The 144,179-nt window shown below is 32.3% G+C and overlaps 1 non-coding gene across 1 annotated transcript; it reads left to right on the top strand.

Annotated features, from left to right (window-relative positions):
• Positions 1-138,730: 138,730 nt before the first annotated feature.
• Positions 138,731-138,837, top strand: LOC139851015 (small nucleolar RNA R71). Its single transcript, XR_011760381.1, has one exon. It is a non-coding gene; the product is annotated as a small nucleolar RNA R71 (small nucleolar RNA).
• Positions 138,838-144,179: the final 5,342 nt, after the last annotated feature.

Raw genomic sequence — 144,179 nt, 5'->3', positions numbered from 1 at the left:
GATTCCTCCAGTGGTAGTTGGAGAAGGAGAATAATTGTTGCGATAGTAAGGATAAGGACAAGGATTAGAACTGCATGGAGCATATTAATGAATGCTTTAAAAATATGAATCAGGGGAGAAAGAATGGAAGGTGTGAGCTGTGAAAATAAGGAAAGGAAGGGAGTGGATTTATAGTAAAATATCCGACAGAGCAATCAAAACAGATTATTGCATTTAATCAAAGAAGATCTGATTTCCTATATCGCCGAAGAACCATATCTTATTACGAAGATTTTCTTTAAATCCCATGAATTCTGGAAATCAATCATAACTACGTCATCAGTTCCCTCTCTTACGATAGCTTCGATTATACTCTTCGCGTAATCAAATTTTTTACCTATATTACTCACTGATGATAAAACTCTAATTTCTAGCTCGGATACGTCATGAAAACATACTTATTGTCAGCCATGACCATTCCACTCAAATTTCGGGACGAAATTTCTTTAACGGGTAGGTACTGTAACGACCCGGAAATTTTCGACCAAATTTAAACTTAATCTGTATATAGTTTCGACATGATAAGCAAAGTCTATTAAATTGAATCTCAAAATTTTTGAACTATTTTCGTACATTCATTTGACTTCGACCAGTTCCCGACGATTCACGAACAGTTAATTGTAAATATATATGTGCGTATATATATATATATATATATATATATATATATATATATATATATATATATGTATATAATAATTGAAAATATAATTGGAAATATTATATGTTGTTGTTATTAAATGAATCATGTAAAATAAAATAATAATAGGATTTTATAATAATTATTATTTAAAACATATCTAAATATAAATAAGGTATATTGAATAAATCTATATAGTTTCGAATTCATTTGTAACTGATAATAGCACTCAATTGTCATTTGATGGATAATAAACAAGTAAAATATGAACTTATGTGATTTTAAAATTAACGGTGATCTGAAAATGAGTTTTATAAGTTATAGGCTTACTAAAAATATATTTAGGAACTATTTGTTTAATTTTAAAAAGTTTTATATTTTACTTGGGGTTGGGAGTGAAAAATTAATGTAATTTTTATTAAATAGTTAATGATCAAATTTTATACCATAATGACTGGAATAAATATAGATAATTACTGTAAAATTTTTGGATTTTTCTGAGTACTTTTATCCGCCACTAATTATCAACGGACACCGATCTCAGTCCGTGAGAGACTGTCGGTAACATATGGACAAGTGATATTCACATGAATGTAATTTGATTACTGTACCTGCAAGTGGCAATTGAATTTTATTATTTTATAATATTATTAATTATTACTACAACAATAATATATACATATATGATATATATATATATATATATATATATATATATATATATATATATATATATATATATATATATATATATATATATATATATATATATATATATATACATGTTGCATATCACTAACCCTTGCACCATTTTCATATTTCTGTTTCTGATTTGTACATCAAACAATCACCTCTCTACATATATACATACATATACGGGATCTATACTCAAAATCACCGCCACCACCGTCGTCCACCATTGTACCACCATCACCCAACGACACCACAAACCCACTACCATTAGTTCCTTGTTGTTTCCCTTTGTCTGTTCGGACCCCACAAAACAACCGTCACCATGGCTCCCTCGACACCTAAACCACCATAAACCACAATCATTTTCTTTTCAATCAAGAACACCCACCACCTTATTTTTTTATTTTTCTCCGACCACCAAAACAGCCGCCACCATCGTGTAAACTGTTACTGCAGTACTTCTGTTAATCCTCTATCGTTACAGCATAATGATGATGGTTGATGATGTATTGAATGAGTGATGAACGTGATTATTATTATTATTTTTTTTTTCTTCTCTCTTCTTATATTTTTTTTTCTTTTCTTTCTTTTCAAGATGATGATGATTTTTTTTATTTGACGATGAATGATACTGAGTAAGATGACGACGATAAGGATAGTACTTAGGATGATAATGATATTTTATGATGGTGATCGAGCAATTACTAGCGGGTGATGATAACAAGATATTAGATAATGATAAAGGTTAATGATGATAGAATGATGTTGATAAAATGATAAATGATGGTATGATGATTAATGATGCTGAATGATGTCGATGATTCACGATGATGATAGATGATATTGATAATTGATTAAAAGAAGAAGATGAAGGAATAGTTTTGGGTCTTGGTTTATGAAGAAGAAATGGAAACAGGTTTATACGATTTATAAATAATTAGAAACTGATTAACAACAGAAAAGTAACAATAGACGGGTGGTTTGGGTGCAGTTGTGTGGAATGAGAGGTCTCAAGTTCGAGACTTGGGAGCAGCAATTATTTTTATTTTATTTATGGGCCGTATATTGTCTGTTGGGCCGAAATATAGTTGGGCCAAGGAATTGATAGTGATGATCGATATAATTATGGAGTAGTAGGAGAATAGAAATAGAATAAAACGGGTAATATAAATTTAGGTTCTAATAATGTTTGAAAAACAAAGACAGAAGAGTGGTGTAGAGTATTAACCGGTGAGCGAGAGGTCGAGGGTTCGATCCTTGGCAATGGTGTCCTACTCTTTTTGAAGCCTAATTCGTGAGAGGTAGTAATTTTATTATTATTATTATTATTATTATTATTATTATTATTAATATTAAAATAATTATCATGTTCATCATTACAAATATTAAATTGAGTATTACTATAATAATTATCTTAATAAACAAATGATATATATATATATATATATATATATATATATATATATATATATATATATATATATATATATATATATATATATATATATATATATATCTAATACTTATAACATAACAAAATTAATATTTTTATATACAAAATGAACATTAATAAATATGAACATTAATAAATATACAAATGATATAGGTTCGTGAATCCAAGGCCAACCCTGCATTGTTCAATGTCGTCATATGTATTTTTACTACAAAATACATTACTGTGAGTTTCATTATTCCCTTTTTAAATACTTTTGCAATATATATTTTTTGGGACTGAGAATACATGCGCTGCTTTTATAAATGCTTTACGAAATAGACACAAGTGATCGAAACTACATTCTATGGTTGGATTATCAAATCGAATATCACCCTATATAGTCTGGTAATCTAAGAATTAGGGAACAGAAATCCTAATTGACGCGAACTCTAAAGATAGATCTATCGGGTCCAACAAGCCCCATCCAAAGTACTGGATGCTTTAGTACTTCGAAATTTATATCATGTCCGAAGGAGGATCCCGGAATGATGGGGATATTCTTATATGTATATTGTGAATGTCGGTTACCAGGTGTTCAATCCATATGAATGATATTTTTGTCTCTATGCATGGGACGTATATTTATGAGAAATGAAAATCTTGTGGTCTATTAAAATGATGGAAATGTTTATTTATGTTAAACTAATGAACTCACCAACCTTTTGGTTGACACTTGAAAGCATGTTTATTCTCAGGTACGAAAGAAATCTTTCGCTGTGCATTATCTCATTTTAAAGATATTACTTGGAGTCATTCATGGCATATTTCAAAAGACGTTGCATTCGAGTCATTGAGTTCATCAAGATTATTATTAAGTCGATTATAGTTGGATATATTATGAAATGGTATGCATGCCTGTCAACTTTCGATATAATGAAAGATTGTCTTTTCAAAAATGAATGCAATGTTTGTAAAATGTATCATATAGAGGTCAAGTACCTCGCGATGTAATCAACCGTTATGAATTGTTTATAATCGATATGGACTTGGTCCAGATGGATTAGGACGGGTCCTTTCATGAAAACCGCCCAGAGTCGACAAAAGAGCTACGCGGATAGTAAAAGAAAATATATAGAGTTTGAAATTGGAGAAATGGTCATGCTTAAGGTTTCACCTTGGAAAGGCGTTGTTCGATTTGGTAAACGGGGGAAACTAAATCCAAGGTACATTGGACCATTCAAGAGTATAGATCGTGTCGGACCAGTAGCTTACCAACTGGAGCTACCTCAACAACTCGCAGCTGTACATAACACTTTCCACGTCTCGAATTTAAAGAAATGTTTTGCTAAAGAAGATCTCACTATTCCGTTGGACGAAATCCAAATCAATGAAAAACTTCAGTTCATTGAAGGACCCGTCGAAATAATGGATCGTGAGGTTAAGAGACTTAAGCAAAACAAGATACTGATTGTTAAGGTTCAATGGAATTCTCGTAGAGGACCTGAGTTCACCTGGGAGCGTGAAGATCAGATGAAGAAGAAATATCCGCATCTATTTTAAGAAGATTCGTCAACACCTTTAACAGCTTAAAATTTCAGGACGAAATTTATTTAACGGGTAGGTACTGTAGTGACCCGAACTTTTCCATGTTTATATATATTAATTTAGATTGATATTTACATGACTAAATGTTTTCAACGTGTTAAGCAATCAAACTTGTTAAGACTTGATTAATTGAAATAGGTTTCATATAGACAATTGACCACCCAAGTTGACCGGTGATTCACGAACGTTAAAACTTGTAAAAACTATAAGATGACATATATATGGTTATATATATAGTTAACATGATTTTATTATAAGTAAGTATCTCATTAGGTATTTTAACAATGAGTTATATACATAAAAATGAGACTATTAATTTAAGAAACTCGAAAACGATATATATAACGATTATCGTTATAACAACGTCTTACTAGGTACATATGAATCATATTAAGATATTGATACACTTGGTTAATTATGTTAATAGATAAGTAAATATATCTTTAAGTGTATTAACAATGAACTACATATGTAAAAATAAGACTACTAACTTAATGATTTCGAAACGAGACATATATGTAACGATTATCGTTGTAACGACATTTAACTGTATATATATCATACTAAGATATAATATATATCATAATATCATGATAATGTAACAATTTAACATCTCATTTGATATAATAAATAATGGGTTAACAACATTTAACAAGATCGTTAACCTAAAGGTTTCAAAACAACATTTACATGTAACGACTAACGAGGACGTAACGACTCAGTTAAAATGTATATACATGTAGTGTTTTAATATGTATTCATACACTTTTGAAAGACTTCAAGACACTTATCAAAATACTTCTACTTAACAAAAATGCTTACAATTACATCCTCGTTCAGTTTCATCAATAATTCTACTCGTATGCACCCGTATTCGTACTCGTACAATACACAGCTTTTAGATGTATGTACTATTGGTATATACACTCCAATGATCAACTCTTAGCAGCCCATGTGAGTCACCTAACACATGTGGGAACCATCATTTGGCAACTAGTGTGATGACCCAGGAATTTCCGACCAAATTTAAACTTAATCTTAATAAGTTTCCGACATGATAAGCAAAAGTTGTAATGTTAAAGTCTCATAAACTTTGAACTGTGTTCATGCATCCATTCGACCTTTGAACTATTAATATGAATTCAGTTGCCCTTTGACTAACCCCGACGATTCACGAACCTTTAACGTATATATAGATGTGTGTATATAATATATATACTTATTAAGTGAAAACCTTAACAAAGTATTAGATGCATAGTACCTTACATAAACGTGTTTGTTTCGATATTTGTTCAATATAGTTATCTACGGAATCAAAAGATAGATACATAAATAAATGTATATATATAAGTATATATATAAATATAAACAAAAGTATTTATAATAGTTTGAAATAATAAAATGCAATTTAATCAATTGAGATAAAATGTAAGCTAATGAACAGAATAATTAAATTACTATGAATATATATATTTAGAAGACCTATATATAAGTAATGGTATATGTATAGTAATATATATATAATTTATAAATATTCAATATTTGATAAAAGATATTATGGAATATATATTACATACTTATTAAATATTACATCATTATTATTTTTATAATTGTTAAAAATTTGATAAAAATTATAATTGTTATACTAATGTTATTATTACTCCATTATTATTATCAACATTAATGTCATTATAATTATAATTAGTAGTAAAAATTATAACTTTAGTTATTACTACGGTTAGTATTATTATTATCATTATCCTTAGAAATCTGTATTATTATAATTATCATTATTGTAAAAAAAAAATACAAATTATTATTATGGATAATATTATATTAATTATTTTTTTTAAACAATATTATTATTCTTATTATTAATATTTTTATAATTATTTTAGTTATTATTAATATAATTATAATTGTTAATTATTAGTTATTAATAATAATAGGATAAGATCATACATATGGTATATACTGATATATGTATGCATATAATAGATATTTAGTTTTTTATATATAAATATAAATACACTAACATATATAAAAAGCAGTATTTTTATTTTAACAATTAATAAGATAAATACATGAATATATATATGTAAAAGAATCCAAAAATCATGTAACATCCCAATCTAGCTGTAGTATGTTTTTGTTTTTGGTCTCTAATATTTTTTTCCAGTCAATATCAGACCACAAGCATCCAAATTCCATTGAGTGTCTTAATCCACTTTTAACATTTTTTTTATATTTATTTTTTTTTCTCTGATGGAGCAAAAATTCTGTCGACGTCCCTTTTTATATACAAAACGATCAACCTAGTTGTAAAATACTTCAATTGATTTTCTTTAATCATTCACTAACTCACACAACCACATTATAATAATTGTACGCTGCAAATTCGAGTTATAAAACAGAAAATAAATCGATAGTCTCTGTCTTTGTATCTTTTTTCAAAAACTTCGAAATTTTGATTTATTTCAAAATCTATTAACGTAGTTCAGTTCTAATTCTTTCATTCAAACTTTCTGGAAAGTATCAAATCTCAATTCTTAGTGTCGAGCAAGAATTTTGGAGTCAAACTTTCGAATCATAAAGTCAAACGTTATGTTCTTCATAAAATTCGAGTTTCTGTTAATGTTTTTGGATTAATTAACGATTCAATAAGATTCAAGGATGGATTTACAACGTATTTCATGTAGAAATCTTTCTCTAAAAGTGATCGAATTTTAAAATCCCCATTGGAGTTCTTGAAAACTACTGCGAATGTTTTTTTTTCTGTTAAATTCGTTCCGTTAACTTAAAATCACATTATAAGTTGCTTTTGTTTTAATTATATGTATTAAAAACAATAATCAAGTTAATAAAGATTATTGAGTTGGTCTCTGATCGATTTGCAAATGAAGAAGATGAGGAAGGATAGAAACAGAAAAAGAAAGACTTATAAACTTTTAGAGGGAATTAATCTCAGAAAAAATTGATACAGTCGAGTGGTTTAGAGTGTTGGTGTGTAACCGGGAGGTCGTGGGTTCGAGACCTGCAAGGGTATTTTCTTTTTCAGATACGTTTTTAAGTGGTATTTCTGAAAATTTTTATTTATTATTATTATTATTATTATTATTATTATTATTATTATTATTATTATTATTATTATTATTATTATTATTATTATTATTATTATTATTATTATTATTATTATTATTATTATTATTATTATCATTATTATTGTTATTGTTATTGTTGCTATTATTATTATCATTATTATTATTATGTAGCATTATTATAAATATTATTAATACTATTATTATTATTAAGTTTATCATTTTAAGTAGTATTATCATTATTATGATTATGAGTATTATTGTTATCATTAGAACTCTTATGATTAACATAAATATATTATTAGTATTAACGTCATTTTTGAGTTATTATTAGTATCACTGTTAGTAATAAGATTGTTATAATTACTACTATTAAGTGTTAGGTATTAATATCAAAAAGTATTATGATCAATATCATTATTATTAAAAGTATTAAGGAATATAAAAATAAAAGTTTTGAAAATATTATTATTAGAATTATAAGTATATATTCACTATATTAATAAAGCATTTTAGAAACATTCATATATATATAACAATTTATGTATTTTTAACATAACACTAAACAGATATACATATACATTAATATAACTATAAAAATATAAATCGTTTTGAATGTATACACAAAGTAAAAATATTTGTTATTAATATAAAAGTAGTATAATTAATAAATTTATATACATATTTATTTGATTACGATTATATGTAATAATGAATATACAAATGATCTAGGTTCGTGAATCCAAGGCCAACCCTATACTTGTTCAATGTCGTTCTATGTATTTTTACTACAAAAATACATTAGGTGAGTTTCATTTACCCTTTTTACTCTTTACGTTTTTGGGCTGAGAATACATGCAAATGCTTTATTAACTGTTTTACAATATTTATATGCGTGAGTTTCATTACTCCCTTTTTAAATGCTTTTACAATATATATTTTTGGGACTGAAAATACATGCGCTGTTTTTTTATAAATGTTTTACGAAATAGACACAAGTAATCGAAACTACATTATATGGTTGAATTATCGAAATCGAATATGCCCCTTTTTATTAAGTCTGGTAATCTAAGAATTAGGGAACAGACACCCTAATTGACGTGAACTCTAAAGATAGATCTATCGGGCCCAACAAGCCCCATCCAAAGTACCGGATGCTTTAGTACTTCGAAATTTATATCATGTCCGATGGAGGATCCCGGAATGATGGGGATATTCTTATATGTATATTGTGAATGTCGGTTACCAGGTGTTCAATCCATATGAATGATATTTTTGTCTCTATGCATGGGACGTATGTTTATGAGAAATGGAAATATGAAATCTTGTGGTCTATTAAAATTATGAAATGATTATTTATGTTAAACTAATGAACTCACCAACCTTTTGGTTGACACTTGAAAGCATGTTTATTCTCAGGTATGAAAGAAATCTTCCCCTGTGCAATTGCCCATTTAAAAGATATTACTTGGAGTCATTCATGACATATTTCAAAAGACGTTGCATTCGAGTCGTCGGGTTCATCAAGATTATTACTTAGTCAATTATAGTTGCATATATTATGAAATGTTTTGCATGTCATCAATTTTCGATATAAAGCAAGTTTGTCTTTTAAAAACGAATGCAATGTTTGTAAAATGTATCATATAGAGGTCAAGTACCTCGCGATGTAACCAACTATTGTGAATCGTTTATAATCGATATGGACTTTGTCCGGATGGATTAGGATGGGTCCTTTCAGTTGGTATCAGAGCGGTGGTCTTAGTGAACCGGGTCTGCATTAATGTGTCTAACTGATAAGTCATTAAGATGCATTAGTGAGTCTGGACTTCGACCGTGTCTGCATGTTAAAAGTTTTGCTTATCATCCTTAGAAAATTACCTGCTTATCAATCTTAGGGAATCATTTGCTTATCATTCTTAGTTTAGACACATCATAATGCAATGATTGCACGAATAGTGTATACACAAAATTCATATCTTAGCGTATCTGTTATTGTTACCTTTGCCTGACAGATTCTGTAGATTCCTCCGTAACTTATGGGATTTTAGTATTATATATGCATATGCAAATTATGTATTGCAGTGTACTAATCTACATCCTATAATCTATTTCTTATCGAAAATCCTTCATCTGATAGTACGAGATGAATCCTGCAACCAGTTCGAGTCCCTCAGATTCCGATAGCTATTCCGATAGTTATTCCGACAGCTATTCCGACATAGACGTTCACCTAAGCTCCAAAAACTGCGTCATCGGCATGAATCAACCAATCAGCCATTATCAATTCATCTGATGGGTTCGTAGTCGACTTAATTAATGGAAACGCGCAGAAGGCAATCCCTTCCACCAACCGAATTCACCTCTTGACAATGAACCTGAAGCGTTTACCGGCGAACCTATTTGAGACACCATTTTCAGTCTTATTTTCAGAGTAACTCGACAAGATTATATTCTATCCACAATTTTGAACCTTATTCATCTGCTTGTTCCGACCGACAATCATCTTGGAATAATAGGAGAAGTCAACGAACTTCGCTCTCGAGTAATCAATTTGGAAAACATGGTGCAAAATGTACCAGCTTCAACAACATCACCGGCACCAACAGTATCACCAACATCATCATCAACCTCAGCACCAACAACACTTGTAGCACCGACAGCAACAGTACCATCATCAGCAGCACCAGCAGCATAACTAGTACCAACAACAACAACATCATCACACGTCACAACCTCGCAATCTATACCTCAAGCATAATAATCGTTCTACGTATCATTCTACATCGATTATCTTCGTTCTTCATGGTGATTAAGTAATCTCTAAATGTTTAGAGATTATGTATTCTAGTCCTAACGGTAAACCAAATGAGTTTAATATCATATTAACTTAATGAATCCATGATTACATCTGAAGAAAATATATATGTATATATGTTTTCATAAAGATTGTAATTAAAAATTCTTTCGTACAAAGTGTTAATTGTGAAAATATTTTAACGGGTAGGTAATACCCAAAGAATATTTAGATTTCACATTAATAAATTACACTGTACATTCTTCGAAGCTGATTCAACAGTCGTTTACTATCCTACTTACATCCATTGATATACAAATCCGTTCACCACAGAATAACCATATTCATCCAATTTCATATTTGGATTTTGATTTGTCAGAATCCAACAAGTGGCATAATGAAGAAATAAAGGACACAATAAAAATTGATTAGAAACAGACTATTTGACAATATGAAATTTTGTTAAGAAACCACACTAACAAAATCCTAGCTAACTGTTCCTAGCTAACTGTTAATTCCATATTACATTTTATTTATCGCAATTTATTTTATCGTAATTTTAATTCTCGCAATTTTATTTATCGTTATTAAATTTCTGTTATTTACTTTACGCACTTTATTTATTGTCATTTAATTTCTGTATTTATTTTTCGCACCTTAAATATCGGGACACGTATACAAGGTTTTGACATATCATATCGACGCATTTATATATATTATTTGGAATAACCTTAGACACTCTATATGTAGTAATGATCGAGTTCTCTATACAGGGTTGAGGTTGATTCTACAATAATATATATAATTTGAGTTGTGATCGAGTCTGAGACGTATACGGGTCACGACACGTATTAATTAATTCGAATATTATATATGAATTATTGAAATGCTAACTGTGGACTAGTAACTGTGGACTATCAACATTGGACAATGAAAATGAATTAAAATATTGATTATAACATATGAAACTAAACAATTCTTCAAGTTTTCCACTTGATTTCGTCTTAAACCTCACTTGTATCTTCACGATTACATTCTGCGTTCAAACCTTTCATGATTCTTGAAAACACCTCAATCGAGAGGATGAACCACCGCACTTCATCTACGGAAGGAAAGATTTATGCATATAGTTATGCACCTGAGAAACTCTCAGCAACTGAGTAAAAGTTTAACACGTAGCCGCGTCAGATCCTTTGGCATTTATTAGCAAAAATAATTTTTGCGATCCCTTTTCAAGGTAGCCAATTTTGTCACAGCTCCAGCAAGTCAACTTCGACTTTTCATTCGAAGTAGCCTTACTATAATCTTGATATATACGATTACCCTTTTGATATCGGAGAATTCTTTTATATTCCACCATATTACCAGCAGACATACCAGCAACCTCGTTACTTCTTGGCTTAAATCTCTCTGATAAATCATTATATTTATTAATTAAAACCCTATCATATACTCATCCGCATCTTGTAACGAGAACTGCCATACCAATTACCGGGAATCAGCAATCAGTACTTTGAAAACTCACAGCATATCTACATCAACAGTTATATGTATGACATTTATCTCTTAGAATTATGATCTCTCCTTCTGGAATTCTGAAAAGCACTCAGTCACAAATCAATACTCTGAATGTTGAAAAAGCTGAATGAAGCAGCAGAAACCATAGACAACCATAAACGACCATAATCATCGAAAGTTTGATGATAAAGAATAGTATGTTGGAAAAGCTCAGAAAAGTTGGAACTGGAAAACGGATTGAGCTAACCACGAAGGAGACCGAGGATAAATACAAGGACCACACCATATATTCAAAGAATCCAGGTAATTCTGGATCCGATGAAACCTTCAAAGAATATCTTGCTCCGATGTCATGTTAAAATCTTGCGGAAAATCTTTCTCCATCAACCATCGAACTTAGAAATTTCAAAATATCATCATCAATATCTTCGATATTTCTGAGGATATTTTCATAAATATTCTCGTCCGAAATTATATACCTCTTCGTGCTTCCTGTGTATCATTATATTGGAAACATTCAATAGAAAATTTAGTACCGAAAAGCGGATTATGCGAAACTATGAAGGAAGCCGTGGATAAATCACAAAGAATAAGTTTGACTTCAAAGAATCCAAAAGATTCAATGCCTGCTAAAGTCTTTAGCGAATATTTTGCTCCTTACTCTAAACCCTTACGAATAAATCTTATTCATCATCCATTGATATTAGAAATTCCAAGATATCATCGTAGCTTTCATTATAAATATCCTCCATATTTCTGAAGATATTTTCATAACTATTCTTATCTGAAATTATTAATCTCTTCCTGATATCAGTGTTACATCATATAGAAATTGTTAGTTTCTATATTCTGTAAACTTTCAAGCTTAAAAATATGAATGTTATTGAAGTAATGTTGGGAACTGATGCATGAGTTAGTATAATATAATGACACTTGATCAACGTGATTATATTACAGTAAGTCATGCTGAGTTTCTAAATGGAACATGATGATTCACAGATTATAACGTCATTATGTGACATGTTACATAACTCTTTCATTCTGATTAACTTCTGAACATATCAAGAAAATATATTCTTGATAGTTCTATTCTCAGTGACTCTTTCATTCTTATTATTATTATCATTATTATTGTTATTGTTATTGTTGCTATTATTATTATCATTATTATTATTATGTAGCATTATTATAAATATTATTAATACTATTATTATTATTAAGTTTATCATTTTAAGTAGTATTATAATTATTATGATTATAAGTATTATTGTAATCATTAGAACTCTTATGATTAACATAAATATATTATTAGTATTAACGTCATTTTTGAGTTATTATTAGTATCACTGTTAGTAATAATATTGTTATAATTACTACTATTAAGTGTTAGGTATTAATATCAAAAAGTATTATGATCAATATCATTATTATTAAAAGTATTAAGGAATATAAAAATAAAAGTTTTAAAAATATTATTATTAGAATTATAAGTATATATTCACTATATTAATAAAGCACTTTAGAAACATTCATATATATAACAATTTATGTATTTTGAACATAATACTAAACAAATATACATATACATTAATATAACTATAAAAATATAAATCGTTTTGAATGTATACACAAAGTAAAAATATTTGTTATTAATATAAAAGTAGTATAATTAATAAATTTATATACATATTTATTTGATTACGATTATATGTAATAATGAATATACAAATGATCTAGGTTCATGAATCCAAGGCCAACCCTATACTTGTTCAATGTCGTTCTATGTATTTTTACTACAAAATACATTAGGTGAGTTTCATTTACCCTTTTTACTCTTTACGTTTTTGGGCTGAGAATACATGCAAATGCTTTATTAACTGTTTTATAATATTTATATGCGTGAGTTTCATTACTCCCTTTTTAAATGCTTTTACAATATATATTTTTGGGACTGAGAATACATGCGCTATTTTTTATAACTGTTTTACGAAATAGACACAAGTAATCGAAACTACATTATATGGTTGAATTATCGAAATCGAATATGCCCCTTTTTATTAAGTCTGGTAATCTAAGAATTAGGGAACAGACACCCTAATTGACGCGAACTCTAAAGATAGATCTATCGGGCCCAACAAGCCCCATCCAAAGTACCGGATGCTTTAGTACTTCAAAATTTATATCATGTCCGATGGAGGATCCCGGAATGATGGGGATATTCTTATACGTATATTGTGAATGTCGGTTACCAGGTGTTCAATCCATATGAATGATATTTTTGTCTCTTTGCATGGGACGTATGTTTATGAGAAATGGAAATATGAAATCTTGTGGTCTATTAAAATTATGAAATGATTATTTATGTTAAACTAATGAACTCACCAACCTTTTGGTTGACACTTGAAAGCATGTTTATTCTCAGGTATGAAAGAAATCTTCCGCTGTGCAATTGCCCTTTTAAAAGATATTACTTGGAGTCATTCATGACAAATTTCAAAAGACGTTGCATTCGAGTCGTCGGGTTCATCAAGATTATTACTTAGTCAATTATAGTTGAATATATTATGAAATATTTTGCATGTCATCAATTTTCGATATAAAGCAAGTTTGTCTTTTAAAAACGAATGCAATGTTTGTAAAATGTATCATATAGAGGTCAAGTACCTCGTGATGTAACCAACTATTGTGAATCGTTTGTAATCGATATGGACTTTGTCCGGATGGATTAGGACGGGTCCTTTCAACTAGCATGAAATATCTCATAAAATTACAAAAATATGAGTAATCATTCATGACTTATTTACATGAAAACAAAATTACATATCCTTTATATCTAATCCATATACCAACGACCAAAAACACCTACAAACACTTTTATTCTTCAATTTTCTTCATCTAATTGATCTCTCTCAATTTCTATCTTCAAGTTCTAAGTGTTCTTCATAAATTCCATAAGTATAGTTTCATAAAAATCAAGAATACTTCCAAGTTTGCAAGTCTACTTCCAAGCTTTCTAATCCATTCCAAGTAATCATCTAAGATTAAGTAACCTTTGTTATTTACAGTAGGTTATCTTTCTAATTCAAGGTAATATTCATATTCAAACTTTGATTCAATTTCTACAACTATAACAATCTTATTTCGAGTGAAAATCTTACTTGAACTGTTTTCGTGTCATGATTCTACTTCAAGAACTTTCAAGCCATCCAAGGATCCTTTGAAGCTAGATCCATTTTTCGCATTTCCAGTAGTTTATCCAGAAAACTTGAGGTAGTAATGATGTTCATAACATCATTCGATTCATACATATAAATCTATCTTATTCGAAGGTTTAAACTTGTAATCACTAGAACATAGTTTAGTTAATACTTGATGTTATGCGAGGCGTATATGAAATAGCTTATATTTTACTAGGAAATACTATTAAATATGATACAATTTTACACAAGATATTTATTTATTTATAGAATGGATATACCAAAACCTTGCTACAACACTTATAGGCAGTGTACCTAATCGTACAGTAGTGTAGTTTTTAGTAAGTCCGGTTCGTTCCAAAGGGAAATCTTTTAAATAAAGCTTAACGCTATATTAGTTTTATGTTATAAAAATACAAATATATATAAGTAATATTATTATTATAAAAAGGGGGTTTTTACCGTTTAATGACCGGTTTGTCGATTTTTAAAACTTTAGTCGCAGTTAAAACCTAACGTAAAATATTAAATAAATAAAAGACTTAATTTAAAGCGTAAAATAAATAACGATAATGAAATTGCAATAAATAAAAGTGCGATGAAATAAAATTGCGATAATTAAAAAGTACGATAATTAAATGTGCAATTAAATGCAATGACAATAAATAAAAATGTGATAATTAGAAGTCCAATTAAATATGAAAATAAAGTAATTATGCTTATTTAAACTTCCGTAATCATGATGTTTGACGTGTTGATTTTAGTTTATTCCCATGGGTTAATTGTTCTTTGTCCTGGATTATTTAATATGTCCGTCTGGTTTTTGTCCACAACAGTCCATCAGTCATAAATATAAAGTGCGAGTGTCCTTGTCAAATTATCCTTATATCCGAAGTCAAATATTACAACTAATTGCGGACTTAAACTGCAACAAGGTCTTAATACTTTGTTTAATAATTACACCAGGATATCGACTGTGTGTAATCCAAGGTTTTAATACTTTGTTAACAATTATGCCAAGTATCCTTGTACATAATTTCACCCTTTTTTTAATAAGTCTATTAACTATTAATCCATTTCCGTGTCCGGTTAAATGAACGATTATTCGTACATATAAATATCCCGCCCATCGTGTCCAATCGAGTGTATGTGGTTATTTATAGGTACGTCCAATTGTAAATCTTTATATTAAAATTAATAAACTATCATTTATTTAAACAAATATAAAGCCCATTAATAGCCCATAGTCTAATTTCCACAAGTGTCGTTCTTTTGTCCAAACCCCAATTATGGTACAAAACCCAATTACCCAATTTTAGTATTTTAGCCCAACATCATGATTACTTCGGTATTAAATAAGCATAATAATAACTTAGCTACCAGACATTAAATTAAAAAGGTTGAACATAACTTACAATGATTAAAAATAGCGTAGTGTTACACGGACAGGATTTCGACTTACACCCTTACAACATTCGCTAACATACCCTTATTATTAGAATTTAAAATTAAAATTAAAATTAAAATTATAATATATATATATATATATATATATATATATATATATATATATATATATATATATATATATATATATATATATATTTTACGTATATTAGAAAAGAAAAAGAAGTAAATAGTCCGTCGAATTGCATGGCCTTTTATAGGCAGATTACTGTTTTTGTGTGCTCCGCGAGTGCGGTGGGTTTTGCCTTTATAAGCTCCGCGAGTGCAGAGCTGTGGAATCCAGCTCACACAAGTTTGGCTCCTAGCTTGTCGACGGATTTTATTATATAAATATAATATAAATATATAATTTATATAATTAATTATATATTATATAATATTTATATACATAATTAATTTGTAACTTTCAGTCCGTTGCGTCGTACGTTGAAAGCTGGTTCATGTCTCGGTTCCGGATTTTTGAACGTCCTTTCGTATAATTTAATATCTTGTACTTTGCGTTTTGCGTCTTGTACTCTTGTAATTTTGAGACGTTTCTCATCAATAATTTGAACCACTTTGATTGTACTTTGTACTTTTGAGCTTTTTGGGCGTTTGCGTCTTCAATTCGTCGAATCTGTCTTTTATCTTCACCTTTTAATTTTTAAACAAATATTCCTTGTAAATAGGACAACTGCAACTAAAAGCTTGTCTTTCTTGAGGGATAATGCGATGAAATATATGTTCATTTTTAGCATTATCAAATATTCCCACACTTGAGCGTTGCTTGTCCTCAAGCAATATAGTCTTGAATAAAAACATACTAGAATCAATTCTTTATTCTTCACACTTTGTACATCAGTGATTTCATTACGGCGGTATGAACAATGATAGTAACGTTGTGGTTTACAGCCCCACATGACTATAAAAATTTAGATCCTTTAAGGAAATTGGATCTTTATGAAAACATTTGATCTTTTTGAAAATTCAATCTAGTTTTTACCCTAGATAAGTTTTTCGGAATAACCCTTCACCGATGTTTGCAAATTGTTTTTGTGGGTTTGGTGGGTTTTCAGATTTGAAAATTTTAGCTCAACACTTGCGGTTTTGTGTTACCCACTTGCTAACCTTGTATTAGAAAAGCAACACGTCCAGTATACTTGCTCCGTATATTACCTTTCGATAAACTACCGTCCGGTTGTAAAGGAAAGCGTTGAACAAGCAACTCTTAAGGCAATGTCCCGTGACATGCTTTTAATTATGGTCTATAACGTGTCGGATGCAATTACTATCCTTGGTAGGAGCAATAGTAAAGCTCACCCTTATAATTTTCCGGTTTGGCACAAGGTCCTGTCTTTGACCATACTATGCAACCACCGTTCTTACGGTTGACACTCGATTTGATTCAAGTGACCTAATGAATTCCAGGTGAATTCCTAGGATTTTACGTTCAATGGTAATGAACGCATTAAAAATAGGTTTTCAGAAAACAAATCGGTTTGTAATTTTGATCAAAATATTTTCTCGTTCAAGCTCGAGTTTAGATATCATTGAATTCTATGAGTTTGTAATTCTCAATCTTTAAGGTCAATCTTTAGGATTGAGTAATATCAGGCTTAAAAGCTGATTTTTGATCTTTAATGAGATTATCCTTTCTGGGGATCTGATTCATTAGTCTTATCCAGCTAATTTGCACGGCGTCCTCCCCATTTTACAAGACAGATCCTCTCATGGTTCGGATAAGTCTGACCACTTGGCGACCCTGTTTTATGCTGAGGTCCGTGGATTTTCTGCTGATTTTAGTGATGATTTTTCTAGATTTTTCGTCAACCTACAGCTGGTCTGGACGACAACTTCATGACCTAAATCAAGAAGCGCGTTTCTTTTTCAGAAGACTTTTACTTTCTTTTAATGATGGAATTGATTCATCGTATAGATCCATCTTTCTTTCAAATATATTACAGTAAATCGGGTAAAACTGATTAAAATCGTCCAAAACAAAAGTATCTTCAGTTATTTGTCACAAAAATATGTGACTTATGTTTTAAATAACTTGGTAAATTTTCCTACACTTGGCTTTTATTTTCTTTTATTTGCCTTTTTATTGTCCTCTATTCCATTTTAAATGAATTCTAACATTTTGGTTTGTTTCTCAATTTATGTCTTTTCCGAGGTAACAATAATTTCGGTGTTAACATCTAGTTTTATCGTTCATAAATATGTATAAACATGATTTTGAATTCATTTAATTGAAAAATTTTACTAGAAGTGGGTAGTCAGTATATAAGACTAGGGCTGTTCTTTGTTATCATAGAGCACTAGATTCTAATACAACTACTACGTTACTAGTATTTTTAATGGTAACCAAGTGTTTAAATCAAAAATTTTTAAAATCCGAAAGAATTTAACCCCTTCCCACACTTAAGATCTTGCAATGCCCTCATTTGCAAGAAATCAGTAACAATTTAAATTATTGAGGGTGATTAGCGTAGAAAAATAATTAAATTTTACCAAAATTTCCAAACATATTGGCGTTTATTTGCTGAATGATAAATGGTGCACATCATTTGTTCATTCCGTCTGTTGGTACATCACATTTGTTTTTTCGTTTCGTCATCAAAATTAATAGCTTTTGCTGAACTTAATGCCAGTCTTTGAAAATGCGCTGTTTTACCCTGTTTTGTACATGAGATAAACTACACACACATATATACATATTTTTGAAGTTGGGTTTTCACACCACATTCAAAAATTATTAAAATCTAGTAAAGTTAGAAAATTATAAAATCTATTATAATAATAAAATAAGAAATAAGAAATAAGAAAATTAAGAATTAGTAACATTACAATAAAATAAGAAAATTACAGATGAGGAGGATGGTTCCAGTATGGGTCCCAAGCGTATCCATAGATGCTGTAAAATGCTTGGGCCGGGTCATATGTAGGATATGGTGGTCGGCTCTCTAATGTCCAAGGAGCAAATTCGGGCATAACGGTAGGAATGTAGTTTCTACCTACGTGTGTACAATGACTTATGATTTGGCTTTGATGATACTGCCAATCTTGAAATGCTTTTTGTCTAGCCATTTCATACTCGTGTCGAGACATAAAAATTTGCATTTCCATCATTGGATTACCCCCTCCCGGTTGACCTTGCTGTTGATCTCTCTCAACCTGTGGATGCCTGCCATCATAACGTGCTGCCGCGTTGTTTCATTTTTTTAAGACCTTAGCACCATGATAAACACGCAAATCTATTCTATCGCGGGGTTCTGGTTCTGCCATTAATATCCCCCCCCCCCGACTTCTATCCACACCGAGATATTCAACAATTAAAGTAATAAATATACCACCTCCTATTATGCTACCATGCCTCATACCCCTAACCATAGTCAATAAATAATAACCCACACAAAAAGGTATACTTACAGCGCTCTGTGGGTCTCGAATACACATGTGGTTAAACAAATCCTGATCATTTACCTTTTCCTTATTCTTACCTCGTTGTGTAATCGAATTGGCTAAAAACCTATGGATTACTCTTAATTCAGCTCTATCAATATCAAGATAAGAGTATAATCCCCCCTGGAATCGGCGATGGCTAGTCATCCTACTCCATACTTCATTCGTATCAAAATTCTCATCCACCCTCCTACCATAAACTATTAACCTTTGACAATCATAAGATGCTAGCTCCTAGGGCGTATATATACGTAAAGCCCGAGCCATATCTAGTAAAGACATATGGCGCATCTCCCCTCCTAATAAAAATCTAAGAAAACTACGATCAGTTAAAGTATCTACCCGATCATTTATTTCAATGGTACATAATAACTCTATACACCATTCTCTATACACAGGTCTACGCATGTTGAATAAACGTACCCAATCACTAAAAGTAGAATTACCATACCTTTGAGTAAGTAATTCCCTGATTGGCTCGGCCAATTCCACTACCTCTAATGGTTCCCAATCTATAACTCTGGGTACCTCAACATTATTAGACACAAGGTTGTGCAGGTTCTTTTGATATTTTGGATAGTCTATCCAATATCTATCAAATCTTAAATTCGGATGTAAATCTGCCTCATGAATGTTTGAATATGAAACAATTGGGTGAGGCATATCTTGTCGGTATTGGTTATTAATTTCCTGTTGATCTGCATTTTCCGGAGGAGCATTGCGAGCCTGGGATGAAGATTCACCCCTTTCAGTCTGCAAAATATATCAAACACAATTTTTGTGCATCCAAATATGCATTAGTTTTAGCAAAGTCATAAATCTAAACAATTACAATGACATGTTTAATCCATATTAAACTCTATACACATTTTCAAAATATTAACAATTCTACACTTTTAGAAATATACTTTTACAAAAATGTATACAAAGTTCCTTCGCATTTATCTTTTAAAACATGTCAAAAACAATCATTATAACAATTAAATAAGTTCCTCATGACATTCATATCAATTAAATCAAGTTCTTGCAATTTTGGTTCAAAAAGTCCACTTTAATCTTCATAAATCATGTTTAGGATCAAAGTTTTGATCATTTAGCAACCTAAACATGTTACACTACTCAATTTAGCATAAACTAACAACAAAATTCAGCCATAACCTGTTTATATCAAAAAGCCCTAATTTTTCTCAAGAACACAAACCCTAGATTATTCAAAAATTGAAGTTCAAAGCTTCTAATCATGTTAAATAGCATCAATCTAGGTTATACAAGTATAATACACAAACAATTGAAGCATTATTACACTAGAAAGCATCAAAATCGAATTAGGCATAAAATTGTTCAAGAACACTAAAAATTCGGATTAAATGATGTTTAGGTGTAGAAATTTACCGATTTCCTTGAGTTATTCCTTGATAATAGTCTCCTCATTGTGATTTTATGAAAGATTTGATGAAAAATGGTGAAAAATTGTGAATTTGGAAGTGTTTTTCGTGGGTTTTTCGCAGAAAAATATATATGTGTGTGTACAAACTGGTCTGTTCGACCAGTTTTATTTTTTTCTGGATTTTTGATGCTCCGCGAGTGCGGTGGTGGGAACCCACAAAGCACCGCGAGTCGCGACCCTAATTTTTTTATTTTTTTTATATAAAACCTTATACTAATAAAATATAAATTAAATTTAAAATTTTGTTTTTCCTTTTATTTAGGATGAGGTTGTTTCGGAACGATGTCCTAGTCCGTCCCTAGACAAAATTTTAAAATTTCGTCATTTCAAAACATTGTTTTAAAAGCAAAGATTTTTGGGTTTTTTTTAATGTTTTTGGCATACTTTAGTTCAATAAGATTAAAAATAATGATAATAAAAGTTCTCGTCCCTCCCTCGGGTAAAGCAATTTCGGTTCAACGACCTAGTCTTCAACTCACAAGAATTTTATAAATCATATTTTTAACTTAGCTAAATAAAGTAAATTTTTGTTTTTAAATTTACACCAAACTTAAATTTAAAATGCATAAAATTAAAAATTCATATTAAAAATTCACACCAAACTTAAATTATATTTTTGTTTTCATACAAATTTATATTAAAAATATTAATTTTTCAAATATTTACAATTTTAAATATATATTAATTTTAACAAGTTTACAATATTATTTTAATATTAATTTTAAAAACAAAGTAAAAATAAAATTAAAAATCTTTTTGGTCTTTTATCCCACTTTAATCAATCAAATATTATCAAAAATATACGCCCCTCTTTTCGGTAAAGTAATTTTGGTTCAAATACCTAATTTAACTCATGACGAATTTTTGAAATATTTTGGGTTGATTGATTAAAGATATTTATACCTTAAGAATAAACGGTAAATTTCGCAGTGACGTAATAAATTTTTGTATGATATCAATAATTTCGGTCGCAAGACCGAATTTTATCGAATACCAATTTAATACTTTATAGCGAACAAATTAGCTTTTATTATCAAAAGGTTAAAAATAAAAATAAAAATAAAAACTGTACAAACTTACTTGTGAGATAGATTTCTTAGTGATATGCTCTAGCCCACTCATAAGATAGTCGGACTAATTGGTTTTCCATAGCTACATAGGCATAACCTCGAGCATTCAGTGTTTTTTCTTCTAAACATATGAACGGTCCATCTCTGCATAAAGTAACAAATTCGGTGCTTGAATAGGTTTGATTATTTGAACATTTACCTTCGTGTGACCATTTTCCGCATTTGTGACATCTTTTAAGGTGTCGTGCTCTTCTTTTCGCTGCGGATTTTGATTTTCCTTTACCAAAGTGTAACTTATTATTTTCGTTTCTGGATTCTTTTCTTACTCTGTCCAATTTACCTCTGATTAATGATACTATTTCACTTGGAAGTGTGTCATTATTACGTTTAGTGATCAAAGCGTGTAGCATTAGACCATGGTTTAATTTACAGGAAGTCTTCATCTCGTAAAACCTAAAAAAATAAAAATTCAGAATGGGGGGAGAAGACTAGTTCTTTAGGGTCTGCTTGGGAAAGACCATTCGGGTTCCATTTTCGAGAACTACACGAAAACAGAAAATCTAACTCTAACAGAAATACATATTATCCTTTAAAGACTTGATTCTCCCCACACATAGTTAGTTGTGGTGTCGAAATTGTGATTAACTTCGTTGTCAACTTCCATTGGACTATCTATGTAATGTTTAACTCTGTGACCATTAACCTTAAATTCAATCCCATTTGAATTTATTAATTTTACAATTCCGTATGGGAAAACCCTTTTGACTATAAATGGTCCAGACCATCTTGATTTCAATTTTCCAGGAAATAGCTTGAATCGTGAATTGAAAAGAAGAACTCTATCTCCTTCTTTAAATTCTTTTGAACTTCTGATTCTTTTATCATACCATTTCTTCGTTCTTTCCTTATAGATCAACGAATTTTCGTATGCTTCATGTCTTAATTCTTCTAATTCATTTAGTTGACTTAATCGTAGACGTCCAGCTTGATGTAAATCAAGATTACATGTCTTCAAAGCCCAAAATGCTTTATGTTCAATTTCTACTTGAAGATGGCATGCTTTTCCGTAAACGAGTTTAAAAGGTGTGGTTCCAATTGGAGTTTTGTAGGCTGTTCGAAAAAGCCCAGAGTGCATCCTCCAATTTTATGTACCATTCCTTCGGATTTGATCCTACGATTTTCTCCAGAATGCGTTTTAAAGCTCGGTTGGTATTTTCAACTTGTCCACTTGTTTGTGGATGATATGCGGTGGAGATTTTATGAGTTACTCCATATCTTTTGTGAACTTTCTTAAGTTGGTTATTACAGAAATAAGTTCCCCGATCACTTATTAAAGCTTTCGGTGCTCCAAACCTTGCAAAAAGACGTTTTAAAAAGTTGACTACAACTCGTGCATCATTAGTTGGGAGAGCTTGTGCTTTCGCCCATTTAGATACATAATCAATGGCTACGAGAATGTAGAGATTATTATGAGAATTTGGAAATGGACCCATAAAGTCAATACCCCAAATGTCAAATACTTCACATACTTGAATGACATTTTGTGGCATTTCATCACGTTGACTTATTTTTCCGGCCCTTTGACATGCGTCACAGGATTTGCAAAGAAAGTGTGCGTCTTTGAAAATTGTAGGCCAATAGAATCCAGCATCGTAAACTTTTCTTGTTGTTAGTTGAGGCCCATAATGCCCTCCGGTTGGTCCTGTGTGACAATGGTTTAAAATTTTACTAGCTTCATCTCCGAATACACATCGGCGTATTATTCCATCTGGACAACTTTTAAACAAATGTGGATCTTCCCAGAAATAGTGTTATATCACTAAAGAATTTCTTTCGTTTTTTGTATGATAATCCTTTTTCAAGGAATCCACATACTAAATAGTTTGCATAGTCTGCAAACCATGGAATTTCATTATAATCTATCTTCAATAGATATTCATCAGGAAAGTTTTCTTGTATGGCCGATTCATTTAGAACTTCTAATTCGGGATTTTCAAGACGAGAGATTTTCTGCTCCCTTTTTATCTCGGATTTCAATATCGAACTCTTGTAGGAGTAAGATCCAACGGATTAATCGTGGTTTGGCATCTTGTTTCGAAAATAGGTATCTAAGAGTAGAATGGTCAGTATAGACCACTGTTTTAGCCAGAACGAGATATGAACGAAATTTGTCAAAAGCAAAGACAATAGCAAGGAGTTCTTTTTCAGTAGTTGTGTAATTTGTTTGTGCTCCTTGTAACGTCTTACTAGCATAATATATAGGTTGAAATCGTTTTTCAATCCTTTGTCCTAAAACGGCTCCCATTGCAAAATCACTTGCATCGCACATAAGTTCAAACGGTAAATTTCAATTTGGAGTTATCATGATCGGCGCATTAGTGAGTTTTTCTTTAAGAATATTAAAAGATTTGATACATTCATCTGAAAAGATGAATGGAGCATCCTTTTCTAGGAGTTTATTCATAGGAGTGGCAATTTTAGAAAAATCTTTTATGAAACGTCGGTAAAAACCGGCATGCCCTAGAAAACTCCTAACTCCTCTAACATTGGTGGGATGTGAAAGTTTAGCAATTACATCTACTTTAGCTCTATCCACTTCAATTCCTTCCTTTGAAATTTTATGTCCAAGAACGATGCCTTCTTTAACCATTAAATGGCATTTCTCCCAATTAAGAACTAGATTTGATTGTTCACATCTAATAAGCATTCGTTCAAGATTAACTAAACATGATTCAAAAGTATCACCGAAGATTGAAAAGTCATCCATGAAAACTTCCATGCATTCTTCTATCATGTCGTGAAAAATCGCCATCATGCACTTTTAAAAGGTTGCAGGGGCGTTGCAAAGTTCAAATGGCATGCGTTTGTAAGCAAAAGTACCATAAGGGCACGTGAATGTGGTTTTCTCTTGATCTTCGGGTGCTATTGGAATTTGAAAATATTCGAAAAAACCATCAAGAAAGCAATAGTAACTATTTCCAGTTAATCTTTCCAACATTTGATTAATAAAAGGTAAGGGAAAGTGATCTTTTCTGGTGGCGTCATTTAATTTTCTATAATCAATACAAACACGCCATCCTGTTACAGTCCTAGTAGGAATAAGCTCATTTTTCTCATTTGTAATGACAGTCATGCCACCCTTTTTAGGCACGCATTGAACTGGGCTTACCCATGAACTATCAGAAATTGGATAAATTAAACATGCATCTAGCAGTTTAATAATTTCTTTCTTAACAACATCTTGCATATTAGGATTTAGTCTTCTTTGGCGTTGCACATACGTTTTATGACCTTCTTCCATAAGGATTTTATGTGTGCAATACGAAGGACTTATTCCTTTAATATCATGAATTTTCCATGCAATAGCTGGTTTATGAGCTTTTAACACAGAAATGAGTTGAGATTTTTCATTTTTAGTAAGAGAAGACGATATTATTACAGGTAATTCAGATTCACCATGTAAATAAGCATATTCCAAATGGTTTGGAAGTGGCTTTAACTCTAATGTCGGTGGTTCTTCTATCGATGATTTATATTGATATCTGTCTTCTTCTTTAAGCATTTGAATCTCTTCTGTTGTTGGTTCATATCCATTAGCCATAAGTGTAGCTAACATTTCAGTTTCATCAATTGGTTCAGTACTTTCTCCTAAAGAACATTCTCCTGTTCCTTGTAATTCTGGAAATTCTTCTAACAAATCTGCATGTGTATCTATAGTTTAAATATAATAACATGTATCATCTGCAGATTGCGGTTGTTGCATGGCTCTATCAACTGAAAAGGTAACACTCTCGTCTTCTATACTTAGGGTCAGTTTCTTACCAAACACGTCTATTATTGCTTTAGCCGTGTTTAAGAATGGTCTTCCTAATATGAGAGGAACTTGAGAATCTTCTTCCATGTCCAGAACAACAAAATCTACTGGAAATACTAAAGTATCAACTTTAACTAGCATGTTCTTCATTATCCCTCTAGGATATTTTATTGATCTATCAGCTAGTTGTATACTTATTCTTGTTGGTTTCAATTCTCCAAGGTCTAGTTTAGCGTATAGTGAATACGGCATTAGATTTATACTAGCACCTAAGTCTGCCAATGCTTCTATTGAACTAAGACTACCCAAAAAATATGGAATTGTGAAACTTTCTGGAACAGATAATTTTTCTGGTATCTTATTCAACAGCACTGCAGAACAATTAGCATTCATAGTAACAGCCGAGAGCTCTTCCATTTTCTTTCTATTTGAGATTAGATTTTTCAAAAATTTAGCATATCTAGGCATTCCTGAAATCACATCAATGAAAGGAAGATTTACATTTATATGTTTAAACATATCCAAGAATTTGGATTGCTCGGCTTCAAGTCTCTCTTTTCTCATTTTACTCGGGTAAGGAAGTGGTGGTTGGTATGGTTTAACATAAGTTTTGGCCTTAACTGTGTTATCTTCATTAACCTTTTCAACTACCGGTTCTTTTTCCTTATCTTGTTCAGGTTGTGGTTCTTGTGGAGTAGGAATAGCTTCATCAGAAATTACAGGTATTTCAGGTGGTTTAAGTGTAATACCACTTCTTATGGTAATAGCTTTAGCTGTTTCATTCCGGGGGTTAGCATTTGTATCACTAGGTAGACTTTCCAGTTTTCTTTCACCTATTAACCTTGCTAGGTTACTTACTTCTTGTTCCAAATGTTGAATAGAAGCTTGTTGATTTCTAAATGCTTGAGCATTTTGTTCATTAGTTCGTTTCTGAGATGTGAAAAACTGCGTTTGAGATTCAACTAGCTTCGTCATCATATCTTCTAAATTTGGCTTTTTATCATCGGTTTGTGGTGGTTTGTTTTGAAAATTAGGTCTTTGGTGATTGTAAGTATTATTGGATACTTGTTGATTGCTAGGACCTTGTTGGTTGTTATATGGAACATTTCGATTATAATTCTGGTTTTGATTGTAAATTGGTCTTGGCGGTTGATAATTATTCTGATAATTATTTCCAGGCCTTTTGTTTATGTATGAAACATTCTCTCTTTGTTCCATTGTTAGTTCAATACTGAGACAATCTTTTGTCAAATGTGGTCCTCCACACTGCTCATAACTAATTCGTATTGAGTGTATATCCTTAGTCATCTTTTCCATTCGTCTCTCGACAGCATCTATCTTTGCAGAAATGGAATCTAAGTCATGGCTAGAATCGGCTCTAGCTGCTTTAGATGATCTAACGATATCTTTTTCTTGGTGCCACTCATGTGAGTGGGAAGCAGTGTTATCAATAATTTTATAAGCATCAGTTTCTGTTTTCTTCATAATGGAACCACCAGCTGCTATGTCTATGTCTTTCCTTGTAGTGATGTCGCATCCTTGGTAGAATATTTGTACTATTTGACAGGTGTCTAAACCATGTTGCGGACATCCTCTCAATAACTTTCCAAATCTGGTCCATGCCTCATATAGAGTTTCATTTGGTTTCTGTGTGAACGTAACAATTTCTCCTTGAAGTCTTACGGCTTTAGATGCCGGAAAGAATTGTTTAAGAAATTTTTCAACTAAAACGTCCCATGTATCAATCGCCCCTTCAGGTAACGATTCTAACCAATCTTTGGCTTCTCCCTTTAAAGTCCACGGAAATAACATGAGATATATCTGTTCATCCTCCACTTCTCTTATTTTAAATAGAGTGCAGATCCTATTAAAGGTACGAAGATGTTCGTTTGGATCTTCCTTCGGCGCACCACTAAATTGGCATTGATTAGTTACCATGTGTAGAATTTGTCCTTTGATTTCATAATCTGGCGCATTAATGTCTGGTTGAGTAATTGCGTGACCTTGGCCAGTGCGTTTAGCTCTCATTCGGTCTTCCATACTTAAAGGTTCCAGATTCTCCATGATTGAATTTGTTGAATCTGAATCACTAGAGGATTCTGATTTAATGGTTGGTTCCTCAACAATCTCTGTTTGAATGATTGGTGGTTCCGGAGGAAAGATTAATGGTTCAGGATCTATGAATTGTCCCTGAATATTCTTCGGTTTCTCAATTGTGAGGTCGGGTTCAAAAAATGGATTATCGGAAATTTGAATTGGAGTACTTGGTCGACTGGATGACGATTCTAAAGAAAAATCAATGGCGACAATATTTGCTAGATATCTTGATCGAGTTACAGGTGGTGAACGTACAAAAGGTGGTGAACGTTTTGCTCGGTGCATTCACTGAATATCCTATTAGTTTTTAAAAAGAAAGAAAAATTATATAAGTTATCCAATTAATAGACTTTTCTGATTTTGCCCACGTTTCGAATAGCCAAAAGATGCAGCAGAGGGGCAGGATTTGTTTGGTCTCAATATAATTGAGTACTGTTTGGCTCCAATAACCCGGTCCACGTACAAATCCAACTATTACTACGAACCAGAAAATTTTAATGTCTATCAATTTAACCACTTAAAATAAATTTTCGTAATTTAAAGAAATTTTAGAGAAGAAGATAGAAAATTCTATGTCCTAAAACTAGAATGGCGAGAAATAAGAGAGAAAAAGAGCGCGTCGAAAAACGTCGAAAAAAATAAAAAAGCGAAAAATAAAAGGCGTCGAAAAATAAAAATACGAAAGTAGCGCGTCTAAACTTAAAAAGGCACTAAAAACTAAAAATTAAAATTTGCGTCTAAAAATATTAAAGCTTAATAGAAAAACTATATCCCAAATGGCAATATCTTAAAAAGGTACTAAAACTTAAAAAGGCGTCGCAAAATTCTAAAGCACCTAAATCTTAGTCTAAAGAAAAAGCACTTAAGGGATTTTACGGCAAAGCCTAAAAATCTAGAAGTAAAAATAACTATGGCAAAAACTATGACTTAAAACTAAATACGAGCAAAAAATACAAAAATTACGCTAAAACGAATAAAAAGATACAAAATATAAAAAATATACTAAAAGTTGTAAAAAGTACAATTTTTATAAAAATATTATTTTTATATTATTTATTTTATAAAAGTATTAATTTTATAAATTAATAATACTAATTAAACTAAATAAACAAATTAATTAAAACTAAAACAAATTAATTAAATATTTAAAACCTAATTAGGGTTAATAATAATTATTATTATTAATAAAACCCTAAACTGTAATTAATGCGTACTATGTTGACCTGTCAGAGGACCTCCGCGAGTGCGGTTAGTCCCAGTTCAAAAGCTCCGCGAGTCGCGGAGGGTTCAGTTTCAGCTGAGAAAGGTTAGATTTTTATGCAGGTTCAGATTTTTTTTTTTTTTTACTTTTTCTGTTTTTCTGTTTTATAAAATATAAAAAATATAAATTTAACTTAAATAAAAATTTAATTTTAAAACTAAAATAAAAATACTTATTTACTTTATAAATATTATAAACTCTTAAAAATATAAATATATTATTTTTTTTCTTTTTGTATTTTTATATTTTTATTATTTTTAAAACTTATATTTTTATAAAAAGAACTTAACAAAAACTTTTATAAAAACTTTTTTTTCTTATTTTTAGCGTTGCGCTTTCGGCGTTTAACTTCCCCGGCAGCGGCGCCAAAAATACTTGATGTTATGCGAGGCGTATATGAAATAGCTTATATTTTACTAGGGAATACTATTAAATATGATACAATTTTACACAAGATATTTATTTATTTATAGAATGGATATACCTAAACCTTTCTACAACACTTATAGGCAGTGTACCTAATCGTACAGTAGTGTAGTTTTTAGTAAGTCCGTTTCGTTCCACAGGGAAATCTTTTAAACAAAGCTTAACGCTATATTAGTTTTATCTTATAAAGATACAAATATATATAAGTAATATTATTATTATAAAAAGGGGGTTTTTACCGTTTAATGACCGGTTTGTCGATTTTTAAAACTTTAGTCGCAGTTAAAACCTAATGTAAAATACTAAATAAATAAAAGACTTAATTTAAAGCGTAAAATAAATAACGATAATGAAATTGCAATAAATAAAAGTGCGATGAAATAAAATTGCGATAATTAAAAAGTGCGATAATTAAAAGTGCAATTAAATACAATGACAATAAATAAAAATGTGATAATTAGAAGTGCAATTAAATATGAAAATAAAGGAATTATGCTTATTTAAACTTCCGTAATCATGATGTTTGACGTGTTGATTTTAGTTTATTCCCATGGGTTAATTGTTCTTTATCCTGGATTATTTAATATGTCCGTCTGGTTTTTGTCCACAACAGTCCATCAGTCATAAATATAAAGTGCGAGTGTCCTCGTCAAATTATCCTTATATCCAAAGTCAAATATTCCAACTAATTGGGGACTTAAACTGTAACAAGGTCTTAATACTTTGTTTAATAATTACACCAGGATATCGACTGTGTGTAACACAAGGTTTTAATACTTTGTTAACAATTATGCCAAGTATCCTTGTACATAATTTCACCCTTGTTTTAATAAGTCTATTAACTATTAATCCATTCCCGTGTCCAGTTAAATGAACGATTATTCGTACATATAAATATCCCTCCCATCGTGTCCGATCGAGTGTATGTGGTTATTTATAGGTACGTCCAATGGTAAATCTTTGTATTAAAATTAACAAACTATCATTTAGTTAAACAAATATAAAGCCCATTAATAGCCCATAGTCTAATTTCCACAAGTGACGTTCTTTTGTCCAAACCCCAATTATGGTACAAAACCCAATTACCCAATTTTAGTATTTTAGCCCAACATCATGATTACTTCGGTATTAAATAAGCATAATAATAACTTAGCTACGAGACAGTAAATTAAAAAGGTTGAACATAACTTACAATGATTAAAAATAGCGTAGTGTTACACGGACAGGATTTCGACTTACACCCTTACAACATTCGCTAACATACCCTTATTATTAGAATTTAAAATTAAAATTAAAATTAAAATTAAAATATATATATATATATATATATATATATATATATATATATATATATATATATATATATATATATATATATATATATATATATATATATATATATATATATATTTTACGTATATTAGAAAAGAAAAAGAAGTAAATAATCCGTCGAATTGCATGGCCTTTTATAGGCAGATTACTGTTTTTGTGTGCTCTGCGAGTGCGGTGGGTTTTGCCTTTATAAGCTCCGCGAGTGCGGAGCTGTGGAATCTAGCTCACACAAGTTTGGCTCCTAGCTTGCCGACAGATTTTATTATATAAATATAATATAAGTATATAATTTATATAATTAATTATATATTATATTATATTTATATACATAATTAATTTGTAACTTTTGGTCCGTTGCGTCGTACGATGAAAGCTGGTTCATGTCTCGGTTCCGGATTTTCGAACGTCCTTTCGTATAATTTAAAATCTTGTACTTTGCGTTTTGCGTCTTGTACTCTTGTAATTTTGAGACGTTTCTCATCAATAATTTGAACCACTTTGATTGTACTTTGTACTTTTGAGCTTTTTGGTCGTTTGCGTCTTCAATTCGTCGAATCTGTCTATTGTCTTCACCTTTTAATTTTTAAACAAATATTCCTTGTAAATAGGACAACTGCAACTAAAAGCTTGTCTTTCTTGAGGGATAATGCGATGAAATATATGTTCGTTTTTAGCATTATCAATTCTAAACTTGTTCGCAAACAAAAGTTAATCCTTCTAACTTGACTTTTAAAATCAACTAAACACATATTCTATATCTATATGATATGCTAACTTAATGATCTAAAACCTGGAAATACGATGAACACCATAAAATCGGATATACGCCGTCGTAGTGAAATCGGAGGCTGTTTTGGTTTGGATAATTAAAAACTATGATAAACTTTGATTTAAAAGTTGTTCTTCTGGAAAAATGATTTTTCATATGAACATAAAACTATATCCAAAAATCAAGGTTAAACTAAAAGTGGAAGTATGTTTTCTAAAATGGTCATCTAGACGTCGTTCTTTCGACTGAAATGACTACCTTTACAAAAACGATTTGTAACTTATATTTCTGACTATAAACCTATACTTTTTCTGTTTAGATTCATAAAATAGAGTTCAATATGAAACCATATCAATTTGATTCACTCAAAACGGATTAAAAATGAAGAAGTTATGGGTAAAACAAGATTGGATATTTTTGATATTTTTAGCTACGGGAAATGTTTAACAAATCTATACAAATCATATCCTAGCTAACTTATACTGTATTATACATGTATTCTAATATATTATGTAATCTTGGGATACCATAGACACGTATGCAAATGTTTTGACATATCATATCGACCCATGTATATATATTATTTGGAACAACCATAGACACTCTATATGCAGTAATGTTGGAGTTAGCTATACAGGGTTGAGGTTGATTCCAAAAATATATATACTTTGAGTTGTGATCTAGCCTGAGACGTGTATACACTGGGTCGTGGATTGATTCAAGATAATATATATCGATTTATTTCAGTACATCTAACTGTGGACAACTAGTTGTAGGTTACTAACGAGGACAGCTGACTTAATACACTCAAATCTTTAAAACATAATAAAAATGGTTGTAATTATATTTTGATCATACTTTGATATATATGTACATATTTGTATAGGTTCGTGAATCGATCCGTGGCCAAGTCTTATTTCCGAGGAAGGAAATATCTGTGAAAGTGAGTTATAGTCCCACTTTTAAAATCTAATATTTTTGGGATGAGAATACATGCAGGTTTTATAAATGATTTACAAAATAGACACAAATACGTGAAACTACATTCTATGGTTGAATTATCGAAATCGAATATGTCCCTTTTTATTAAGTCCGGTAATCTAAGAATTAAGGAACAGACACCCTAGTTGACGCTAATCCTAAAGATAGATCTTTTGGGCCTAACAAACCCCATCCAAAGTACCGGATGCTTTAGTATTTCGAAATTTATATCATATCCGAAGGGTGTCCCGGAATGATGGGGATATTCTTATATATGCATCTTGTTAATGTCGGCTACCAGGTGTTCACCATATGAATGATTTTTATCTCTATGTATGGGATGTGTATTGAAATATGAAATCTTGTGGTCTATTGTTACGATTTGATATATATATGTTAAACCTATAACTCACCAACATTTTTATTGACGTTTAAAACATGTTTATTCTCAGGTGAATACTAAGAGCTTCCGATGTTGCATACTAAAATAAGGACAAGATTTGGAGTCCATTTTTGTATGATATTGTGTAAAAACTGCATTTAAGAAACATATGTCGATGTAATATATTTCTATTGTAAACCATTATGTAATGGTCATGTGTAAACAGTATATTTTAGATTATCATTATTTGTTAATCTACGTAATGCTTTTAAAACCTTTATTGATAAAATAAAGGTTATGGTTGTTTTAAAAATGAATGCAGTCTTTGAAAAACGTCTCATATAGAGGTCAAAACCTCGCAACGAAATCAATTAATATGGAACGTTTATAATCAATATGAACGGGACATTTCACTATCTCGCTCATAAAACCCGTTTTGAAATAACGCGCCCATGACCTCGTCGTAATATTTTATGTATAATACTACTAATAATACTCCTAACCATAAGATTAATAATAATAATAATAATAATAATAATAATAATAATAATAATAATAATAATAATAATAATAATAATAATAATAATAATAATAATAATAATAATAATAATAATAATAATGATTTATATATATATAGAGCATTTGAGAGATAGATTGATGATTGAAGGAAAAACGAAACCAGAAAACGTTCGTATATAAACAAGTTTTCCCCACCTACTCCCCATGCGATCGCATGGGCTTGTGGGCATCTTGCCATACGATCGCATGGACTTATATTCCAGCTCACATGCACAACTTTGGAGCTGCCCACACTTTAGTTTTAGTGTAATGTATGTATATATATGTATATATATATATATATATATATATATATATATATATATATATATATATTTAATCTTTAGAATTAATTAAATATTATATTATATTCTCGTGTATAGTTGATTTGTAATTTTTGCACCGATGAATCGTACATTGACGCTCGACTTACGTACCGGTTCCTGTTTTTCGAACGCATTTTCGTACGCTTAGAAAACTGGTACTTTACGTTTCGTGTAATGTACCTTTATCAATAACAAGACTCAAATCAATGAAAAATTATCCCACTCAAAGTATAACTTATTCATTTGAGTTTTTTGGTCATTTGTTTCTATAAATCGACGTCTCGTTATTTACCAATATATATTATAATAATACTACTTTAAATCCAAAACGTTTTACGACTAAGTTAATATTATATTTTATCACTTTGTAAAATAATGATATTATTATTTAAAAATATAAACTTATATATTTTTAGAAATAGTTACTTACTAATATAATATTTAGTTTTTCAAAAACTAATTATATTTCAATCGTTTAAATATTAGATATTATTATATCACCTTACGTTTTACGCTCTAGTACATAATTTGATATGATTCATTTATGCGTCAACGTTTAATTTAACTTCTCAAACGTTCAAATTAACATATTTATAAATCAATCGAATCAATAAACATGTGTTACAATCGTTTATTAACTTATCGATATTCATTTTCTAAGTTATCTATATTCTCCAAATTTACTTTTACATTAAATAATATGAAGGTTAAATAGTTTATCTTATCAAAAGTCACGAGGCAATTATTGTAAGGCATGTATTGGAATTCAACAGGAATTTCCACCAATCTGACTAGCTATCGCTACTTGACACTTTGTCCTTACTCGAAGATCACTTTACCATTTATTCCGAATACCGTTAAAAAGGAAATGTTTCCTAAATCAAGTTGGACTTCTCAACAGAGACCCGTAATCATATCACAATGTATCTGATAATTCAATCATTTGATATTATCTTCTAATTCCGTTGATAAATATCTTGAAATAATTACGTTCATGTAAAGTATTATTCATCTAATACTTTGTTAACGTTCTCAAGTCATATAATAAACTTTGTAACTTATTTTCATACTAATCAAACGTTTAATGTTTCATTAATATTTCTCAATTTAATAATCACACATATGTAGATATTCATACATATCTATTTACACATAATTGTTCGTGAATCATCGAGAGCAGTCGAAGGGTAAATGAATATATGAACACAGTTCAAAGTTTTTGAGATTTCAACATTACAGACTTTGCTTATCATGTCGGAAACATATAAAGATCAAGTTTAAATTTGTTCGGAAATTTCCGGGTTGTCACAAATCGTCATGAGAAACACACTCGGATTTTTCACTAGTAGCTTCATCATTTTCACTAGCTTTATCATTAACTTCTTCTTCCTCATCAAATAACTCAAGCATAAAAATGACATCATCACGATCAAGACCGTCAACCTTAGCATCTTTGGACTTATCTTCTTCATCAGCAGTCAACTTCTTAATTTCTTGATCATACTCTTCTTCCACCATTTCAAATTCCCATAAATACCTCAAACTAGGTTCATAAATATCAACCCTATTCACCTCTCTAACCATATTAACCTTTTCAAAACAAACCTCCTTCGATTTTTCAGAATCAGCTGGAACTTTTCCTTCGACAAGTTGAAATAACTTAGTAACATTGCGCTCTAAGTTTTGAATAGACATTTGATGATTATTTTCCAATTGGGAAAGTTGAGCTTTTATGTTATCATTAGCTTTATTTTGATTCTTGATGAAAGTTAGGATGCTTTTATCAAGATTGGTTTTCTTTTCGGGTTGAGCATTAGAAGACGAATTTGGAATGAAGGGTGCTCTAACAGGATAGAAACCAGGTGGATTTTTATTATTATTATTATTATTAGGAAATGGTGCATTATAATTATTACGATAATTTGGATTCCCTCCTTGATATTGATTCACATAAGAGACGTTCTCAACCTGTTCCATAGTAATATTAACAACACAATCTTTCGTAGCATGAGGACCTAGGCAATTTTCACAACCAACCTTAATTACATGCATCTCTTTGGTAAGCTTTTCTATTTGCCTTCATAAATTACCCAATTGTGCATTCATAACTTTAATCACATACTCGGAATCATAACTAATAGATTTAACAGAACGGGAAATGTCTAAGTCTTGATGCCATTCGTGGGAATGAGCAGCTAACTTATTAATCAACGATTCAGCTTCTTCGGCACATTTACTCTTGATATTACCTCCAGCAGACGTATCAATCTCTCTTCTTGTAGCTATGTCACAACCTTTATAGGAAGTAGTTACCTTTTTAAATGTACTTAAACCATGTTGTGGACATCCCTTAAGCAATTGATCAAATTAACCCATGCGGAGTAAAGTGTCTCATTAAATTTCTGACGAAAATTAGCAATTTTAGGTTGAAGGGTAACAGTTTTGGATGCGGGAAAGAAACGGGTTAAAATTTTTTCAACCATGATATCACAACTAGTGATATCTCCTTCAGGCAACGAATTTAACCACTCTTTAGCTTCATCTTTTAACGACCATGGAAACAAACGAAGATAAATTTTATTACTTTCAACATTAGAGATATTAAACAGATTGCAGATATCATTGAAGTTTTAAATGTGTGCATTAGCATCTTCTTTTCAGTACCCCTAAATTAGTTATCCTTAAGCAAGTGAAAGATTGGACCCTTAATATCAAAATTTTCTGTTATAGTCGGCTGAGTACTTGACCTAATCCTTCTCGACCCGCTTTCATTAACGCTTCCATTGAATTTTTAGTGGTCATTTCAATGTCTGAATCAAAAAGAGATCCCAAATAATTAGAATCAGGACTAGACGGTGTACTAGACAATGGACAATATTTAGTTTGACAAGTAGTTCCTTCATCAAAGTTTAATTTTCTAACAATGTTCGGCTCTTTAGAATGTTTAATTAGAATATCTGGATTGGATAACATGTCTTCTAAGACGGGATTCTTGGATCGAGTATTCATGTGATCTAAAATCATAAAAAGAAAATTTTTAGATTTTATGGTATGGAGACAATTTAATTTTAATCTAATTTCTTTATTTATTATCGATTTTTATCTTAATAAATAAATATTGGACATCTTTTAATATTTTAGAAGAATTTAATTTAATAAATATAATAAATACCAACTTTTATCGCATAACAACGAATAATCAAACATAAATAAGCCTATTGAATCTTTCAATACTTAAGTGACCGTCAACGTCTAGGTTCGAGCAGGAGCATTTAAATCGAAACCCCAGCAACCCTCCCCTAAAGGAAGACCGTCATCACTTGTTTTCAAGAAATATCAATAACAAAAATATATCTAATTTCCGTATTTACCGCACTCCCTGGCAGCGGTGCCAAAAAGTTGATGTGTCAAAAGTGTGTGCAGTAGTGCTTAACTTGTCTTTCAACTTTTAAATTATAAAACCTTTATTTTACTTTTAACACCCTAACAAGCAACAAAACCCGATCTGATGTAGTATTTAGGTTATCTTCCCAAGAGAGCGTAGATGCGGTTTAAAGTTCGTTTATTATGTAGTCTAGTTCTTATTAAAGAACAACAAGTATGATTTTTAGGTTTTTGGTTGGTGTTTATCTTTTGAATATTATCTCTTAGGAAAGAGACCACTGAAAGTATGTTATTAATGAATTAAATAACAAGATAATAAGCAAGAAATAAATATTTAAAATAAACAATTGTAAATAAGAGCAGTTACATGAACGAATAACTTATACGGGAATCATATTAGGCAAGTTTCATGACTTATATTAACACAAGGCAAAATAATAATCATAGACCAATTATCATCCCTACACAGGTTAAGACAAGTGTTGCCTATCATTCAAAAGGTAGGTGATGTGTGAGCAGAGGTGTACGAAATACTATTATTTTAATTACGAAATATGAAGAAATATTACACAAGTTTTATTTAATTTATTTATAGATGAGATATACCTAAACCTTGCTACAACACTATAGGCAGTGTACCTAATCGTAGAGTAGTATAGTTTTTAGTAAGTCTGGTTCGTTCCACAGGGAGATGGCTTATTTTACACTATATTTTTATATAACTATATTTGTACAAAATATAAATATATATATTACAATTATTATTATTATAAAAGGGGGATTTTACCGTTTAATGACTAGTTTGTCGATTTTATATATTAAGCGAAGCGTAAAGTAAATGACGATATTTAACTAACTATAAAATAAATAACAATAATTAAAATAACAATAAATAAAAATACGAGGAAATATGAAATAAAATATATTATGCTTATTTAAACTTCCGTACTTATGATGTTTGACGTTTTGATTTTAATTTATTACCCTGGGTTAATTGTGCTTTCTCCTGAATTATTTGATAAGTCCATCTAGTTTTGTCCATAATAGTCCATCGGTCATAATTATAAAGTGCGAGGGTCTTCGCCAAATTAACCTTATACCCGAAGTCAAATATTCCAACTAATTGGGGACTTAAACTGTAATAAGGTTTTAATACATTGTTAATGATTACACCAGGTTATCGACTGCGTGTAATCCAAGGTTTTAATACTTTATTAACAATTACACCAATTACCCTTGAATGTAATCCACCCATATTTTAATGAGTCCATTGACTATTAATCCATCCCCGTGTCCGGTCAAATTGAAATGTCCCGTTCATATTGATTATAAACGTTCCATATTAATTGATTTCGTTGCGAGGTTTTGACCTCTATATGAGACGTTTTTCAAAGACTTCATTCATTTTTAAAACAACCATAACCTTTATTTTATCAATAAAGGTTTTAAAAACATTACGTAGATTATCAAATAATGATAATCTAAAATATACTGTTTACACACGACCATTACATAATGGTTTACAATAGAAATATATTACATCGACATATGTTTCTTGAATGCAGTTCTTACACAATATCATACAAACATGGACTCCAAATCTTGTCCTTATTTTAGTATGCAACAGCGGAAGCTCTTAGTATTCACCTGAGAATAAACATGCTTTAAATGTCAACAAAAATGTTGGTGAGTTATAGGTTTAACCTATATATATATCAAATCGTAACAATAGACCACAAGATTTCATATTTCAATACACATCCCATACATAGAGATAAAAATCATTCATATGATGAACACCTGGTAACCGACATTAACAAGATGCATATATAAGAATATCCCCATCATTCCGGGACACCCTTCGGATATGATATAAATTTCGAAGTAGTAAAGCATCCGGTACTTTGGATGGGGTTTGTTAGGCCCAATAGATCTATCTTTAGGATTCGCGTCAATTAGGGTGTCTGTTCCCTAATTCTTAGATTACCAGACTTAATAAAAAGGGGCATATTCGATTTCGATAATTCAACCATAGAATGTAGTTTCACATACTTGTGTCTATTTTGTAAATCATTTATAAAACCTGCATGTATTCTCATCCCAAAAATATTAGATTTTAAAAGTGGGACTATAACTCACTTTCACAGATATTTCCTTCCTCGGAAATAAGACTTGGCCACAGATCGATTCACGAACCTATACAAATATGTACATATATATCAAAGTATGATCAAAATATAATTACAACCATTTTTATTATGTTTTAAAGATTTGATTGTATTAAGTCAGCTGTCCTCGTTAGTAACCTATAACTAGTTGTCCACAGTTAGATGTACAGAAATAAATCTATATATATTATCTTGAATCAATCCACGACCCATTGTATACACGTATTAGGCTAAAACACAACTCAGAGTATATATATTTTTGGAATCAACCTCAACCCTGTATAGCTAACTCCAACATTACTGCATATAGAGTGTCTATGGTTATTCCAAATAATATATATACATGGGTCGATATGATATGTCAAAACATTTGCATACGTGTCTATGGTATCCCAAGATTACATAATATATTAGAATACATGTATAATACAATATAAGTTAGTTAGGATATGATTTGTATAGATTTGTTAAACATTTCCCATAGCTAAAAAGATCAAAAATATCTAATCTTGTTTTACCCATAACTTCTTCATTTTAAATCCGTTTTGAGTGAATCAAATTGCTATGGTTTCATATTGAATTCTAATTTAAGAATCAAAACATAAAAAGTATAGGTTTATAGTCAGAAATTTAAGTTACATGTCAATTACTAAAGAGGTAGTCATTTCCGTCGAAAGAACGACATCTTGATGACCATTTTGAAAAACATACTTTCACTTTGAGTTTAACCAAGATTTTTGGATATAGTTTCATGTTCATATGAAAAATCATTTTCCCAGAAGAACAACTTTTAAATCAAAGTTTATCATAGTTTTTAATTATCCAAACCAAAACAGCCCCCGGTTTCACTACGACGGCGTATATCCGATTTTATGGTGTTCATCGTGTTTCCAGGTTTTAAATCATTAAGTTAGCATATCATATAGATATAGAACATGTGTTTAGTTGATTTTAAAAGTCAAGTTAGAAGGATTAACTTTTGTTTGCTAGGATATGATTTGTATAGATTTGTTAAACATTTCCCGTAGCTAAAATAATCAAAAAATATCCAATCTTGTTTTACCCATAATTTCTTCATTTTAAATCCGTTTTGAGTGAATCAATTTGCTATGGTTTCATATTGAACTCTAATTTAAGAATCTAAACAGAAAAAGTATAGGTTTATAACATGTCAATTACTAAAGAGGTAGTCATTTCCGTCAAAAAACGACATCTTGATGACCATTTTGGAAAACATACTTTCACTTTGAGTTTAAACATGATTTTTGGATATAGTTTCATGTTCATAAGAAGAATCATTTTCCCAGAAGAACAACTTTTAAATCAAAGTTTATCATAGTTTTTAATTAACTAACCCAAAATAGCCCGCGGTGTTACTACGACGGCGTATGTCCGGTTTTACAGTGTTCTTCGTGTTTACAGGTTTTAAATCATTAAGTTAGCATATCATATAGATATATAACATGTGTTTAGTTGATTTTAAAAGTCAAGTTAGAAGGATTAACTTTTGTTTGCGAACAAGTTTAGAATTAACTAAACTATGTTCTAGTGATTACAAGTTTAAACCTTCGAATAAGATAGCTTTATATGTATGAATCAAATGATGTTATGAATATCATTACTACCTCAAGTTTTCTGGATAAAACTACTGGAAATGACAAAAATGGATCTAGCTTCAAAGGATCCTTGGATGGCTTGAAAGTTCTTGAAGCAGAATCATGACACGAAAACAGTTCAAGTAAGATTTTCACTCGAAATAAGATTGTTATAGTTGTAGAAATTGAATCAAAGTTTGAATATGAATATTACCTTGAATTAGAAAGATAACCTACTGTAAATAACAAAGGTTCCTTGATCTTAGATGATTACTTGGAATGGATTAGAAAGCTTGGAAGTAAACTTGCAAACTTGGTAGTATTCTTGATTTTTATGAAACTATACTTATGGAATTTATGAAGAACACTTAGAACTTGAAGATGGAACCTGAGAGAGATCAATTAGATGAAGAAAATTGAAGAATAAAAGTGTTTTTAGGTGTTTTTAGTCGTTGGTATATGGAGTAGATATAAAGGATATGTAATTTTGTTTTCATGTAAATAAGTCATGAATGATTACTAATATTTTTGTAATTTTATGAGATATTTCATACTAGTTGCCAAATGATGGTTCCCACATGTGTTAGGTAACTTACATGGGCTGCTAAGAGATGATCAATGGAGTGTATATACCAATAGTACATACATCTAAAAGCTGTGTATTGTACGAGTACGAATACGGGTGCATACTAGTAGAATTGTTGATGAAACTGAACGAGGATGTAATTGTAAGCATTTTTGTTAAGTATAAGTACTTTGATATGTGTCTTGAAGTCTTTCAAAAGTGTAAGAATACATATCAAAACACAACAGGTATATACATTCTAATGGAGTCGTTAAGTCTTCGTTAGTCGTTACATGTAAGTGTTGTTTTGAAACCTTTAAGTTAACGATCTCAATTAATGTTGTTAACCCAATGTTTATTATATCAAATGAGATGTTAAGTTATTATATTATCATGATATTATGATGTATGAATATATATTAATATGATATATACATTAAACTATCGTTACAACGATAATCGTTACATATAAGTCTCGTTTCGTAATTCTTGAGTTAGTAGTCTAGTTTTTACATATGTAGTTCATTGTTAACACACTTAATGATATATTTAAATATTATTTTATCATGTTAAATATAGTGTATCAATATCTTAATATGATACATATATATTTAGTAGATGTTATGATAACGATAATCGTTATATATATCATTTCGAGTTTCTTAACTTAGTAATCTCATTTCTTATGTATATCACACATTGTTAATATACTTAGTGAGATACTTACTCATCATAATCTTATGTCAACCATATATATATGTCTATATATACCACAACATGTAGTTTTTTACAATTTTGTAACGTTCGTGAATCGCCGGTCAACTTGGGTGATCAATTGTCTATATGAAACTTATTTCATTTAATCAAGTCTTAACAAGTTTGATTGCTTAACACATTAGAAACATTTAGTCATGTAAATATCAATCTCAATTAATATATATAAACATGGAAAAATTCGGGTCACTACAGTACCTACCCGTTAAATAAATTTCGTCCCGAAATTTTAAGCTGTTGAAGGTGTTGACGAATCTTCTGGAAATAGATGCGGGTATTTCTTCTTCATCTGATCTTCACGCTCCCTGGTGAACTCGGGTCCTCTACGAGCATTCCATCGAACCTTAATAATCAGTATCTTGTTTTGCTTAAGTTTCTTAACCTCACGATCCATTATTTCGACGGGTTCTTCAATGAATTGAAGTTTTTCATTGATTTGGATTTCGTCCAACGGAATAGTGAGATCTTCTTTAGCAAAACATTTCTTCAAATTCGAGACGTGGAAAGTGTTATGTACAGCCGCGAGTTGTTGAGGTAGCTCCAGTTGGTAAGCTACTGGTCCGACACGATCTATAATCTTGAATGGTCCAATGTACCTTGGATTTAGTTTCCCCCGTTTACCAAATTGAACAACGCCTTTCCAAGGTGAAACCTTAAGCATGACCATTTCTCCAATTTCAAACTCTATATCTTTTCTTTTACTGTCCGCGTAGCTCTTTTGTCGACTCTGGGCGGTTTTCAATCGTTGTTGAATTTGGATGATTTTCTCGGTAGTTTCTTGTATTATCTCCGGACCCGTAATCTGTCTATCCCCCACTTCATTCCAACAATTCGGAGACCTGCACTTTCTACTATAAAGTGCCTCAAATGGCATCATCTCAATACTAGAATGATAACAATTGTTGTAGGAAAATTATGGTAACGGTAGGTGTCGATCCCAACTATTTCCGAAATCAATAACATGCTCGTAGCATGTCTTCAAGCGTTTGTATCGTCCTTTCACTCTGCCCATCAGTTTGTGGATGATAGGCAGTACTCATGTCTAGACGAGTCCCCAATGCTTGTTGCAACGTCTGCCAGAACCTTGAAACAAATCTACCATCCCTATCAGAGATAATAGAGACGGGTATTCCATGTTTGGAGACAACCTCCTTCAAATACAATCGCGCCAACTTCTCCATTTTGTCATCTTCTCTCATTGGTAGGAAGTGTGCTGACTTGGTGAGACGATCAACTATTACCCAAATAGTATCATAACCACTTGCAGTCCTTGGCAATTTAGTAATGAAATCCATGGTAATGTTTTCCCATTTCCATTTCGGGATTTCAGGTTGTTGTAGTAGACCTGATGGTTTCTGATGTTCAGCTTTGACCTTAGAACACGTCAAACATTCTCCTACATATTTAGCAATATCGGCTTTCTTACCCGGCCACCAAAAGTGTTTCTAGAGATCTTTATACATCTTCCCCGCTCCGGGATGTATTGAATATCTGGTTTTATGTGCTTCTTTAAGTACCATTTCTCTCACATCTCCAAGCCTTGGTACCCAAATTCTATCAGCCCTATATCGGGTTCCGTCTTCCCGAATATTAAGATGTTTCTCTGATCCTTTAGGTATCTCATTCTTCAACTTTCCTTCTTTTACAACCCCCTGTTGCGCCTCCTTTATTTGAGTAGTAAGGTTAGTACGAATAATTATATTCATAGCTTTTACTCGTATAGGTTCTCTGTCCTTTCTACTCAAAGCGTCGGCTACCACATTCGCCTTCCCCGGGTGGTATCGAATCTCAAAATCATAATCATTCAACAGTTCAATCCACCTGCGTTGTCTCATATTCAGTTGCTTCTGATTAAATATATGTTGGAGACTTTTGTGATCGGTATATATAATACTTTTGACCCCATATAAATAATGCCTCCAAGTCTTTAATGCAAAAACAACAGCACCCAATTCCAAATCGTGAGTCGTATAATTTTGCTCGTGAATCTTCAATTGTCTAGACGCATAAGCAATCACCTTCGTTCGTTGTATTAATACACAACCGAGACCTTGCTTTGATGCATCACAATAAATCACAAAATCATCATTCCCTTCAGGCAATGACAATATAGGTGCCGTAGTTAGCTTTTTCTTCAATAACTGAAACGCCTTCTCTTGTTCATCCTTCCATTCAAATTTCTTCCCTTTATGCGTTAATGCAGTCAAGGGTTTTGCTATTTTGGAGAAATCTTAGATGAATCTTCTGTAGTAACCAGCCAATCCTAAAAATTGACGTATATGCTTCGGAGTTTTTGGGGTTTTCCACTTTTCAACGGTTTCGATCTTTGCCGGGTCCACCTGGATACCTTCTTTGTTCACTATGTGACCGAGGAATTGAACTTCTTCCAACCAAAATGCACACTTTGAAAACTTAGCGTACAGTTTTTCTTTCCTCAATACTTCTAGCACTTTTCTCAAATGTTCTTCGTGCTCTTGATCATTCTTTGAGTAAATAAGTATGTCATCAATGAAAATAATGACAAACTTGTCAAGATATGGCCCACACACTCGGTTCATAAGGTCCATGAACACAGCTGGTGCGTTAGTCAATCCAAACGGCCGTAATGACCATAACGCGTCCTAAAAGCAGTTTTTGGAATATCATCCTCCTTTACTCGCATTTGATGATATCCAGAACGTAAATCGATTTTCGAATAAACCGACGAGCCTTGTAGTTGATCAAATAAGTCGTCAATTCTCGGCAGTAGATAACGGTTTTTGATGGTAAGTTTATTCAACTCTCTGTATTCAATACACAACCTAAATGTACCATCCTTCTTCTTGACAAACAAAACAGGAGCTCCCCATGGTGATATGCTTGGTCGAATGAAACCACGTTCTAATAGTTCTTGCAGTTGGCTTTGCAGTTCTTTCATCTCGCTGGGTGCGAGTCTGTAAGGAGCACGAGCTATTGGTGTAGCTCCTGGTACAAGATCTATTTGAAATTCAACAGATCGATGTGGAGGTAGTCCCGGTAATTCTTTCAGAAATACATCGGGAAATTCTTTTGCGACGGGAACATCATTGATGCTCTTTTCTTCAGTTTGTACTTTCTCGACGTGTGCTAGAACATCATAGCAACATTTTATTATTAGTTTTTGTGCCTTCAAATTACTAATAAGATGTAGATTCGTGTTGCCCTTTTCTCCGTACACCATTAAGGGTTCTCCTTCTTCTCGTACAATGCGAATTGCATTTTTGTAACATACGATCTCTGCTTTCATCTCCTTCAGCCAGTCCATGCCAACTATTACATCAAAACTCCCTAACTCTATTAGTATCAAATCAATCTTAAATATTTCGCTACCCAGTTTAATTTCTCGATTCCGGCATATATAATCTGCTGAAATTAATTTACCGTTTGCTAATTTGAGTAAGAATTTACTATCCAACGGCGTCAATGGACAACTTAATTTAGCACAAAAATCTCTACTCATATAGCTTCTATCCGCACCCGAATCAAATAAAATGTAAGCAGATTTATTGTCAATAAGAAACGTACCCGTAACAAGCTCCGGGTCTTCCTGTGCCTCTGCCGCATTAATATTGAAAACTCTTATGCGGCCTTGTCCATTCGTGTTCTCCTGGTTTGGCAATTTATAATAATGTGGCCCGGTTTTCCACATTTATAACAAACTACATTGGCATAACTTGCTCTGATACTACTTGCTCTACCATTACTCGTTCCAACACCATTTGTTCCTTTCGTTTTGTTAACCCCTGGTCCGTAGACCTCACACTTCTCTGCGCTATGACCATTTCTTTTACACTTGTTGCAAAATTTGGTGCAGAACCCCGAGTGATACTTTTCACACCTTTGGCATAGCTGCTTCTGATTGTTGTTGTTGTTGCGGTTGTTATTGTTGTTGGGATGATTGTTGTAGTTGTTGTTGTTTTTGTTTTTGTTGTTGTTGTTGTTGTTGTGCTGTTTGTTGCGATTGTTGGGATAGTTGTTATTGTATTGGTGACTCTTATCACTGTTTTCCTCCCACTTTCTTTTGACTAGCTTCACGTTGGCCTCTTCCGCCGCCTATTCTTTAATTCTTCCCTCAATCTGGTTCACTAGTTTGTGAGCCATTCTACATGCCTTTTGTATGGAGGCAGGCTCGTGTGAACTTATATCTTCTTGGATTCTCTCTGGTAACCCTTTCACAAATGCGTCGATCTTCTCTTCCTCATCTTCGAATGCTCTCGGACACAATAGGCACAATTCTGTGAATCGTCTTTCGTACGAAGTAATATCGAATCCCTGTGTTCGTAACCCTCTAAGTTCTGACTTGAGCTTATTGACCTCGGTTCTGGGATGGTACTTCTCATTCATCAATTGCTTAAATGCTGACCACGGTAGCGCGTAAGCAGCATCTTGTCCCACTTGCTCTAGATAGGTATTCCACCATGTTAACGCAATACCTGTGAAGGTATGCGTAGCGTACTTCACTTTGTCTCCTTCAGCACACTTACTTATGGCAAACACCGATTCAACTTTCTCGGTCCACCGTTTCAATCCGATTGGTCCTTCGGTCCCATCAAATTCTGAAGGTTTGCAGGCAGTGAATTCCTTGTAGGAGCATCCTACACGATTTCTTGCGCCTTTAGCTGTATTGCTAGATTCAGAGTTATTGTTAGTATGTAGCGTGGCCTGTACTGCGGCTATGTTTGAAGCAAGAAAGGCACGAAATTCCTCTTCGCTCATATTCAAGGTGTGTCGAGTAGTCGGTGCCATTTCCTTCAAAATAGTCAAATGAAACAATTTAATCATACATAATATTAAGAGTAGTCAATAGTATCTCGTAGCATAATACGAACTCATTTATAAAAGCTTTTTCTTCATATTAGCGTTTTATAAGTTTAAATTCGGGTACTACCTATCTGTTAAGTTCATACTTAGTAGCTAATATACAATTCAACTACTACAATTCCATATGAAAAAACTGATTATAATAATATATCACATACAAATATCCTTCAAACTTACAACTTCGCTATATTACATATAACATGAAATATAGTACACTATGATACAGGACAGTTTTGAAGATAAATCTAGTTAATACGCAAGTTGTTCAGAAAAGGAAATAAAGACACGTAATTCATAAGTCCAGAAACAAGTCATGCATTCTGGTTTTACTAAGACGACTTCCCATCCTTGGTCTTGTGGAAAATAACCGTTATGACCATTAGCTAGGCAGCATGTTGTAATGTCGTCAAAAGGACGAGGGTTTCGTAATGTCCAACAGCCCCGTAATAATCTAAAAACATTATTTCTCACCCTAACTACTGAATCCGTCACTTGTGGGAAAGTTTTATTTAAAAGCTGCAATCCGATGTTCTTTTTCTCACTTTGATAAGAAGCGAACATCATTAACCCGTAAGCATAACATGATTCTTTATGTTGCATGTTAGAAGCTCTTTTTAATTCACGAAATCCTATGTTGGGATATGTTGAGTCAAAATAGGTTCTTAACCCGTAGCGTAAAATTGCATTTGGGTTCCCCGCATTTAACGCTTTAAAGAAAACACGGCGTAACTTAAAGTCTCCCCAATGTGATATACCCCACCTATCAAAGGAAAGCCTTTTATAAACTAAGGCATTTCTAGAAAGTCTTTCAAATGTTTGACAAGTTAATTTCGCCATAACTAAATGTGCTGATGAATTCTGACCGACTCTAGACAAGATTTCCTCAATCATATCCTCTGGTAGGTCTTCTAAAATATTCGGTTGTCTACCCTTAACGTCCATTTTGTTTTTATACTGTAAAATAGACAAGGATTAGATTCGTAATAACAAAAAATACAAGCAATTTTTACATAGAACATAAAAGTACAAGCACACTACAATACATTTATTACACAACATGCTCACACCCCTCTAATCTGAATCACTGGTTTCTTCTTCTTCGGACTTGGTTCTTTTTCCTAATCTTCTAGGGATATATGATGTTCCTCTAATACGAGTCGTCGTTTTCCACATTGGTTTAGAAAAACCTGGTGGTTTAGAGGTTCCCGGGTTATTGTCACGATATTGAAAATACGGGTGTTGACGGTACATATAAAGTTCATCGGGGTCGGAATCAGATTTCTCTATTTTGTTGCCTTTTCCCTTATTATTTTCTTTTGCCTCATTAAATTGGGTCGGGGTAATTTCTATAACATCATCGGAATCCTCATCAGGATCCGATTCATCGGAAAATTGGTAATTTTCCCAATATTTTGCTTCCTTAGCGGAAACACCATTGACCATTATTAACTTTGGTTCATTGGTTGAGGATTTTCTTTTATTTGACCGGTTTTCTGTGGTTCCTACTATTCCCCCCTCCGGAACCTCTTCTTCTTCCGGTTCCTCTTCTTCTGGTTCCTCTTCTTCCGGTTCCTCTTCTTCCATTTCCGTTTCCTCTTCTTCCGGTTCTTCGGGAACTTGTGAATCTTGCCAATATATATTCGACTCTTCGTTATTATTAGGTGAGTCAATGGGATTTGTGCTAGAGGTAGACATCTATCACATAATATCAAACATATTAAGAGATTAATATATCACACAATATTTACATGTTAATAATATATAGTTTCCAACAAAAATGTTAAACAATCATTTTTAAAGAAAACACGGTCGAAGTCCAGACTCACTAATGCATCCTAACAAACTCGATAAGACACACTAATGCAAATTTTCTGGTTCTCTAAGACCAACGCTCGGATACCAACTGAAATGTCCCGTTCATATTGATTATAAACGTTCCATATTAATTGATTTCGTTGCGAGGTTTTGACCTCTATATGAGACATTTTTCAACGACTGCATTCATTTTTAAAACAACCATAACCTTTATTTTATCAATAAAGGTTTTAAAAACATTACGTAGATTATCAAATAATGATAATCTAAAATATACTGTTTGTACACGACCATTACATAATGGTTTACAATAGAAATATATTAAATCGACATATGTTTCTTGAATGCAGTTTTTACACAATATCATACAAACATGGACTCCAAATCTTGTCCTATTTTAGTATGCAACAGCGGAAGCTCTTAGTATTCACCTGAGAATAAACATGCTTTAAACGTCAACAAAAATGTTGGTGAGTTATAGGTTTAACCTATATATATCAAATCGTAACAATAGACCATAAGATTTCATATTTCAATACACATCCCATACATAGAGATAAAAATCATTCATATGGTGAACACCTGGTAACCGACATTAACAAGATGCATATATAAGAATATCCCCATCATTCTGGGACACCCTTCGGATATGATATAAATTTTGAAGTACTAAAGCATCCGGTACTTTGGATGGGGTTTGTTAGGCCCAATAGATCTATCTTTAGGATTCGCGTCAATTAGGGTGTCTATTCCCTAATTCTTAGATTACCAGACTTAATAAAAAGGGGCATATTCGATTTCGATAATTCAACCATAGAATGTAGTTTCACGTACTTGTGTCTATTTTGTAAATCATTTATAAAACCTGCATGTATTCTCATCCCAAAAATATTATATTTTAAAAGTGGGACTATAACTCACTTTCACAGATATTTTCTTCCTCGGAAATAAGACTTGGCCACGGATCGATTCACGAACCTATACAAATATGTACATATATATCAAAGTATGATCAAATTATAATTACAACCATTTTTATTATGTTTTAAAGATTTGAGTGTATTAAGTCAGCTATCCTCGTTAGTAACCTACAACTAGTTGTACACAGTTAGATGTACAGAAATAAATCTATATATATTATCTTGAATCAATCCACGACCCAGTGTATACACATCTCAGGCTAAATCACAACTCAAAGTATATATATTTTTGGAATCAACCTCAACCCTGTATAGCTAACTCCAACATTACTGCATATAGAGTGTCTATGGTTGTTCCAAATAATATATATACATGGGTCGATATGATTTGTCAAAACATTTGCATACGTGTCTATGGTATCCCAAAATTACATAATATATTAGAATACATGTATAATACAATATAAGTTAGCTAGGATATGATTTGTATAGATTTGTTAAACATTTCTCGTAGCTAAAAAGATCAAAAATATCCAATCTTGTTTTACCCATAACTTCTTCATTTTAAATCCGTTTTGAGTGAATCAAATTGCTATGGTTTCATATTGAACTCTAATTTAAGAATCCAAACATAAAAAATATAGGTTTATAGTCGGAAATTTAAGTTACATGTCAATTACTAAAGAGGTAGTCATTTCCGTCGAAAGAACGACATCTTGATGACCATTTTGAAAAACATACTTTCACTTTGAGTTTAACCAAGATTTTTGGATATAGTTTCATGTTCATATGAAAAATCATTTTCCCAGAAGAACAACTTTTAAATCAAAGTTTATCATAGTTTTTAATTATCCAAACCAAAACAGCCCCCGGTTTTACTACGACGGCGTATATACAATTTTATGGTGTTCATCGTGTTTCCAGGTTTTAAATCATTAAGTTAGCATATCATATAGATATAGAACATGTGTTTAGTTGATTTTAAGAGTCAAGTTAGAAGAATTAACTTTTATTTGCAAACAAGTTTAGAATTAACTAAACTATGTTCTAGTGATTACAAGTTTAAATCTTCGAATAAGATAGCTTTATATGTATGAATCGAATGATGTTATGAATATCATTACTACCTCAAGTTTTCTGGATAAAACTACTGGAAATGAGAAAAATAGATCTAGCTTCAAAGGATCCTTGGATGGCTTGAAAGTTCTTGAAGCAGAATCATGACACGAAAACAGTTCAAGTAAGATTTTCACTCGAAATAAGATTGTTATAGTTGTAGAAATTGAATCAAAGTTTGAAAATGAATATTACCTTGAATTATAAAGATAACCTACTACAAATAACAAAGGTTCCTTGATCGTAGATGATTACTTGGAATGGATTAGAAAGCTTGGAAGTAAACTTGCAAACTTGGTAGTATTCATGATTTTTATGAAACTATACTTATGGAATTTATGAAGAACACTTAGAACTTGAAGATGGAACTTGAGAGAGATTAATTAGATGAAGAAAATTGAAGAATTAAAGTGTTTGTAGGTGTTTTTGGTCGTTGGTATATGTATTAAATATAAAGGATATGTAATTTTGTTTTCATGTAAATAAGTCATGAATGATTACTAATATTTTTGTAATTTTATGAGATATTTCATGCTAGTTACCAAATGATGGTTCCCACATGTGTTAGGTGACTCACATGGGCTGCTAAGAGCTGATCATTGGAGTGTATATACCAATAGTATATACATCTAAAAGCTTTGTATTGTACGAGTACGAATACGGGTGCATACGAGTAGAATTGTTGATGAAACTGAACGAGGATGTAATTGTAAGCATTTTTGTTAAGTAGAAGTACTTTGATACGTGTCTTGAAGTCTTTCAAAAGTGTAAGAGTAAATATCAAAACATAACATGTATATACATTCTAATGGAGTCGTTAAGTCTTCGTTAGTCGTTACATGTAAGTGTTGTTTTGAAACCGTTAAGTTAACGATCTCAATTAATGTTGTTAACCCAATGTTTATTATATCAAATGAGATGTTAAATTATTATATTATCATGATATTATGATGTATGAATATCTCTTAATATGATATATACATTAAAATATCGTTACAACGATAATCGTTACATATAAGTCTCGTTTCATAATTCTTGAGTTAGTAGTCTTGTTTTTACATATGTAGTTCATTGTTAACACACTTAATGATATATTTAAATATCATTTTATCATGTTAAATATAGTGTATCAATATCTTAATATGATACATATATATTTAGTAGACGTTATGATAACGATAATCGTTATATATATCATTTCGAGTTTCTTAACTTAGTAATCTCATTTCTTATGTATATCACACATTGTTAATATACTTAGTGAGATACTTACTCATCATAATCTTATGTCAACCATATATATATGTCTATATATACCACAACATGTAGTTTTTACAATTTTGTAACGTTCGTGAATCGCCGGTCAACTTGGGTGATCAATTGTCTATATGAAACTTATTTCATTTAATCAAGTCTTAACAAGTTTGATTGCTTAACATATTGGAAATATTTAGTCATGTAAATATAAATCTCAATTAATATATATAAACATGGAAAAGTTCGGGTCACTACACAAATGAACAATTATTAGTATTTCTAAATATCCCGCCTACCGTACCCGATCAAGCGTATGTGGTTATATATAAATACGTCAAGTTGTAAATCTCTATATTAAATTAACAAGATATCATTTAGTTAACCAAATATAAAACCCATTAATAGCCCATAGTCCAATTTCCACAAGTGTCGGTCTTTTGTCCAAACCCCAATTATGGTCCAAAGCCCAATAACCCCGTCTTAATATTTAGCCCAACATCACGATTACTTCGGCTCAAATAAGCATAATAATAATTTAAGTACGATACATAATTAAAAAGGGAGAATTTAGCTTACAGTGATTATTAATTGCGTAGTGTTACAGGGACAGAGTTCCGACTTTAAAACCCGTAAAATAACTTTTACATTACCCAAACTAACTAATATAAAACTAAACTATATTATATATATATATATATATATATATATATATATATATATATATATATTAATTATACATATGGAGAGATATATGATATTGGTGTGTTTTTTACTCGTCGAATTCAATTGCTTTTTATAGGACCTAGCCTGTATTCCTCATCTATGTGATCGCATGGAAATAAAGCCTCCAGGCCATGCGATCGCATGGCCAGCTGTGACAGCTCATTTGCTTGCAAAAACGTGGGCGGCTGCTTAAATTAATATATATAATATAATATATATAAATTTATATAATTATATATATATTATATTATATTCTTGTGCATAGTTTACTTGTAATTTTAGCTTCGTTGAGTCACGCGTTGATGCTTGGTTTATGTCTCGGTTCCGGATTTTCGAACGTCTTTTCGTACGCTTAGATATCTTGTACTTTGTGTTTTGCAATTTGTAATTTGCACAAAAATAATTTATCTTAACTCCCAAAATCCGCGCAAGTCTTTAACTTAATTTTAGTGGCACTTTTGAGTGCACTATGGCTTTAGTGGCACTTTTCAAGCTTTAGTGACACTTTTTCTTTAATTCTTTAATCTTCGTGCTTCGTCTTCACATTTATTTATTTAAACGATTACAACAAAAAAATAGAATAATTACAACTAAAAACTTTACAGATTGGGATGATATTGCGACTAAATATATGTTCATTTGGAGCACTATCAGTAGGACTTAAAGCATATGCTAAACACGTAATGTGCATGAATAACATTTCAATTCTTAATGTTCAAATCAACTACATGATACATATTAATCTTATGATGCGGATCAACATGCAAAATAGATTGACAAATTATATAAACTATTAAACATCAAGTAGATCAACTCAAGTTAGTAGCTGAAAGTTAATTATTACTTGGTTCCCATGCAATCATTAATTAAACACATCTAAACACAGGATCTTCGGCTAAGCCTAAGGATATTAAATTATATTATATAAACGAAATTCAAATTCAACATATTTATCACTAACAATGTTGTTTTAACTTAATTGTATGCAATTCAATTTGACAAGTTTGACTGACTAGATCTAAACAAGTAGCATGAATCGGATAATAGATCATTGGATTAAGTACTAATCAATCCTATAATCAAGTTGTTTAATCATTAAGCATGGCAAACAAGCATATTAAAATAAAGCAGATTCAAAACAGTTTAATAATCATCACAGAAACTCAATATATATAGATCTGGAAAAAAAACCAGAAACTGTACGGATTTAAGCACGAAGTCGGCGGCTTTGTTCCAGTCAAGCCGGCGGCTTGGACTGATGAAGTCGGCGGCTTCATCTGATTCCCAGAAAAAGTTAGTTTTCGTCCACGTAACCACTATGAACGTTTAGTTCATAGTGTTAGAAGAACAGATACAGAAAAAGTAAATAAAGTGCGATAAATAAAAGTAAATGGATAGAGTCATGTACCTTTTAAAGGTAAATGAAAAGAAAACTTTATTAATAACTTGATAACTTGATTACAACTTGAAATTGAAACCCTAATCTAAGAGTTTTCATTTTTTTAGTGAAAACCCTAAGAGAAAAACGTAAAGTATATGAAAATATATGAAAAACTGAAACAAAAGGCCTCTATTAATAGATTTTAGATTCAGTACCCAAGTCGGCGGCTTCATTGGGAAGCCGGCGGCTTCAATTAGGCGGTTACTCCTTCTGCAAATTTAAGGTAATCAGCAAGTTCAATAACGCATATCTGCCTTAGGCCAAGCCGGCGACTTCAGGGCCAAGCCGTCGGCTTCATTGATCTGCAATCTTTTTGATTTCGTTTTCTTTTTTATATTTTTCTTGGGCTTTAAGTACACGAAACTGATTTAAGCCGACGGCTTCATTGGGAAGCCGGCTGCTTCATTTAAATTTCTCGTATTCTGGCATTTTCTACAGGATTCTGGAACTTTCAGGATGTTTATCACCAAGCCGGCAGCTTCAGGCCATCATGTCGGCGGCTTCATATTACAATATGCAGCTTTTAACTGTTTTTGATCCTGTTTAATACATAACTTAAACAAAAACATTAGAAATACCTTTTTCCCATTTTTACCCATTTTAGTGTGCTTTAGTATCAAAATGACTTTAAAATAATAAGATAACTCCTTAAAATGTTATCAAAATTCCGTATAATTTAGGAGTTATCAAGCACCATTTTTTTTTTTAAATCACAGCGGAAATATAAACATATATTATATTTATGAACATAATTAAGTAATAACACAAGACATAGTTATTATAGTAACCAGGTGTTACGTTATTACAAAAATCATAACGTATTAGTGTATCAAAATACAGACATTAGAGTGAGGCCTGTCAAACATATCCAACAAGCAACTTCTCCCAAAGCTCTAGCATGCATATCCTAACCTGCAAGGGAGGAACTATAAGGGATTAGCATAAAGCTAAGTGAATGAAAATATCCTAACAGTCATAGGTATCTAGCATCAAGCTAAGTACAATTTCATAACACAACAAATAACCAAACAACACAGTATCAGAGGACCGGCGGCTGTACGAGCCATTCCACACCTAGTTGATCGGGCTAGAGTTTACCGATAGTTCATGTTACTGTCTCCCTTACATAGTAATATAGACGCAAGGGATGCGTCATCCAATACTATACTACAAGAATAGTAACACATTAAACCCAACCTCATTACCCAAGGTTGACCTCTACCCAGCTTTATAACCCAAAGCTGGATGCAGGCAAACTATCCGACATTACCCATGTGCACATAAACATCAAATCAATAAATTATATCATATACTTATCATATCAAGTAAACATGGCAGGACAATAGTAGCATAACCCGCTACTACATACATATAACAGTTAAGATAGTCCTACTCACCTGATGTCAGCAAAAACTCAGGGATGTAATATTACTGAGTCTTCTCCATTCCTTTATTACCTGAGAATATCGTATCTCAACTCAGCACATATCATATCAAATGCATCAGAATCAAAACACAAAAGTTACACATTCAAATCAACCAAACAGCCCATATGAAGGATACCCTCTCGTATGAAGAAGTATCTCCTTGTACGAGGCATAAAGTCTTCGTACGAGGTCAGTGGTCAAACTCGTCCTAGTTTCACAAAAAATAAACTCGTACGGAGTACCCTGTCTTCGCATGAGGAGGTACCCTCTTCGTACAAATTACATTCCCTTCGTACTAGTTGTAACACTTAGTCAAATAATATGAATCAAGTTTTAGTCCACACGAGGACCTGGATTCTTCGCACGAAGAGACCTTCACTTTGTACGAAGAGAATCTCTTAGCACGATGTGCAAGAACAGCATACAAGAAACATTCAATGAATAATCAATATCATACCATTATTTTATGCTATTTTTTCATTCAAATAATTCTATGAACCATCATTGCCAAGTTTACCCAATTTCCCATTCGATAGTAGCACCCGTACTCACACAGGACGAAGCACAGACGCTATCCCATAAATTTAACCAAATTAAAAGTTTGATTTACTATTTTAAACCTTACTATTGGAAAGTAGACTAAAAGATGATTCCAACAGTAGTTTTTTATTTGTCAAAGACAGAGTTACGATTTGAAAGTTACGGCCATTTCAATTTTCCCAAAAACTGCCAAATTACCTGTACGAAGAGAATTCTCTTCGCACGAAGAAGAGCCTGCTTACATTTAGTAACAGATATATCGTTCACAACACCTCAGTCCCGTTAGAATGCATTACCTAACCTCATGTTGAGAATGGCACTTCCTCATGAAGAACAATGTGTGTTGAATATCATATTCTTCTCACGCAAACTTCCACATAGATAAAAGTTGCAATCGTCAATTTTACGTCATAACCTCACCATCTAAACATTCAATTTAGTGAGTGAACCATATGTTTCTTGGTACATAAAGGCTGTGAGATTTAATCATCACAATAGATTTATCCATGAATGTTAGTGGCACATGACATCATGTCTTTGCATCACCTTTACCATTGGGGAAATCATACCAATTCTGGCAATAATCACAGATTTATTGAGAAAGTGATATATTGAATTTTCAATAGTCATCACAAAATCCACTGCTTTAGCATGTCTTCACACTTGTGTAAGCGAACATCGGATTATTCATATCCAAGTTATCTTCAAATCTTTAGGACCGTCAGAATCAAGCGATTCATGACACGTCATACAGAACCCTCGGACATCAACTATCACTTTAACGATTCAAATTAGACTACCCAAGGATCTTATTTCCCACGCCTATCGGAATAATACTCTTTCTTACGTAACTCTAAATCTTAACTCATTCCAAAAGATTTCTCATTGGTGATATTAGCACCACCAGTTTTCCAACTTAAATATTAGTCATAACCAGTTTGGTATTTTATAAAATCAATAGGTGATTAACTTCTCATCCTCATACTCCAAAATTCATACCTCACTTGCCAGCAACAGGTTCACACATGAACATTTTTAGGTCCAAGAACTTATGCCCTGATAATAGTCATCAACCACATTTAAATTCATTTGGTAACTTTTGTTGCTCAAATGTCATCCGAAATTTTCAAGGTCCTTCACTTGATTTTTCCTCAATCTTTCTCCAACTCGTAACCTCTGAAATATGAAAATTCTTTTTATCAAAATTTTACATTGTGCGGTCCTCTCAAAATTTTATCAATAAATTTATTTACTGCAACTCGTGAAAATTTTATAAATCATATATGTATATATAATCAAATATATAAATTACCTTTACCTATTTTTGTTAGTACATATTAAAACCTTCTTTTCTTTTAAATCAATTCTTTTATGAGTGGTTTAACTAGCACAAATTGTTTTATTTAAAATGGTATACGTTGTACATACCTCTAATTTTACTAAGAACTTCGTTCCTTTTTTTCAAAATTTCTTGGAACAGATTATCTAAGAATTTTCACTATCACAGTTCTTCTCATCCCCCATATAAGAACGAAACATACCTCTTTGTGCTCATCAACTATTCTTTTTATATTTTAGGATCGGTCGTGGCATAAATGCGGGTTGTATAATCAGTTTTTGAGGTACGCTCAGTGGTTACCCTAGTTATAGGAAATACACTGAGTGGATTTCTACCCCAACTGTTATTACAGATGGTACCACAGATAGAGATTTCACTAAGCTCGTTGAGAAGTTTCTACTTCTGATATTTCTTGGCTAAACCGCAAAACTCTTGTAAACTTCAATTCTATGATTCAATATTTTGTGGCACAATAAATCATTTTTGGGTCATCTATTCTTTATAGCCAATGATTCATGTTTCATCTCAACCGCACCTAAACTTATGAGTACGGATGTATCCTAGATTGGCTAGCCCATCTGTGCGAGGGCGTCTCTCTCGTTAAGAGATCACACCTTTCATGCAGTTTCCTTTTGAAATGTAATGTAGATTATTTTAAAAGTCTATGATCTTCGCTATCCTCACTGAAGGAGATACCTTAAACATTTGAGACATTGATGTGTTTACTCTAAAAATGTTTTCCTTCATTGGTTGCAATTAGATGTTACCCTAGTCGAGTTTCAACCTCTGTTTCGACATGTAAATAAGATCATGATCATAAAGTTACATTCCGCAAATATGCTTTCAAAAATTTCTTCCAAGGATAAGTTTACATGTATTATGATATACTAAACGTTATCTTTCATTAATCGCTCAGACCATTTTGAGGGCATTTTAAGTAATTATGGCTTGCCTTGAAAATAAGCCTGATTAGTGACTCTTTAGCTGGCATCTCGATTCATTTATTCATGCGAGACATTTCCTGACTACCAGGGGCATCATGTCTGTGGTTACTTTTCAGGATTTAAACCTAGTACCATCTATAACAACAACCAGCCATGAAACTACATGGCCGAGATCTTTACGTACTCCTCTCTGTATTTTATGCCCTAGTATTGCGGCATAAACGCTCAAGTTGTATAAAAGAGCTTACCAATGTTCATGACGTTTCATTTTACTGAAATGCTTTCATTTTACTGAAATGCTTGTATAACACCATTATCCTTTTCGAGGAAACTTAGTCAGATGACATTCTTGTTATCCCTTTAGATGACGTCCGCATTGATAATAAAATGCACTTCATAGAAGAACCTATAGAAGTTATGGATCGTAAGATTTAAATGCTTAAAACAGAACAATATTTTTATAATAAGGATCCGTTGGGATTCACGCAAAGGCCCCGAGTATACCTGGGAACGTGAAGACAAAATGAAACGAAAATATCCTCATCTCTCTCTTCTCAAATGCTGATGCATCCGAGAAGTCTACCTAAAACTTTTGGTCGAAGTATTCTTTAACGGGGTATACTATACCAACCCTCAAATTTCTACTTCTGAAATAACTATTTTATGTAGTGACCCGAACTTTTCCATGTTTATATATATATATATATATATATATATATATATATATATATATATATATATATATATATATATTAAATGAAATTGTTATTTACATGATTAAGTGTTTCCAACATGTTAAGCAATCAAATTTATTAAGACTTGATTATTTGAAATAGGTTTCATATAGTCATTTGACCACCCAAGTTGACCGGTGACTCACGAACGTTAAAACTTGTAAAAACTATATGATGACATATATATGATTATATATATAGTTAACATGATATTATCATAAGTAAGTATCTCATTAGGTATTTTAACAATGAGTTATATACATAAAATTGAGTTTATTGAATTAAGAAACTCGAAACGATATATATAACGATTATCGTTATAACAACTTCTTACTAAATACATATGAATCATATTAAGATATTGATACACCATGTTTAATCATGATAAATGATAAGTAAACATGTCATTAAGTGTATTAACAATGAACTACATATGTAAAAACAAGACTACTAACTTAATGATTTCGAAACGAGGCATATATGTAACGATTATCGTTGTATCGAGATTTAAATGTATATATATCATATTAAGATATATTAATAAATCATAATATCATGATAATATAATAATTTAACATCTCATTAGATATAATAAACATTGGGTTAACAACATTTAACAAGATCGTTAACTTAAAGGTTTCAAATCAACATTTACATGTAACGACTAACGATGACTTAACGACTCAGTTAAAATGTATATACATGTAGTATTTTAATATGTATTCATACACTTTTGAAACACTTCAAGACACTTATCAAAATACTTCTACTTAACAAAAATGCTTACAATTACATCCTCATTCAGTTTCAACAAAATTCTACTCATATGCACCCGTATTCGTACTCGTACAATACACAGCTTTTAGATGTATGTACTATTGGTATATACACTCCAATTATCAGCTCTTAGCACCCCATGTGAGTCACCTAACACATTTGGGAACCATCATTTGGCAACTAGCATGAAATATCTCATAAAATTACAAAAATATGAGTAATCATTCATGACTTATTTACATGTAAACAAAATTACACATCCTTTATATCTAATCCATATACCAACGACCAAAAACACCTAAAAACACTTTTATTCTTCAATTTTCTTCATCTAATTGATCTCTCTCAAGTTCTATCTTCAAGTTCTAAGTGTTCTTCATAAATTCTACAAGTTCTAGTTTCATAAAATCATGAATACTTCCAAGTTTGCTAGCTTACTTCCAATCTTGTAGAGTGATCATCCAACCTCAAGAAATCTTTCTTATTTACAGTAAGATATCTTTCTAATACAAGGTAATACTCATATTCAAACTTTGATTCAATTTCTATAACTATAACAATCTTATTTCGAGTGGAAATCTTACTTGAACTTGTTTTCGTGTCATGATTCTACTTCAAGTACTTTCAAGCCATCCAAGATCCTCTGAAGCTAGATCCGTTTGTCTCTTTTCCAGTAGGTTTATCCAGAAAACTTGAGGTAGTAATGATGTTCATAACATCATTCAATTAATACATATAAAGCTCTCTTATTCGAAGGTTTAAACTTGAAATCACTAGAACATAGTTTAGTTAATTCTAAACTTGTTCGCAAACAAAAGTTAATCCTTCTAACTTGACTTTTAAAATCAACTAAACACATGTTCTATATCTATATGATATGCTAACTTAATGATTTAAAACCTGGAAACACGAAAAACACCGTAAAACCGGACATACGCCGTCGTAGTAACACCGCGGGCTGTTTTGGGTTTGATAATTAAAAACTATGATAAACTTTGATTTAAAAGTTGTTCTTCTGTGAAAATGATTTTTCTTATGAACATGAAACTATATCCAAAAATCATGGTTAAACTCAAAGTGCAAGTATGTTTTTCAAAATCGTCATCATGACGTCGTTCTTTCGACTGAAATGACTACCTCTTACAAAAATGACTTGTAACTTATATTTCTGACTATAAACCTATACTTTTTCTGTTTAGATTCATAAAATAGAGTTCAATATGAAACCATAGCAATTTGATTCACTCAAAACGGATTTAAAATGAAGAAGTTATGGGTAAAACAAGATTGGATATTTTTTGATTTTTGTAGTTACGGGAAATATTAACAATTCTATACAAATCATATCCTAGCTAACTTATATTGTATTATACATGTATTCTAATATATTATGTAATCTTGGAATACCATAGACATGTATGCAAATGTTTTGACATATCATATCGACCCATGTATATATATTATTTAGAACAACCATAGACATTCTATATGCAGTAATGTTGGAGTTAGCTATACAGGGTTGAGGTTGATTCCAAAAATATATATACTTTGAGTTGTGATCTAGCCTGAGACGTGTATACACTGGGTCGTGGATTGATTCAAGATAATATATATCAATTTATTTCTGTACATCTAACTGTGAACAACTAGTTGTAGGTTACTAACGAGGACAGCTGACTTAATAAACTTTAAACATCAAAATGTATTAAAAGTGTTGTAATTATATTTTGAACATACTTTGATATATATGTACATATTTGTTATAGGTTAGTGAATCGATCAGTGGCCAAGTCTTACTTACGAAGTAAAAATCTGTGAAAGTGAGTTATAGTCCCACTTTTAAAATCTAATATTTTGGGGTGAGAATGCATGCAGTTTTATAAATGTTTTACGAAATAGACACAAGTAATTGAAACTACATTATATGGGTGAATGATCGAAGCCGAATATGCCCCTTTTGCTTGGTAACCTAAGAATTAGTAAACCGATCTACTAATTGATGTGAATCCTAAAGATAGATCTATTGGGCCTAACGAACGCCATCCAAAGTACCGGATGCTTTAGTACTTCGAATTCTTTTTTATCATGTCCGAAGGATTTCCCGGAATGATAGGGGATATTCTTATATGCATCTTGTTAATGTCGGTTACCAGGTGTTCACCATATGAATGATTTTTATCTCTATGTATGGGATGTATATTGAAATATGAAATCTTGTGGTCTATTATTATGATTTGATAATATATAGGATAAACCTATAACTCACCAACATTTTTATTGACGTTTTAAGCATGTTTATTCTCAGGTGATTATTAAGAGCTTCCACTGTTGCATACTAAAATAAGGACAAGATTTGGAGTCCATGCTTGTATGATATTATGTAAAAACTGCTTTCAAGAAACTTATTTTTGATGTAATATGTTCTTATTGTAAACCATTATGTAATGGTCGTGTGTAAACGGTATATTTTAGATTATCATTATTTGATAATCTACGTAATGCTTTTTAAACCTTTATCGATAAAATAAAGGTTATGATTGTTTTAAAAATGAATGCAGTCTTTGAAAAACATCTCATATAGAGGTCAAAACCTCGCGACGAAATCAATTAATATGGAACGTTTATAATCAATATGAACGGGACATTTCAGTTGGTATCCGAGCGTTGGTCTTAGAAAACCAGAAAATTGCATTAGTGTGTCTTACCGAGTTTGTTAGGATGCATTAGTGAGTCTGGACTTCGACCGTGTTTTTCTTTAAAAAAAACGATTGGTTAACATTTTTTTTGTTGGAAACTATATATTATTAACATGTAAATATTATGTGATATATTAATCTCTTAACGTGTTTGATATTGTGTGATAGATGTCTACCTCTAGTACAAATCCCATTGATTCACCTAATAATAATGAAGAGTCGAATATATTTTGGGAAGATTCACAAATTCCCGAAGAGGAATCGGAAGAAGAGGAACCGGAACAGGAGGAACCGGAAGAAGAGGAACCAGAAGAGGAGGAATCGGAAGAGGAGGAACCAGAAGAAGAAGAGGTTCCAGAGGAAGAAATATTGATACCTATAGTAAATCGATTAAATAAAAGAAAATCCTCAACTAACGGACCAAAGTTAATAATTGTCAATGGTGTTTCCGCCGAGGAAGAAAAATATTGGGAAGATTACCAATTTTTCCATGAATCGGATCCCGATGAGGATTCCGATGATGTTATAGAAATTACCTCGACCCAATTTAATAAAGCGAAAGAAAATAATAAGGGAAAAGGTATAAAAATAGAGAAACCCGATTTTAACCCCGATGAACTTTATATGTATCGACAACATCCGTATTTTCTAAAATGTAACAATGACCCGGGAACCTCTAAACCACCAGGTTTTTCTAAACCATTATATAAAACGACGGCTCTTATTAGAGGAACACCACATATTTCTAGAAAATTAGGAAAACGAACCAAGTCCGAAGAAGAAGAAACCAGTGATTCAGATTAGAGGGTTGTAATCATGTTGTGTATTATATGTATTGTAGTGTGCTTGTATTTTTTTTGTTCTATGTAAAAATTGCTTGTATTGATTGTTAATTATCTTTTACGAATATAATTCTTGTCTGTTTTACAGTATAAAAACAAAATGGACGTTAAGGGTAGACAACCGAATATTTTAGAAGACCTACCAGAGGATATGATTGAGGAAATCTTATCTAGAGTCGGTCAGAATTCATCAGCACATTTAGTTATGGCCAAATTAACTTGTCAAACATTTGAAACACTTTCCAGAAATGCCTTAGTTTATAAAAGGCTTTCCTTTGATAGGTGGGGTATATCACATTAGGGAGACCGTAAGTTACACCGTGTTTTCTTTAAAGCGTTAAATGCGGGGAACCCAAATGCAATTTTACGCTACGGGTTAAGAACCTATTTTGACTCAACATATCCCAACATAGGATTTCGTGAATTAGAAAGAGATTCTAACATGCAACATAAAGAAGCATGTTATGCTTACGGGTTAGTGATGTTCGCTTCTTACCAAAGTGAGAAAAAGAATATCGGATTGCAACTTTTAAATAAAACCTTCCCACAAGTGACGGATTCAGTAGTTGGGGTGAGAAACAAGGTTTTTAGATTATTACGGGGCTGTTGGACATTACGAAACCCTCGTCCTTTTGACGACGTTACAACATGCTGCCTAGCCAATGGTCATAACGGTTATTTTCCACAAGACCAAGGATGGGAAGTCGTATTAGTAAAACCAGAATGCATGACTTGTTTCTGGACTTATGAATTACGTGTCTTTATTTCCTTTGCTGAACAACTTGCGTATTAACTAGATTTATCTTCAAAACTGTCCTGTATCATAGTGTACTATATTTCATGTTATATGTAATATAGCGAAGTTGTAAGTTTGAAGAATATTTATATGTGATATATTATTATAATCAATTTTTCATATGGAATTTTAGTAGTTGAATTGTATATTAGCTAATAAGTATGAACTTAACGGGTAGGTAGTACCCGAAATTAAACTTATAAAACGCTAATATGAAGAAAAAGCTTTTATAAATGAGTTCATATTATGCTACGAAATACTATTGACTACTCTTAATATTCTGTATGATTAACTCGATTCAGTTGTCTATTTTGAAGGAAATGACACCGACTACTCGACACAACATGAATATGAACGAAGAGGAATTTTGTACCTTTCTTGCTGCAAACATAGCCGCAGTACAGGTTGCGCTACATACCAACAATAACGCTGAATCTAGCAATGCAGCTAACGGCGCAAGAAATCGTGTAGGATACACCTACAAAGAATTCACTGCCTGCAAACCTTTAGAATTTGATGGAACCGAAGGACCAATTGGATTGAAACGGTGGACCGAGAAAGTCGAATCGGTGTTTGACATAAGTAAGTGTACTGAAGAGGACAAAGTTAAGTATGCTACGCATACCTTCACAGGTACTGCGTTAACGTGATGGAACACCTATCTTGAACAGGTAGGACAAAATGCTGCTTACGCACTACCGTGGTCAGCATTCAAGCAATTGATGAACGAGCAGTACCGTCCTAGAAATGAAGTCAATAAACTCAAGGCAAAACTTAGAGAGTTACGAACACAAGGGTTCGACGTTACCACATATAAACGACGATTCACAGAGTTGTGCCTATTGTGTCCAGGAGCATTCGAAGATGAAGAAGAGAAGATCAACGTGTTTGTAAAAGGGTTACCAGTAAGGATTCAAGAAGATGTAAGTTTACACGAGCCCGCTTCTATACAGAAGGCAAGTCGAATGGCTCATAAACTCATAAATCAGATTGAGGGAAGAATTAAAGAGCAGGCAGCTGAAGAAGCCAACACGAAATAACTCAAGAGGAAGTGGGAGGAAAACGGTGACAAGAGTCACCAGTACAACAACAATAACAATTACAACCACAATCGCAACAACTATCCCAACAACCGCAACAACAATCGCAACAATAACCGCAATCCTAACAATAATTAAAACAAACATCCCAACAACAACAACAACAACTACAACAACCGTTTCAATAACAATAACAATCCCAACAACAACCTCAATAACAACAACGGCAACAAAAACCAAAAAACAGCCATGTCATAGGTGTGAAGAAAATCACCAGGGGTTTTGCACGAAATTTTGCAACAGGTGTAAAAGAAATGGTCATCGTGCGACAAAGTGTAAGGTCTACGGACCAAAGTTTAACAGAAGTAAGGGAGTAAATAATGCTGGAACAAGTAATGCCAAAACGAATAGTGTTGGAGCAAGTAATACCAACGTTGTTTGTTATAAATGTGGAAAACCGGGCCACATTATTAGAAATTTCCTGAATCAGGGGAATACTAATGGGCAGGGCCGTGGAAGATTTTTCAATATTAATGCGGCAGAAGCACAGGAAGACCCGGAGCTTATTACGGGTACGTTTCTTATTGACGATAAATCTGCTTATGTTTTATTTGATTCGGGTGCGGATAGAAGCTATATGAGTAGAAAATTTTGTGCTAAATTAAGTTGCCCATAGACGCCTTTGGATAGTAAATTTTTACTCGAATTACCAAATGGTAAATTAATTTCAGCAGATAATATATGTCGGAATCGAGAAATTAAACTGGTTAGCGAAACATTTAAGATTGACTTGATACCAGTAGAGTTAGGGAGTTTTGATGTGATAATCGGTATGGACTGGTTGAAAGAAGTGAAAGCAGAGATCGTTTGTTACAAAAATGCAATTCGCATTATACGAGAAAAAGGAAAACCCTTAATGGTGTACGGAGAAAAGAGCAACGCAAAGTTAAATCTTATTAGTAACCTGAAGGCACAAAAACTAATAAGAAAAGGTTGCTATGTTGTGCTAGCACATATCGAGAAAGTCAATTCCGAAGAAAAGAACATCAATGATATTCCCGTCACAAAAGAATTTCCCGATGTATTTCCGAAAGAATTACCAGGACTACCTCCACACCGATCCGTTGAATTTCAAATAGACCTTGTACCGGGAGCTGCAACAATAGCCCATGCTCCATACAGACTCACACCTAGCGAAATGAAGGAACTTCAGAGCCAATTACAAGAACTTTTAGAGCGTGGTTTCATTCAACCAAGCATATCACCGTGGGGAGCTCCTGTTTTGTTTGTCAAGAAGAAAGATGGTACATTCAGGTTGTGTATCGACTACCGAGAGTTGAACAAACTTACCATCAAGAACCGCTACCCACTACCGAGAATCGACGACTTATTTGATCAACTACAAGGCTCGTCTGTTTATTCGAAGATCGATTTACGTTCTGAATATCATCAAATGCGGGTGAAGGAGGATGATATTCCAAAGACTGCTTTTAGGACACGTTACGGTCATTACGAGTTTATGGTTATGCCATTTGGATTGACTAACGCACCAGCTGTGTTCATGGACCTCATGAACCGAGTGTGTGGGCCATATCTTGACAAGTTTGTCATTGTTTTCATCGATGACATACTTATTTACTCGAAGAATGATCAAGAGCACGAAGAACACTTGAGAAAAGTGCTAGAGTTGTTAAGGAAAGAAAAACTGTACGCTAAGTTTTCAAAGTGTGCATTTTGGTTAGAAGAAGTTCAATTCCTCGGTCACATAGTGAACAAAGAAGGTATTCAGGTGGATCCAGCAAAGATTGAAACCGTTGAAAAGTGGGAAACCCCGAAAACTCCAAAACACATACGCCAGTTTTTAGGACTAGCTGGTTACTACAGAAGGTTCATCCAAGACTTTTCCTTAATAGCAAAACCCTTGACTACATTAACGCATAAAGGGAAGAAATTTGAATGGAAGGATGAACAAGAGAAAGCGTTTCAGTTATTGAAGAAAAAGTTAACTACGGCACCTATATTGTCATTACCTGAAGGGAATGATGATTTTGTGATATATTGTGACACCTCAAAGCAAGGTCTCGGTTGTGTATTAATGCAACGAACGAAAGTAATTGCTTATGCGTCTAGACAATTGAAGATTCACGAACAAAATTATACGATGCATGATTTGGAATTAGACGCGGTTGTTTTTGCATTAAAGACTTAGAGGCACTACTTATATGGGGTCAAAAGTATTATATATACCGACCACAAAAGTCTTCAACACATATTTAATCAGAAACAACTGAATATGAGGCAGCGTAGGTGGATTGAATTGTTGAATGATTACGACTTTGAGATTCGTTACCACCCGGGGAAGGCAAATGTGGTAGCCGACGCCTTGAGCAGGAAGGACAGAGAACCCATTCGAGTAAAATCTATGAATATAATGATTCACAATAACCTTACTACTCAAATAAAGGAGGCGCCACAAGGAGTTTTAAAAGAGGAAAATTTAAAGGATGAAATACCCAAAGGATCGGAGAAGCATCTTAATATTCGGGAAGACGGAACCCGGTATAGGGCTGAAAGGATTTGGGTACCAAAATTTGGAGATATGAGAGAAATGGTACTTAGAGAAGCTCATAAAACCAGATACTCGATACATCCTGGAACGGGGAAGATGTACAAGGATCTCAAGAAATATTTTTAGTGGCCGGGTATGAAAGCCGATGTTGCTAAATACGTAGGAGAATGTTTGACGTGTTCTAAGGTCAAAGCTGAGCATCAGAAACCATCAGGTCTACTTCAACAACCCGAAATCCTGTAATGGAAATGGGAAAACATTACCATGGATTTCATCACTAAATTGCCAAGGACTGCAAGTGGTTTTGATACTATTTGGGTAATAGTTGATCGTCTCACCAAATCAGCACACTTCCTGCCAATAAGAGAAGATGACAAGATGGAGAAGTTAGCACGACTGTATTTGAAGGAAATCATCTCCAGACATGGAATACCAATCTCTATTATCTCTGATAGGGATTGCAGATTTATTTCAAGATTCTGGCAGTCATTACAGCAAGCATTAGGAACTCGTCTAGACTTGAGTACTGCCTATCATCCACAAACTGATGGGCAGAGCGAAAGGACGATACAAATGCTTGAAGACATGCTACGAGCATGTGTTATTAATTTCGGAAACAGTTGGGATCGACATCTACCGTTAGCAGAATTTTCCAACAACAACAGCTACCATTCAAGCATTGAGATGGCGCCGTTTGAAGCACTTTATGGTAGAAAGTGCAGGTCTCCGATTTGTTGGAGTGAAGTGGGAGATAGACAGATTACGGGTCCTGAGATAATACAAGAAACTACCGAGAAAATCATCCAAATTCAACAACGGTTGAAAACCGCCCAAAGTCGACAAAAGAGCTACGCTGACATTAAAAGAAAAGATATAGAATTTGAAATTGGAGAGATGGTCATGCTTAAAGTTGCACCTTGGAAAGGCGTTGTTCGATTTGGTAAACGAGGGAAATTAAATCCAAGGTATATTGGACCATTCAAGATTATTGATCGTGTCGGACCAGTAGCTTACCGACTTGAGTTACCTCAACAACTCACGGCTGTACATAACACTTTCCACGTCTCGAATTTGAAGAAATGTTTTGCTAAAGAAGATCTCACTATTCCGTTAGATGAAATCCAAATCAACGAAAAACTTCAATTCATCGAAGAACCCGTCGAAATCATGGATCGTGAGGTTAAAAGACTTAAGCAAAACAAGATACCAATTGTTAAGGTTCGATGGAATGCTCATAGAGGACCCGAGTTCACCTGGGAATGAGAAGATCAGATGAAGAAGAAATACCCGCATTTATTTCCAGAAGATACGTCAACACCTCCAACTGCTTAAAATTTTGGGACGAAATTTATTTAACAGGTAGGTACTGTAGTGACCCGAACTTTTCCATGTTTATATATATTAAATAAAATTTTTATTTACATGATTAAGTGTTTCCAACATGTTAAGCAATCAAACTTGTTAAGACTTGATTAATTGAAATAGGTTTCATATATTCATTTGACCACCTAAGTTGACCGGTGATTCACGAACGTTAAAACTTGTAAAAACTATATGATGACATATATATGATTATATATATAGTTAACATGATATTATGATAAGTAAGTATCTCATTAGGTATTTTAACAATGAGTTATATACATAAAATTGAGTTTATTGAATTAAGAAACTCGAAACGATATATATAACGATTATCGTTATAACAACTTCTTACTAAATACATATGAATCATATTAAGATATTGATACACTATGTTTAATCATGAAAATGATAAGTAAACATGTCATTAAGTGTATTAACAATGAACTACATATGTAAAAACAAGACTACTAACTTAATGATTTCGAAACGAGACATATATGTAACGATTATCGTTGTATCGACATTTAAATGTATATATATCATATTAAGATATATTAATATATCATAATATCATGATAATATAATAATTTAATATCTCATTAGATATAATAAACATTGAGTTAAAACATTTAACAAGATCGTTAACTTAAAGGTTTCAAATCAACATTTACATGTAACGACTAACGATGACTTAACGACTCAGTTAAAATATATATACATGTAGTGTTTTAATATGTATTCATACACTTTTGAAAGACTTCAAGACACTTATCAAAATACTTCTACTTAACAAAAATGCTTACAATTACATCCTCGTTCAGTTTCATCAACAATTCTACTCGTATGCACCCGTATTTGTACTCGTACAATACACAGCTTTTAGATGTATGTACTATTGGTATATACACTCCAATTATCAGCTCTTAGCACCCCATGTGAGTCACCTAACACATGTGGGAACCATCATTTGGCAACTAGCATGAAATATCTCATAAAATTACAAAAATATGAGTAATCATTCATGACTTATTTACCTGTAAACAAAATTACACATCCTTTATATCTAATCCATATACCAACGACTAAAAACACCTACAAACACTTTCATTCTTCAATTTTCTTCATCTAATTGATCTCTCTCAAGTTCTATCGTCAAGTTCTAAGTGTTCTTCATAAATTCTACAAGTTCTAGTTTCATAAAATCAAGAATACTTCCAAGTTTGCTAGCTTACTTCCAATCTTGTAGAGTGATCATCCAACCTCAAGAAATCTTTCTTATTTATAGTAAGATATCTTTCTAATACAAGGTAATACTCATATTCAAACTTTAATTCAATTTCTATAACTATAACAATCTTATTTCGAGTGGAAATCTTACTTGAACTTGTTTTCGTGTCATGATTCTACTTCAAGAACTTTCAAGCCATCCAAGATCCTTTGAAGCTAGATCCATTTGTCTCTTTTCCAGTAGGTTTATACACAAAACTTTAGGTAGTAATTATGTTCATAACATCATTCGATTCATACATATAAAGCTATCTTATTAGAAGGTTTAAACTTGAAATCACTAGAACATAGTTTAGTTAATTATAAAATTGTTCGCAAACAAAAGTTAATCCTTCTAACTTGACTTTTAAAATCAACTAAACACATGTTCTATATCTATATGATATGCTAACTTAATGATTTAAAACCTGAAAACACGAAAAACACCGTAAAACCGGACATACGCCGTCGTAGTAACACCGCGGGCTGTTTTGGGTTTGATAATTAAAAACTATGATAAACTTTGATTTAAAAGTTGTTCTTATGAGAAAATGATTTTTCTTATGAACATGAAACTATATCCAAAAATCATGGTTAAACTCAAAGTGGAAGTATGTTTTTCAAAATGGTCATCAAGACGTCGTTCTTTCGACTGAAATGACTATCTCTTACAAAAATGACTTGCAACTTATATTTCCGACTATAAACCAATACTTTTTCTTTTTATATTCATAAAATAGAGTTCAATATGAAACCATAACAATTTGATTCACTCAAAACGGATTTAAAATGAAGAAGTTATGGGTAAAACAAGAATGGATATTTTTTGATTTTTGTAGCTACGGGAAATATTAACAATTCTATACAAATCATATCCTAGCTAACTTATATTGTATTATACATGTATTCTAATATATTATGTAATCTTGGGATACCATAGACACGTATGCAAATGTTTTGACATATCATATATACCCATGTATATATATTATTTGGAACAACCATAGACACTCTATATGCAGTAATGTTGGAGTTAGCTATACAGGGTTAAGGTTGATTCCAAAAATATATATACTTTGAGTTGTGATCTAGCCTGAGACGTATATACACTGGGTCGTGGATTGATTCAAGATAATATATATATATATATATATATATATATATATATATATATATATATATATATATATATATATATATATATATATATCGATTTATTTCTGTACATCTAACTGTGGACAACTAGTTGTAGGTTACTAACGAGGACAGCTGACTTAATAAACTTTAAACATCAAAATGTATTAAAAGTGTTGTAATTATATTTTGAACATACTTTGATATATATGTACATATTTGTTATAGGTTCGTAAATCGACCAGTGGCCAAGTCTTACTTCCCGACGAAGTAAAAATCTGTGAAAGTGAGTTATAGTCCCACTTTTAAAATCTAATATTTTGGGATGAGAATACATGCAGTTTTATAAATGTTTTACGAAATAGACACAAGTAATTGAAACTACATTATATGGGTGAATGATCGAAGCCGAATATGCCCCTTTTGCTTGGTAACCTAAGAATTAGCAAACCGATCTACTAATTGACGCGAATCCTAAAGATAGATCTATTGGGCCTAACGAACCCCATCCAAAGTACCGGAAGCTTTAGTACTTCGAATTCGTTTTTATCATGTCCGAAGGATTTCTCGGAATGATAGGGGATATTCTTATATGCATCTTGTTAATGTTGGTTACCAGGTGTTCACCATATGAATGATTTTTATCTCTATGTATGGGATGTATATTGAAATATGAAATCTTGTGGTCTATTATTATGATTTGATAATATATAGGATAAACCTATAACTCACCAACATTTTTGTTAACGTTTTAAGCATGTTTATTCTCAGGTGATTATTAAGAGCTTTCGCTGTTGCATACTAAAATAAGGACAAGATTTGGAGTCCATGCTTGTATCATATTATGTAAAAACTACATTCAAGAAACTTATTTTTGAGGTAATATGTTCTTATTGTAAACCATTATGTAATGGTCGTGTGTAAATGGTATATTTTAGATTATCATTATTTGATAATCTACGTAATGCTTTTTAAACCTTTATCTATAAACTAAAGGTTATGGTTGTTTTAAAAATGAATGCAGTCTTTGAAGCCTTATCTCATATAGAGGTCAAAACCTCGTGACGAAATCAATTAATATGGAACGTTTATAATCAATATGAACGGGACATTTCATTTTACCCCTATGGTTTCTACATGCTTATTAATATTGAAATTAATAAGTAATTAATCTACTTTAATACAATGTTGATTGAATATTAGTTTTTAGTCAACACACTTTGTTAATTAAAAGTTTATATTATTTTCATAATATACTTTAGTTATATTAAAATTTATAAGGTGACGGAAGATAATTAATTAAAGTTTATAATATTTTAGTTAATGTTAATTAGTATTAAAACTATTATGTGTCATTTTTGTAAAATATGAAACTATAATGATAAATTATTGTAATTATCTAAAAGAAATCGAAAATAATTAAGATTAATAAATAAATTTTCGAATAAATATATAAATAGATATAATTACAAGAAAATGCTTAGAATGTTCTAAAATAAGATAAAATTTTAAAACTATTATTTATATGATAAGATTAAATAATTAAATAAATTATTTATATTAAAATAAAAATTATTATTATTATTTATTTAAATTTAGATTTAATTAATAAATAAAAAGATAATGCCAAGTTTAAAACTCTTGAAGATTCTTGTTAATAAGATTTAATAATGTATATATATATATATATATATATATATATATATATATATATATATATATATATATATATATATATAAAAGTTTCAGCCAGCATTTAAAAAAAGAAAAGAAAATATTTAAATTTGTAAAAACCTAACTTGTTTTTCAAGAATTCTTTTTAGTATAAATAAATGTCATGGCCTATTATTTTGTTTTGCACAAATTCTTGGAAACTATCTCAAAATTCTAACTGTATTTGAGGTATTTTTCTTTCTTTTCTTATATTTTTTGCAACATTTTTTTCAACTAATGTTTTATAAATCAACTAATGTTTTTGCAACATTTTTTTTCAACTAATGTTTTATAAATCAAAAATCACCATAAAAAATTGATGTTAATATATTATAATTAGTATTAAGTATTAATATATGAGATAAAATTATTTTTATGAATTTTAAATTCGGATTTATATTTATTAATAATTTAAAACTGAATTAAATAATTATATATAATATATACGGTCTAAATATTTATTTTTATATATAAAATAAATACGAGTTAAGTTTATAATTATTATATCAGTTAAGTATTTATATTTTTAATACTTTGATGATCAAAAATAATTTTTATGATTATTATATACGAATTAATATTTATTTATTATAGTCCAACTGAAATTTCCTGACCCCCGGTTACATCTGGTCATCTCTTAACTTACTTGATAGCATTGAAGTTTGTTGCCAGTTGTATAACATTTTACCGTGAATATTAATAATCCGAACTTTCTATAAATAGAAACTTACCATAAATGGAAACATAATAAAAATAGAAACTTACCTAAATGGAAACCAACTATTAATATATTTATATTAATAACACACTATTTAAATAAAGGTTAATACTTGAACGTTAATTAACTTTACATGTAAATTGACACACCCTTATTGATGGGTTAGACAACAACTGACCAAACATTATATCTCTAGGGTGAGATCACGGTTATCTACCTGCTCTTATTATTTTGTGGAATAAACTTTGTTGTGGTATTTTAAGGTGAACTTCATAGCCCTACTTTTTTACTATTTTATACTATTTTACAACTTTTGGGGTGAGACACATGCTTGTTTTTAAACTGCTTGACACACATAAGGGCTCAAACTTCTATGTTATGCCATGTTTCTACGTGCTAAATCCCTGCCAAAATATCGTTAATTGCTAGGTATAACACCAAGCTTAAATATTGTGAGTAGGCCTATTGAGAGTAACATCTCTATCCATTTGACCATTGGTCTTTGGATACATAAAAATGATTTAACGACACGAATAAACAAAGTGCCACGGAGTAAATTTTGTTTCGTCTCGATATAATACTTCAGCATAACTTTGTAAATTGATATTTCTATATCAATTTTGCATTTTATTTCGATATGTTTATATCAACTCTTTAATTGATAGTTCTATATCAATTACTCAACTAAATCTTGTGGTCTAAAAACAAACTTTGGCTATTATTTATAAACCTATGAATTTCACTCAACCTTTGTATTGACCTTTTTAAGCATGTGATAATGCTAAAAACGAACATATATTTCATAGCATTATTCCTCAAGAAAGACAAGCTTTTAGTTGCAATTGTTCTATTTACAAGTGATATTCGTTTAAATAATAAAAGGTGAAGACAAAAGACAGATTCGACGAATTGAAAACGCAAACGACCAAAAAGCTCAAAAGTACAAAAGACAATCAAAGAGGTTCCAATTATTGATAAGAAACGTCTCGAAATTACAAGAGTACAAGATTCAAAACGCAAAGTACAAGATATTAAATTGTACGCAAGGACATTCGAAAATCCGGAACCGGGACCAGAGTCAACTCTCAACGCTCGACGCAACGGACTAAAAATTACAAGTTAACTATGTATATAAATATAATATAATATATAATTAATTTTATAAATTATATATATATTATATTTATATAATAAATCGTCGGTAAACAAAGAGCCAAAATGGAGTGAGCTGTATTTACAAACTCCGCGACTCGCGGAGTTTGAAGGCAAAAAGGGCCGCGAGTCGCGGAGCCCCAAATTCTGAAACTCCCTATAAAAGCAAACGAATTCTGATCGCAAAAACCAACATATATATCCATCCTCTCTATATCTATACGTAAATATTTATATTTATATTTTAATTTTAATTTTAATTTTAATTTTAATCCTAATAATAAGGGTATGTTAGCGAATGTTGTAAGGGTGTAAGTCGAAATTCTGTCCGTGTAACGCTACGCTATTTTTAATCATTGTAAGTTATGTTCAACCTTTTTATATTAATGTCTCATAGCTAAGTTATTATTATGCTTATTTAATCCGAAGTAATCATGATATTGGACTAATTACTAAAATTGGGTAATTGGGCTTTGTACCATAATTGGGGTTTGGACAAAAGAACGACACTTGTGGAAATTAGACTATGGGCTATTAATGGACTTTATATTTGTTTAACTAAATGATAGTTTGTTAATTTTAATATAAAGATTTACAATTGGACGTCCCTATAAATAACCATATACACTCAATCGGACACGATGGGCAGAATATTTATATGTACGAATAATCGTTCATTTAACCGGACACGGGAATGGATTAATAGTCACTAGAATAATTAAAACAGGGGTGAAATTATGTACAAGGACACTTGGTATAATTGATAACAAAATATTAAAACCTTGGGTTACACTCAGTCGACATCCTGGTGTAATTATTAAACAAAGTATTAAAATCTTGTTACAGTTTAAGTCCCCAATTAGTTGGAATATTTAACTTCGGGTATAAGGATAATTTGACGAGGACACTCGCACTTTATATTTATGACTGATGGACTGTTATGGACAAAAACCAGACGGACATATTAAATAATCCAGGACAAAGGACAATTAACCCATGGGAATAAACTAAAAATCAACACGTCAAACATCATGATTTTGGAAGTTTAAATAAGCGTAATTCTTTTATTTCATATTTAATTTCCTTTATTTTATATTTAATTGCACTTCTAATTATCGCATTTTTATTGTTATTGTATTTAATTGCACTTTTAATTATCGTACTTTTTAATTATCGCAAGTTTATTTTATCGCACTTTTATTATTCGAAATTTCATTATCGTTATTTACTTTACGCTTTAATTTAAGTCTTGTATTTATTTTTAATATTTTACATTTGGTTTTAACTGCGACTAAAGTTTTAAAATCGACAAACCTGTCATTAAACGGTAAAAACCCCCCTTTATAATAATAATATTACTTATATATATTTGTATTTTTATAAAAGTAAACTAATATAGCGTTAAGCTTTGTTTAAAGATTTTCCCTGTGGAACGAACCGGACTTACTAAAAACTACACTACTGTACGATTAGGTACACTGCCTATAAGTGTTGTAGCAAGGTTTAAGTATATCCATTCTCTAAATAAATAAATATCTTGTGTAAAATTGTATCGTATTTAATAGTATTTTCTGCTAAAAATTAATAGTATTTTATACCCCTCTGCTAAAACATCAAGTATTTTTGGCGCCACTGCCGGGGAACAATCTAGCTTAAAAGCCGGAAGCAACGCTAATATATATAATAAAAAAAAAAGATTTTTAGTTTACTTTTATTAAAATTCGTTTTTATAAAAATACGTTTTAAATATTCGAAAATATAAAAAGAAAAACAAAAATATAAGTATTTTTAAGATTTTGTTAAATATTTAAGTTTTATAAAGTTTCTTTATTTTTATATAAGTTTTATTTAAGTATTTTGTTTTTATTTGAAACATAAAAAAAAAATAACTGAAAAAAAAATTTAATATATATAAATCTATTTTTAAGATATTTTTAAAATTATAAAGTAGTTCTATTTTTTATTCTAGTTTTTAAAATATAAGTTTTTATTATATAAATATTTTTATTTAAAAAAAACGCGTCAAATTTAAAACTGTACCAGAGTTGAATTTTGAAACCCCGCGACTCGCGGGGTTTGCTGCTTGGAATACCGAAACTCGCGGAGCTACCCTGACACCGACAGAAACCCTAATCTTCATTTAATTACGGGTAATTATTAATTATTATTATTATTAACCCTAGTTAATTATTATTATTATAATTAGTTTTATTTTTATTTAATTTATATTTTAGTTAAATTAGTTTAATTAAATTGTAAAATTAATAGTTTTATAAAATAAATAATATAAACATAATATTTTTATAAAAATTGTACTTTTTACAACTTTTTGTATATTTTTATATTTTGTCCCTTTTTAATTGTTTTAGCGTAATATTTGTATTTTTAGCTCATATTTAGTTTTAAACTTAGTTTTATCCATACTTATTTTTACTTCTAGATTTTTAGGCCTTGCCGTAGAATTCCTTAAGTGCTTTTTCTTTAGACTAAGATTTAGGTACTTTAGAATTTTGCGACGCCTTTTTAAGTTTTAGTTTCTTTTTAAGTTATTTCCATTTGGGATTTAGTTTTTCTTGTAAGCTTTAATATTTTTAGACGACTTTTTCCTATGTATCAATTATCATTCCAATTAGTAATCTCAATTTGCGATTATAATTTTAAGTTAGTTGTAGTAATAAGGTTAGGTTAGTCAAGTGTTTTTAAGTGTTATAAGTTTCTTTTATTTTTCCGTCACCTTTTATTTTTCAACCATTTTTCTTTTTCGACCTTTTTCCGAAGCGCGCTTTTTCTTTCTTATTTCTCGCTATTCTAGTTTTAGAACATAGATTTTTATTCTACTTCTTATCTAAATTTCTTAAAATTACGAAAATTTATTTTAAGTGGTTAAATTGATAGACATCAAAATTTTCTGGTAGTAATAGTTGGATTTGTACGTGGACCGGGTTATTGGAGCCAAACAGTCCTCAATTATATTGAGACCAAACGAATCCTGCCCCTCTGCTGCATCTTTTGGCTATTCGAAACGTGGGCAAAATCAGAAAAGTCTATTGATTGGATAACTTATTATAATTTTTCTTTCCTTTTAAAAACTAATAGGATATTCAGTGAATGCACCGAGCAAGACGTTCACCACCTTTTGTACGTTCACCACCTGTAACTAGATCAAGACATTTAGCAAATATTACTGCCGTTGATTTTTCTTTAGAATCGTCATCCAGTCGACCAAGTACTCCAGTTCAAATTTCCGATAATCCATTTTTTGAACCCGACCTCACAATTGAGAATTCGGAGAATATTCAGGAACGATTCATAGATCCTGAACCACTAAACTTTCCTCCGGAACCACCAATCATTCAAACAGAGATTGTTGAGGAACGAACCATTAAATCAGAATCCTCTAGTGATTCCGATTCAACAAATTCAATTATGGAGAATCTGGAACCTTTAAGTATGGAAGACCGAATGAGAGCTAAATGCACTGGCCAAGGTCACGCAATTACTCATCCAGACATTAATGCACCAGATTATGAAATCAAAGGACAAATTCTACACATGGTGACTAATCAATGCCAATTTAGTGGTGCGCCGAAGGAAGATCCAAATGAACATCTACGTACCTTTAATAGGATCTGCACACTATTTAAAATAAGAGAAGTGGAGGATGAACAGATATATCTCATGTTATTTCCCTGGACTTTAAAGGGAGAAGCCAAAGATTGGTTGGAATCGTTACCTGAAGGGGCGATTGATACATGGGACGTTTTAGTTGAAAAATTTCTTAAACAATTCTTTCCTGCATCTAAAGCCGTAAGACTTCAAGGAGAAATTGTTACGTTCACACAGAAGCCGAATGAAACTCTATATGAGGCGTGGACTAGATTTGGAAAGTTGTTAAGAGGATGTCCGCAACATGGTTTAGACACCTGTCAAATAGTACAAATATTCTACCAAGGATGCGACATCACTACAAGGAAAGACATAGATATAGCAGCTGGTGGTTCTATTATGAAGAAAACCGAAACTGATGCTTACAAAATTATTGATAACACTGCTTCCCACTCACATGAGTGGCACCAAGAAAAAGATATTGTTAGATCATCTAAAGCAGCTAGAGCCGATTCTAGCTATGATTTAGATTCCATTTCCGCAAAGATAGATGCTGTCGAGAGACGAATGGAAAAGATGACTAAAGATATTCACTCAATACGAATTAGTTGTGAGCAGTGTGGAGGACCACATTTGACAAAAGATTATCTCAGTATTGAATTAACAATGGAACAAAGAGAGAATATTTCATACATAAACCAAAGACCTGGAAATAATTATCAGAATAATTATCAACCGCCAAGATCGATGTACAATCAAAACCAGAATTATAACCGAAATATTCCATACAACAACCAACAAGGTCCTAGCAATCAACAAGTATCCAATAATACTTACAACCAGTAAAGACCTAATTTTCAAAACAAACCACCGCAACAAACCGATGATAAAAAGCCGAATTTAGAAGATATGATGACGAAGCTAGTTGAAACTCAAACGCAGTTTTTCACATCTCAGAAACAAACTAATGAACAAAATGCTCAAGCATTTAGAAATCAACAAGCTTCTATTCAAAATCTGGAACAAGAAGTAAGTAACCTAGCAAGGTTAATAGGTGAAAGAAAACCGGGAAGTCTACCTAGTGATACAAACGCTAACCCCCGGAATGAAACAGCTAAAGCCATTACCACAAGAAGTGGTACAACACTTAAACCACCTGAAATACCTGTAACTTCTGATGAAGCTATTCATACTCCACAAGAACCACAACCTGATCAAGATAAGGAAAAAGAACCGGTAGTTGAAAAGGTTAATGAAGATAACACAGTTAAGGCTAAACCTTATGTTAAACCATACCAACCACCACTTCCTTACCCGAGTAAAATGAAGAAAGAGAAACTTGAAGCCGAGCAATCTAAATTCTTGGATATGTTTAAACAGATAAATGTAAATCTTCCTTTCATTGATGTGATTTCAGGAATGACTAGATATGCTAAATTCTTAAAAGATCTAATCTCAAATAGAAAGAAAATGGAAGAACTCTCGGCTGTTACTATGAATGCTAATTGTTCAGCAGTACTGTTGAATAAGATACCAGAAAAACTATCCGATCCAGGAAGTTTCACAATTCCATGTTTTCTGGGTAGTCTTAGTTCAATAGAAGCATTGGCAGATTTAGGTGCTAGTATAAGTCTAATGCCGTATTCACTATACGCTAAACTAGACCTTGGAGAATTGAAACCAACAAGAATAAGCATACAACTAGCCGATAGATCAATAAAATATCCTAGAGGGATAATGGAGAACATGCTAGTTAAAGTTGGTACTTTAGTATTTCCAGTAGATTTTGTTGTTCTGGACATGGAAGAAGATTCTCAAGTTCCTCTCATATTAGGAAGACCATTCTTAAACACGGCTAAAGCAATGATAGACGTGTTCGGTAAGAAATTGACCCTAAGTATAGAGGATGACAGTGTTACCTTTTCAGTTGATAGAGCAATGCAACAACCACAATCTGCAGATGATACATGTTATTATATTCAAACTATAGATGCACATGCAGAATTGTTAGAAGAATTTCCAGAATTACAAGGAACAGGAGAATGTTCTTTAGGAGAAGGTAATGAACCAATTGATGAAGCTGAAATGTTAGCTACACTTATAGCTAATGGATATGAACCAACAACAGAAGAAATTCAAATGCTAAAAGAAGAAGACAGATATTGATACAAATCATCGATAGAAGAACCTCCGAAATTAGAGTTAAAGCCACTTCCAAACCATTTGAAATACGCTTATTTACATGGTGAATCTGAATTACCTGTAATAATATCGTCTTCTCTTACTGAAAATGAGAAATCACAACTCATTTCTGTGTTGAAAGCCCATAAACCAGCCATTGCATGGAAGATTCATGATATTAAAGGAATAAGTCCTTCGTATTGCACACATAAAATCCTTATGGAAAAAGGTCATAAAACGTATGTGCAACGCCAACGAAGACTAAATCTTAATATGCAAGATGTAGTTAAGAAAGAGATTATTAAACTGCTAGATGCAGGTTTAATTTATCCAATTTCTGATAGTCCATGGGTAAGCCCAGTTCAATGCGTGCCTAAGAAGGGTGGCATGACTGTCATTACAAATGAGAAAAATGAGCTTATTCCTACTAGGACTGTAACAGGATGGCGTGTGTGTATTGATTATAGAAAATTAAATGACGCCACCAGAAAAGATCACTTTCCCTTACCTTTCATTGATCAAATGTTGGAAAGATTAGCCGAAAATAGTTACTATTGTTTTCTAGATGGATTTTCCGGATATTTTCAAATTCCAATAGCACCCGAGGACCAAGAGAAAACCACATTCACGTGCCCTTATGGTACTTTTGCTTACAAACGCATGCCATTTGGACTTTGCAACGCCCCTGCAACCTTTCAAAGGTGTATGATGGCGATTTTTCATGACATGATAGAAGAATGCATGGAAGTTTTCATGGATGACTTTTCAGTCTTCGGTGATACATTTGAAACATGTCTAGCTAATCTTGAACGAATGCTCATTAGATGCGAATAATCAAATCTAGTACTTAATTGGGAGAAATGCCATTTTATGGTTAAAGAAGGCATCGTTCTTGGTCATAAAATTTCAAAAGAAGGAATTGAAGTGGATAGAGCTAAAGTAGATATAATTGCTAAACTTCCACATCCCACCAATGTTAGAGGAGTTAGGAGTTTTCTAGGGCATGCCGGTTCTTACCGAGGTTTCATAAAAGATTTTTCTAAAATTGCCACTCCTAGAAAAGGATGCTCCATTCATCTTTTCAGATGAATGTATCAAATCTTTTAATATTCTTAAAGAGAAACTCACTAATGCGCCGATCATGATAACACCAAATTGGAATCTACCATTTAAACTAATGTGCGATGCAAGTGATTTTACAATGGGAGCCGTTTTAGGACAAAGGATTGAAAAACGATTTCAACCTATATATTATGCTAGTAAGACGTTACAAGGAGCACAAACGAACTATACAACTACTGAAAAAGAACTCCTTGCTATTGTCTTTGCTTTTGACAAATTTCGATCATATCTCGTTCTAGCAAAAACGGTGGTTTATACCGACCATTCTGATCTTAGATACCTATTTTCGAAACAAGATGCTAAACCAAGATTAATCCGTTGGATCTTACTCTTACAAGAGTTTGATATTGAAATCCGAGATAAAAGAGGAGCAGAAAATCTCGCCGCTGATCATCTTTCTCGTATTGAAAATTCCGAATTAGAAGTTCTAAATGAATCGGCCATACAAGACAACTTTCCTGATGAATATCTATTGAAGATAGATTATAAAGAAATTCCATGGTTTGCAGACTATGCAAACTATTTAGTATGTGGATTCCTTGAAAAAGGATTATCGTACCAAAGACGAAAGAAATTCTTCAGTGATATAAAACACTATTTTTGGGAAGATCCACATTTGTTTAAAAGTTGTCCCGATGGAATAATACGCTGATGTGTATTTGGAGATGAAGCTAGTAAAATATTAAACCATTGTCACACAGGACCAATAGGAGGGCATTATGGGCCTCAACTAACAGCAAGAAAAGTTTATGATGCTGGATTCTATTGGCCTACAATTTACAAAGACGCACACCTTCTTTGCAAATCCTGTGATGCTTGTCAAAGGGCCGGAAAATAAGTCAACGTGATGAAATGCCACAAAATGTCATCCAAGTATGTGAAGTATTTGACATTTGGGGTATTGACTTTATGGGTCCATTTCCAAAATCTCATAATAATCTATATATACTCGTAGCCATTGATTATGTATCTAAATGGGTAGAAGCACAAGCTCTCCCAACTAACGATGCACGAGTTGTAGTCAACTTTTTAAAACGTCTTTTTGCAAGGTTTGGAACACCGAAAGCTTTAATAAGTGATCGGGGTACTCATTTCTGTAATAATCAACTTGAGAAAGTTCTTAAAAGATATGGAGTAACTCATAAAATCTCCACCGCATATCATCCACAAACAAGTGGACAAGTTGAAAATACCAACCGAGCATTAAAACGTATTCTAGAGAAAACCGTAGGATCAAATCCGAAAGAATGGTCCATTAAATTGGAGGATGCACTCTGGGCTTTTAGAACAGCCTACAAAACTCCAATTGGAACCACACCTTTTAGACTTGTTTATGGAAAAGCATGTCATCTTCCAGTCGAAATTGAACACAAAGCATTTTGGGCTTTGAAGACATGTAATCTTGATTTACATGAAGCCGGACGTCTACGATTAAGTCAACTAAACGAATTAGAAGAATTAAGACATGAAGCATACGAAAATTCGTTAATCTATAAAGAAAGAACGAAGAAATGGCATGATAAAAGAATCAGAAGTTTAAAAGAATTTAAAGAAGGAGACAGAGTTCTTCTTTTCAATTCACGATTCAAGCTATTTCCTGGAAAATTAAAATCAAGATGGTCTGGACCATTCATAGTTAAAAGAGTTTTTCCATACGAAACGATAGAATTAATAAATTCAAATGGGATTGAATTTAAAGTTAATGGTCACAGAGTTAAACACTACATAGATAGTCCGATGGAAGTCGACAACGAAGTTAATCACAATTTCGACACCACAGCTAACTAAATGTGGGGAGAATCAAGTCTTTAAAGGATAATATGTATTTCTGTTAGAGTTAGATTGTCTGTTTTCGTGTAGTTCTCAAAAATGGAACCCGAATGGTCTTTCCCTAGCAGACCCTAAAGAACTAGTCTTCTCCCCCCATTCTGAATTTTTATTTTTTTTAGGTTTTTACAAAATGAAGACTGCCTGTGAACTAAACCATGGTCTAATGTGTAGTGACCCGAACTTTTCCATGTTTATATATATTAATTGAGATTGATATTTACATGATTAAATGTTTCCAACATGTTAAGCAATCAAACTTGTTAAGACTTGATTAATTGAAATAGGTTTCATATAGACAATTGACCACCCAAGTTGACCGGTGATTCACGAACGTTAAAACTTGTAAAAAACTATATGATGACATATATATGGTTATATATATAGTTAACATGATATTATGATAAGTAAACATATCATTAAGTATATTAACAATGAACTACATATGTAAAAACAAGACTACTAACTTAATGATTTTGAAACGAGACATATATGTAACGATTATCGTTGTAACGACATTTAATGTATATATATCATATTAAGAGATATTCGTACATCATAATATCATGATAATATAATAATTTAAAATCTCTTTTGATATTATAAACATTGGGTTAACAACATTTAACAAGATCGTTAACCTAAAGGTTTCAAAACAACATTTACATGTAACGACTAACGATGACTTAACGACTCAGTTAAAATGTATATACATGTAGTGTTTTAATATGTATTCATACACTTTTGAAAGACTTCAAGACACTTATCAAAATACTTCTACTTAACAAAAATGTTTACAATTACATCCTCGTTCAGTTTCATCAACAATTCTACTCGTATGCACCTGTATTCGTACTCGTACAATACACAGCTTTTAGATGTATGTACTATTGGTATATACACTCCAATGATCAGCTCTTAGCAGCCCATGTGAGTCACCTAATACATGTGGGAACCATCATTTGGCAACTAGCATGAAATATCTCATAAAATTACAAAAATATGAGTAATCATTCATGACTTATTTACATGAAAACAAAATTACATATCCTTTATATCTAATCCATACACCAATGACCAAAAACACCTACAAACACTTTCATTCTTCAATTTTATTCATCTAATTGATCTCTCTCAAGTTCTATCTTCAAGTTCTAAGTGTTCTTCATAAATTCCAAAAGTTCTAGTTTCATAAAATCAAGAATACTTTCAAGTTTGCTAGCTCACTTCCAATCTTGTAAGGTGATCATCCAACCTCAAGAAATCTTTATTTCTTACAGTAGGTTATCATTCTAATACAAGGTAATAATCATATTCAAACTTTGGTTCAATTTCTATAACTATAACAATCTTATTTCAAGTGATGATCTTACTTGAACTTGTTTTCGTGTCATGATTCTGCTTCAAGAACTTCGAGCCATCCAAGGATCCTTTGAAGCTAGATCCATTTTTCTCTTTTCCAGTAGGTTTATCCAAGGAACTTAAGGTAGTAATGATGTTCATAACATCATTCGATTCATACATATAAAGCTATCTTATTCGAAGGTTTAAACTTGTAATCACTAGAACATAGTTTAGTTAATTCTAAACTTGTTCGCAAACAAACGTTAATCCTTCTAACTTGAATTTTAAAATCAAATAAACACATGTTCTATATCTATATGATATGCTAACTTAATGATTTAAAACCTGGAAACACGAAAAACACCGTAAAACCGAATTTACGCCGTCGTAGTAACACCGCGGGCTGTTTTGGGTTAGTTAATTAAAAACTATGATAAACTTTGATTTAAAAGTTGTTATTCTGAGAAAATGATTTTTATTATGAACATGAAACTATATCCAAAAATTATGGTTAAACTCAAAGTGGAAGTATGTTTTCTAAAATGGTCATCTAGACGTCGTTCTTTCGACTGAAATGACTACCTTTACAAAAACGACTTGTAACTTATTTTTCCGACTATAAACCTATACTTTTTCTGTTTAGATTAATAAAATAGAGTTCAATATGAAACCATAGCAATTTGATTCACTCAAAACGGATTTAAAATGAAGAAGTTATGGGTAAAACAAGATTGGATAATTTTTCTCATTTTAGCTACGTGAAAATTGGTAACAAATCTATTCCAACCATAACTTAATCAACTTGTATTGTATATTATGTAATCTTGAGATACCATAAACACGTATACAATGTTTCGACCTATCATGTCGACACATCTATATATATTTCGGAACAACCATAGACACTCTATATGTGAATGTTGGAGTTAGCTATACAGGGTTGAGGTTGATTCCAAAATATATATAGTTTGAGTTGTGATCAATACTGAGATACGTATACACTGGGTCGTGGATTGATTCAAGATAATATTTATCGATTTATTTCTGTACATCTAACTGTGGACAACTAGTTGTAGGTTACTAACGAGGACAGCTGACTTAATAAACTTAAAACATCAAAATATATTAAAAGTGTTGTAAATATATTTTGAACATACTTTGATATATATGTATATATTGTTATAGGTTCGTGAATCAACCAGTGGCCAAGTCTTACTTCCCGACGAAGTAAAAATCTGTGAAAATGAGTTATAGTCTCACTTTTAAAATCTAATATTTTTGGGATGAGAATACATACAGGTTTTATAAATGATTTACAAAATAGACACAAGTACGTGAAACTACATTCTATGGTTGAATTATCGAAATCGAATATGCCCCTTTTTATTAAGTCTGGTAATCTAAGAATTAGGGAACAGACACCCTAATTGACGCGAATCCTAAAGATAGATCTATCGGGCCCAGCAAGCCCCATCCAAAGTACCGGATGCTTTAGTACTTCGAAATTTATATCATATCCGAAGGGTGTCCCGGAATGATGGGGATATTCTTATATATGCATCTTGTTAATATCGATTACCAGGTGTTCACCATATGAATGATTTTTATCTCTATGTATGGGATGTGTATTGAAATATGAAATCTTGTGGTCTATTATTATAATTTGATATATATAGGTTAAACCTATAACTCACCAACATTTTTGTTGACGTTTTAAGCATGTTTATTCTCAGGTGATTATTAAGAGCTTCCGCTGTCGCATACTTAAATAAGGACGAGATTTAGAGTCTATGCTTGTATGATATTGTGTAAAAACTGCATTCAAGAAACTTATTTTGTTGTAACATATTTGTATTGTAAACCATTATGTAATGGTCGTGTGTAAACAGGATATTTTAGATTATCATTATTTGATAATCTAAGTAAAGCTTTTTAAACCTTTATTGATGAAATAAAGGTTATGGTTTGTTTTAAAATGAATGCAGTCTTTGAAAAACGTCTCATATAGAGGTCAAAACCTCGCAACGAAATCAATTAATATGGAACGTTTTTAATCAATAAGAACGGGACATTTCAGTTGGTATCCGAGCGTTGGTCTTAGAGAACCAGAATTTTGCATTAGTGTGTCTTATCGAGTTTGTTAGGATGCATTAGTGAGTCTGGACTTCGACCGTGTTTACTTGAAAAATGATTGCTTAACAAATTTTGTTGGAAACTATATATTTTTAACATGTGAATATTATGTGATATATTAATCTCTTAACGCGTTTGATATTATGTGATAGATGTCTACCTCTAGAATGAGTCCCATTGACTCACCTAATAATAATGAAGATTCAAATGTAAATTGGAATGATTCGTGGACTGATTCACAAGTTCCCGAAGAGGAACCAGAAGAAGAGTCGGAACCGGAAGAAGAATCGGAACCGGAAGAAGAATCGGAACCGGATGAAGAAGTAGAACCGGTGGGGGAAATAATAAAACGGTTAAGTAAAAGAAAATCCTCAACCAACCGACCAAGGTTAATTATGGTCAATGGTGTTTCCGCCAAGGAAGCAAAATATTGGGAGGATTACCAATTCTCCGATGAATCGGATTCCGACGAGAATTCCGATGATGTTATAGAAATTACCCCAACTGAATTTAAAAAGGCAAAAGAAAATAATAAGGGAAAGGGCATAAAAATAGAGAAATCTAATTCCAACCCCGATGAACTTTATATGTATCGTCAACCCCCGAAGTCCTTAAGTTGTAACAATGACCCGAGAACCTCTAAACCACCAGGTTTTTCTAAACCGTTGTGGAAAACGACAGTTAGTATTAGGGGAACATCATATATCCCTAGAAACTTGGCAAAACGAACCAAAACCGAAGAAGAAGAAATGAGCGAGTCGGAATAAGATAGTTGTATTCGTGTGGTGTAATATATGTAATATAGTGTTCTTATGCTTTATGATATATGTAAAAATTGCTTGTATTAATAAGTATTTTTTTTATGAATCTAACTCTTGTCTATTTTACAGTTTAAAAACACAAAATGGATAGACAACCCAATATTTTAAGAGACCTACCCGGAGACATGATTGATGAAATCTTGTCTAGAGTCGGCCAGAATTCCTCGGCACAACTATTTAAGGCGAGATCAGTTTGTAAGACATTCGAAGAACGTTCCAAGAATGTCTTGGTTTATAAGAGACTTTCGTTTGAAAGATGGGGGATATCACATTGGGAAACCCATAAGTTACGATGTGTTTACTTTGACGCATATATTGCGGGGAACCCAAATGCTATTTTACGCAACGGGTTAAGAAATTATTTTGACTCAATATATCCGAATATTGGACTTCGTGATTTAGAAAAAGCGGCTAACATGCAACATAAAGAAGCATGTTATGCTTACGGATTAGTAATGTTCGCTTCTCACCAAAGTGAGAACAAGAACATCGGGCTACAACTATTAAACAAAACGTTTCCACAAGTGACGGAGTCGGTAATTGGGGTAAGAAATGAGGTTTTTAGATTATTACGGGACTGTTGGACATTACGTAACCCTCGTCCCTTTGACGACGTTACAACACGCTGTCTTATCAACGGCCATAACGGTTATGTTCCACAAGACCAAGGATGGAAAGTAATCCTAGTAAAACCAGAATGCATGACTTGTTTCTGGACGTATGAATTACGTGTCTTTATTGCCTTTGCTGAACGACTTGTGTACTAGCTAGAATTATCTTCACAACTATCTTGTATCAAAGTTATTGTGTGCTATATTTCATGCTTTATGTAAAATAAGCGGTATTGTAAGTTTGTAAAATATTGTATAAAAGTTTGAACGCGAAATATTATTATAATCAGTTTTTCATATAGAATTGTAGTAGTTGAATTGTATATTAGCTACTAAGTATGAACTTAACGGGTAGGTACTACCCGAATTTAAACTTATAAAATGCTAATATGAAGAAAAAGCTTTTATAAATGAGTTCATATTATGCTACGAAATACTATTAACTACTCTTAATATTCTGTATGATTAACTTGTTCCATTTGACTATTTTGAAGGAAATGGCACCGACTACTCGACACACCGTGAATATGAATGAAGAGGAATTCCGTACTTTTCTAGCTTCAAACATAGCCGCAGTACAGGCTGCACTACATACCAATAATAACCTTGGATCTAGCAGTACAGGAAATCGTGTAGGATGCACCTACAAAGAATTCACTGCCTGCAAACCTTTGGAATTTGATGGAACCGAAGGACCGAACGGATTGAAACGGTGGACCGAGAAGGTCGAATCGGTGTTTGCCATAAGTAAGTGTACTGAAGAGGACAAAGTGAAGTACGCTACGCATACCTTCACAGGTTTTGCGTTAACATGGTGGAATACCAATCTAGAGCAAGTGGGACAAGACGATGCGTACGCACTACCGTGGTCAGCATTCAAGCACTTGATGAACGAGAAGTACCGTCCCAGAACTGAGGTCAATAAGCTCAAGACAGAACTTAGAGGGTTACGAACCCAAGGATTTTATATTACCACGTACGAAAGACGATTCACAGAATTGTGCCTATTGTGTCTGGGAGCATTCGAAGATGAGGAAGAGAAGATCGACGCATTTGTGAAAGGATTACCGGAAAGAATCCAAGAAGATATAAGTTCACACGAGCCCGCCTCTATACAACAGGCATGTAGAATGGCTCACAAACTAGTGAACCAGATTGAAGAAAGAATTAAAGAATAGACAGCTGAAGAGGCCAATGTGAAGCAAGTCAAAAGAAAGTGGGAGGAAAACGGTGATAAGAATCACCAATACAACAACAATAGCAATTACAACAATAATCGCAACAATTATCCCAACAATCGCAACATCAATCGCAACTATAACAAACGGCCCAACAACAACAACAACAACAACAACAACAATAACAACAGCAACTACAACAATCATCCCAACAACAATAATAACCGCAACAACAACAACAATCAGAAGCAGCTATGCCAAAGGTGTGAAAAGTATCACTCGGGGTTCTGCACCAAATTTTGCAACAAGTGTAAAAGAAATGGTCATAGCGCGGCGAAGTGTGAGGTTTACGGACCAGGGGTTAATAGAACGAAAGGAACAAATAGTGTCGGAACGAGTAATGGCGGAGCAAGTAGTGTCGGAGCAAGTTATGCCAATGTAGTTTGTTATAAATGTGGAAAACCGGGCCACATTATTAGAAATTGCCCGAACCAGGAGAATACGAATGGACAAAGCCGCGGAAGAGTTTTCAATATTAATGCGGCAGAGGCACAGGAAGACCCGGAGCTTGTTACGGGTACGTTTCTTATTGACAATAAATCTGCTTACGTTTTATTTGATTCGGGTGCGGATCGAAGCTATATGAGTAGAGATTTTTGTGCTAAATTAAGTTGTCCATTGACGCCTTTGGATAGTAAATTTTTACTCGAATTAGCAAATGGTAAATTAATTTCAGCAGATAATATATGTCGGAATCGAGAAATTAAACTGGTTAGCGAAACATTTAAGATTGATTTGATACCAGTAGAGTTAGGGAGTTTTGATGAGATAATCGGTATGGACTGGTTGAAAGAAGTGAAAGCAGAGATCGTTTGTTACAAAAATGCAATTCGAATTATACGAGAAAAAGGAAAACCCTTAATGGTGTACGGAGAAAAGGGCAACACGAAGCTACATATTATTAGTAATTTAAAGGCACAAAAACTAATAAGAAAAGGTTGCTATGCTGTTCTAGCACACGTCGAGAAAGTACAAACTGAAGAAAAGAGCATCAATGATGTTCCCGTCGCAAAAGAATTTCCCGATGTATTTCTGAAAGAATTACCGGGATTACCCCCACATCGATCCGTTGAATTTCAAATAGATCTTGTACCAGGAGCTGCACCAATAGCTCGTGCTCCTTACAGACTCGCACCCAGCGAGATGAAAGAACTGCAAAGTCAATTACAAGAACTTTTAGAGCGTGGTTTCATTCGACCAAGCACATCACCGTGGGGAGCTCCTGTTTTGTTTGTCAAGAAGAAAGATGGTACATTCAGGTTGTGTATCGACTACCGAGAGTTGGACAAACTTACCATCAAGAACCGCTACTTACTACCCAGAATCGATGACTTATTTGATCAACTACAAGGCTCGTCTGTTTATTCAAAGATTGACTTACGTTCCGGGTATCATCAAATGCGGGTGAAAGAAGATGATATTCCAAAGACTGCTTTCAGAACACGTTACGGTCATTACGAGTTTATGGTCATGCCGTTTGGTTTAACTAATGCACCAGCTGTGTTCATGGACCTTATGAACCGAGTGTGTGGACCATACCTTGACAAGTTTGTCATTGTTTTCATTGATGACATACTTATTTACTCAAAGAATGACCAAGAACACGGTGAACATTTGAGAAAGGTGTTAGAAGTATTGAGGAAGGAAGAATTGTACGCTAAGTTTTCAAAGTGTGCATTTTGGTTGGAAGAAGTTCAATTCCTCGGTCACATAGTGAACAAAGAAGGTATTAAGGTGGATCCGGCAAAGATAGAAACTGTTGAAAAGTGGGAAACCCCGAAAACTCCGAAACACATACGCCAGTTTTTAGGACTAGCTAGTTACTACAGAAGGTTCATACAAGACTTTTCCAGAATAGCAAAACCCTTGACTGCATTAACGCATAAAGGGAAGAAATTTGAATGGAAGGATGAACAAGAGAAAGCGTTTCAGTTATTGAAGAAAAAGCTAACTACGGCACCTATATTGTCATTGCCTGAAGGGAATGATGATTTTGTGATTTATTGTGATGCATCAAAGCAAGGTCTTGGTTGTGTATTAATGCAACGAACGAAGGTGATTGTTTATGCCTCTAGACAATTGAAGATTCACGAGAAAAATTATACGACGCATGATTTGGAATTAGGCGCGGTTGTTTTTGCATTAAAAACTTGGAGGCACTACTTATATGGGGTCAAAAGTATTATATATACCGACCACAAAAGTCTTCAACACATATTTAATCAGAAACAACTGAATATGAGGCAGCGTAGGTGGATTGAATTGTTGAATGATTACGACTTTGAGATTCGTTACCACCCGGGGAAGGCAAATGTGGTAGCCGATGCCTTGAGCAGGAAGGACAGAGAACCCATTCGAGTAAAATCTATGAATATAATGATTCATAATAACCTTACTACTCAAATAAAGGAGGCGCAACAAGGAGTTTTAAAAGAGGAAAATTTAAAGGATGAAATACCCAAAGGATCGGAGAAGCATCTTAATATTCGGGAAGACGGAACCCGGTATAGGGCTGAAAGGATTTGGGTACCAAAATTTGGAGATATGAGAGAAATGGTACTTAGAGAAGCTCATAAAACCAAATACTCAATACATCCTGGAACGGGGAAGATGTACAAGGATCTCAAGAAACATTTTTGGTGGCCGGGTATGAAAGTCGATGTTGCTAAATACGTAGGAGAATGTTTGACGTGTTCTAAGGTCAAAGCTGAGCATCAGAAACCATCAGGTCTACTTCAACAACCCGAAATCCCGGAATGGAAATGGGAAAACATTACCATGGATTTCATCACTAAATTGCCAAGGACTGCAAGTGGTTTTGATACTATTTGGGTAATAGTTGATCGTCTCACCAAATCAGCACACTTCCTGCCAATAAGAGAAGATGATAAAATGGAGAAGTTAGCACGACTGTATTTGAAGGAAGTCATCTCCAGACATGGAATACCAATCTCTATTATCTCTGATAGGGATGGCAGATTTATTTCAAGATTCTGGCAGACATTACAGCAAGCATTAGGAACTCGTCTAGACATGAGTACTGCCTATCATCCACAAACTGATGGGAAGAGCGAAAGGACGATACAAACGCTTGAAGACATGCTACGAGCATCTGTTATTGATTTCGGAAACAGTTGGGATCGACATCTACCGTTAGCAGAATTTTCCTACAACAACAGCTACCATTCAAGCATTGAGATGGTGCCGTTTGAAGCACTTTATGGTAGAAAGTGCAGGTCTCCGATTTGTTGGAGTGAAGTGGGGGATAGACAGATTACGGGTCCGGAGATTATACAAGAAACTACCGAGAAGATCATCCAAATTCAACAACGATTGAAAACCGCCCAAAGTCGACAAAAGAGCTACGCTGACATTAAAAGAAAAGATATAGAATTTTAAATTGGAGAGATGGTCATGCTTAAAGTTGCACCTTGGAAAGGCGTTGTTCGATTTGGTAAACGAGGGAAATTAAATCCAAGGTATATTGGACCATTCAAGATTAGTGATCGTGTCGGACCAGTAGCTTACCGACTTGAGTTACCTCAACAACTCGCAGCTGTACATAACACTTTCCACGTCTCGAATTTGAAGAAATGTTTTGCTAAAGAAGATCTCACTATTCCGTTAGATGAAATCCAAATCAACGAAAAACTTCAATTCATCAAAGAACCCGTCGAAATAATGGATCGTGAGGTTAAAAGACTTAAGCAAAACAAGATACCAATTGTTAAGGTTCGATGGAATGCTCGTAGAGGACCCGAGTTCACCTGGGAGCGTGAAGATCAGATGAAGAAGAAATACCCGCATCTATTTCCAGAAGATTCGTCAACAACTTCAACAGCTTAAAATTTCGGGACGAAATTTATTTAACGGGTAGGTCCTGTAGTGACCCGAACTTTTCCATGTTTATATATATTAATTGAGATTGATATTTACATGATTAAATGTTTCCAACATGTTAAGCAATCAAACTTGTTAAGACTTGATTAATTGAAATAGGTTTCATATAGACAATTGACCACCCAAGTTGACCGGTGATTCACGAACGTTAAAACTTGTAAAAAACTATATGATGACATATATATGGTTATATATATAGTTAACATGATATTATGATAAGTAAACATATCATTAAGTATATTAACAATGAACTACATATGTAAAAACAAGACTACTAACTTAATGATTTTGAAACGAGACATATATGTAACGATTATCGTTGTAACGACATTTAATGTATATATATCATATTAAGAGATATTCGTACATCATAATATCATGATAATATAATAATTTAAAATCTCTTTTGATATTATAAACATTGGGTTAACAACATTTAACAAGATCGTTAACCTAAAGGTTTCAAAACAACATTTACATGTAACGACTAACGATGACTTAACGACTCAGTTAAAATGTATATACATGTAGTGTTTTAATATGTATTCATACACTTTTGAAAGACTTCAAGACACTTATCAAAATACTTCTACTTAACAAAAATGCTTACAATTACATCCTCGTTCAGTTTCATCAACAATTCTACTAGTATGCACCAGTATTCGTACTCGTACAATACACAGCTTTTAGATGTATGTACTATTGGTATATACACTCCAATGATCAGCTCTTAGCAGCCCATGTGAGTCACCTAATACATGTGGGAACCATCATTTGGCAACTAGCATGAAAAATCTCATAAAATTACAAAAATATGAGTAATCATTCATGACTTATTTACATGAAAACAAAATTACATATCCTTTATATCTAATCCATACACCAACGACCAAAAACACCTATAAACACTTTCATTCTTCAATTTTATTCATCTAATTGATCTCTCTCAAGTTCTATCTTCAAGTTCTAAGTGTTCTTCATAAATTCCAAAAGTTCTAGTTTCATAAAATCAAGAATACTTTCAAGTTTGCTAGCTCACTTCCAATCTTGTAAGGTGATCATCCAACCTCAAGAAATCTTTGTTTCTTACAGTAGGTTATCATTCTAATACAAGGTAATAATCATATTCAAACTTTGGTTCAATTTCTATAACTATAACAATCTTATTTCAAGTGATGATCTTACTTGAACTTGTTTTCGTGTCATGATTCTGCTTCAAGAACTTCGAGCCATCCAAGGATCCTTTGAAGCTAGATCCATTTTTCTCTTTTCCAGTAGGTTTATCCAAGGAACTTAAGGTAGTAATGATGTTCATAACATCATTCGATTCATACATATAAAGCTATCTTATTCGAAGGTTTAAACTTGTAATCACTAGAACATAGTTTAGTTAATTCTAAACTTGTTCGCAAACAAAAGTTAATCCTTCTAACTTGAATTTTAAAATCAACTAAACACATGTTCTATATCTATATTATATGCTAACTTAATGATTTAAAACCTGGAAACACGAAAAACACCGTAAAACCGGATTTACGCCGTCGTAGTAACACCGCGGGCTGTTTTGGGTTAGTTAATTAAAAACTATGATAAACTTTGATTTAAAAGTTGTTATTCTGAGAAAATGATTTTTATTATGAACATGAAACTATATCCAAAAATTATGGTTAAACTCAAAGTGGAAGTATGTTTTCTAAAATGGTCATCTAGACGTCGTTCTTTCGACTGAAATGACTACCTTTACAAAAATGACTTGTAACTTATTTTTCCGACTATAAACCTATACTTTTTCTGTTTAGATTCATAAAATATAGTTCAATATGAAACCATAGCAATTTGATTCACTCAAAACGGATTTAAAATGAAGAAGTTATGGGTAAAACAAGATTGGATAATTTTTCTCATTTTAGCTACGTGAAAATTGGTAACAAATCTATTCCAACCATAACTTAATCAACTTGTATTGTATATTATGTAATCTTGAGATACCATAGACACGTATACAATGTTTCGACCTATCATGTCGACACATCTATATATATTTCGGAACAACCATAGACACTCTATATGTGAATGTTGGAGTTAGCTATACAGGGTTGAGGTTGATTCCAAAATATATATAGTTTGAGTTGTGATCAATACTGAGATACGTATACACTGGGTCGTGGATTGATTCAAGATAATATTTATCGATTTATTTCTGTACATCTAACTGTGGACAACTAGTTGTAGGTTACTAACGAGGACAGCTGACTTACTAAACTTAAAACATCAAAATATATTAAAAGTGTTGTAAATATATTTTGAACATACTTTGATATATATGTATATATTGTTATAGGTTCGTGAATCAACCAGTGGCCAAGTCTTACTTCCCGACGAAGTAAAAATCTGTGAAAGTGAGTTATAGTCCCACTTTTAAAATCTAATATTTTTGGGATGAGAATACATGCAGGTTTTATAAATGATTTACAAAATAGACACAAGTACGTGAAACTACATTCTATGGTTGAATTATCGAAATCGAATATGCCCATTTTTATTAAGTCTGGTAATCTAAGAATTAGGGAACAGACACCCTAATTGACGCGAATCCTAAAGATAGATCTATCGGGCCCAACAAGCCCCATCCAAAGTACCGGATGCTTTAGTACTTCGAAATTTATATCATATCCGAAGGGTGTCCCGGAATGATGGGGATATTCTTATATATGCATCTTGTTAATGTCGATTACCAGGTGTTCACCATATGAATGATTTTTATCTCTATGTATGGGATGTGCATTGAAATATGAAATCTTGTGGTCTATTATTATAATTTGATATATAGGTTAAACCTATAACTCACCAACATTTTTGTTGACGTTTTAAGCATGTTTATTCTCAGGTGATTATTAAGAGCTTCTGCTGTCGCATACTTAAATAAGGACGAGATTTGGAGTCTATGCTTGTATGATATTGTGTAAAAACTGCATTCAAGAAACTTATTTTGTTGTAACATATTTGTATTGTAAACCATTATGTAATGGTCGTGTGTAAACAGGATATTTTAGATTATCATTATTTGATAATCTAAGTAAAGCTTTTTAAACCTTTATTGATGAAATAAAGGTTATGGTTTGTTTTAAAATGAATGCAGTCTTTGAAAAACGTCTCATATAGAGGTCAAAACCTCGCAACGAAATCAATTAATATGGAACGTTTTTAATCAGTAAGAACGGGACATTTCATAATGTTACACGCTTTGATCACTAAACGTAATAATGACACACTACCGAGTGAAATAGTATCAGTAATCAGAGAAAGATTGGACGGAGTTAGAAAAGAATCCAGATGCGAAGATAATAAGTTACAATTTGGTAAAGGAAAATCAAAATCCGCAGCGAAAAGAAGAGCACGACACCTAGAAAGATGTCACAAATGCGGAAAATGGTCACATGGAGGTAAATGTTCAAATAATCAAACCTATTCAAACACCGAATTTGTTACTTTATGCAGAGACGGACCGTTCATATGTTTAGAAGAAAAGACACTGAATGCTCGAGGTTACGCCTATGTAGCCATGGAAAACCAATTAAACCGACTATCTTATGAATGGGATAGATCATATAACTAAGAATACTATTTCACAGGTAAGTTTGTACAGTTTTTATTTTTTTATTTTTATTTTTAACCTTTTGATAATAAACGCTAATTTGTTCGCTATAAAGTATTAAATTGGTATTGAATAAAATTAGGTTTGGCGAACGAAATTATTGATATCATTCAAAAATTTATTACATCATTGCGAAATTTAACGTTTATTCTTAAGGTATAAATATCTTTAAACAATCAACCCAAAATATTTCAAAAATTCGTCATGAGTTAAATTAGGTTTTGGAACCGAAATTACTTTACCGAAAAGAGGGGCGCATATTTTGATAATATTTGATTGATTAAAGTGGGATGAAAAGCCAAAAAGATTTTTAATTTTATTTTTACCATGTTTTTAAAATTAATATATAAATCTTAAATTAATATTGTAAACTTTATAAAATCAATATATTTAAAATTGTAAATATTTGAAAAATTAATATAAGTTTGGTGTGAATTTATAATATGAATTTTTAAATTAATTTTGGTGTGAATTTTTAATTTTTAAAATATGAATTTTTAATTTTATGCATTTCAAATTTTAAGTTTGGTGTGAATTTTTAATATTAATTTTGAATTTTATATTTAAATTGTGTGAATTTAAAAACAAAAATTTACTTTATCTCATTAAGTTAAAAATATGATTTTTAAAATTCGTCGTAAGTTGAAGACTAGGTCTTTAAACCGAAATTGCTTTACCCAAGGGAGGGACGAGAACTTTTATTATCATTATTTTTAATCTTATTGAATTAAAGTATGCCAAAAAAATTAAAAAACCCAAAAATCTTAGCTTTTAAAACAATCGCTACAAAAAGACAAATTTTAAAATTTTGTCGAAGGACAGACTAGGACATCGATCCGAAACGACCTCGTCCTAAATAACAAGGAAAACAAAATTTTAAAATTAATTACTTAATTGTTTTAATTAGTATAAGATGTTATAAAATAAACAAACAAACTCCGCGAGTCGCGGAGTTTGAAGGGTAATATACCGCGACTCGCGGAGTTCCTAAAATCCAGAAAAAAAATATAAACGCAGAACTGATCAGTCCCCAACCCACAACACAGAAAAAAACTGCGAAAATACTGCCGAAAAAACCTGAAAAAACACCCCCAAAATCACAATTTTTAACCGTTAATCATCAAATCTTTTACTAAAATCATGTTGAGAAGGATGCTATTAAGGAATTACTCAAGAAAAACGGTAAATTTCTACACCTAAACACCATTTAATCCGAAAATTAGTGTTCTTGAGCAATTTTTTCCCCAATTCGATTTTGATGCTTTTTAGTGTAATTATGCTTAAATTGTTTATGTATTATGCTTGTATAACCTAGATTGATGCTATTTAACATGATTAGAAGCCTTAAACTTCAAATTTTGAGTAATCTAGGGTTTGTGTTCTTGAGCAAATTTGGGGCTTTTTGATATAAACAGGTTATGGCCAATTTTTGTTATGAATTGTTGCTAAATTAAGTAGTGTAACATGTTTAGGTAGTTAAATGATCTAAACTTTGAGCCTAAACAAGATTTTGAGAGTTAAAGTGGACTTTTTCAAGTCTAAAATTCATGAACTTGATTTTTGAGAGATAATGCCATTTGAAACTTGTTTAATTGCTAGTGATGATTATTTTGACATGTTATTTGAGTTGAATGCTTATGAACTTGGCAAACATTTTCGTATATGCTTATTTGAAAAAGTGTAGATTTGATGAAAATATGAAAATGAGCTTAAGTTTGATATAAATTGATCATGTCATTGTAATTATTTTGATTGATGATTTTGCTGACACTAATGCATATTTGGATGCACAAAAATTGTGTTTGATGTGTTTTGCAGACTGAAAGGGGTGAATCTTCATCCCAAGCTCGCAATGCTCCTGCTGAGAATGCGGAACAACAGGAGGTGGATAACTACTACAAGCAAGATATACCTCATCCAGTCATGACATTTTCTGATATGCATTTGGAAGATTTGCACCCGAACCTGAGATTTAACAGACTTTGGATAGATTATCCAAAATACCAAAGGGGTTTGCATACTCTTCATTCTAAAGTTGTTGAGGTACCGAGGGTCATAGAATGGGGACCATTAGAAGCTGTAGATTTGCCGGGCCAATTAGGGAATTACTTGCACAGAGGTATGGTAATTCTACTTTTAACGACTGGGTACGTTTATTCACCATGCGTAGACCTGTATATAAAGTATGGTGTGAAGAATTGTTGTGTAGTATAGAATTAAATGATCGGGTAGCTAGTTTAACCGATAGATCTTTTATTAGATTTTTGTTAGGAGGTTCGATGCGCCACATGTCTTTACTAGACATGGCTCAGGCTTTACGTATATATACGCCTGAGGAGTTAGCATCTGCCGAATGTAGAGGGTTGATACTAAATGGTAGAAAGATAGATGAAAATTTTGATACACATGGTGTATGGAGTCAAATGACAAGCCATCACCGATTCAAAGGGGGAAATTACTCTTATTTGGATATAGATAGAGTTGAATTAAGAGTGATTCATAGGTTTTTAGCTAACTCGATTACACAAAGAGGTAAGAACAAGGAAAAGGTAAATGAACAGGATTTGTTTTACCATATGTGTATTCGAGACCCAAAAAGCGCTGTAAGTATACCTTATTGTGTGGGTTATTATTTATCATCTATGGTTAGGGGGATGAGACCGCATAGCATAATAGGAGGTGGTATTTTTATTACTTTGATTGCTGAATATCTCGGTGTGGATATAAGTCGGGGGGATTATTAGTCGAAGAACCAGAGCCCCGCGATACTATAGGTTTAAATGTATACCATGGTGCGAAAGTTTTGAAGAGGCGAAATAACGCTGCAGTACAATACCATGGTAGACATCTACAGGTTGAGAGAAACCAACAGCAAGGTAATGTAGAAGGGGGAAATGAAATGCAAGAAATGCAAATGTTTATAGCTTCACAGGAGTACGAAAATGCTAGACAAAGAGCATTTGAAGATTGGCAAGTTCATCAAAACCAAATCATAGCTTATTGCCAACATATAGGTAGAAACTATATTCCTACTCCAAAACCCATATTCCCTCCCTGGTCTATAGAGATTCAACCACCGTATCCTACGTATAACCCAGCCGAAGCATTTTATAGCACCTATGGTTATGCATGGAACCCCTATTGGTATCAGTATCATCCCTAGTCTACTTAGTTTTATTTATTTTGTAATTTGTAATGTTGATACGTTTAATACTTATTTAATATTGTAATAGTTTTTATAATTTTCTAACTTTTATTCTTAGATTTTAATAATTTTTGAATGTGGGGTAATACACCAAACTTCAAAAATATGTATATATGTTTGCAGTTTATCTTATGTACACAACAGGGTAAAACAACGCATTTTCAAAGACTGGCATTAAGTTCAGCAAAAGCAACTAATTTTGACGACAAGATGCAAAATATATGTGAAATAACAACAAGACGGAATGAACAAATGATGTGCATCATTTATCATTCAGCAAACAAACGCCAATATATTTGGAAACTTTGGTAAAATTTAATCATTTCCACATAAATCACCCTCAATAATTTAAATTGTTACTGATTTCTTGCAAATGAGGGCATTGCAAGATCTTAAGTGTGGAAAGGGGTTAAATTCTTTCGGATTTTAAAATTTTTATCTTAAACACTGGGTTACCATTAAAAATACTAGTAAAGCAGTAGTTGTATTAGAATCTAGTGCTCTCTGATAATAAAGAACAGCCCTAGTCTTATATACTGACTACCCAATTCTAGTAAAATTTTTCAAAATTTTCAATTAAATGAACTCAAAATCATGTTTATACATATTTATGAACGATAAAACTAGGTTTTAACACCGAAATTATTGTAACCTCGGAAAGGACATAAATTGAGAAACAAACCAAAATGTTAAAATTCATTTAAAATGGAATAGAGGACAATAAAAAGGAAAATAAAAGCCAAGTGTGGGAAAATTCTCCAAGTTATTCAAAACATATATCACATATTTTTGTACAAATAACTGAAAATACTTTTGCTTTGGACTAAACTAAAAAGTTTTACCTGATTTACTGTAAGAAAGATGGATCTACACGATGAATCAATTCCATCATTAAAAGGAAGTAAAGTCTTCCGAAAAAGACACGCGCTTCTTGATTTAGGTCAAGAAGTTGTCGTCCAGACCAGCTGTAGGTTGACGAAAAATCTAGAAAAGTCATCACTAAAATCAGCAGGAAATCCACGGACCTCAGCATTAAACAGGGTCGCCAAGTGGTCAGATTTATCCTAACCATGAGAAGGATTTATCTCGTAAAATGGGGGGCACCATGTAAATTAGCTGGATAAGACTAATGAATCAGATCCCCAGAAAGGATAATCTCCTTAAAAGATCAAAAATCAGCTTTTAAGCCTGATATTACTCAATCCTTGAGATTGACCTTAAAGATTGAGAATTACAAACTCATGGAATTCAATGATATCTAAACTCGAGCTTGAACGAGAAAATATTTTGATCAAAATTACAAACCGATTTGTTTTTTGAAAACCCTATTTTCAATGCGTTCATTACCATTGAACGTAAAATCCTAGGAATTCACCTGGAATTCATTAGGTCACCTGAACTAAATCGGGTGTCAACTGTAAGAACGGTGGTTGCATAGTGGTCAAAGACAGGACCTTGTGCCAGACCGAAAAATCATAAGGGTGAGCTTTACTATTGCTCCTACCAAGGATAGTAATTGCGTCCGACACGTTATAGACCATAATTAAAAGCATGTCAGGGGACATTGCCTTAACAGTTGCTTGTTCAACGCTTTCCTTTACAACCGGACGGTAGTTTACCGAAAGGTAATATACGGGACAAGTAAACTGGACGTGTTGCTTTCCAAATACAAGGTTAGCAAGTGGGTGACACAAAACCGCAAGTTTTGAGCTAAAATTTTCAAATCTGAAACCCACCAAACCCACAAAAATATTTTGAAAACACCGGTAAAGGGTTTTTCCGGAAAACTTATCTAGGGTAAAAACTAGATTTAATTTTCAAAAGATCAAATGTTTTCATAAAGATCCAATTTCCTTATTGGATCTAAATTTTTATAGTCATGTGGGACTGTAAACCATATCGTTACTACCATTGTTTATACCGCCGTATAGAAATCACTGATGTACAAAGTGTGAAGAATAAAGAAGTGATTCTAGTATTTCAAGACGATATTGCTTGAGGACAAGCAACGCTTAAGTGTGGGAATATTTGATAATGCTAAAAACGAACATATATTTTATAGCATTATTCCTCAAGAAAGACAAGCTTTTAATTACAATTGTTCTATTTACAAGTGATATTCGTTTAAATAATAAAAGGTGAAGACAAAAGACAGATTCGACGAATTGAAGACGCAAACGACCAAAAAGCTCAAAAGTACAAAAGACAATCAAAGAGGTTCCAATTATTGATAAGAAACGTCTCAAAATTACAAGAGTACAAGATTCAAAACGCAAAGTACAAGATATTAAATTGTACACAAGGACATTCGAAAATCCGGAACCGGGACCAGAGTCAACTCTCAACGGTCGACGCAACGGACTAAAAATTACAAGTTAACTATGTATATATATATAATATAATATATAATTAATTATATAAATTACATATATATTATATTTATATAATAAACCGTCGGTAAACAAAGAGCCAAAATGGAGTGAGCTGTATTTACAAACTCCGTGACTCACGGAGTTTGAAGGCAAAAAGGGCCGCGAGTCGCGGAGCCCCAAATTCTGAAACTCCCTATAAAAGCAAACGAATTCTGATCGCAAAAACCAACATATATATCCATCCTCTCTATATCTATACGTAAATATTTATATTTATATTTTAATTTTAATTTTAATTTTAATTTTAATCCTAATAATAAGGGTATGTTAGCGAATGTTGTAAGGGTGTAAGTCAAAATTCTGTCCGTGTAACGCTACGCTATTTTTAATCATTGTAAGTTATGTTCAACCTTTTTATATTAATGTCTCGTAGCTAAGTTATTATTATGCTTATTTAATCCGAAGTAATCATGATGTTGGGCTAATTACTAAAATTGGGTAATTGGGCTTTGTACCATAATTGGGGTTTGGACAAAAGAACGACACTTGTGGAAATTAGACTATGAGCTATTAATGGGCTTTATATTTGTTTAACTAAATGATAGTTTGTTAATTTTAATATAAAGATTTACAATTAGACGTCCCTATAAATAACCATATACACTCAATCGGACACGATGGGCGGAATATTTATATGTACGAATAATCGTTCATTTAACCGGACACGAGAATGGATTAATAGTCACTAGAATAATTAAAATAGGGGTGAAATTATGTACAAGGACACTTGGTATAATTGATAACAAAATATTAAAACCTTGGGTTACACTCAGTCGACATCCTGGTGTAATTATTAAACAAAGTATTAAAATCTTGTTACAGTTTAAGTCCCCAATTAGTTGGAATATTTAACTTCGAGTATAAGGATAATTTGACGAGGACACTCGCACTTTATATTTATGACTGATGGACTGTTATGGACAAAAACTAGACGGACATATTAAATAATCCAGGACAAAGGACAATTAACCCATGGGAATAAACTAAAAATCAACACATCAAACATCATGATTACGGAAGTTTAAATAAGCATAATTCTTTTATTTCATATTTAATTTCCTTTATTTTATATTTAATTGCACTTCTAATTATCGCATTTTTATTGTTATTGTATTTAATTGCACTTTTAATTATCGTACTTTTTAATTATCGCAAGTTTATTTTATCGCACTTTTATTATTTGAAATTTCATTATCGTTATTTACTTTACGCTTTAATTTAAGTCTTGTATTTATTTTTAATATTTTACATTTGGTTTTAACTGCGACTAAAGTTTTAAAATCGACAAACCGGTCATTAAACGGTAAAAACCCCCCTTTATAATAATAATATTACTTATATATATATTTGTATTTTTATAAAAGTAAACTAATATAGCGTTAAGCTTTGTTTAAAGATTTTCCCTGTGGAACGAACCGGACTTACTAAAAACTACACTACTGTACGATTAGGTACACTGCCTATAAGTGTTGTAGCAAGGTTTAAGTATATCCATTCTCTAAATAAATAAATATCTTGTGTAAAATTGTATCGTATTTAATAGTATTTTCTGCTAAAAATTAATAGTATTTTATACCCCTCTGCTAAAATATCGGCATGTTTTGTCTCAGGTACTTAGATATATTGCTTTGGCTCTATAACTTTGCTGTTACTAGAAGTCAAGCCATGCAATGGGACCAGAGTCAACATCATCGTCAATGTCGATTTTGACGCGGTGTTACATGAAGCTTCTGTTTTTGCGAATATATATATATATATATATACACATATATATATATATATACATATATATACATATATATATATATATACATATATATATATACATATATATATATATATACATATATATATATATATATACATATATATATATATATATACATATATATATATATATATATACATATATATATATATATATATATATATATATATATATATATATATATATATAAAGATCGAATGATCCAGTGGTTACAAAAAATTGCAGATCTGATGATCTGTAATACTGACACATTGAACTGAGCCTAAATACATTGACGCTCGCACTACACGTCTCAAAACGTGAAATTAGGGTGAGGACGGTTGAAAGCTTGAAACCATACACACTAAACGTACATGATACAATACACCACCGTACACTAACCTAAACATACATATAACTCAATCCCTTATCCAAACACCACAACCACCTCTTTTCGATGCAAAATTAATTGAGTTTGTAATAGATCAAATATAATGTAATATTATATGTATATGTAACATATATGTATTCCTAGTTATCATAAGAAATAACCCAAATTCGTTTACCAATATCGAAGCACTATTTTTTTATAAGTTAAGTCCCATTAAAGTGTTCATAATACATAACATTTCCAACTCTGTTTTAAACAGAAAAATAATATCATAACGATACGTTTAACAATTTAATATGACCCTTGGTACACAAATGACACATTACAAAAGCATTTGTAATAATCACCCAATCATACAAAATACGGGTTAGTACTCAATAACCCAACCCGATACCAAGAGCATAATCTCGGGGACTACCAAACCCCCAATCCGCGTCCAAATATACAAAAGCTACCCCATCGAGCCCAAGCGCTCCTACGCATCTAGTCTAACAACTAGCTAGCTTCACATTCACAACACCTGTAAAAAGGTAAACAACGAGAGGGGTAAGCATATAGCTTAGTGGATGCAATAATTATACATATACATATATAATCTACTTACTTGCAAACACTTACACAAATACCACATACGACCTAGCAATTCAACAACCATGTAATCACAATGCATAAACTAAATATTCGCAATTCACAATAAGCTAGCATCACCAATAGTATATAGTTCACAATTTAATATGCTAAAACTACAACACATAACCATGGTTAACCAATCGTACAAGGGGATGGTGCTCGCGAAAGACCATCAGTGTTCACAACATCTGTTAGTGTACTTAACACATCATATCACTAACCCCCTGGGTGGTGTCTTAACACGTCGACACTTCAACCATCATTCTTCCCAGAGTGGTGTCTTAACACGTCGACACTTCACTCGTCACGCTACACAAGTAAATACATCATATACATACACATATAATTATTCCACTCACCTTGGAATGTCCGCACAAGTCATGTACAACATGATCACCGTCCTTAAATCCGAGCAAGTAACCACCTATATCACACATAGGTACAATATGCACATAAATAGCCATTCTCTAAAAGAGAACCCGAGACAAATATCCCTTAGCCAAGGGATCACACCTTGCTCGCCAAAACCCGCCCATTTAACACCTAATGGACACAAACCAATTACCACTTCGGGTGGTAATTCAAACCCACTCTACAAAAAACACTTTAGCCTAATTTATACATTACACTAAATTAGACCAACCTAGGTCCCAACACTAAATGCTACTTAGACGGTGATCATTTCAAACCGCCATTTACACAAAAACCACAACACGTGCAATATTGAGCCATATTATGTTTGACCACGTTTGACTTGTGTTAAAATACCATTTTAACCAAAAATTACTTCTCACGATTACTTTTATTCAAAAACACCATTTAACAATTACCAAAGTACTTAACATCCATTTAATCCAAAATTAGTGTCATTACCAAATTCGACCCAATCAAAGTCAAGCCATTTTGACACAATTCATAAAAACACCCATAATCACTAACGGCTAGTGATTATATTTCCAAAACACTAATTAACACCTAAACCAAGTATTTACATACTTGATTCACCAAAACTTGACTCAAAACTTAGTTTGACACCAAATCAAAGTCAACACCCAATTTTGACCAATGCGTGTTCTTAAGAACATCAAAAACACCAGCACACTCACAACGTAGTGATTTAACACCCAAACCATGACAAATACTTCCAAATTCATCATCAAACCCTAAACCTACAATAATCGAGTTTACTTACACTAACAACACAACAAAACCCCCAATTTCATGAGAAATGAGGTTTATAACCCAACATTAACTGAAACCCTAACTTTCTATCAAAATCAAAGTAAAGAAAATCGGAGTTAAGACTTACCACCAATACCCAACGTAGCTAAGAGCAAGAGGAACAACTTTAATTCTCGCACTTTGAATTGATTTAAGCCCAACTTCATGTTCTTGAGCTTTCTCTCACTAAAATATTTCTCTCACTAGCAAGAGGTTGAAGATGAGGGAGTGAAATGAGAGGATGAGCTTTGGATGAGGCCAAACCTGCCTTTTATGACCCTCAAACCGGCCCTCAAGTGAAAAGACCATTAAGCCCCTCATTAAAACTCAAAATATCAAGAAAATCACCAAAAATACGTTCCAGCCGCAATTTGCGCCTCCTGGTCGCAAATTACGGTCGGCCCGCAAAAATGAGCCGCAAAAATGCTCCCCTTTGGGTGCTGAGGAACCCCAGCCCACCGCAAATTGCGCATACCAGTCGCAAATTTCGGCTGGTCCATTTTTCGCATTTTTGATACACTTGTTTTGGTCGTAACTTTCAAACCGAAGCTCCGTTTTTGATGAATCAAATATCGTTGGAAACGTAATAAGGTCTACTTTCCAATGATAAGATTTTAAAACATCAACTCAACCTTTATTTGAGGTCAAAGTATATTATTACACACCTCGTAACTCAAATGGCGTCCAAAATAACATGTAACTGAAAAACGGGGTGTTACATCATAAAGTGCCGTCGTTTACATATTACTATATATATATATATATATATATATATATATATATATATATATATATATATATATATATAGTCATCATCAAGAGGGAACCACTTTTTGGGAAGGACGTGGGGGAGGTAACTTTTTTATGTTTTTTTTTAAAAAAAATTTCAAAAATTAATATCACATGAAAATATGAACATTTAAATAAGACACTTTCTGACTTATGTTATTATTTTGGCGAGAAAATGCTCGAAAAAATAAATGACAACATTTATCTTGAGTAATATTTTAATTAAAGATTATTTTCATTGTTTTGTATTCATCTTGTGTGAAGATTTTTTTTCTCATAATTTATCCCGATTTGGAGTTTAGGGTTTAGGTTTAGTGATTTGGGTTTAGTGATTTGAGTTTAGTTCCAAAACCCTAAACCCTAAACCATAAATTCTAAACCGTCCGTGTTAAAAATGCAATTTAAAACCTAATATCTAAACTCTAAACCCTAATTTCTAAATCCTAATATCTAAACCCTAATTTCTGAACCCTAGTTTCTAAACCCTAATTTATAACTACATAAAAAAAATACTTTAATTTAAACATTACATATGGTGCTTGTTATCATTTATTTCTTAAAGCGTTTTCCCGCCAATAATAACATTTATTACAAACTGTCTTTTTAAAATGTTCATATTTCCATGTGATCTTATTTTTTATAAAAATATTTTCATGTGAACTTATAGTTTCAAAAATAACGTCCCTACACTTTCCCACCAAAAAAGTGCTTCGTGTGATCATATATATATATGAATATATATATATATATATATATATATATATATATATATATATATATATATATATATATACATACATACATACATGTATATATATATATATATGTATATATATATATATATGGGCAGGTTGTAAAATAAGTTTTTTCAAACAATTTTATGTTCATTTTTCACTCTCCATCAACATTCATGGGTTATTCAATTTATTCATACGTAAAAATCCATGTAAATTAAAAGTTCTCACAGTTATCGCCCTTTTTGTGGTTCACGTTTGAACTTTTGACTATACATATATACATACATACATACATACATACATACATACATACATACATACATACATACATACATACATACATACATACATACATACATACATACATACATATATATAGATACATATAAATACATATATATTGTAGTGACCCGAACTTTTCCATGATTATATATTATATGAGATCTATATTTACATGATTAAATGTTTCTAACATGTTAAGCAATCAAACTTGTTAAGACTTGATTAATTGAAATGAGTTTTATGTAGACAATTGACACCCAATTTCTCCGGCAAATCACGAACGTTAAAACTTGTAAAAACGACATGATGATATATATATATATATATATATATATATATATATATATATATATATATATATATATATATATATATATATATAACATAATTTTATGATAAATAAGTATCTCACTAAGTATATTAACAATAAGTTATATGCATAAATTGAGACTACTGAAATAAGAAACTCGAAACGATATATATAACGATTATCGTTATAACAACGTCTTAATTAAAATAAATATATATGTATTGTATTAAGATATTAATACACTATGATTAACATGATAAAATGATAATTAAATATATCATTAAGTGTATTAACAATGAACTACATATGTAAAACAAGACTACTAACTTAAGGATTTCGAAACGAGTTATATATGTAACGATTATCGTTGTAATAACGTCTTAATATTTATATATTGTGTTAAGTTATAATAACACACTATGTTATCATGATAAACAAAACAATTTAACATCTCATTAGGTATAATAACAATGGGATTAATTACATTTAACGAGATCGTTAACTTATAGGTTTTGAAACAAAACATACATGTAACGACTAACAATGAGAATATATATATATATATATATATATATATATATATATATATATATATATATATATATATATATATATATATATAATGTATTAATATGTATTAATACACATTTGAAGGACTTCAAAACATATATCAAGACACTCATACTTAACAAAAATGGTTACAATTACATTCCCATACGTTTACATCAACAATTCTACTCGTACTCATTCGGTATTCGTACTCGTATTATACCCAGCTTCTATATGTATATACTATTGGTATATACACTCAATAATCAGCTCTTTAGCAGCCTTAAATGATTAACCAACATGTGGAACTAACCATTTGGCAACTAGCTAGAATTATTACACTAAAAATCAAACTAATGGAGCCTATATGATAAGCCATCATTCACGAATTCATTCACACACACAAACACTTTCATTTTTCAACTTCCATGCATTAAACACACCTCTCTCAAGTTTTCTCTTGATGTTATAAGTGTTATTCATCATCTTCATCAAGTTCTACATCAATCTAGCTCATAAATTCAACCTTTGATCACCATACAAAACAAATACTCAAGAACACATCAAAAACACTTTCAAGTTTGCTAGCTTACTTCCAAGCTTTCAAAATCATTCCAAGTAATCATCTAAGATCAAGAAACCTTTGTTATTTACAGTAGGTTATCTTTCTAATTCAAGGTAATATTCATATCCAAACTTTGATTCGATTTCTATAATCATAACTATCTTAATTCAAGTAGTAATCTTACTTGAACTTGTTTTCGTGTCATGATTCTACTTCAAGAACTTCCAAGCCATCAAAGATCCTTTGAAGCTCAAGTTATTTTTTCATCATTTCTAGTAGATTTATCTACTATACTTGAGGTAGTAACGATGTTCATAACATCATTCGATTCATATATATATATATATATATATATATATATATATATATATATATATATATATATATATATATATATATATATATATATATATGTATGTATATATATATATATATATATAACTATATTATTCGAAGAATATAACTTATAATCACTAGAACATAGTTTAGTTAATTCTAAACTTGTTCGCAAACAAAGTTAATCCTTCTAACTTGACTTTTAAAAAAAAACTTAACACATGTTATATATCTATATGATATGCTAACTTAATGATTTAAAACTTGGAAACACGATAAACACCGTAAAACCGAACATACGCCATCGTAGTAAAACCACGGGCTGTTTTGGGTTGGATAAATAAAAACTTTGATAATCTTTGATTTGAAAGTTGTTCTTCTGGGAAAATGATATTTTATATGAACATGAAACTATATCCAAAAATCTTGGTTAAACTCAAAGTAGAAGTCTGTTTTTCAAAATGGTCATCAAGACGTCGTTCTTTCGACTGAAATGACTATCTCTTTTAAAAAATAACTTATAACCTGTAACTCTGACTATAAACCATCACTCTTTCTGTTTAGTTTCATAAATTTTTGTTCAATATGAAACCATAGAAATTTGATTAACTCAAAACGGATTTATAACGAAGAAATTATGGGTAAAACAAAATTGGATAGAATTACTAGTTTTAGCTACGGAAATTTTTATAACAAATCTATACTAACTATATCTTAGCTAACTTTCTTGTATTATATATGTCTTGATAGACCATAGACACGTATACAATGTTTTGGCATATCATATTGACATCATCTATATATTATTTGTAATAACCCATAAGACACTATATACGGTAATGATCGAGTTAGCATATAATGGGTCGAGGTTGATTCTAAAATGATATATATACCATGGGTAGTGATAGAGTCCGAGACATGTATATAATAGGTCGTGGATTGATTCGAGATAATATGTATAATATGGGTCTTGAAAATATTAAGACAATATACTATATCGATCTATTTATGTACTATTAACTGTGGACTACTAATTGTGGACTACTAACGTTGGACTGCTAACTTAACAACTTAAATCATTAACACGTAATAAAAATGTTGTGAATATATTTCGATCATACTTTGATATGTATGTATATATTTTTCATAGGTTCATGAATCAACCACTGGCCAAGTCTTATTTTCCGACGAATTGAAAATCCGTGAAAGTGAGTTATAGTCCCATTTTTACCATCGAATAATTTTGGGATGAGAATACATGCAGTTTTATAAATGTTTTACAAAATGGGCACAAGTACTTGAAACTACATTCTATGGTTGGATTATTATACCGAATATCACCCTTTTTAGTCTGGTAATCTAAGAATTAGGGAACAGAAACCCTAATTGACGCGAATCCTAAAAATAGATCTATTGGGCCTAACAAACCCCATCCGGGTTACGGATGCTTTAGTACTTCGATTTTATCATGTCCGATGAGAGTCCCGGAATGATGGGGATATTCTAGATGCATTTTGTTAATGTCGGTTACTAGGTGTTCACCATATGAATAATTTTTATCTCTATGCAGTTTGAGAAATGCCTGATATGAGATGGATGTTTATGAAAAATGAAATCTTGTGGCCTATTATTACAATTTGATATATATATATATATATATATATATATATATATATATATATATATATATATATATATATATATATATATATATATATATATATATATATATATATATATATATATATATATATATATATATATATATATATATATATATATATATATATATATATAGGTTAAACCTATAACTCACCAACATTTTTGTTGACGTTTTAAAAATGTTTATTCTCAGATGATTATTAAAAGCTTCCGCTGTTGCATGCTAAAGTAAGGACAAGATTTGGAGTCAGTATGCTTGTAATATATTGTTTAAAAACTGCATTCAGGGAATTAAATTGTAGTGTAATATTATTGTAAACCATTATGTAATAGTCGTGTGTAAACTCTACATTTTAGATTATCATTACTTGATAATCTACGTTATGTTTTTTTTAAACCTTTATCGATAAAATAAAGGTTATGGTTTGTTTTAAAATCGAATGCAGTCTTTGAAAAACGTCTCATATAGAGGTCAAACCTCGCAACGAAATCAATTAATATGAAACGTTTATAATCGATATGAACTGGACATTATATATATATATATATATATATATATATATATATATATATATATATATATATATATATATATATATATATATATATGTGTGTGTGTGTGTGTGTGTGTGTGTGTGTGTGTATGTGTGTATGTGTGTGTGTGTGCGTGTGTGCGCGCGCGCGCTCATTGTACGGTTGTGTAAAAAATCGTGCAAAAAATGTAATTTCCAGTTTATATCGATATATAAATTGCGATACTAAAAAATAGAAAAATTATAAGATTTATTTAAGATCCCGTGGTGTTGACAAATTTTAAGAATTCTTTTGAGTTCAAGAGCCCGTAGTTTTGACATATTTTAAAAATTCTCTTTGAGTTTAAGAGCATGTTGTGTTAATGAGTTTTAAAAGTTCTTTTGAGTTTAAGAAGCCATGGTGTTGACATATTTTAAAGTGGTTTTGAGTGGTGTTTGATGTTATGCGAGGTGTATACGAAATAGTTATATTTTTATTGCGAAATACTATTAAATACGATACAATTTTACACAAGTTATTTATTTATTTATAGAGTGGATATACCTAAACCTTGCTACAACACTATAGGCAGTGTACCTAGTCGTAAAGTAGTGTAGTTTTTAGTAAGTCCGGTTCGTTACGCAAGGAGCTAGCTGAGTCTAACGCAATATTTATTTTTAAACTATATTTGTATCAATATATATAAGTAATATTATTATTATTATAAAAGGGGGGTTTTTACCGTTTAATGACCGGTTTGTCGATTTTATGTCTTAACAAGATGAATCATTCATATGGTGAACACCCGGTAACCGACATTAACAAGATGAATATATAAGAATATCCCCATCATTCCGGGACACCCTTCGGATATGATATAAATTTCGAAGTACTAAAGCATCCGGTACTTTGGATGGGGTTTGTTAGGCCCAATAGATCTATCTTTAGGATTCGCGTCAATTAGGGTGTCTGTTCCCTAATTCTTAGATTACCAGACTTAATAAAAAGGGGCATATTCGATTTCGATAATTCAACCAAAGAATGTAGTTTCACGTACTTGTGTCTATTTTGTAAATCATTTATAAAACCTGCATGTATTCTCATCCCAAAAATATTAGATTTTAAAAGTGGGACTATAACTCACTTTCACAGATTTTTACTTCGTCGGGAAGTAAGACTTGGCCACTGGTTGATTCACGAACCTATAATAATATATACATATATATCAAAGTATGTTCAAAATATATTTACAACACTTTTAATATATTTTGATGTTTTAAGTTTATTAAGTCAGCTGTCCTCGTTAGTAACCTACAACTAGTTGTCCACAGTTAGATGTACAGAAATAAATCGATAAATATTATCTTGAATCAATCCACGACCCAGTGTATACGTATCTCAGTATTGATCACAACTCAAACTATATATATTTTGGAATCAACCTCAACCCTGTATAACTAACTCCAACATTCACATATAGAGTGTCTATGGTTGTTCCGAAATATATATAGATGTGTCGACATGATAGGTCGAAACATTGTATACGTGTCTATGGTATCTCAAGATTACATAATATACAATACAAGTTGATTAAGTTATGGTTGGAATAGTTTTGTTACCAATTTTCACGTAGCTAAAATGAGAAAAATTATCCAATCTTGTTTTACCCATAACTTCTTCATTTTAAATCCGTTTTGAGTGAATCAAATTGTTATGGTTTCATATTGAACTCTATTTTATGAATCTAAATAGAAAAAGTATAGGTTTATAGTCAGAAAAATAAGTTACAAGTCTTTTTTGTAAAGGTAGTCATTTCAGTCGAAAGAACGACGTCTAGATGACCATTTTAGAAAACATACTTCCACTTTGAGTTTAACCATAATTTTTGGATATAGTTTCATGTTCATAATAAAAATCATTTTCTCAGAATAACAACTTTTAAATCAAAGTTTATCATAGTTTTTAATTAACTAACCCAAAACAGCCCGCGGTTTTACTACGACGGCGTAAATTCGGTTTTACGGTGTTTTTCGTGTTTCCAGGTTTTAAATCATTAAGTTAGCATATCATATAGATATAGAACATGTGTTTAGTTGATTTTAAAAGTCAAGTTAGAAGGATTAACTTTTGTTTGCGAACAAGTTTAGAATTAACTAAACTATGTTCTAGTGATTACAAGTTTAAACCTTCGAATAAGATAGCTTTATATGTATGAATCGAATGATGTTATGAACATCATTACTACCTTAAGTTCCTTGGATAAACCTACTGGAAAAGAGAAAAATGGATCTAGCTTCAATGGATCCTTGGATGGCTCGAAGTTCTTGAAGCAGAATCATGACACGAAAACAAGTTCAAGTAAGATCATCACTTGAAATAAGATTGTTATAGTTATAGAAATTGAACCATAGTTTGAATATGATTATTACCTTCTATTAGAATGATAACCTACTGTAAGAAACAAAGATTTCTTGAGGTTGGATGATCACCTTACAAGATTGGAAGTGAGCTAGCAAATTTGAAAGTATTCTTGATTTTATGTAACTAGAACTTGTAGAATTTATGAAGAACACTTAGAACTTGAAGATAGAACTTGAGAGAGATCAATTAGATGAAGAAAATTGAAGAATGAAAGTGTTTGTAGGTGTTTTTGGTCGTTGGTGTATGGATTAGATATAAAGGATATGTAATTTTGTTTTCATGTAAATAAGTCATGAACGATTACTCATATTTTTGTAATTTTATGAGATATTTCATGCTAGTTGCCAAATGATGGTTCCCATATGTGTTAGGTGACTCACATGGGCTGCTAAGAGCTGATCATTGGAGTGTATATACCAATAGTACATACATCTAAAAGCTGTGTATTGTACGAGTACGAATACGGGTGCATACGAGTAGAATTGTTGATAAAACTGAACGAGGATGTAATTGTAAGCATTTTTGTTAAGTAGAAGTATTTTGATAAGTGTATTGAAGTCTTTCAAAAGTGTATAAATACATATTAAAACACTACATGTATATACAATTTAACTGAGTCGTTAAGTCATCGTTAGTCGTTACATGTAAGTGTTGTTTTGAAACCTTTAGGTTAACGATCTTGTTAAATTTTGTTAACCCACTGTTTATAATATCAAATGAGATTTTAAATTATTATATTATCATGATATTATCATGTATGAATATCTCTTAATATGATATATATACATTAAATGTCTTTACAACGATAATCGTTACATATATGTCTCGTTTAAAAATCATTAAGTTAGTAGTCTTGTTTTTACATATGTAGTTCATTGTTAATATACTTAATGATATGTTTACTTATCATAGTATCATGTTAACTATATATATCCATATATATGTCATCATATAGTTTTTACAAGTTTTAACGTTCGTGAATCACCGGTCAACTTGGGTGGTCAATTGTCTATATGAAACATATTTCAATTAATCAAGTCTTAACAAGTTTGATTGCTTAACATGTTGGAAACATTTAATTATGTAAATATCAATCTTAATTAATATATATAAACATGGAAAAGTTCGGGTCACTACAGTACCTACCCGTTAAATAAATTTCGTCCCGAAATTTTAAGTTGTTGAAGGTGTTGACGAATCTTCTGGAGATAGATGCGGGTTTTTCTTCTTCATCTGATCTTCACACTCCCAGGTGAACTCAGGTCCTCTACAAGCATTCCATCGAACCTTAACAATTGGTATCTTGTTTTGCTTAAGTCTTTTAACCTCACGATCCATTATTTCGACGGGTTCTTCGATGAATTGAAGTTTTTTCGTTGATTTGGATTTCATCTAACGGAATAGTGAGATCTTCTTTAGCAAAACATTTCTTCAAATTCGAGACGTGGAAAGTGTTATGTACAGCCGCGAGTTGTTGAGGTAACTCAAGTCGGTAAGCTACTGGTCCGACACGATCAATAATCTTGAATGGTCCAATATACCTTGGATTTAATTTCCCTCGTTTACCAAATCGAACAACGCCTTTCCAAGGTGCAACTTTAAGCATGACCATCTCTCCATTTTCAAATTCTATATCTTTTCTTTTAATGTCAGCGTAGCTCTTTTGTCGACTTTGGGCGGTTTTCAACCGTTGTTGAATTTGGATGATCTTCTCGGTAGTTTCTTGTATAATCTCTGGACCCGTAATCTGTCTATCCCCCACTTCACTCCAACAAATCGGAGACCTGCACTTTCTACCATAAAGTGCTTCAAACGGCGCCATCTCAATGCTTGAATGGTAGCTGTTGTTGTAGGAAAATTCTGCTAACGGTAGATGTCGATCCCAACTGTTTCCGAAATCAATAACACATGCTCGTAGCATGTATTAAAGCATTTGTATCGTCCTTTCGCTCTGCCCATCAGTTTGTGGATGATAGGCAGTACTCATGTCTAGACGAGTTCCTAATGCTTGCTGTAATGTCTGCCAGAATCTTGAAATAAATCTGCCATCCCTATCAGAGATAATAGAGATTGGTATTCCATGTCTGGAGATGACTTCCTTCAAATACAGTCGTGCTAACTTCTCCATCTTGTCATCTTCTCTTATTGGTAGGAAGTGTGCTGATTTGGTGAGACAATCAACTATTACTTAAATAGTATCAAAACCACTTGCAGTCCTTGGCAATTTAGTGATGAAATCCATGGTAATGTTTTCCCATTTCCATTCCAGGATTTTGGGTTGTTGAAGTAGACCTGATGGTTTCTGATGCTCAGCTTTGACCTTAGAACACGTCAAACATTCTCCTACATATTTAGCAACATCGGCTTTCATACCCGGCCACCAAAAATGTTTCTTGAGATCCTTGTACATCTTCCCCGTTCCAGGATGTATTGAGTATCTGGTTTTATGAGCTTCTCTAAGTACCATTTCTCTCATATCTCCAAATTTTGGTACCCAAATCCTTTCAGCCCTATACCGGGTTCCGTCTTCCCGAATATTAAGATGCTTCTCCGATCCTTTGGGTATTTCATCCTTTAAATTTCCCTCTTTTAAAACTCCTTGTTGCGCCTCCTTTATTTGAGTAGTAAGGTTATTATGAATCATTATATTCATAGATTTTACTCGAATGGGTTCTCTGTCCTTCCTGCTCAAGGCATCGACTACCACATTTGCCTTCCCCGGGTGGTAACGAATCTCAAAGTCGTAATCATTCAATAATTCAATCCACCTACGCTGCCTCATATTCAGTTGTTTCTGATTAAATATGTGTCGAAGACTTTTGTGCTCGGTATATATAATACTTTTGACCCCATATAAGTAGTGCATCCAAGTCTTTAATGCAAAAACAACCGCGCCTAATTCCAAATCATGCGTCGTATAATTTTGTTCGTGAATCTTCAATTGTCTAGACGCATAAGCAATCACCTTCGTTCGTTGCATTAATACACAACCGAGACCTTGCTTTGATGCGTCACAATAAATCACAAAATCATCATTCCCTTCAGGCAATGACAATATAGGTGCCGTAGTTAGCTTTTTCTTCAATAACTGAAACGCTTTCTCTTGTTCATCATTCCATTCAAATTTCTTCCCTTTATGCGTTAATGCAGTCAAGGGTTTTGCTATTCTGGAAAAGTCTTGGATGAACCTTCTGTAGTAACCAGCTAGTCCTAAAAACTGGCGTATGTGTTTCGGAGTTTTCGGGGTTTCCCACTTTTCAACAGTTTCTATCTTTGCCGGATCCACCTTAATACCTTCTTTGTTCACTATGTGACCGAGGAATTGAACTTCTTCCAACCAAAATGCACACTTTGAAAACTTAGCGTACAATTCTTCCTTCTTCAATACTTCTAACACCTTTCTCAAATGTTCACCGTGTTCTTGGTCATTCTTTGAGTAAATAAGTATGTCAACAATGAAAACAATGACAAACTTGTCAAGGTATGGTCCACACACTCGGTTCATAAGGTCCATGAACACAGCTGGTGCATTAGTTAAACCAAACGGCATGACCATAAACTCGTAATGACCGTAACGTGTTCTGAAAGCAGTCTTTGGAATATCATCTTCTTTCACCCGCATTTGATGATACCCGGAACGTAAGTCAATCTTTGTATAAACAGACGAGCCTTGTAGTTGATCAAATAAGTCATCGATTCTCGGTAGTGGGTAGCGGTTCTTGATGGTAAGTTTGTTCAACTCTCGGTAGTCGATACACAACCTGAATGTACCATCTTTCTTCTTGACAAACAAAACAGGAGCTCCCCACGGTGATGTGCTTGGTCGAATAAAACCATGCTCTAAAAGTTCTTGTAATTGGCTTTGCAGTTCTTTCATCTCGCTGGGTGCGAGTCTGTAAGGAGCACGAGCTATTGGTGCAGCTCCTGGTACAAGATCTATTTGAAATTCAACGGATCGATGTGGGGGTAATCCCGGTAATTCTTTCGGAAATACATCGGGAAATTCTTTTGCGACGGGAACATCATTGATGCTCTTTTCTTCAGTTTGTACTTTCTCGACGTGTGCTAGAACAGCATAGCAACCTTTTCTTATTAGTTTTTGTGCCTTCAAATTACTAATAAGATGTAGCTTCGTGTTGCCCTTTTCTCCGTACACCATTAAGGGTTTTCCTTTTTCTCGTATAATGCGAATTGCATTTTTGTAACAAACGATTTCTGCTTTCACTTCTTTCAACCAATCCATACCGATTATCACATCAAAACTCCCTAACTCTACTGGTATCAAGTCAATCTTAAATGTTTCGCTAACCAGTTTAATTTCTCGATTCCGGCATATATTATCTGCTGAAATTAATTTACCATTTGCTAATTCGAGTAAAAATTTACTATCCAAAGGCGTCAATGGACAACTTAATTTAGCACAAAAATCTCTACTCATATAGCTTCTATCCGCACCCGAATCAAATAAAACGTAAGCAGATTTATTGTCAATAAGAAACGTACCCGTAACAAGCTCCGGGTCTTCCTGTGCCTCTGCCGCATTAATATTGAAAACTCTTCCGCGGCCTTGTCCATTCGTGTTCTCCTGGTTCGGGCAATTTCTAATAATGTGGCCCGGTTTTCCACATTTATAACAAACTACATTGGCATAACTTGCTCCGACACTACTTGCTCCGCCATTACTCGTTCCGACACCATTTGTTCCTTTCGTTCTATTAACCCCTGGTCCATAGACCTCACACTTCGCCGCGCTATGACCATTTCTTTTACACTTGTTGTAAAATTTGGTGCAGAACCCCGAGTGAGACTTTTCACACCTTTGGCATAGCTGCTTCTGATTGTTGTTGTTGTTGTTGCGGTTATTATTGTTGTTGAGATGATTGTTGTAGTTGCTGTTGTTGTTGTTGTTGTTGTTGTTGTTGTTGTTGTTGGGCCGTTTGTTGTAGTTGCGATTGATGTTGCGATTGTTGGGATAATTGTTGCGATTATTGTTGTAATTGCTGTTGTTGTTGTATTGGTGATTCTTATCATCGTTTTCCTCCCACTTTCTTTTGACTTGCTTCACATTGGCCTCTTCAGCAGTCTGTTCTTTAATTCTTTCTTCAATCTGGTTCACTAGTTTGTGAGCCATTCTACATGCCTGTTGTATGGAGGCGGGCTCGTGTGAACTTATATCTTCTTGGATTCTTTCCGGTAATCCTTTCACAAACGCGTCGATCTTCTCTTCCTCATCTTCGAATGCTCCCGGACACAATAGGCACAATTCTGTGAATCGTCTTTCGTACGTGGTAATATCAAATCCTTGGGTTCGTAACCCTCTAAGTTCTGTCTTGAGCTTATTAACCTCGGTTCTGGGACGGTACTTCTCGTTCATCAAGTGCTTGAATGCTGACCACGGTAGTGCGTACGCATCGTCTTGTCCCACTTGCTCTAGATAGGTATTCCACCATGTTAACGCAGAACCTGTGAAGGTATGCGTAGCGTACTTTACTTTGTCCTCTTCAGTACACTTACTTATGGCAAACACCGATTCGACCTTCTCGGTCCACCGTTTCAATCCGATCGGTCCTTCGGTTCCATCAAATTCCAAAGGTTTGCAGGCAGTGAATTCTTTGTAGGTGCATCCTACACGATTTCCTGTACTGCTAGATCCAAGGTTATTGTTGGTATGTAGCGCAGCCTGTACTACGGCTATGTTTGAAGCTAGAAAAGTACGGAATTCCTCTTCATTCATATTCACGGTGTGTCGAGTAGTCGGTGCCATTTCCTTTAAAATAGTCAAATGGAACAAGTTAATCATACAGAATATTAAGAGTAGTTAATAGTATTTCGTAGCATAATATGAACTCATTTATAAAAGCTTTTTCTTCATATTAGCATTTTATAAGTTTAAATTCGGGTAGTACCTACCCGTTAAGTTCATACTTAGTAGCTAATATACAATTCAACTACTACAATTCTATATGAAAAACTGATTATAATAATATTTCGCGTTCAAACTTTTATACAATATTTTACAAACTTAAAATACCGCTTATTTTACATAAAGCATGAAATATAGCACACAATAACTTTGATACAAGATAGTTGTGAAGATAATTCTAGCTAGTACACAAGTCGTTCAGCAAAGGCAATAAAGACACGTAATTCATACGTCCAGAAACAAGTCATGCATTCTGGTTTTACTAAGACTACTTCCCATCCTTGGTCTTGTGGAACATAACTGTTATGGTCGTTGATAAGACAGCGTGTTGTAACGTCGTCAAAGGGACGAGGGTTACGTAATGTCCAACAGTCCCGTAACAATCTAAAAACCTCATTTCTTACCCCAATTACCGACTCCGTCACTTGTGGGAACGTTTTGTTTAATAGTTGTAGGCCGATGTTCTTGTTCTCACTTTGGTGAGAAGCGAACATTACTAATCCGTAAGCATAACATGCTTCTTTATGTTGCATGTTAGCCGCTTTTTCTAAATCACGAAGTCCAATATTCGGATATATTGAGTCAAAATAATTTCTTAACCCATTGCGTAAAATAGCATTTGGGTTCCCCGCAATATATGCGTCAAAGTAAACACATCGTAACTTATGGATTTCCCAATGTGATATCCCCCATCTTTCGAACGAAAGCCTTTTATAAACCAAGGCATTCTTGGAACGTTCTTCGAATGTCTTACAAACTGATCTCGCCTTAAATAGTTGTGCCGAAGAATTCTGACCGACTCTAGACAAGATTTCATCAATCATGTCTCCGGGTAGGTCTCTTAAAATATTGGATTGTCTATCCATTTTGTGTTTTTATACTGTAAAATAGACAAGAGTTAGATTCATAAAAAAATACTTATTACTACAAGCAATTTTTACATATATCATAAAGCATAAGCACACTATATTACATATATTACACCACACGAATACAACTATCTTATTCCAACTCGCTTGTTTCTTCTTCTTCGGTTTTGGTTCGTTTTGCCAAGTTTCTAGGGATATATGATGTTCCCCTAATACGAGCCGTCGTTTTCCACATTGGTTTAGAAAAACCTGGTGGTTTAGAGGTTCCCGGGTCATTGTTACAACTTAAGGACTTCGGGGGTTGACGATACATATAAAGTTCATCGGGGTTGGAATTAGATTTCTCTATTTTTATGCCCTTTCCCTTATTATTTTCTTTTGCCTTTTTAAATTCAGTTGGGGTAATTTCTATAACATCATCGGAATTCTCGTCAGAATCCGATTCATCAGAGAATTGGTAATCCTCCCAATATTTTGCTTCCTTAGCGGAAACACCATTGACCATAATTAACCTTGGTCGGTTGGTTGACGATTTTCTTTTACTTAACCGTTTTATTATTTCCCCCACCGGTTCTATTTCTTCATCCGGTTCCGATTCTTCTTCCGGTTCCGATTCTTCTTCTGGTTCCGACTCTTCTTCCGGTTCCTCTTCGGGAACTTGTGAATCAGTCCACGAATCATTCCAATTTACATTTGACTCTTCATTATTATTAGGTGAGTCAATGGGACTTGTTCTAGAGGTAGACATCTATCACATAATATCAAACGCGTTAAGAGATTAATATATCACATAATATTCACATGTTATAAATATATAGTTTCCAACAAAATTTGTTAAGCAATCATTTTTCAAGTAAACACGGTCGAAGTCCAGACTCACTAATGCATCCTAACAAACTCGATAAGACACACTAATGCAAAATTCTGGTTCTCTAAGACCAACGCTCGGATACCAACTGAAATGTCCCGTTCTTATTGATTAAAAACGTTCCATATTAATTGATTTCGTTGCGAGGTTTTGACCTTTATATGAGACGTTTTTCAAAGACTGCATTCATTTTAAAACAAACCATAACCTTTATTTCATCAATAAAGGTTTAAAAAGCTTTACGTAGATTATCAAATAATGATAATCTAAAATATCCTGTTTACACACGACCATTACATAATGGTTTACAATACAAATATGTTACAACAAAATAAGTTTCTTGAATGCAGTTTTTACACAATATCATACAAGCATGGACTCCAAATCTCGTCCTTATTTAAGTATGCGACAGCGGAAGCTCTTAATAATCACCTGAGAATAAACATGCTTAAAACGTCAACAAAAATGTTGGTGAGTTATAGGTTTAACCTATATATATCAAATCATAATAATAGACCACAAGATTTCATATTTCAATACACATCCCATACAAAGAGATAAAAATCATTCATATGGTGAACACCTGGTAACCGACATTAACAAGATGCATATATAAGAATATCCCCATCATTCCGGGACACCCTTCGGATATGATATAAATTTCGAAGTACTAAAGCATCCGGTACTTTGGATGGGGTTTGTTAGGCCCAGTAGATCTATCTTTAGGATTCGCGTCAATTAGGGTGTCTGTTCCCTAATTCTTAGATTACCAGACTTAATAAAAAGGGGCATATTCGATTTCGATAATTCAACCAAAGAATATAGTTTCACGTACTTGTGTCTATTTTGTAAATCATTTATAAAACCTGCATGTATTCTCATCCCAAAAATATTAGATTTTAAAAGTGGGACTATAACTCACTTTCACAGATTTTTACTTCGTCGGGAAATAAGACTTGGCCACTGGTTGATTCACGAACCTATAACAATATATACATATATATATCAAAGTATGTTCAAAATATATTTACAACACTTTTAATATATTTTGATGTTTTAAGTTTATTAAGTTAGCTGTCCTCGTTAGTAACCTACAACTAGTTGTCCACAGTTAGATGTACAGAAATAAATCGATAAATATTATCTTGAATCAATCCACGACCCAGTGTATACGTATCTCAGTATTGATCACAACTCAAACTATATATATTTTGGAATCAACCTCAACCCTGTATAGCTAACTCCAACATTCACATATAGAGTGTCTATGGTTGTTCCGAAATATATATAGATGTGTCGACATGATAGGTCGAAACATTGTATACGTGTCTATGGTATCTCAAGATTACATAATATACAATACAAGTTGATTAAGTTATGGTTGGAATAGATTTGTTACCAATTTTCACGTAGCTAAAATGAGAAAAATTATCCAATCTTGTTTTACCCATAACTTCTTCATTTTAAATCCGTTTTGAGTGAATCAAATTGCTATGGTTTCATATTGAACTCTATCTTATGAATCTAAATAGAAAAATTATAGGTTTATAGTCGGAAAAATAAGTTACAAGTCGTTTTTGTAAAGGTAGTCATTTCAGTCGAAAGAACGACGTCTAGATAACCATTTTAGAAAACATACTTCCACTTTGAGTTTAACCATAATTTTTGGATATAGTTTCATGTTCATAATAAAAATCATTTTCTCAGAATAACAACTTTTAAATCAAAGTTTATCATAGTTTTTAATTAACTAACCCAAAACAGCCCGCGGTATTACTACGATTTTTACGGTGTTTTTCGTGTTTCCAGGTTTTAAATCATTAAGTTAGCATATAATATAGATATAGAACATGTGTTTAGTTGATTTTAAAAGTCAAGTTAGAAGGATTAACTTTTGTTTGTGAACAAGTTTAGAATTAACTAAACTATGTTCTAGTGATTACAAGTTTAAACCTTCGAATAAGATAGCTTTATATGTATGAATCGAATGATGTTATGAACATCATTACTACCTTAAGTTCCTTGGATAAACCTACTGGAAAAGAGAAAAATGGATCTAGCTTCAACGGATCCTTGGATGGCTCGAAGTTCTTGAAGCAGAATCATGACACGAAAACAAGTTCAAGTAAGATCATCACTTGAAATAAGATTGTTATAGTTATAGAAATTGAACCAAAGTTTGAATATGATTATTACCTTGTATTAGAATGATAACCTACTGTAAGAAACAAAGATTTCTTGAGGTTGGATGATCACCTTACAAGATTGGAAGTGAGCTAGCAAACTTGAAAGTATTCTTGATTTTATGTAACTAGAACTTGTAGAATTTATGAAGAACACTTAGAACTTGAAGATAGAACTTGAGAGAGATCAATTAGATGAAGAAAATTGAAGAATGAAAGTGTTTGTAGGTGTTTTTGGTCGTTGGTGTATGGATTAGATATAAAGGATATGTAATTTTGTTTTCATGTAAATAAGTCATGAATGATTACTCATATTTTTGTAATTTTATGAGATATTTCATGCTAGTTGCCAAATGATGGTTCCCACATGTGTTAGGTGACTCACATGGGCTACTAATAGCTGATCATTGGAGTGTATATACCAATAGTACATACATCTAAAAGCTGTGTATTGTACGAGTACGAATACGGGTGCATACGAGTAGAATTGTTGATGAAACTGAACGAGGATGTAATTGTAAGCATTTTTGTTAAGTAGAAGTATTTTGATAAGTGTATTTAAGTCTTTCAAAAGTGTATAAATACATATTAAAACACTACATGTATATACATTTTAACTGAGTCGTTAAGTCATCGTTAGTCGTTACATGTAAGTGTTGTTTTGAAACCTTTAGGTTAACGATCTTGTTAAATGTTGTTAACCCAATGTTTATAATATCAAATGAGATTTTAAATTATTATATTATCATGATATTATCATGTATGAATATCTCTTAATATGATATATATATACAATAAATGTCTTTACAACGATAATCGTTACATATATGTCTCGTTTAAAAATCATTAAGTTAGTAGTCTTGTTTTTACATATGTAGTTCATTGTTAAAATATTTAATGATATGTTTACTTATCATAGTATCATGCTAACTATATATATATCCATATATATGTCATCATATAGTTTTTACAAGTTTTAACGTTCGTGAATCACCGGTCAACTTGGGTGGTCAATTGTCTATATGAAACATATTTCAATTAATCAAGTCTTAACAAGTTTGATTGCTTAACATGTTGGAAACATTTAATTATGTAAATATCAATCTTAATTAATATATATAAACATGGAAAAGTTCGGGTCACTACAATAACCTTATTATTTTATTAATCTTAAATTAAAATTAAAATTAAAATTATAAAATATATATATATATATATATATATATATATATATATATATGTTGAGAGAGTACAGAGAAAGGAAAAGAAAAAGATGTGTTTATTTCGTCCGAAAAACGCTTCAATTTATAGATGTGGCCAGACTTTGGGTGCCATGCGATCGCATGGGATTAACTCTTCCAGGATATGAGATCGCATGGCCTGCTTTTCCAGCTCACCAAGCAACAAAAACGTGGGCTGCTGTAATTTAATATATATATATAATATAATATATATAATTTTATATAATTATATATATATTATATTATATTCTTGTGCATAGTTGACTTGTAATTTTAGGCCCGTTGCATCGCGCGTTGATAGTTGGTTCATGTCCCGGTTCCGGATTTTCGAACGTCCTTTCGTACTATTTAATATCTTGTACTTTGCGTTTCACGGCTCATACTCTTGTAATTTCTAGACGTTTCTCATCAATAAATTGAACCTCTTGGATTGTACTTTGTACTTTTTAGCGTTTTGGTCATTTGCGTCTTCAATTCGTCGAATCTGTCTTTTGTCTTCACCTTTTATTATTTAAATGAATATCACTTGTAAATAGAACAATTGCAACTAAAAGCTTGTCTTTCTTGAAGGATAATGCTATGAAATATATGTTCGTTTTTAGCATTATCAAATATTCCCACACTTGAGCGTTGCTTGTCCTCAATCAATATAGAACTTGAATATAACTTTACTAGAATCACTTCTTTATTCTTCACACTTTGTACATTAGTGATTTTAATACGGAGGTATGAACAATGATAGTAACGTTGTGGTTTACAGTCCCACATGACTATAAAAATTTAGATCCTTTAAGAAAATTGGATCTTTATGAAAACATTTAATCTTTTTGAAATTTCAATCTAGTTTTTACCCTAGATACGTTTTCCGGAATAACCCTTCACCGGTGTTTGCAAAATATTTTTGTGGGTTTTGTGGATTTCAGAATTGAAAATTTTAGCTCAAAACTTATGGTTTTGTGTCACCCATTTGCTAACCTTGTATTGGGAAAGAAACACGTCCAGTTTACTTGATCATTATATTACCTTTCGGTAAACTACCGTCCAGCTGTAAAGGAAAGCGTTGAACAAGCAACTGTTGAGGCAATGTCCCGTGACATACTTTCGATTATGGTCTATATCGTGTCGGATGCAATTACTATCCTTTGTAGGAGAAATAGTAAAGATCACCCTATAGTTTTTTGGTCTGGCACAAGGTCCTGTCTTCGACCATGCTATGCAACCACCGTTCTTACGGTTGACACCCAATTTGGTTCAGGTGACCTAATGAATTCCAGGTGAATTCTTAGGATTTTACGTTCAATGGTATTGAACGTATTAAAAATAGGGTTTTCAGAAGAAAAAAATCGGTTTGTAATTTTGATCAAAATATTTTCTCTTTCAAGCCCGAGTTTAGATATCATTGAATTCCATGAGTTTGTAATTCTCAATCTTTAAGGTCAATCTCAAGGATCGAGTGATATCAGGCTTAAAAGCTGATTTTTGATCTTTAAGGAGATTATCCTTTCTGGGGATCTGATTCATTAGTCTTATAAGCTAATTTGCACAGTGTCCCCCCCATTGTACGAGACAGATCCTCTCATGGTTAGGATAAGTCTGACCACTTGGCGACCCTGTTTGATGCTGAGGTCCGTGGATTTCCAGCTGATTTTCGATAAAACTTTACAAGGTTTTTCGTAGACTATACAACTGTTCTGGACGACAACTTCCTGACCTAAATCAAGAAGCGCGTGTCTTTTTCTCGGAAGACTTTTCTTCCTTTTAAATTCCATTTATATTATAATAAACTGGGTAAAACTGATTAATATCGTCCAAAACAAAAGTATCTTCAATTATTTGTACAAAAATATGTGATATATGTTCTAAATAACTTGGTAAATTTTTCCCACACTTGGCTTTTATTTTCCTTTCTTTGCCTTTTTATTCTCCTCTATTCCATTTTAAATGAATTCAAGCATTTTGGGTTGTTTCTCAATTTATGTCCTTTCCGAGGTAACAATAATTTCGGTGTTAACACCTAGTTTTATCGTTCATAAATATGTATAAACATGATTTTGAATTCATTTATTTGAAAATTTTTTAAAAATTTTACTAGAATTAGGTAGTCAGTATATAAGACTAGGGCTGTTCTTTATTATCAGAGAGCACTAGATTCTAATACAACTACTGTGTAACTAGTATTTTTAATGGTAACCAAGTGTTTAAATTATAATTTTAAAACCCGGAAGAATTTAACCCCTTCCCACACTTAAGATCTTGTAATGCCCTCATTCACAAGAAATCAGTAACAATTTAAGTTATTAAGGGTGATTAGTGTAAAAAGATGATTAAAATTTTACCAAAGTTTCCAAACATATTGTTGTATGCTTTGAATGATAAATGGTGCACTTAATTTGTTCATTCCGTCTATTGTTACATCACACTTGTTTTTTCGTTTTGTCGTCAAAATTAGTAGCTTTTGCTGAACTTAATGTCAGTCTTTGAAAATGTGCTGTTTTACCCTGTTGTGTACATGAGATAAAATACATACAATACAAATATAAACATGCATGGTAATTTGAAATGGGACTTAATATCCCACTTTCAAATTACAAAAATAAAAATATTAGTACAAAATAATAAACATATTAAACATTACATTAGAGTATCAAAATGTTAAATGTTTAAACATAACTAGATAAAAAATAATAAAAGATAAGAAATCACCAATGGAACACTATTGATTTGGATAGGGATTCCAGTTCATATCATCGTTCGGGTTCCATGGTTGGTGATAGGTGTTCTGGTAGGCTTGATTGGGGTCATACAGGTCATAGGGTAGTCGCATATCGGGCTGATGTGGTGGATAGTAAGCAGGTCGAGTCGGGATGTAGTTATTGGTACCTGATATGATATCTGGCTCATGATTTGGTGATGATGAACTTGCCAGCTATCGTGTTAGCTTCACCTGGAAGTCTCATACTCATTCGCGGCTTGCCACTGCTCATACCAACGATGTCTATCCTCATTAGTCATTTCTACCTCATCTATACGCTGGAAAACGTCAGTAGCACTATCCCTAATGACATCCCTAATGTCATCTGCTTCCTCCATCTCATCATCCGAACCCCTCTCTACCTGTGAATGGAGGCCCTGATATTGTATTGCCTGATTGCGTATCCTAGTCAATACCTTTGCACCTTGATAGACTTGTAAACCTAAAGTCTCGTCATGTTCCCTACATACCATCATCGAACCCCCTTAATCCCTATCTACACCTAAATACTCTCCAATGAGAGTAACAAAAATACCTCATCGTATTATTCCCCCGTCCTGTATTCCTTCCACCATTTTGGACAGATAAAAGCCAACACAGTAGGGGATATTAACAAAGCTTCTAGTGTCTCGAATGCACTTAAGGTAAAATAAATCGTGTAAGGTCATTTTCTCCTTGTTGTTACCTCTTTGTGTAATCGAGTTTGCTAAGAATCTATGTATTATACTAAGCTCGGCTTTATTAATATCTAAATAGGAGTGTCTTCCTCCCTGCGCAAACGCATTAAAATTTGACATACGCCTCCCGATGGCGTTAGCGTCAAAATTTCTATCTACCCACTCACCATGATAAATCAAATTTGTACAATCAGGTGATAGTAATTCAGCGGGAGTGTAAATCTGTAAAGCCCTGGCCATGTCCAGCATGGACATCCTGTACATCCTACGGCCAAGTAAAAATCTAAGAAAACTCTTATCGTCTAACCTATCTACATCTTTATTAAAAGCTATAGTACTCATAGCTCAACACACCACTCTTTATATACAGGTCTACGAATGGTAAATAAACGTTCCCAATCAGAAAAAGAAGAGCTGTCATACCTTTGGATTAGATGCTGCCTAACTGGGTTAGCTAGGTGGACCCTTTCTAAAGGCTCCCAATCTATTACCCTTGGTACTTCTACATTTTTGGTCCAAAGCTTTAATTTGTTACTTTGGTACGTCGGGTAATCTCTCCAACTTCTATCAATCCTTAAATTGGGATGCTAATGTTCTTAATGAATTGTTGGGTGTTCTATTATATGGTGAACGGGAAATACTACGTAGGCAATAAAAAATTGTGGCTCCGGCTCATAGTATGGCACGTGTTGATCATAATGTTGTTGTTGTTCATGTTGTTGTTCCGGTTCGTGATATTGCATCTCTGGCTGTGGTTCCGGATCAGGTTGCCTAGACGATGATGCACCGTCCGTATCTGTATTTCTCTGCAAAACACATTAAACACAAAATTTGTGCATCCAAATATGCATTAGTGTTAGCAAAATACAAATTAAATCAATTACAATAACATGTTTAATTCATATTAAACTTATACTCATTTTCATATTTTTATCAATTCTACAAATTTTCAAATAAGCACATATGAAAATGTTTACAAAGTTCATAAGCTTTTATCTCAAATAACATGTCAAAATAATCATTACTAGCAATTAAACAAGTTTCAAATGGCATTTATATCAAATTAATCAAGTTCATGAATTTTAGACTTAAAAAGTCCACTTTAATTCTCAAAAATCATGTTTAGGATCAATGTTTGGATCATTTAGCTACCTAAACATGTTACACTACTTAATTTAGCAATAATTTATGACAAAAATCGGCCATAACCTGTTTATATCAAAAAGCCCCAAGTTGCTCAAGAACACAAACCCTAGATTTCTAAAAATTTTGAAGTTTTTGGCTTCAAATCATGTTAAATAGCATCAATCTAGGTTATACATGCATAACATACTAACAATTTAACTCTAATTACACTAGAAATTAACAAAATTAAATTAAGTAAAATAGTTGTAATTATTACTAAAACTGAGAAATTTAAGTGTTTAGGGGTGAAATTTTTACCTTTTTGCTTCCCCATCTGAAGAAAGGCATGATTATAGCGGATTATAGAAAGAAAATTGGTGAATTTTGGTGAAAAAATGATGATTTTAGAGAGGATTTGGGATGGTTTTCGTGTATGTGTGTGTGTTATTTGTGAGAAGGCAGAGAGCTCGCTGGCCTTTTGTTTTTGTCCAGTCCAGGATGCCCATGCGATCGCATGGATACCCAGTGCAAATCCCATGCGATCGCATGGGATTTGGCATTTTTTTTATATAAAACCATTTACTTATGAAATAATTAATTAATTTTAAAATTTTGTTTTCTTTTAGAATGAAGTCGTTTCGGATCGTTGTCCTAGTTCGTCTCTCGGCAAAATTTTAAAATTTGTCATTTTGTAAGCGTTATTTTAAAAGCAAAGATTTTTGGGTTTTTTTAATGTTTTTGGCATACTTTAATTCAATAAGATTAAAAATAATGATAACAAAATTTCTCATCCCGCCCTCGGGTAAAGCAATTTCGGTTCAACGACCTAGTCTTCAACTTACGACGAATTTTAGAAATCACTTTTTTAACTTAATGAAATAAAGTACATTTTTGTTTTTAAATTCACACCAAACTTAAAATGCATAAAATTAAAAATTGATACAAATATCATTAATATTTTTATACATTAATTTTATAAACTTATATTGAAAATATTAATTTTTTTTAAATATTTAAAAACTTAAATATATTGGTTTTAAAAATTCACAATAATCATTTAATATTAATTTAAAAACAAGGTAAAAATTAAAATTAAAAATCTTTTTGCTCTTTTATCCCACTTTAATCAATCAAATATTATCAAAAAATATACGCCCCTCTTTTGGGTAAAGTAATTTCGGCTATTTTACCTAGTTTTACTCCTGACGAATTTTTGAAATATTTTGAATTGATTGATTAAAGATATTTATACCTTATGAATAAACGGTAAATTTCGCAGTGATGTAATACATTTTTGTATGATATCAATAATTTCGGTTTCGCATACCTAATTTTATTGAATATCAATTTAATACTTTATAGCGAACGATTCAGCATTTATTATCAAAAGGTTAAAAGCAATAAATAAAAATAAAAACTGTACATACTTACCTGTGAGATAGAATTCTCAGAGACCTGCTTTAGTCGACTCATAGGAGAGTCGTGTGATTTGGTTCTCCATAGATACATAAGCGTAACCTCGATTTTTCAATAACTTTTCTTCTAAAAATATGAACGGTCCTTCTCTGCATAGAGTAACAAATTCGGTATTTGAATATGTTTGATTGTTCGAACATTTACCTTCGTGTGACCATTTTTCGCATTTATGACATCTTTCAAGGTATCGTGCTCTTCTTTTTGTTGCGGATTTTGATTTTCCTTTACCAAAATGTGTCTTATGATGATTCTTCCTGAGTTCTTTCCTCACTTCATCCATTTTTCCTCTTTTGAATGATACTAGTTCACTCAGAAAGATGTTATTATTACGTTAGGTAGTCATAGCGTGTAGTAGTAGACCATGGTTCAGATCAAAGGAATTCTTCATCTCGTAAAACCTAAAAGAAATCAAAATTCAGAATGGAGGGAGAAGACTAGTTCTTTAGGGTCTGCTAGGGAAAGACCATTCAGATTCCATTCTCGAAAACTATACGAAAATAGAATATCTAACTCTAACAGAAATAAATATTACCCTAAAAAGACTTGAATCTTCCCACACTTAGTTAGCTGTGGTGTCGGAATTGTGATTAACTTAATCTTCAACTTCCATTGGATTATCTATGTAATGTTTAACTCTGTGACCATTAACCTTAAATTCAACCCCATTTGAATTTATTAACTCTATTATTCCGTATGGGAAAACTCTTTTGACTATGAATGGTCTAGACCATCTTGATTTTAATTTTCCAGGAAATAGCTTGAATCGTGAATTGAAAAGAAGAACTCTGTCTCCTTCTTTAAATTCTTTTGAACTTTTGATTCTTTTATCATGACATTTCTTCGTTATTTCCTTATAGATTAACGAATTTTCGTATGCTTCATGTCTCAATTCTTCTAATTCGTTTAGTTGACTTAACCATAGACGTCCGGCTTCATGCAAATCAAGATTACATGTCTTCAAAGCCCAAAATGCTTTGTGCTCAATTTCTACTGGAAGGTGACATGCTTTTCCGTAAATGAGTCTAAAAGGTGTGGTTCCAATTGGAGTTTTGTATGCTGTTCTAAAAGCCCAGAGTGCATCCTCCAATTTCATGGACCATTCCTTTGGATTTGATCCTACGGTTTTTTCTAGAATACGTTTTAAAGCTCGGTTGGTATTTTCAACTTGTCCACTTGTTTGTGGATGATAAGCGGTTGAGATTTTATGAGTTACTCCATATCTTGTGAGAACTTTCTCAAGTTGATTATTACAAAAATGAGTACCCCGATCACTAATTAAAGCTTTCGGTGTTCCGAACCTAGCAAAAAGACGTTTTAAAAAGTTGACTACAACTCGTGCATCGTTAGTTGGGAGAGCTTGTGCTTCCGCCCATTTAGATACATAATCAATGGCAACGAGAATGTAGAGATTATTATGAGATTTTGAAAATGGACCCATAAAGTCAATTCCCCAAACGTCAAATACTTCACATATTTGAATGACATTTTGTGGCATTTCATCACGTTGACTTATTTTTTCGGCCCTTTGACAAGCATCACAGGATTTACAAAGAAGGTGTGCGTCTTTGAAAATTGTAGGCCAATAGAATTCAGCGTCGTAAACTTTTCTTGCTGTAAGTTGAGGCCCATAATGCCCTCCTGTTGGTCCTGTGTGACAATGGTTTAAGATTTGAATAGCTTCATCCACGAATACACATCGGTGTATTATTCCATCGGAACAACTTTTAAATAAATGTGGATCTTCTCAAAAATAGTGTTTTATATCACTAAAATATTTCTTTCGTTTTTGGTATGACAACCCTTTTTCAAGGAATCCATATACTAAGTAGTTTGCATAGTCTGCAAACCATGGAATTTCATGATAATCGATCTTCAAAAGATATTCATCAGGAAAGTTATCTTGTATGGCCGATTCATTTAGAACTTCTAATTCAGGATTTTCAAGACGAGAAAGATGATCAGCGGCGAGATTTTCTGCTCCCTTTTTGTCTCGGATTTCAATATCGAACTCTTGTAAGAGTAAGATCCAACGGATTAATCGTGGTTTAGCATCTTGTTTTGAAAATACGTATCTAAGAGCAGAATGGTCAGTATAGACCACCGTTTTTGCTAGAACGAGATATGAACAAAATTTGTCAAAAGCAAAGACAATAGCAAGGAGTTCTTTTTCAGTAGTTGTGTAATTCGTTTGTGCACCTTGTAACATCTTACTAGCGTAATAAATAGGTTGAAATCATTTTTCAATCCTTTGTCCTAAAACGGCTCCCATTGCAAAATCACTTGCATCGCACATAAGTTCAAATGGTAAATTCCAATTTGGAGTTATCATGATCGGCACATTAGTGAGTTTTTCTTTAAGAATATTAAAAGATTTGATGCATTCATCTGAAAATATGAATGGAGCATCCTTTTCTAGGAGTTTATTCATAGGAGTGGCAATTTTAGAAAAATCTTTTATTAAACGTCGGTAAAAACCGTCATGCCCTAGAAAACTCCTAACTCCTCTAACATTGGTGGGATGTGGAAGTTTAGCAATTACATCTACTTTAGCTCTATCCACTTCAATTCCTTCCTTTAAAATCTTATGACCAAGAACGATGCCTTCTTTAACCATGAAATGGCATTTCTCCCAATTAAGAACTAGATTTGATTGCTCGCATCTAATAAGCATTCGTTCAATATTAACTAGACATGATTCAAATGTATCACCGAAGACTGAAAAGTCATCCATGAAAACTTTCATGCATTCTTCTATCATGTCATGAAAAATCGCCATCATGCATCTTTGAAAGGTTGCAGGGGCGTTGCATAGTCCAAATGGCATGCGTTTGTAAGCAAAAGTACCATAAGTGCACGTGAATGTGGTTTTCTCTTGGTCCTCGGGTGCGATTGGAATTTGAAAATATCCGGAGAAACCGTCAATAAAACAATAGTAACTGTTTCCGGCTAATCTTTCCAACATTTGATCAATGAAAGGTAAGGGAAAGTGATCTTTTCTGGTGACGTCATTTAATTTTCTATAATCAATACAAACACGCCATCCTGTTACAGTCCTAGTAGGAATAAGCTCATTTTTTTCATTTGTGATGACAGTCATGCCACCCTTCTTAGGTACGCATTGAACTGGGCTTACCCATGGACTATCAGAGATTGGATAAATTAAACCTACATCTAGCAATTTAATAATTTCTTTCTTAACAACATCTTGCATATTAGGATTTAGTCTTCATTGGCGTTGCACATAGGTTTTATGACCTTCTTCCATAAGGATTTTATGTGTGCAATACGAAGGACTTATGCCTTTAATGTCATGAATCTTCCATGCAATAGCTGGTTTATGAGCTTTTAGCACAGATATGAGTTGAGATTTTTCATTTTCAGTAAGAGAAGACGATATTATTATAGGTAATTCAGATTCACCATGTAAATAAGCATATTCCAAATGGTTTGGAAGTGGCTTTAACTCTAATGTCGGTGGTTCTTCAACCGATGATTTATATCGATATCTGTCTTCCTCTTTTAACATTTGAAGTTCTTCTGTTGTTGGTTCATATTCATTAACCATAAGTGTAGCTAACATTTTAGCTTCATCAATTGGTTCAGTTCAATCTCCTAAAGAACATTCTCCTGTTCCTTGTAATTCTGGAAATTCTTCTAACAATTCTGCATGTGAATCTATACTTTGAAAATAATAACATGTATCATCTGTAGATTGCAGTTGTTGCATGGCTCTATCAACAGAAAAGGTAACACTCTCGTCCTTTATACTTAGGGTCAGTTTCTTACTGAACACGTCTATTATTGCTTTAGCCGTGTTTAAGAATGGTCTTCCTAATATGAGAGGAACTTGAGAATCTTCATGTCCAGAATAACAAAATCTACTGGAAATACTAAAGTACCAAATTTAACTAGCATGTTCTCCATTATCCCTCTAGGATATTTTACTGATCGATCGGCTAGTTGTATGCTTATTCGTGTTGGTTTCAATTCTTCGAGGTCTAGTTTAGCGTATAGTGAATACGACATTAAATTTATACTAGCACCTAAATCTGCCAATGCTTCTATTGAACTAAGACTACCCAGAAAACATGGAATTGTGAAACTTCCTGGATCTGATAATTTTTCTGGTATCTTATTCAACAGTACTGCAGAACAAGTAGCATTCATTGTAACAGACGAGAGTTCTTCCATTTTCTTTCTATTTGTGATTAGATCTTTCAGGAATTTAGCATATCTTGGCATTCCTGAAATCACATCAATGAAAGGAAGATTGACATTTATTTGTTTAAACATATCCAGGAATTTGGATTGTTCGGCTTCAAGTCTTTCTTTTCTCATTTTACTCGGGTAGGGAAGTGGTGGTCGGTATGGTTTAACATAAGGCTTTGCCTTAACTGTGTTATCTTCATTAACATTTTCAACTACCGGTTCTTTTTCCTTCTCTTGCTCAGGCTGTGGTGCCTTTGTAGTAGGAATAGAGTCATCGAAAATTACAGACATTTCAGGTGGTTTAAGTGTAATACCACTTCTCGTGGTAATGGCTTTAGCTGTTTCATTTCGAGGGTTAGCATTTGTATCGCTAGGTAGACTTCCCGGTTTTCTTTCACCTATCAACCTTGCTAGGTTGCTCACTTCTTGTTCCAGATTTTGAATAGAAGCTTGTAGATTTCTAAATGCTTGAGCATTTTGTTCATTGGTTTGTTTCTTAGATGTGAAAAACTGAGTTTGAGATTCAACTAGCTTCGACATCATATCTTCTAAATTTGGCTTTTTATCATCAGTTTGTGGTGGTTTAATTGGAAAAATAGGTCTTTACAGGTTGTAAGTATTATTGGATACTTTTTTATTGCTAGGACCTTGTTGGTTGTTGAATGGAACATTTCGGTTATAATTCTAATTTTGATTGTAATTTAGTCTTGGCGATTGATAATTACCTTGGTAATTATTTCCAGGCCTTTGGTTCATGTATGAAACATTCTCTCTTTGTTCCATTGTTTTTCAATACTGAGATAATCTTTTGTCAAATGTGGTCCTCCACACTGCTCACAACTAATTCGTATTGCGTGAATATCTTTAGTCATCTTTTCCATTCGTCTCTCGAAAGCATCTATTTTTACGGAAATGGAATCAAAGTCATGGCTAGAATCGGCTCTAGCCGCTTTAGATGATCTAACGATATCTTTTTCTTGATGCCACTCATGTGAGTGGGAAGCATTGTTATCAATAATTTTGTAAGCTTCAGTTGCGGTTTTCTTCATAATGGAACCACCAGCTGCTATGTCGATGTCTTTTCGTGTAGTAATATCGCATCCTTGATAGAATATTTGTACAATTAGATAAGTGTCTAAACCATGTTGAGGACATCCTCTCAATAACTTTCCAAATCTTGTCCATGCTTCATATAAGGTTTCACTTTTCTTTTGCGTGAACGTAACTATTTCTCCTTGAAGTCTCACGGCTTTAGGTGCCGAAAAGAATTGTTTAAGAAATTTTTCAACTAAAACAATCCATGTATCAATCGCCCCTTCAGGTAACGATTCTAACCAATCTTTGGCTTCTCCCTTTAAAGTCCAGGGAAATAACATGAGATAGATCTGTTCTTTCTCAACTTCTCTGATTTTGAATAGTGTACAGATCCTATTAAAGGTACGAAGATGTTCGTTTGGATCTTCCTTCGGCGCACCACTAAATTGGCATTGATTAGTTACCATGTGTAGGATTTGTCCTTTGATTTCATAATCTGGCGCATTAATGTCTGGTTTAGTAATTGCGTGACCTTGGCCAGTGCATTTAGCCCTCATTCGGTCTTCCATACTTAGAGGTTCCAGATTTTCCATGATTGAATTTGTTGAATCTGAATCACTAGAGGATTCTGATTTAATGGTTTCTTCCTCGACAATCTCTGGATGAGTGATTTGTGGTACAGAAGGAATGATTAGTGGTTCAGGATCTCTGAATTGTCCCTGAATATCCTCCGGATTCTCAGTTGTGAGGTCGGGTCCAAAAAATGGATTATCGGAAATTTGAATTGGAGTATTTGGTCGACTAGATGACGATTCTAAAGAAAAATCAACGAAGACAATGTTGGCTAGATGTCTTGATCGAGTTACAGGTGGTGAACGTATGAAAGGTGGTGAACGTTTTGCTCGGTGCATTCACAGAATATCCTATAAGTTACAAACATAAAAATTATTAAAGCTATCAAATTAATAGACTTTTCTGATTTTGCCCACGTTTCGAATAGCCAATAGATGCAGCAGGTAGCCAGGACCCTTTAAATCGGAAGCCCACAACTCGCCACTAACAAATCCAACTATTACTACGAACCATAAAATTTTGGATGTCTATCAATTTAACCGCTTAAAATAATTTTTCGTCGAAATTTTAAAGAAAATAAAGAAAATTCTATGTTCTAAAGAACTAGAGCGTCGAGAAATAAGATAGAAAAAGAGTGCGTCGTAAAACGTCGAAAAATAAAAGGTCGAAAAATTAAGCGTCGAAAAATAATAAAATGCAGCGTCGAAACATAAACGCCTAAAAACTAAGAATTAAAAGTTGCATCTAAAGGAATTAAAGCTTAAAAAGAATTCTATATCCAAAATGGCAATAACTTAAAAAGGCACTAAAACTTTATTTAAAACTAAAGTGATAAACAACGTTGTAAAATTCTAAGGCGTCTAAATCTTAATCTAAAGAAAAAGCACTTCAGGGATTTTACGGCAAAGCTTAGAAATCTAGAAATAAAAATAAACTACGGCAAAATACTAAACTTAAAACTAATTACGAACGATAAAATAAACAATATACGAATAAACAATGAAAAAGATACGAAATATAGAAATAAAACTTAAAGTTATGAAAATACAATTTTTATAAAAATATTATTTTTATTTTATTATTTTATAAAAGTATTATTTTTATAATTAATAAAACTAATTTATACTAAATATTACAAATTAAATAAAACTAAAACTAAATATTAAAATACTTAACCCAAATTAGGTTTTAATTAATAATAATAATAATTAAAACATAAACCCTAATCAGGTCGTCCCAGGTATCAGACCTATCAAGTCACCTCATGTGATCGCATGAGGTGTTAGTTGTCTGGCCATGCGATCGCATGAATTCGGGTTCCAGGCCAAATATTGGGCTGCTACAGTGTAGTGGCCCGATTACTTTTATATTTTTTTTCTGATTTTTAAATTTATAAAAAAAATATGTAATAAAAAACTTATATTTTAAAAAAAATACTTATTAGTTTTATTTTTTAACAAAAGAAAAATAAAAATATAAACTTTTTAATTTAAATAGAAATATATTTTTCTTTTATATTTTTGTATTTTAAAACTTATATAAAATTATATTTTACAAAAAAAGCTTAAAAACTAATATATTTTTTTTAATAGCGTTTCGCTTTCGGCGTTGATGAGATTCCCCCGCAGCGGCACCAAAAATACTTGATGTTATGCGAGGTGTATACGAAATAGTTATATTTTTGTTGTGAAATACTATTAAATACGATACAATTTTACACAAGTTATTTATTTATTTATAGAGTGGATATACCTAAACCTTGCTACAACACTATAGGCAGTGTACCTAATCGTAAAGTAGTGTAATTTTTAGTAAGTCCGTTTTGTTCCGCAGGGAGCTAGCTGAGTCTAACACTATATTTATCTTTAAACTATATTTGTATCAATATATATAAGTAATATTATTATTATTATAAAAGGGGGGTTTTTACCGTTTAGTGACCGGTTTGTCGATTTTATGTCTTAAGTCGCAATTAAAACCTAATGTAAAATATTAAATCTAAATACAACTTAATTTAAAGCGTAAAGTAAATGACGATAAAAAAAAATGCGATAATTAAAAAGTACGATAATTAAAAGTGCGATAAGATATAAAATAAAGGAATTATGCTTATTTAAATTCCGTAATCATGATGTTCGACGTGTTGATTTTAATTTATTACAATGGGTTAATTGTCCTTTGTCCTGGATTATTCGATATGTCCATCTGGTTTTTGTCCATAACAGTCCATCAGTCATAAATATAAAGTGCGAGTGTCCTCGTCAAATTATCCTTATATCCGAAGTCAAATATTCCAACTAATTGGGGACTTAAACTGTAACAAGGTCTTAATACTTTGTTTAATAATTACACCAGAATATCGAATGCGTGTAACCCAAGGTTTTAATACTTTGTTAACAATTACGCCAAGTGTCCTTGTACGTAATCCGCCCCTATTTTAATGAGTCCATTCACTATTAATCCATTCCCGTGTCCGGTTAAATGAACAATTATTAGTACTTATAAATATCCCGCCCATCGTGTCCGATCGAGTGTAAGTGGTTATTTATAGGTACGTCCAATTGTAAATCTTTATATTAAATTAACGAACTATCATTCAATTAAACAAATATAAAGTCCATTAATAGCCCATAGTCTAATTTCCACAAGTGTTGGTCTTTTGTCCAAACCCCAATTATGGTACAAAGCCCAATAACCCCGTCTTTAATATTTAGCCCAACATCACGATTACTTCGATTTAAATAAGCATAATAATAACTTAGCTACGAGACATTAATTTAAAAAGGTTGAACATAACTTACAATGAGTATTAATCGCGTAGTGTTACACGGACAGAATTTCGACTTACAAACTTAAAACATTTGCCACTATAACCTTATTATTATTAATCTTAAATTAAAATTAAAATTATAATATATATATATATATATATATATATATATATATATATATATATATATATATATATATATATATATATATATATATGTTGAGAGAGTGCAGAGAAAGGAAAAGAAAAAGATGTGTTTATTACGTCCGAAAAACGCTTCAATTTATAGATGTGGCCAGACTTTGGTGCCATGCGATCGCATGGCCTGCTTTTCCAGCTCATCAAGCAACAAAAATGTGGGCCGCTGTAATTTAATATATATATATATATATATATATATATATATATATATATATATATATATATATATATATATATATATATATATATATATATGTATATATATATATAATTTTATATAATTATATATATATATTATATTATATTCTTGTGCATAGTTGACTTGTAATTTTAGGCCCGTTGCGTCGCGCGTTGATAGTTGGTTCATGTCCAGGTTTCGGATTTTCGAACATCCTTTCGTACTATTTAATATCTTGTACCTTGCGTTTCGCGGCTCATACTCTTGTAATTTCTAGACGTTTCTCATCAATAAATTGAACCTCTTAGATTGTACTTTGTACTTTTTAGCGTTTTGGTCATTTGCGTCTTTAATTCGTCAAATCTGTCTTTTGTCTTTACCTTTTATTATTTAAACGAATATCACTTGTAAATAGAACAATTGCAACTAAAAGCTTGTCTTTCTTGAAGAATAATGCTATGAAATATATGTTCGTTTTTAGCATTATCAGTGTTAGTAACCTAATGTCTACATTTTGTTATTCCCACCATTAATATCTTTTTAATATATAAATTATATACTACGTAATATTTAGAGTACATTAAAAAATTATCATGGAACGCAACATTAGTAAAGTATAAGTTATATTATTTTAAAAGTATTATATACAATTATTTAGGAATACATTAGCATGAGACTATGCATAAACGAAGACATGCTATGTATAACAAAACTCGAGAACAATTTTAAGGAAACTACAATCACACCATTATGTATAGTTTTGATTTTATATTTATTTCATATAATAATAATAATTGATATATATATATATATATATATATATATATATATATATATATATATATATATATATATATATATATATATATATATATTATAATTATATTTTTAAAAAGAATATTAAAATTAAAAGGATCACATGATATTTCAACATTATAAAACCGTGTTTACTTTAAAAACGATTGCTTAACACTTTTTGTTGGAAACTATATATTTTTACATGTAAATATTATGTGGTATATTACTAATGTGTTAGTTAATGTGTGATAGATGTCTACTTCCAGTACCAATCCCATCGACTCACCTAATAACAATGAAGAGTCGAATGTATTTTGGGAAGATTCACAAATTTCAGAAGAAGAAGAAGAACCGGAAGAAGAGGAACCGAAAGAAGAAGAACCAGAAGAAGAGAAACCAGAAGAAGAGGAACCAGAAAAAGAAGATGAACCGGAAGAAGAAGAAGTTCCGGAGGAGGAAATGTTAAAAACCACAGAAAAACAATTAAATAAGAGAAAATCATCAACCAATGGACCAAGGTTAAAACTGGTTTGTGGTGTCTCCGCTGAGGAGGAAAAATATTAGGAAGATTACCAATTTTCTGATGAATCGGATCCCGATGAGGATTTCGATGAAGTAATAGAAATTACCCCGGCCCAATTTAATAAATCAAAAGAAAACAATAAGGGAAAAGCTATCAAAATAGAGAAACCTGACCCCAAACCCGATGAAGTATATGTTAACATGAAATACCCTGACGGAATATACCGAAACATCCATATTTCTTAAACTTTAACTATAGCCCGGGAACATCTAAACGACCGGATTTTTCTAGACCAGTTGTGAAAAGGACTGCTCGTATTAGTACGGGTCCACCATTTATCCCTAGGAAATTAGCAAAACGAACCGAGTCCGAGGAGGAAGAAACAATTGAGTCGGAATAAAGTGTTGTAATCCTTTACTTTTACCATGCCATGTAATATATGTATTGTAGCGTGCTTACACTTTTATGTTATATGTAAAAATTGCTTGTATTGTTTGCTAATTATCTT

This window comes from Rutidosis leptorrhynchoides, chromosome 5 (genome assembly GCF_046630445.1).
Source record: "Rutidosis leptorrhynchoides isolate AG116_Rl617_1_P2 chromosome 5, CSIRO_AGI_Rlap_v1, whole genome shotgun sequence".
Lineage (NCBI taxonomy): Eukaryota > Viridiplantae > Streptophyta > Magnoliopsida > Asterales > Asteraceae > Rutidosis > Rutidosis leptorrhynchoides.
The sequence above is the reverse complement of the archived record's forward strand: the minus strand, read 5'-3'. Positions and strand labels throughout refer to the sequence as shown.